General features: G+C 41.9%; 6 protein-coding genes across 13 annotated transcripts; 4 read left to right on the top strand and 2 right to left on the bottom strand.

The window, feature by feature from the left end:
• Positions 1–39398: 39398 nt before the first annotated feature.
• LOC124413163 lies at positions 39399–41275 on the top strand. Its single transcript, XM_046893557.1, has 3 exons — positions 39399–39546; positions 39691–40086; positions 40833–41275. The coding sequence occupies exons 1-3, from the start codon at positions 39424–39426 to the stop codon at positions 41217–41219; spliced, it is 906 nt and encodes a 301-aa protein (XP_046749513.1). The 5' UTR covers positions 39399–39423; the 3' UTR covers positions 41220–41275.
• Positions 41276–43283: 2008 nt separating this feature from the next.
• Positions 43284–88852, top strand: LOC124416375 (myosin-IIIb-like). 7 transcript variants are annotated; one of them, XM_046897371.1, is made up of 17 exons: positions 55610–55766; positions 56636–56967; positions 57080–57361; positions 57592–58176; positions 58249–58640; positions 58725–59053; positions 59148–59651; positions 59727–60013; positions 60230–60546; positions 60641–61008; positions 61097–61246; positions 61344–61606; positions 61689–61897; positions 62017–62097; positions 62358–62516; positions 62627–62648; positions 62832–62979. In XM_046897371.1, the coding sequence occupies exons 1-17, from the start codon at positions 55751–55753 to the stop codon at positions 62841–62843; spliced, it is 4308 nt and encodes a 1435-aa protein (XP_046753327.1). In that variant the 5' UTR covers positions 55610–55750; the 3' UTR covers positions 62844–62979. The 7 variants fall into 7 exon arrangements, 5 of the variants coding, with proteins under 5 accessions (XP_046753325.1, XP_046753328.1, XP_046753327.1 ...); XR_006930763.1 differs by lacking the exons at positions 62017–62097; positions 62358–62516; positions 62627–62648 and adding exons at positions 81977–81980; positions 88840–88852 and having other exon boundaries at positions 55612–55766; positions 62832–63776; XM_046897372.1 differs by lacking the exons at positions 62627–62648; positions 62832–62979 and having other exon boundaries at positions 55609–55766; positions 62001–62097; positions 62358–62499.
• LOC124416376 (alpha-catulin) lies at positions 65212–102791 on the top strand. Of its 2 annotated transcripts, XM_046897373.1 has the most exons (12): positions 65212–65336; positions 91195–91384; positions 93731–94008; positions 94091–94336; positions 94408–94671; positions 94745–94999; positions 95105–95264; positions 95364–95482; positions 95611–95940; positions 99199–99405; positions 100381–100956; positions 102178–102231. In XM_046897373.1, the coding sequence occupies exons 1-11, from the start codon at positions 65250–65252 to the stop codon at positions 100828–100830; spliced, it is 2586 nt and encodes an 861-aa protein (XP_046753329.1). In that variant the 5' UTR covers positions 65212–65249; the 3' UTR covers positions 100831–100956; positions 102178–102231. The 2 variants fall into 2 exon arrangements, with proteins under 2 accessions (XP_046753329.1, XP_046753331.1); XM_046897375.1 differs by lacking the exon at positions 100381–100956 and having other exon boundaries at positions 102178–102791.
• A 9928-nt stretch (positions 102792–112719) lies between these two features.
• LOC124416329 (protein 5NUC-like) lies at positions 112720–116625 on the bottom strand. Its single transcript, XM_046897262.1, has 11 exons — positions 116558–116625; positions 116199–116358; positions 115785–116016; positions 114576–114978; positions 114121–114317; positions 113895–114059; positions 113728–113826; positions 113376–113543; positions 113100–113289; positions 112895–113024; positions 112720–112744 (listed from the first exon to the last, which is right to left on the bottom strand). Exons 2-11 carry the CDS (start codon positions 116342–116344, stop codon positions 112720–112722), a joined length of 1755 nt encoding a protein of 584 aa, XP_046753218.1. The 5' UTR covers positions 116345–116358; positions 116558–116625.
• Positions 116626–133959: 17334 nt separating this feature from the next.
• LOC124416378 (potassium/sodium hyperpolarization-activated cyclic nucleotide-gated channel 2-like) lies at positions 133960–137815 on the top strand. The gene is made up of 11 exons (XM_046897377.1): positions 133960–134428; positions 134511–134735; positions 135411–135499; positions 135698–135808; positions 135879–136009; positions 136121–136263; positions 136375–136457; positions 136561–136752; positions 136810–136911; positions 137001–137122; positions 137195–137815. Exons 1-11 carry the CDS (start codon positions 134133–134135, stop codon positions 137510–137512), a joined length of 1812 nt encoding a protein of 603 aa, XP_046753333.1. The 5' UTR covers positions 133960–134132; the 3' UTR covers positions 137513–137815.
• On the bottom strand, positions 137607–139722 carry LOC124416377 (regulator of microtubule dynamics protein 1-like). Its single transcript, XM_046897376.1, has 4 exons — positions 139238–139722; positions 138663–138863; positions 138320–138568; positions 137607–138228 (listed from the first exon to the last, which is right to left on the bottom strand). The coding sequence occupies exons 1-4, from the start codon at positions 139340–139342 to the stop codon at positions 137866–137868; spliced, it is 918 nt and encodes a 305-aa protein (XP_046753332.1). The 5' UTR covers positions 139343–139722; the 3' UTR covers positions 137607–137865.
• Positions 139723–144179: the final 4457 nt, after the last annotated feature.

The following is a 144179-nucleotide window of genomic DNA, read 5'->3' as shown; positions in this document are numbered from 1 at the left end:
TCCTGCCCTCGCCCGTGCCGCTCCGCACACGAATCTGCTATTTTTGGAGTCAGGGGTCGTTCCATTGACAGCATATATATACCCCGCCGCCCGAGAAGCTCAGAGATCGAAAACCAGGGGTTGGAAAGTATATCCTTGGATGTGCTTTTGATACGTTTTAATTCGTATTGGAAAACATGGACTGGTGGTGGGTTCGAGATTGGCGGTTGGGTACCGTCGAAAGGTATAATCAGTATCGAGGTTCCCGACCTTCCCCTGGGAGCCCGTAGCCTCCCCTCACCATCCAGTGGTTCTCCTCTTCCCGCAAGACTGCATCGCGAACCCGAAGCAGCGAATCCTAGTTCGTACTCAACGTGGCCAGTCCGAATCCCACCGCTGGCACATGTTACGACCATGACGATGCACCGCGAAATGGGACCCAGCAAACCCAGAACGTGGACGACTTTGTCTTGAGGGCAAGAATCGGCTGCCGAGTAATTTCTTACATGAGAATCACTGGGTTTGACGGAATACCTTCATATTTACGTTCCGTTTCACACGTTTCGCGTTTCGATACTACTTCGGTTCACCGAAGTGTGGCAATTATATCTCTCCGCGACCTTGGAGATGACTTTGTATCACTTCGTTGGGGAATTATCTCGATTATTCGCGTCGGTGATCACAACTGTGTAATAGTAGGAATAAGCCTCGTGGTTTACAAATCAATATACAGATTTAAGGAGCAGTTGGAGGTGAACGTTCGGCAAGCTTTTTAATGGTACCTGGCAGGAGATTCTGCTGTCTGCAGAAGGTTGTTTCATCGGAGAGTTGTAAAAACGGGCGCAAGGATAATTGAAAAAGAGAATTCTCGCCAGGGGCATCAACTTCTGCTGATAACATCGCCCGGGGGTGTCGCAGCTATTATTACACATTATTTCAGCTGCGATCAAAGTCAACGGTCGGGGTTTGAGATTACGATCGCGATCGAAGAGCTCAAGTATTAAAGTTTCGCCCTGGACGAGTTAATGAGAATGTCAAAACGAAGGACTGGTAATCAGTTATTAGTAACCAATATCTCGGGGTGGGCTGAATTACGACGCGAGTTCCAGGCGCCACGTCTCGAGATGGAAAATGGCTGCGAGTGGCAGGAAAATGATTAAATTCCAAAGGGGCAAATTGAAACGGCGAGTTTCTTCCATGTAGCGCAATTATTATCTGGCCTCATTGGTGAAGGGCTTCCGCGTCCGGACAGCCTTAACTCTTGCTAACTCTCGCCGACACCTTGCCTCTGATAATCTTGCTCCGTTATTAACCTGCAGACAGCTCCGCGTTTTTCTTGACGTGAAAAAAAAGAGAGAGAAAAAAAAATGATAATCATATTCATTATACGAGCGAATTTAAGAAAATCGGCCAACTGAAAACACCGAAAAGGTAACCCAAGCAGAACGTAAACGTGTATCACAAGCAGCAGACGAACTGCAAAGTCAAGTTCGCGTGTGGCGGGAAACTTAGCTGTGAAATCTTGAGGGTTAATTTCAGTAAGTCTCGAAAACAGAGAAGGTCGTCTCGAGGAGAAGCAAACTAGCCACAAGGGTGAAGTTATCCTTCGATACCGTCCATTCCGGCGCTATTCCTTCAACAAAGACTGCCAGGTAATCAAACGATGCTCATCATCTCGAGTTGTGCAAACAAGTAAGGTCATTCTAAACAGTAGAATGGGGTGAGGTTGAAAAAGTCCTCCTATTTGCATAAGAAATGAGAAACTTCACGCCAGCATGCGATGGATCTAATATATCTCCGATACGAATAACCAAAGAATAGACAATAGATCTTCAATCCGGCACAGTGGTTGACCACCACTGAATCTTAGATCCTTGGCCCGAGAACAGGGAGGAGCAAATAGAGTCTCGTGGAGTCATGTCGTTCGCCCTAAACCGGCGATTCGTAATTTGGTACATTAACTTTAACGTTACTAGGCTCTGGGATCCAGCTGTATACCTGTTAGTAACGTAGTTTGTTCCTCCTTCTACGGTGCCCATCTCCTCCAGCAATAGTTGCCATTTAACGTCGGTCTGACCGAGCGTCATGCTCTGCTCCGTTAAGTACCCCTATTACTTGCAAGGCCATGTCTCCCCGTCCGAAACTATTAGGCTCCCTTCGCGGTTCCGAAATTAAGGACGATACGAGACAAAGGGAAACGAGAAATGAAGAGATAAAAATATACGAGTATCAGGCACGACACGAAGGCTGGGAGAATTCTCGTCGGTAGAAACATCAAACTTTCGATACTCTAGTCGTACTTTTTCTTAGGACATTATCTTATTCTCTGGCTTATCCTTCGACAATTTATCACTTCCAGGAATGAAAATTATTCATAATCATGGTGTGAGTGATAGAACAACAGCAAAAAATGGTCTGCCTTGCATGTGGTACAGTAGCAATTTCTCACTTTCACAATCCAGCTTGAACCGTACGTTGGATCGTTGGGTAAGGAAAGTAGAATGAAGCGGGAGGGTTACAGGATCGTATGAAATACGGGAGGGCGGATCGAAGCGAGGCGAGAGGAGAGGAGAGGATCGAATGGTCGAGGGACATAAATAAGGGGACAAAATTGAGGGAATCGCCGTGCACCGGTGAGCTTCCGTTCTTCCGTCGTGTGTGCCTCACACCGGTCGCTACGCGTTTGAACGCGTCAACCGTACGTGGCTAAGTGGTTCGGTTTTTAAAGTGGACTCCCTTCGTACCCGGTTTCCGGTACGGTGGTATGAAATCACCGATGCATTAGGAGCTACGTGTTTTCTCAAATAAAAATCTCACCCCATCCAACCCACGAGCACGTGATTTACGCTGACACCTTAAGACAAATCTGCTGAAAATTATTGGCGCTTATCTTTGATGAAAAAAATTTAATTAACTTTTTACGTATAAATATTCTGAATCTTTGGCGATTGACAATTTCACTATAGTATTCTTAGAGGAGAAGGGAAATAAAATGAAGCCGGTGAAAAGAGCACTCTGGGGTATAATTTGATTGGCGCAAGAGTCGTTACTGATATTTGCTGTAGATAATTGTGAACGAAGCAAGAGGCAAGTGACACTGACAAATTGAAACGAAAAAAGAAACGGAAAGGACTACTTCCATTACAAGAATTGCGAGTCTGGTAACATCGGTATGACAATTTCCCGAGTAGATAAAAAGTGAGCTTTTTCGAAGTAGAAAAATATAGCTAACGAAAGCTTGGCCATGTAAGGAAAACGGTGCAGTGAAGCAGAAAATGACTGTGAACTGCAGCTGCGACGTTGATAAAACGGAGAAAATTGTCGTATTTCCACAGACTTGACTCTTGACTCGCGGAGAGATTTAAAAGCTGTTCACACGATGCCACTAAAGCTTTTCTTCCACGTCGAATCATTCTCTTCTAATATGACCAGCAACATATCGCTTGGCGGAATACAACTTATCAAAGCATTGTCTTCGAATCGGTGAAATAACGAAGTCCGAGAGGAAAATCGATCTCTCGATAGCGCGGCTCGTCTGCAGACAGACCTTTGGCGAGTATCGCCAGAGACTCGATCATCCTCGGGGAAGTCCCTCGTTTCGAAAACGACAAAGTTTAAGCACGCGAGATAAATCCCGTGGGGGAATGAAGCCGAGCCGGACTGGTTCGCCGGTATTAGGCGAGCAATTAGAGTAATGACATAGTCGGAGGGGCGGTTTTGATACGCAGATGCGACCACCGTCTGCTCCCCCTTTCCCCACCCCCAGCTCGTCCAGTCAGCGTCTTCGGCTGCTCCGTCCCAGCCAAACCCCGACGGCGACATTCAAATTTAACGTTCTACTCAACCGACCCGGGTACGGTTATATTTCGACTTGGTTATGTCCTCTAAAATCATTCTCAGCAACCCCAGAGTGACTAGCGGTATTTGAATGTTGCAGGGAGGGAATTTCCAGGCCGCAACTCTTCTAATATCTTCCACGTTTTAGTCGATGACTGACCGTTTCTCGAACGAAGCTTGAATTCTTTGAGGCACGGTGATCAATTGTTTAAAATTCATCCCTTGATGCTATTTTCAATTGCTCAAAATAATCCTGAACAATTACTGGCGTGAACTAACTCTCGAGTCTCGGATTAAGTCGTTGTCATAAGGATAAGTTTTGGCAGCTAAGTTGGCGGACTGGAGAATTCATTTGACCCCACAGCGGCTTCTGCAGGTTGTCAACCCCAACAGCCAGGCAGAATGAGAATGACGCAAAGTAAAGCACCGCCTGTTTGGTGAGCAGCGACGCCGGTGCAGACAAAAGTTGAACTTGCCGCAGACCGCGGGGTGTCTAAGGTAGTGACGCGCGAGTACAGCCGACTAAATTATAAATTACTCGCTTCTAATTTGGTTCGCTTGAGGCGGGCTGAAACGCCTGCGGAAACTTGCGAAAACTCTCCAAACCACGGCGAGATTTCTACACCGCCCTAACGCCGCAGCTAGACCATATTATTGTCTCAAGCTCAGCTTTTATCCCGCCCGACGACGAACCCAAGCGGGGTTGGACGATTTCGTGCAGCACATTTTCACCGACGTTTAACCGCCAAAATCGAACGTTAGATCGTCCCGTCACGAACAAAAAAACACTCCAACTAAACGTATGAATAATCTTACCGTCAGTAATTACTCGATGAAATGGAAGTTGAGTTTGTATCGACGGCGTGAAATAGCAGAGAATGAAAAGGCATCCGTGTTCAATGAGTGGCGTCGCTTTGGAAACCATTCGATTTCGTAGAAAGTATTGCAAACGACGTACGAGGGTTTGAAATCCTAACCACAGGGTACGACGGGGCAAAAGGATTTAAACGTTGAATTGGCCCTTTGGTTGGGGTGTAATAACGAGGTAACGAGACCTTTAAGCTCCCTGTATGCATACAGGGTGTTTAGTACACGTTCGTAATAATCACGAGGTCCTTTTCGACTCCAGTCCAGAATCACGGATATAATGAGGAGATTACGAATCATCAAAGGAAACTCATCTTAATGGGAACGAAGCGGCTCAAACTCCAACTTTCGTTGAAACGACATCACGCGTGGTACTCGAAATACGTGGAGTTGACAAAAAGCTGCGCTTCTCTATCCTCGTGAGGGTTGAGAATCATTTTCATCCACTATACATTAGACGCAAAATTAAGATCAGGTGGTGTATAGAAATGCCTTGAAATTTCATACGACGCATCCGTTTCATCTCTTACGATATTTCCTCCTTTCCCATACCCACACCATGCAACCTGACCAAGCGGATAGGCCATACGCGCACAGTGTGAATCCTATTCCCGCAATATCCCTCCGTGTCAATCTTCGACGCACGGTACGAGAAAAATGATATTTTGCGTTGGTCGTATGCTCGGTAAATCGTGTCAGACGTGTCGGCTCCCCTCTTTCAGAAATCCGTGAATACGCGTACATGCCTTACAGAGACACGCACGCACACGATACATGTTGGATCAAAGGCACACAGCACAGATGTGACACACATCGATTCACGGGTACGGAAGAAAAGCCTGTTGCCTAGCTCTTCGAAAGCTGATTGTGAGGAGCACGTAGCTGCGCAAGCCTCGACAGCTTATAGAACATTCGAAATCCATATGAGTCAACCCAGAGGGAATTCGAACCGTCCTCTCGCTCTAAACACCCCGGAGTGTTGAACGCGACATGTAACACCTACATAGACTGTATGAAAAAGTTAACCGTGCATCAATGTTCTCTTGCATGTATCGTACTCAGTCGTAAGAGTGAACAACGTCTGCGGAGAAGCATGCACGGGAATGGATAAAAGTAAAAGGAAAAAGAAAAAAGGAAAAAGGTGAACACAGAGAGAAGGGGGGACGGGCGAGGGTATATTTTTCAGTCTGGCATCCATGAATCTGAAATTGAGTGGATCAGCGACCCGTGCCACCTGTGGTCCGAGGGGGTTCGCTGCACAACGATGAAGGCGCCTCAGCCCAGGACACCGAGGGTGCCGGTGAAGGCCACCCTTGCGCACGCAGTCGGAGATGTATATCCGCATACATGCACTGCCGGAGTGCCCGCACAGCCAGTCGTTAATACGTATGGCGCCTAGTCTCACCGGCGTTCTTCATCCCCTTTGCCGCCTTCCGTATACGAGTATACCTACAGAGCCGCGCTTTCATGGAGGAAGAAGATACGTATAAAGCCAGATACACTCTGGGCTTACGAATGAAAGGGAATACACGGGAAAAGCGAGAGAAGCCTTTCTCTCTTTCTAAGCGGGGGTGTCGCGGAGCTGAGGACCAATCAAAGATACCTGGAATTCCTATCATTTGACGGAGGGGAAAATTTCTCGGAAAATTTGTTCACTTTCTTGAAATCCAGTTAAGAATCTATCAATTTTATTATGGTTGGGTGAAAGAATCAATGAGGCAAAGTAAACGACGGAATTGAAAGTTAAAAAGCGATATTTGATAGAAAATGAGCAAAATATGTGTCGATAACTTTTCAAAACTTGCAATTTTTGAAATTGAAAGTACGGGGATAATTACTCATGCATACGGACGGAGGTGGGTATGTGAGGATGGAACGTGTGTCACTGTATGTACAAGTGTAAAAAGTTCCCGCCTCATTCCTTCTTCCCGGACCGTCGACGAGAAGTTAATTATCAGGCATCTGCCTAAACGCGGAAAGCCCAATGACGTAATTACTTTACGCGGTATGAAATATGCAGGAGAAGTCTGAAGTTATACGCTGTATATGCGTCGAGCATTTATAGCGACGGTGGCGGCAAAGGAGCGCGACTCTGCCGTGGAAAACGAGTGGAAAACAACTGGCAGAGAATCCGGCTGCAGTGTCTGCTGGGAGTTACAACTTTTAATTACTCCGAGAGGAGCGGATGGATTGCTTTCTAACTATTTCACTTTCTTTCTCTCTTTCTCTCCCTTTACACGTGAACAAAGAGATAAAGACAGCGAGAATTTCAGCATAACATGTCAGCCAGGGTATGCCAAGCGCGCTGGATCCTTGTGGTAAAACTTGTCCCGCTACTCTCTAAGTTCCTTCTTCCCAACCATCCGAATGAGTAATTATTTCACAGCCTCACCGCGTGCACACTTTCAAATTACAGTGCCCACCTGCTGTTCGCGTGGATCTTGTTAGACGGCACGAAAACGAAGAGTAATTCTACTTTTTTGAACAATCACTTGGAAATTTGCATTTTGTCATCTCCACATATTGCATGAAATATACACGAAATACCAATCTAGTGCTCTGAGGATCGAGTATGTATGCGTACGCGAATGAATTGCCACTTTTTTCGTATTGATCGCAGCCATGAATCGCCATGCAGTAAAAAAAAGTTTTACTATTTGGAAAAACGGATAAATTTGGAAACAAAAGTATTTAAGCTTGAATTACTAGACGAGAAGAAATGCGTCTATTCTCGTGATTTTCCTTATATATCTTCATCTCACCTGCCGAGTGTTCCAGCTCATATTTTGTATCTTCTGAAACGCAATATCGAATCATTCTACACTACCGGCATTGACGGTCTATACACTGAACTCGGTGATAAGTGCGGCGACGTGGTTTTATGGTATTGTGAAGCAGTCTCCGGCTGTCGAGCTAGGAATACTCGACCGGCTATAAAACGCTAGAATCGAATCTAGGAATATACATTGAGTTTTCACATCGTAAAATCTCCTTTATCGAAACGTCTTATTGGCTGTCTGGATTACACGCATATCATCGAACGGCATTCAAGCCGCACTCGCCTCGAAACCTCGGAGCACAGCTGGTGCTTTCACCCCGATACCCATGCCGCATCTTTGAAAACGCGTTATCCATTCGGAAGAATAGAATTCGGCATTACGTGAGCCCCGGCTTTGTCAGATCCTAACGATTACCAAATACCGAAGAGACACAATTTATGGGCTGCCATTTCGATTCAATCAATTTAGTTAAAAATTCATCCAAGTTCCCGGATCCTCTTTCCATGATCCTTGGTTCACGGATCTTAAAATCCGGACTAATTAAATAATTATAGGTCCATGATCTAGGTTCATAAAATTTTCAGTAAGGAAATCTGAATCATCTGGAGTTACTCAAGGCCTGTCAGTTCGGGATAGAAATAACAGAGCTTTTTACGCTGATTTGCACATTCCGACAAAGAAGTTACCAATAATAGTGACAATAAGATGATGGTGAAAAATGGGATTTAGATCGCACGGAGTGGCGATCAATACAAGGTGAAAAGAAGGAAGACATTCGTCCTCGACCGGATGTGAAGAATTGAAGTATAGAAGGTGAGAGGATGGCAGATGGCGTCTGCCGATGAAACAATAAGGTGCGTGAATAACCCAAGAAAGCAAGGAATAAGAGATCCTCGCGAGACTGCAGGAGACGCCCAACCGGCAGATCTACAAGTTGACAAAGCGAGGCGGATGGCAACTTTACTCGTTGAATAAAATCAGCTCGCGTTAAAAATCCTGGCGTCAACACGGGGTGGCAAGCTTGAAAGTGTTGCGCGCTGACGGAACTTTCTTATGAATATTAAATAAAACAATTTGGAACGGATGGAGAACTCGCGGACGGATATAAGCTCGGTGGGGGCGGAAAACAAGGGGAACAGTGGGGGAAGGGAGGAAGAAAATGACTCGGCGAAGGACTGCCGGGGAATGGACATGCCCCGGGATGACGGAGAACAGGATCGCGGACGTGACGAGAGAAAGGAGAGCCATTTACAGGCTCACGCTCGCACATCGCTCAGGGCTTTTTCTCTTCCGTTTTTTCATCTCCAAGCTCTCGCCTCCACGGTGGAAGCTCGGAAATCTTGGATCCCTGGGTGACGTAACGAGAATTTGAAGAGGCTCCAAAGGACGTCCGATATTTTTGTTCTCCGAATTTTCACGACTAGTTAAACAAAAGGCCAAAAAACTGGACAGTTGGGCGTACCTTCGTTTTTTATTTTCCAAATTCGACACGTTCAAGCAGCGAAAACTGCCTCAAGACAAGCGACAGACACACGTCGGGAAGTAAAAACCGATTTCTGTCCTAAATCACCCCTGAAATCCTCTCGCGGAACCGAGGACAAGATATTGGGGGGTGCCTAGCGGGCGTAACGCGAGGATTAATTTCACGCAGGGAAAGCTGCTGGTCCAGAGTAGCTAACTCGATTTGTTCGTCGTTCGTCACCCGCCAGATTCATTTCGCGTCGACCGCCAGGGCGATTCGAGCCGCCATCCCCATATTTTCTGCTCTATTGGAAGACCGGTCTCACCTCGCTGAGCTTCGGGTGGGGGGTGCTCAAAAACGGACAAGAAAGCCAGCGGCTGACATTCTTCGATGACGTCTCCGTCCGATTCTTGTATCACTAAAAATCTATCAACTCGAGACTCGACTTTTGTTCGGCGCACCGTTCAATCACTTTCGCGAACTCCACTTTTCCTCCCTCCAGCCGGCTTCTTTTAGTTTTCCCTCATTCTTTCCGCGCGGAAATAATTAGGCCAACAAAAGTTTTCACACGGCTCACTCGAGTTCTCGATTCTTCGATAAATATGATGCAGTAACACGCGAGCGAATGATAAATTGTTTTACTTACTCGTCTCGTTGGAGTTGGTGATTTTTTTTCTTTTTTTTTTTTTTTTTTTTTTTTGCAGCGCCGCCTCAACGCCCTGCAGTCAGTCACACGTGCTTCTGGAATGAAAGAAAAAAGTTGAATTGTTCGCTGCTTAAGTCGTGCCATAAAACAATACGAGTATTCCGTCGGCTTCGATTTATTCTCTCCTTAATGCTCTCCAAGAATTTACTCAGACTTTCAGTTACGATGCAAGGCAGCCAATGCCGTATGTTGAAATCGCTTCTAGTACGCGTTTATTCTTTTGAACGTGTAAGGTACACAACTGAAGTAAGCAACAGGCCGCGAATAGAGAGAAAGCTCAGCTTTTATCGTAAGAATGTTTATATCGCGGTAATATTACGGTGGGTAGGTCAAAATGTTATTGTCTTCCATCCATCTATATCCTCGTCTCTGCTGCCAAGCTTTTCTCTCCCGCCTTTTCCACCTCAGTTTTCCTCTTCGAGATTAATCCTCCCTCCCCCCTCCCCCCCCTTTTTTTTTTGTTCTTTTTCTCACCTCGCGAGTCCGTACGTTGCAAACTCCCCGGTGATGTCAACCGGTATTTTTTTCCCGAAGGTATAGCGTGACTGGCACGAGACACAAGATGGTGCGGTGTAAAAAAAAAAACCGTCGGGATACGAACAGGTGCGGCCGAGGTCTTTCTCATTATATTCAATATAGCTGGGTACTTTAAATCCTCGATACATTCGTACTTCGATAGTAAAGGTTTCTTAAACTCAGTCAATTTCTTTATAAGAGGTTACTTTTCTTTTCACAAATCAAGATGGAAATTTTTTCGGCTTTTGAGGGAAAAATATTCATCTATTTTCGCGAACTTTTTCTCAACTTTCCGGATCTCTGTCTTCGGAGAAAAATTTTGGCATTGATCGGTTCAGTCACTTTTTCAATTATTTAGATAAAAAGATTCCAAAAAGTCAAATCAAAATTACGATATCTTGAGAATGGTTTAATGGATTCAAATTAAATTGGTATCGAAAGGTTTCTTGGGTCGCTAATCACAAATCTAAGGTCATATTTGCGAAATTCAAATTTGGTGTACCCAATAACCTGAAAAAAAAACAAACTAATAGCACTTGGATTTTGATGAAACATGTTACTCGTCGTTTTGTTCGGTGACTGATCACGAATATAAATTTGAATTCCGAAACCCAAAATGTTGATCCAACATGGTGGGAAAAAAGTCTAAAAATATTCTGATTGTAGTAGAAATTGATAGAGGGAGGTTTTTTGGGTTACCGATATCGAATCCAAGATCAAACTTCCAAAATTGGTAATAACGGATCCATCATAATGATTAAAAATAAAAAAAATCGTTATATTTTTATGTAATATATTATCCAAGGGCTTTAAAATCGTTAATCACGAATCTGAATATTTAGTTCGAAATTCGAATCGGATATTATTCTTTTTCTTCTCTACAAACTTGGAACCTGCGGTGTGAAACGAGAAGTTCAAGCGCTGGCTCATGGCTAGTCTAAAGTCTCTTGTTAGGAACAGGAAGGTTTTGCTCTCGCAATTTTGAGCTGACTGTATCGTAACGAATGAGGAAAATTTCAGGTCAATCATCGCGTACATCAACGTACAACCACCCTGCGTAGTACGCCTAAGCAGAGTGAAAAATTTTCACAGCAGGTTTAATTATTTAAACGACTGAGGCAAAAGGGCGGGACGTTACGGGGCTATCATGACGGATCGGCAGTCCATTGTCTCCCTCGATTTCACCGGCAGCCTTTATCGGAAGGACGCAGGGCGGCCACGACGACGATGCCGAGGACCGACGACGCCCTGACAGCCCTGAGCCCCTATGATTGATATCTCCTACCGACGCCCACACTTCGCGCCCTTCCCTCCCCCTAGATTACAACATCCTCCACGTAGCTGCGGCCTCGACGAAGCAGAAGGACTCGGGGTGCCGGGTCGATACGCCTATTATGAGAATTGAAAATAAAAGTAGGTATTCGCTGGGCCTCCTTGTCGCGGCAAATGCGCTCGTCGTCAGAGCTCCCGAGGTGTCGTTTCGGTTCGTTGTTTGTCTGCTAAACGTTGGGAACGAGCGTGGATGAACAATACTAGATCCTAGATTGGTTCTATATCGTACAATAGACTTGAAATTCAATTACCTAACCACCCTTACTCCCGCACAACCTCACCCTATTAACGACTGATTTTTACCTTCGTCGTTTTGCTATTTAATCGCCTGTCTACACCCTTGTCTGCTTTTATTCCGCATTACACACTCACGGCATGCAAGTGATTTTGCCGACATGATTGTTTGAACTGATTTGTTCTCAACGGATTACGCGATGAATGTTTTTACGAAATATCGTTTCGCACCGTCGTAGCATTTTGTATTCTAAGCGGTTGAGCAACGGAACAAAGGAGGAAAAAGTATCAAATCATTACTTGTCAAATCACGCCAGTGAAACCCCCTAAAAGTGTCCTCAGGCGAGTGAATTAGCTCAAAGAATTGCATCGTTTTCACCAGACGTGAAAATTATGGCCGTTACCAAATTATATTAAACGTGCACAATGAGTCTCATAATTTTTACGCTGCAAACTGGAAGCAGCAGTGGATAAAAATGACCAATAAACACTCGTTTAAAACAGTGACAAAAATGAATAATTAATTCACTCGTCGCGCAGTTTTCCGTACAAGTAATTCAGGGGACGCAGGGAAGCAATTATTACCATATGCGCGCGAAGCTCGGTTTGACCATTGACAATCATGTCCGAGACTGAATAGCGTCCGGTGTAACGTTTACTGCAATAAATTATAGTGTAATACCGGCGGAGGTAGCTGCGCCATACTGTTCACGTCGTTCCTGTCCAACATTCCGAAATATACGAGGCGAACCACGTAAGCCACAATCCATACGAGCTTTCCAGAACATCAGAGAGGCGAGGGATGCGGTGATATGCAAGCGTTGCACCGTAAATGAACGAAATTGGTCAAAAGAATTCTAGATTAAACCGGCGTGACACGAGTTGGGCAGAAATATAATTTGCGTCGAGTGAAGTTAAATTGTCATTTAACGAAAAAAATTTGCCACCAGATGCCTCAGATTCTCGAAATTTCTTTTGCGTTCCTACGTCGAAAGCGGAACATTGATGCTGGAATAGAATGCATTAAAAATATTGAACGGAAATTGGGATTATCAAAATTATCAATGAACACTTTGAAGCGTACATTTTCCCTTGCAGTCAGATTCTATGAATTTGAATAAAAGTGATCGGAATGGTTTGAAAATGCACACTCAGGGATTCTTCGGTCACCAAATACGACCCCCGAAAAAACGGGCATTTCCTACAATTTGTTTATTTATAACGCAAAAAAAAAATATGACGATATCTAAAAAATTTAATGAAAATCTTAAATAACCGATTCAAAAACGGTGACCAACTCACACCTAAGGTTGGAACGTAAATTTTGAGTCGAAGACTGATGTAACGGCATGAAGAACGGGAAGGAGGATGATCGTAATTGTGAACTCAGACCGGCGTCACCTGTATTATTAATTCGGCAGAGGCAATACTCGTAGAGAGCAATCCTCAGCGAACCTCGAGCGTCCGCGCTGTGGAATTTGGGAAATTCGTTTAATTTCGTCGAGACGGGAAAGGACAGAGCGCCTCTTTACCGGCACATTCCGTGCCCGATAAAGGGCTGCTTCTTATTGAGGGAGTGGAAAAATTGACACGAAGGAGCGCAGGCGACTGTTTTGTTGTTAATTCTCTCGACTATTTCAGCTCTTCCACTTCACGACTTTCTTTCACTCTTCCTTATCGTTAAAACATCAAAAGCTCAAGCTTCGCAAAATGTCCACCCTCGCGATAACGATAAATGAAAAACGGCGTGGAATTTGACACGAAAGCAGAAGAAAATTCAGCCGGTATGAAAATTTTACGAAAATAGGTGGTAATTTTTTTGTGCGAGATGTTGCTGATCCCACCGCTGTCACCAATTTTGAAGTCATACGACGTAGAGATTAGCTATATATCTTTGTCACATTTTCTCTGAATAAAACAATAATTCATATTAATTGTGTACTCAACAGGCATCGAAAATATTCAATTAAAATTATCGTAATTCAACAGCCTAATTATACGAGTAAACTTGATTTGGCTTCACGACGTTTGATTTCCGTTTCTTGTAGCGATGAGACGAATAATTAAAAAAAATTCCCTTCGTGCGTCAGAAAGGAAACAGGGAGAATTGCAGAAGGCACGAAAGCGTGAAGTGAAAGGAGGAAAAGAAAATGAAATGAAAAAACTAACCGAATAAGAGTGAGCTTGGAAATGAGTTTAAATCTATGCCGCAGACTTTCATGACGATCCGTGCAACTTTTAAGAAGGCGGTATCACGCGATGAGGTTAAACCCGGCGTGCGTTAAAAGGTGTCGGGGTTGTTGGTAGCCGGGCAGGTGTGGGTTGAGTGTCGTCGTCTGGGCATAACCTCGCGTTAGTGGTCGTCGGCGTTATATAAAATATAAAATATCCAGCAGACAGGCAGAGCTTCGTATATGGTGGCCGTACTTAAGGCACCTCGCGTCCCTTTAAGGAGACGGAAGACGAGGAGCGAGGTGACCGGAGGATTTAGTATCGCTATTAAAGAACGCGAACTCTCCCGTTAACTCTCAGCGATGGTTGCAGAGTCGCCGGAAGTCAAAGAGAGGCGGAGGCTGGATTGTCGACTACCCTGAGAAAAGTTGAAATCCTCAAATCGAGCTCGCGACTAATAAACGTGAGCTTTGCAATCAGTCTTGAGAAACTAATTCCGCTTTTTCTTGACTCGACGCATCTAATTTCCGAACGAGACCTTGACCTGAGCCTCGAAAAGGCGTTCCAACGAACTCTGAGAAATTAAAAACCGTGAAGGGGGGGCTTCGTTAGGCAAAAGTTTATATCTTTCGGAGTGATGAGAAGAGAAGACGGGAAGCTGGAAGCCGTGAGAAGATGAACGAAGTTTCACCCTGGGAAGAATTGAGTTCGCCCCAAAACCGTGAGCTCAAAGCTCCGCGCCCGTTCCACCTTCGTTTACACGGCTTAGCGTATTTAATTAAAATTATATTCTAATTATTTCACGGCACCTTGTCGACCCTCATCCGATTGTTTACGACACCGAGGGGCCGCCGCCGAAACTATGCGCCCTGCAATTTCCAGCCCCTTTTGCCGCCTCGCGCTTTCGTCTCGACGCTGATTTCAACCACGACGTTTCCCCGCTAAAAGCGAAAAACAACCCTGCCCGGTTTCCCGGGTGCAGGCTATCATTTATCGAACGTTTACTACTCCGGTGATGTATAAATTTATTCGCCCTCCAAGGGCGGAGGGGGGGGGGGGGTGAAGCCAAATGGCATTTATATTATACATCCTCGCACGCTCGAGCGACGCGGAATTACGTCCCAAAGAGTACCGAGACTAGTTTCGCCACCCATTCTTCGCTTTACTGTTGCCAAGTGCCTTTTTAGTCCTGCATGCCCGCCGCACGAGGCTAATGGAAATTGGCTCGCCTCGGGCGTTAACTGCGGAGCCGAGATTCAGACCGTTTGAAACCCCGCTCGATCTGGGACGCGAATGTTCCGAGCTTTTCACACGCACGTCAGCGCCTAACTCGTTTCTCGGATTTTGAAACACGACTGGAATAGGGTAGGTGGATACCTTTTGGGCCACCTTAGCCTATAGCCATTTGTGGCTATATCGATTACATGTTAGTGAAGACGTGGCCACAACTGGTATAAAATTGTTGTATCGGCTTTGATCGTTGTTAACATTATTCTTCAATTAAGAATTGATAATTATCTGAGAGTTTCCTTCAATACTTTGTAATCTATAGGGCATCTTTTCCTGGTGAATTTATTAATTGGACAACAAGTCGAACATATTTTTACAAAACCTGTCACAAACGATGCTTCTACCCTACCGAGACTCAGGGTGCCTATTGTCAGTGACGCATCAAATCCCCTAGCATTTTTGAGGACTCATTTCAACCTAATTTCACTAACAAACTCTCTTTTTTCATGAGAAAAAATTAATTGAAAAAAAATTATAGAAATTAATCAGATGTCTTTATATCTAAAATAGTCCAATTTTTCTTTCATTTCAATTTTAGTGAGGACAAAAGTACAAAAACTCCGAGAGACACACCTGAATTCCCAACCAATTCCCGGTTTTCCAAATTTCCCTGACCACTAGCGACCCTAACTCTCTCTTGCGACCAGAACTGAGATCAGTCGTTAGTTTTATCATACGCATAAAATCGTGTCAGTTTCGTAGGCTCGGCAAAAATGGCAAGAATGGTAAAACAGTAAAACGCGTGACAACATCCATCACCTCCGTAATCCGAATCCCGGAAAATTCGGAAATCGAGCGTGTATCGCAGGTTTTGACATGTTATTGGCGCCACCCGCGGGTGCGGAGAAAGCAGACGTCGCGAGGATCCGCACCCGGTTCGGCAGAACCCGAACAAGCAGTGCCTAAGCGGCATGAAATCCGGAAATCCGTAAAACCCAAGCGATTCTGCTCACACCAGACCGAGCCTGGGAGCAGCGGACCAGCAGCGACAGCAAACCGCACGGCGTTGCTCCAGACTCCGTCCTCGACACCCTTCGGCTTCCACTTCCTCTTCCTTCCCCCTTTCCCCCTCCCCGCACCCGCGAGGCCTCCTCGAATTCTCCTCCTTTCATCCACCCGGAACTAACGCCCTCCCGGCTCCTCTTTCAGCCACCCCTGAGCACAGTTAACACCCCTGGCTTCCTGAACATTAGCGGCAAATCTCTGTTGAGCCAGAGAAAGCAGAGACTACCTCACTCACCCAATCCACGCCTTGCCGGAGGGAAACCCTTTCGCCAAAGGAAAGGCAAACTCGAGGACATTTTTCTTGCCGTAGTGTAATTCCACGTATCTACTCTGTTATTCGCTTACTTATTTCGCAGAGTTTCTCACCCGCTCGCTCACAAGATGTAAGGTAATATCTCACACCTGTGTAGCAGGGAAATGTAAGACGATCGAGACTTCTCTTGTTACATGCTTGTTACTTTCCTTTCAATTCAATATTGATCTTGAAAACGTGTGTGCGATCTGTAACTCGGTGTCAGTCGCTACCCTGAAGGAGGATTCAACCCCCCCGTGAAACGAGGGAAATTGGAACAGATTTCGTCGGCTTTCAGCTCAGCGCCCTCCGGCCGACGCGACGGCACGAAGGGCCGAGTCAAACTGAAAAATATGAATCCCCCGCCCTTCCTTCTCCAGCCTGATACTCCCGTTACTTTCACTTTCACTTTCACTCTGTACCTATTACAAGTAGGTATGTACCTATTCCAGAGACGTCTTGCCGGCGTGCAACGAGATATATTTTTTCACTAAAAGAGGAGGGTGGCTACTAAAAAAATTGAATTTATTATCGTTCCAAGAATTGATGTATACGGGATATTTTCTACCTCCCATGCCGGAAACAAGATAAAATTGGGGGAAACGGAGGAGTTTTATGCTGTTGTAAAAAAGCACGTTAATATACTTCTAGTTCAAATTGTGTCTGTTTCAAACAAATTCCATCAACTCCACGCCGATTGGCGAGACCAAAATGCACGGACACCGGAAGTCGGCTCTCAGAGAGGTACGGGGATGTAAATTATGCAGAGAATATAAACTCCCGGCACACGTCGTAGACGCGGTTAGGCATAGCTCTCGCTTATGCCTGCAGGGGTAATGCTGGCCCATCAGATATTGCACAGAGTCAGGTATGTGTTTATTAAATTCAGAATTAGGCGCCCTCTGGAGGCTGGCATTCCTCCGACCCGCGTCATCCCCTCGAACCTTGCGCCTTTTGCCCTCCCTCCCTCCTGCCCCTCTCTCCGCTCTCTTACTCCCCCTCCGTCTCTCCTTGAATTTTCCGAGCTCCTTCATCGCCGATTGTGGTTTCCCTTTTCCTCAAATTGTCTAATGCTCGAGCAGCACCAAAGATGAAATAAAATTCATAAGATTTTTCCAAAATGCAGAAAAATTGTGTTATTCTTGCCGCTAATTATAATTATCGTCACTTTATATCGTTGTGAAGGAATAGGGGAATAATTATATTATACCTGCCAGAGAAATTTTCACAATTTTTCTCAGGCAGGCGGTATCAGGCGTGCACAGAAACGGTCAGCAATCCTGTCATCTCGAGGAGCTAAGCCGATACCTTCGGGTCCGGATTGCGCCAATTAATCTCCCCGTATAATGGCGTTTGTGACCAGCTTGTCGTGGGAGAAGGAAATCCGGTGGAATTCGACGTCATCGACAACTGTGATCTCTCAAAGCTGAAATCCCTGCTCCCACGCTCCCTCGAATTAATCCCAGATAATTAAACCTAGCTAATTAAATCAGCTGGAGTTAAGCGCGAGCATAAGTTGTGTATTTATCAAACCGCGTTACATCCCCCTCGTGCATTTCGGAAAGCTCAGTGACTGCTGGTAATCGGGCTTAACGATGCCGATGTGTAACGAGAATGGTGTTATACCCTGGCCGTGAAAATTAGGAGTCGGAACTCGGATAGTTTCGAATCATCGTCGATAATTTAATAGATAATAAAAGAAACAAATAATTTCATGAATAAATGTACAATTTATAGCTTAAACTTCAGCCATTTTATCATTTTTAATCAAAATAATAGTAATAATCAAATGAATAAAGGATTATTTTCAACCAACCATAAAAACACGGGACTTCATATTTTATACTTGGTATTTGATCGGAAATAATAGGACTATCGTCAAGAATAATTATTCGAATAGACCGAAAGGATTCGGACGTTTGTCAACGCAGTTCGGCTTGAAAATTTTAGAAACTGATCCCGTGTGCTCCTCAAAAGGCACCCTGAAAATTGAAAATCCGAAGCTCAACTTTCACGAAAAAGACAAATCTTCGTTGTCCGTATGACTCATTGGATTGCCGTACGTGGAACTTGAATCTCTCTAAATTTTAAGAGAGAAAGAATCGCGCTGGACGATCCTTCGCGACGCAAAGGCTGTGAAAATGGTGTAGAGTTGAGGGTTGAGGGCGGTAAAGGGAAAATACGGCGGTGATATTCGACGGTGATAAACGGTCCGTGTGGGAATTTAGTACGTCGCGTCAGGGCAGCCTGGAGAAGTTTTGAGAGGGTGGCCGTCAGAGGCATAAGGGATGAGGAGGGGGGAGGACTCGTCGGTGCGTCAAAGTGGCTTCGCGATGCCTCAACCAATTTCATAGCGTGCTGAGCAAACAGGGGTTGGCAACCCTTGACCCAGCCGCCTGCTCGATGCCCGCGAAGAAGCCCACCGGAAGTCACCTGCAAGGGCCTCAAGGAAGCGGCCGAACGAACCCAGAGGCAAGATTTCACCGCGTGACGCTATATATTAACGAATTAGGAACAACCGGGCGCTCAAGATTATGCAAATGTTTAATCGCGAAGGAGCCGCGTTGCCCGCTAATGGGAAGAAATTGCAACGCTAGCAGCGGATTAAGATCCTTTACTCGCGAAAACCACGCGGCTGCGGCTGCGGCGACGAGGAAAAGAGACGAAGGGTGAAAAAGGAAGGAGGAGGAGGAGGATGGGGATGGGAATGGGGGGAGGGGGCGATCACGTGCCCGCGAAAAGAACCCTTGCCGCATGCTCGCGCCTCGCGTGCAGGGGCGCCAAGATCAAGCCTTCACGCTTCGCCTGATCTTTCTCACAGCTGCCGGCTTTTCCGCAGCAGCGACGCCGCGTCGGTGAGATAAGACTTTCATTTTTCGCCGCGCTCTCTAATCCCAACCAAGTTATTTCCCGGCGTTATTTGCCCCACCAGCACCGCCCGGTGTGCCGCGGTGAAACCGAAACGTGTAAGCCGCATCCTTTGCTCACCACATCGCGTATTACAGTTTCGCAAGAAAAATCTGCAGATTTTTTTTGTCCTGATGGGTGAAACGAAATTGATTGATTTCTTTTGCGTGTGTTGGGGAGAATTGAGAGAAAACAGATGAACAGTCCTATTCGACTATAATTATTATCAAACATATTTTTTTCTGTTGTTTAACCGAGACTCAAGGATAAAACGTTTCGCTCTTCGTAAGTACTCGGAATCGTATATATGTATATTTTTTTTTCCCAAGTGGAAGAAGAAAAAAGGTTTTAATGCCATGTTTACGACGGTATCTTTAAAGCGCTCTGTTATTTGAACTGCTGCGTATTATCCCGGGGTAGTTTGAACGTACTGTTGTAGTCGCTATTGGTTGACGTTGGTAACGTTATCGTGATGAAACATTTGGAAAAAATCACTACTTTCTTCATTTTACAATAAATGATTTTGGAGAAACTAAGATTTAGAAATACGAATGTGTTTCGTTTATTCACGGTTTACTGGCTTTCAGGATATTTCAAAATCGTGAAATAACGTTTCTTCCTCAGCATGAATTACCGCGGTAACGTTACTGACTACATTATAGTTTTTTCTTCACTTTTTCTCCCATTATTTAATCTCGACCACCGTTTTGGAATCAGAGAGGATGTATAGTTAATTATTAAACACGTAAATTCTTTTACGAAATTACCTTCCAAATCGTTTTTCAAATTCCTAGCGTAAGTTTAACGCGAAATTCGCCACGAATACAACCGCAGTTGACCCGACGAGCATGTCAAGACCTAAATCGATCTACGGCCCCGTCTTGTTTGCTCTGGCGGTATTCAAGCACCTGGTGAAGCATTTTCAGGGGATGCAGAAGCCGGCGCACCGCGTAGAGGTTGCACGACGGTATTGGAAGCGCGACGAACCTTCGCCTATAATCAATTATACGCAAAACTGATTATAGCTGCACGGACATTTTCCGTCTAATTATTCGAGGGTAATAATTTTCTCTTAATTATTGCAGCCTTTCCCCGAAACACCGTTGCAGAATGAATCGTCGTTACACGGACCGGTTGTATTTTCTTTTACTCTTTCTCCCCCTGGTTTGATTTTAGTTATTCGTTGGTTATTCCCGTCGTGTATCCATTATTCCGCCGAATTTATAATCAGCGCACCACTCAGTTGAGGTGGATATTTGAATTTTGAATAACGAAGTGATTATATTAATGCGAAATTAATTGAACGTGTAGCTACTACGGTGTGTGTTGTCAATACGATGCAGGACCAGTCGAGGCAGTATTATTAATTACGAACAAATTATTCGCTGTACCGCGTACATGCAAAGAGAGTGATGAAAACTGCAATTGAAACCGAAAGAGAATTACGCGATATGATCCGCAGCCGTCGGGGCGCCTGTGAGTCAGAAAAACACACGCGTCGATTCCTACCCCGTGAGGTAATTCCTCGTCATTCGTTCGATTTTCAAATCATCCAAATTTGCGTGAATTTCCTAGTCGAATCGAAAGTTTTTATCCCTCTCGAAGCCGGAGGGCGAAAAATTTCGATTCAGAATCCGTCAGGAGTTCATAAAGTCCGGCTCGAAGTTTATCGCGTGAAATTACTCGAGTGTGAAATTTTGAATAATGTATTAAAAATAATAAGAGATCGTTCGCCTGGTTTCCCATTACGGACGAAGAAGCGGGGATGGAGAGAGAACAAGAAATAACGAACTTGCTGCGAACAGTTTGAAGTTTCAATTTCTGTTTACTCGGTTTCACGGCTCACTTGCAACACAGTTTGCTGTATTTATCGAATTCACACACAATATGGCATTTTTTTATTTTTTCATTACGTTGGTCACATCAGATATTTCATTTTTCAATATCACACTCATGTCGATTTTCATCATGGAAGAACAATATTGAATTTGAATTTAAAAAAAAAAACATCCAGGAGTGCAATTGAACGATTTTACTCTATTTACTACCACTTTGAAGCTATAATAATGATTGAAATCGAAAATCGATATCTGCACAGCTCTTGATTACGATTTTGATATTATCCCTGTACTTTTATAGAACTTGAATATAATTTGATGAATACGAAGAGCAAAAAATCATCAAAAGTGTCGAGTTTCAACTCACCGAACTCCGTAAATCGTTAGCTGGAGGAATTTCATCAACAACAAGCTACCGCATATGAATAATTCACTCGCTTGATTTCTTTTCCTACTTTCATCCGCGTTGAAACCAAAAGCCGACAGGCAAACTAATGTTCGACAAGTTGAACAAACAGACACGGATCCTCGAGTTCACGACGTAGGAAACCAGCAGTGTGCTCCGCAAATTTCTGGCCAGGACATCGTTTGTCTTGGAAATCCTGATAAGACTCCCGTGACTCCAGGAATATGGGCAGAACCCCTATCTAGGCTTCGCCTCGCGAAGCTTGTACAGCGAACAACTAAAACCGGCCGTATATCCGGTCAATGAAAAGTTATTAGGACACCGGCGGCGGTGCGGCGGAATCCCGGTAAAACGGGGAATTAAGGGCAGCTGGCGATAAAATATTTCGGCGAAGAAAAAAGTGAAAATAACGAGAGAGAGAGAGAGAAAGAAAAAACGGTATAAAGAAACTTTCTTTTTTATCTCTATAATCCCTCGGTGCTCCGTGGAATAAACCAGTGTATACCGCACACAGTCAGTACATATAGGTGGAAAGGAAAACCTGATGCGGTTATTATCGTCTCCAATTTTTAAAAGAACCAACGAGAAAAGCTGCAGCGATAGAGAGGAAATTTCCTGGTTAAGTTTACTTGAGATGACTATTTTCAACGTATTTCTACACTAATAGGTATAAACGTTTACTCACGTCAGCCACCAAACATTACTCTCGACCTTATAACGTTATGTAATTATGCATATACTCGTACGTATGAGGAATCGAAATGTCCCGACAGGAACGCAGGTATAAGCTTCGTGGCATTTAGTACCCGTATACGTATATGTGTACAGGTGGAACATGACATCGTGTCGAAATAACCGCGTGAAGAAAGAGCAGGTGAAATTGTTATTAATTTAGAACGTGAGACTGTCGCGAATAGCAAAAAGGCTGGCAATGCCTTTAATTTTTTTCTTTTCCTTCCTTGTTTTCAATGAAACCCCAGCCGTTTTGTTAATCTTGTTTATAGTCTGTTTATAGAATACGCAATAGCTCTGGTTCCTTTCTTGCATTTTTTTTTTATAGCAGATTGTATAACCTGCGCAGATTTTTACAATATACCGATAAAAAGTAAGTTTTTACTTATTTACGCAGGGTTTATTTAAAACAGCAGCATTCTCGTTCAGACAAGGATGCAATATAATTGTTAGAAATTTGCCACGTGGCGAGAGTTACGACGGATATAGTTTCGATGGAAAATCATGAGGGTGCAGTAACTTTTTCCCAAACGTTACTGGTCGTTCGAATTTTTATATTATATTACGTAGCAAAAAGTGAACGTTTTTAGATCAAACTTCCCGATTTTGTAGAAAACTTATAAAGTTCTATAAAAATATCAACTGCTAATTTTGTCTATTCAAGAATTTGTGAGATATAGAATTTCATTTTTAATTCGTTTGTTTGGTCTTTTATTATTTCTTCTACCTTTCAAAGCGACGAGCGATCTCTTCGAACGAGAAATATTCGATAACCGTAAATAAAAAAGGAATAAAATCCAACGCGGTGCTCGACGGCCTCGAATAACGGTCAGTCTGTGCAGATACGTGCGGACATAGAAATCCAAGTAGTAAGACTCACCTTGTGGTCGGCCAGGCTGGAAGCTCCGAGTCAAAGTCAGCCAAACCGCGCGGCAGCGGAATGATACGAATCTCAGTGTGCGAACAGGTACGTCCCTCTCCTCTCGTGCTCTCTCTTTCTCTCTCGGTGCTACTCGGTGCGAGGGGGGGGAGGAAGGGAGGAAGAGAGGGATGGAGGGCTGGAGGGAGGGAGGACCACCGCCTCGCTCGACCGCCTGCGCACGTAGACATCGGACATCAGACACGTGTCCCGTGTCTTCCTAGACCCGCATGACACGACACCCGCTCTCCGACACCGGCAGGTGCACTCTCTCGCTCTCTCTCTCTTTCTCTTTTTCTCTATCTCTCTTTTTCTGGTGAACCAACTCCGTGTTAATCGGCTGTCTCTTTGACGGATTCCCTTCTTTTTTCAGGGGAGTCTTTCGTTCATCGTCAACAGGTCACGGTGTAGGTACAGAAGATGTGAATAGTATAATAACGAAGTGGTGAAGGAGTCATTTTTTTCATTTTTGATTTTCTGATGTATGTGTGTGTGTTTTTTTTTTGTCATGCTACATGCCCTTTTTTCATTCGGAGGATACGCTTTCGAGGAGAACGTGAATAACTGTTAATTCTCGTGGGTAAACGGAGACTCTCGATTCCTAATGTGAAGGTCACTTGTTAATTCTAACAGTTTATCAGCCGGTTTTGACGTGTATGTAGAAGAGGTTCGATGAAACACCACGATGCGTGCGTACCGCGTAGTCGAACTACCCCGAAACGTGCGAGTCTCTATTTTCTTCGGCGTTTCTCTCTCTCCGTCTCTTTATTTATGTCTCTTAATTATTCCTTATTTTATTTTTATTTTTACTTTTTTGTGTTCTTATTGTGTGTTGTTGCGTCGTTCTTAGGGGATCGTAGTGTCCCAGGACTTATAAAAAATCCGTTCTCTCTTTCTTTATTTCTTTCTCTCTCTATTTTTGGCCTTTCAGGCGTCGTGTCCTCGTGCCGAAATTCCGGTGACGGCGTACTTTCCTTGCTGCGGCGGCAAGGAACTTTCGGGTCACTCGGCGGCGTTAGTGGGGTGGCTAGGCGGCAAGGCGGCAAGGTGGCAAGGTGGCAAGGTGGCGGGGTGAAGGCGGCTTCCGACTCGGGCGAGCAGCTAGGCGAGGGTTGCTGGCTGTGCGGATGCGGGCGTCAGACTGATTCGGCAAAGACGGGACGCCGCGACGCGTTTCGATGCCGGGAGTGGCGCCAGGCACCCCCTGCGCATGCCCGCCCCCACGATTCCTCCACACCGCGAACCGGGGGTGGATCTCCGCGCTGCCCTCGTCCAGGTCTCCTGTATGCGGTCTGTAGGCGTCGACGAACCTTCTTCTTCCTGCGGGCACCCTCCTTTGCCGGGAAAAAACCAACTTCATCTCTTCTCTTCTCTGCATATAGAGACTGAATTCCTAACGACTGCATGCCCCGTTGTCTAGTAGTAATATAAGGAAAGTTCTCGATACAGATTCCTATTACTGACACTTACCAACATCTTATTCAGACTCAAACCCTTCTCCGTGATGACGTCGATGCGATCGATCACTGCTCTACCGACCGAAAGGCCAAAATCGCAGTGACGAGTTTGAGTTTGAGTAAGATGTCGGTAAGTGTCGGTAATAGGAATCTATATCGAAAAGTCTCCTTGTATTACTACTTCGTCTGCTAAAATTCAGTGCACAGGCGGTGCAATCAGAGAGCACCTGTTTACCAAGGCGACGAACTGTCTCTAACTTCAAAAATCTTGACAGTTTTGAATTCAGTAAAGCTGCGACCGACCATTGTCAAAATTTTTCACGTTACATTTATGACGGTTTGTTGCCCTAGCAAACAGCCAAATTTTAGCAGACTGTGGACCCTGCAGTACTTAACAATTTACCTTATAAATGTAAAACTCAGCGTTGTTCTTTCTGTCTGTCTGTCCGCATGTTCGTTTATAATTCTAGAACCACTGAACCGATTTTGACTGTCTTTCGCCCGTGGATAGCTGCAACTTCTGGCCACGTTGCAGACTACATTCCGTTACAACCAAATCAATACTTTTGGAGATATAACTATATATGTAAGCCAAGTCGAAACCGCGTCATACACTTACATGCGAACGCTGACTAAATTGTTACAGATAGAGAAAAGTTATGTTCAAGAGTTTTCAAGGTCTCGATGAGCTCTGCAAAAAGTTCTGCGAGAGCATATGACTATGTCTAACAGTTTTCCCACAAGAAGCTTTCGAGAATATTCGCGGGTGAAGTCGCAACTGAATGCTAGTATTCCATAATATCTACTTTTTTCGAGCCGCTGTAGCTGCCGTTTCTAGATTTTCCTGCTAAAAGTCGAGCGTTGTTTACGATCTATTGTATATTATGGATAAAGTTGCAGAGTTTGAAACTTTTAAACTATTTTCTTTCGCATCTTGAACTCGATCTTGAACAATTTTCGTTTTTCAGATCAAATTTCTCGATTAAATATGAGAGAAGAAATTCAGCTGCGCGTCAACTATTTGTCAAATGTTTGTAACTTGATTAAATAATTACTCTTGATAGAAGTAATAAACTTGATAAAAAAATTTCGGGGGTAGAAGTTGGTATAAATTTTTAAAGAAACAGTAAAGAATCTTAGGACTGCATGTGAATGTAACTACGCTTTTCTGTTAATTTAACGAAGTGACGGGCTTCGGGATCAGTGATAATAATCGTTGCGAGGTACACCGCGTGTGATTGTACAAGCAATCAGGATGAGTCACCTCTGAATTGTAACCCGTAGAAATATTTAGAGATCCTGAAACCGAGTGCCAGAGAGTATAATTATATGGACGTTGGTTATCTATCAAATTCCGTTATGAATTAGAGGGAAATCTGTTCATAAAAGAGGGCGAGGAAGGGAGAGGGGTTCGCGGAGGCGCGGCGCGGTGGGCGGAATGGCAATTTGACCCCTTCGAGGAGGAAAGGGAGAAAGGGAGAGAGGGAGAGAGGGAGGAAGGGAGACGGAGGCCACGGGCACACGGCGATGATCCGGTATAGAGATACCCACCAATGTGAACTAATTAATCAATTCAGAGTTTCGGTTTTCCCTGCGACGCGATTCGTCCGGTCGTTCGTACAGGGTGAATAGAAACCAGAAATTATGTTGTCAGTTTGCTTGGGCGCGTGTATCGCTCTCCACCCCCGCTTTCCACCGCCCAGCTCGTGTCACCACGGCTAGTTACGAGGGTATTCACTGCGAATTACAGACCACAACTTAATTGTGCGAAACCGCAGAGTCCCGACGCCGCGACGCCGAGGTAACGGGGTGCGCCTCTCCTCTCCTCTCCTCTCCTCCACCGACCTCGATCCTCGCCATTTTACCCTCGCGGTTTCTACATTCTTCCGACCCACGATCCCTTTCCATAGAAAACCATAGAAATTGAAGAGTTGCACATTTCGCGTGCGAAAATTTGTCAATATTTGCTGAAAAATAAGTCTAGGTACGACACGTTTGGCACCAATAAAAAAAAAAAAAACTATACGCTTTTCTGGTAATAGCACCGCGATTTGAAATTCCACCCAAGCTGCAGAAGAGTTTCATATCAATTACGCGGAGGTAGATTTAGGGAATAAACAGCTTGACGTCACATTCGGCAAGTTTTGAGTGGCTGATTTTTACGCAAACGCGTTGTCAACAGGCGCCGGTCGTGGGCGAGGGGCAAAGAATTACGGGGCCTAACGCGGCCGCGTATCCGCTTGGCCTAGGCGTGGGAGCTGAACACGTGCCAATCTCGTATCTGGGGCAACAATCCCGCCGCAATCTGCCTCTCTGCTCGTCAAATAAAATAGATCCTCGATAAGGCTGCGAGGCCCCGCCGCCGCCGCCGCTTCCCGTTTCGATTCTCTCCTTCCAATGTAGCTCAGGTAAAAAAAAAAAAGAAAATTAATTTTTCTAATTCTAAAGAGGACGAGTATCAGGATGCGAAGTGAAAAGGATTCGAAACATCGTTATACCTACAGCCACGTAAGAATCGATGAATAAAATAAAGACTGTATATTACGTTTATTGTAAGAAAATTAGCACGGCAGGGCAAAATGTTACGTAAATTGATTCGCATCGGGATGAATGGCTCTACTTATTTAAAAAAACAAGTGCAAAGTGAGGAGTAAATTTTAAAGCGTCCACATTTGCAAAGATTGCAATATAAACGAGAAGGATGAAAAGGACAATAGTTCCACCGATTACTTGATATTCAGCGATTCTCGAAAACGAAGGATAAGAAGAAGAAGAAGAAGAAGAAGAAGAAAAAAGTGCGCTTAACGAGAGGATGCGAAGGGTGATGACTATTAGGCGTGACTTACTTAATTAAAACAAGGGGGCGGGGAGTGAAAATTTTTTCCTCTCACCTCGTCTGTTTCATCCTTTAGCTTTTTCTCTTCCCTCGGCATAAATCAACGGGCAACGAGGAAATTATGCCGCTTGGCTGTTTGGACAATTTTCCAGTCGTTTAGAGCTTAATATCTTCCACTAGGTTCGCCGAGGGTGTCACGTCATCTTGTCTCCCGGTGCTGCTGCCGGTGATGCTGGCGAGGCGGCGGCGAGCGGATTTGGAAATTATGCAAATCCAACGGCGCCCCGAGTACCCGGCGACAAATATTCACACGAGCCGCCAACGCACCCCGCTTATCCTCATCTCCCATCGAAGGCTTAGGAATTATCTGCCTTTTCCTCGCCGAGCGAGCACAAGCTGCAGGTACATTATGTGCGTACCTACCTGCAAGGTGAAAAGTGCTCCTCGATTCTTCCTTATTTTTGACTTCCCGCTGGCATTTCTTTGTTTTCGGAGAAACGAGGAAGTCATTGGAATCACCCCGATATAATGGAAAGTCGAGCTTTCACTAGATCTCGATGATTCAAGGTCTGGAGAATTAACTTCACCTCCGATCATCTTCACATGGACGTCTGTCTGTGCGTATGTGGTCAATGTTTTTTGTCCTATCGGTTCAGTATTTTTTCAATTTATTTAAATAATAAATTTCCAAATAATCAAATGAAAATGATGATATCTTGAGAATGATGACTGGATCTGTATGAAAATTGATACCGTGAGGTTTTTTGGATCGCGCATCACGAATCTAAGGTCAGATTTGCAAAGTTTTAATTTGTCGTATTCAATAAGCTGAAAAAAAAAAACTAGAAACACTTGAATTTTGATGAAAATTGGTACTCCTAGGTTCGTTCGTGAAACTGAAGTGATATTGCAAAATCAAAAATGGCCATTCGATATGGCGGAAAAAACTTAAAAAATATTCCGATTTTGGCAGAAATTACTAGGTGGACGTTTTTTCGGTCACCGATAACGAATCGAAGGTGAAACTTCTGATATTCGTAATGGTGGATCCATTATAGCGTTTAAAAATAAAAATTGAATCGTATTTTCATGTAATATGGTATCCAAGGGCTTCAAAAGCGTTAATCACGAATCTCAATTTGTAGTACGAAGTTCAAATTGGATGTTATTCCTTTTTTTCTCCACGAACTTGGAACCTGCAGTCCGAAAAAGGAAAGTTTAAGGGCTGGTTCATGGTCAGTCTAAACCCGCTTGTTTTCTATCCGACTGTCGCGTGAGTTGGGACTTTTGACGGTCAAATAGTCCTGTATTTGACACATTTTCGGAACGTTTTCTATTTGTACTAAAATGAAAATTCACTTACGCCACGAAAGTGAAAGAAGAAAAAAAGAAAATATATTCGAAGCCCAATATATCCAGCAGAGGCCGATAATGGTACGGCGGCACATGTATATATGTATGTGTATATGTATATATATACATATATTAACCCTGTATTCCGAATCGAAAACATCCTCTCCCAGGGAGGAAAAATATGCGAAACATTTTCGCCGCCAGGAGCCTCGAGCTATATATGGGTATGTAGGTACCGTATACATGTGTATATATCTATATATATATATTTTCTCCATTGTCGCGTAATAAAGCGGCAGTACCGGGTGTGTTTCGTTCTTTGTGGGATACATGAAGAACGAATATTATACTGGACTATGCCTAACGCAGCTAATTTTACCTGCCTGCTTCCTGCAGATTTTCATTTTCAACCCTTAGTCTGCCTGTAGATCGAATATTCTACACGAGTCGTGGGTCTTTTAATTTAGTATATTATTTTTTAATCATTTTTCAAGCTACATAACGTCGTATTTTATGCTTTTTTTTCTAATCTTCGTTGAATTTCGAATCGTCCTTATTTTCAATTGTATAGGAAGAAGATGTAACAGGAATTCTATTTCAGTGCTCAGAAATTAAGGACAAAAAAAATCCAGCAGAGAGACTCAGGACTCGAAATAAAAATCTGAAAAAATTAGTCTTATTTTATTTTTATTTTATATTTAAAGACGATCTACGACCATCCAACATTGAAATTAAAAAAAAAAAAAAAAAAAACCATTTAACGACCACCATGTGTGTGTGTGCGTGTGTGCATTGTATTTAAGCAGTAACATATGAAAAAATCTCTGCAGAATATCCCAACGCCGCATATATGGAGGATCCCCGTGGTATAAGGTTTAAGGGACTTCTGGCTACAGCTGGCGAGCTTTGAACGCCGGTTGGAAATAGCTCGAAAGGAACGATAATCCGGGTACGTAAGTACTCGAGCTGGAAACGCATACAACCCGCCCACGTGTTGGCATACAGCAAATATATTACCCCTCGGATGAAAACGCTTTTTTCACCGCGGACGTTAATATCGTATCCCCTTGATCGGGATCGGCGAACGAACGAACCAACGAACGCTCTCGTCCCCCTCTCCCATTACCTAACTCGAGATAAGATACCGAGTCCTGGTCAATTTAACTCCACTCTCGATCATCAATGCGTCGTTCGTCAAACCGTTCGTCGGACATCTTTGTTTTTCCATCTCTTTCACGCCGAAGAACATGGGGTGTATGGAGTTGGAGACTTTCGCAGAATGAACTATTTTTTTTGTTTTGTTTTGTTTTCACGCATGCGTTCATCTGAGGAATTTTCGATTTTCGAACATCTTTCGGTACGAGACTGTAATAAAATGGGGCGGGGTTGAAGTTCCGAATTTGAAAAGTTGTAGAAGTGCCTAATTTCGAATTATTTGATGGTGAAACTTGAAGTGAAGAAATAAAACTTTGGAGAAACAAAAAAGTTTCGAGTGATCGGAAACCTGATGAATCAAAGTTCCGATATACAAGGTTTGAGAGAGAAATGAGTGGGTGCGAAAAACGAGAAAGACTGAAATTTCATCAAGCCAGAAATTGACGGAACTGAAAATCTTAGGTCATTCGAAATTTCGATATTTCAGATTTTTAAATTTTTCTGATTTCCGCACTTTCGGCATTTTGTCATTTAGAAACTTTGACCTCTTATCAAAGTTTGATTTCCTTACTTCAAGTTTCAGCGGCCAATAATTCAGAATTTTCCAATTTCAGCACCATTCAAAATTTGGAACTTCAACCTCACTCCACTAAAACGAGACACAAAGAGTTCTAAACTAAATCCGACTAAATTTTCATCTTGGATGGGTATACCTATCAAAATTTTAGAAAAAGATCATTTCTCCCGAGCGCCAGCATTATGACCGTTAAACAATGAAACACATCCTGTATGAAAAATCTGAGCTCGAGATTTCTGCTGAAGGTTTGCACGCGGGGGCACTCAGCGACATTAATTTTGCGGGACAATGTGGAAATCTAATTATCAGCGGATCGAGCCTCACCTCTGCCATGTATAAATATGCAATTCTGCTTGGATCGCTGGACCACTGCCCCTCCCCCCCCCCCCCCCCCCCCACCTGAAAATTTGTGTACTATTTTGGTGTAACGATAATTCGAAACGCGACGGTATTCAGGGAAATGATACAACTGTCAGCACGTCGATGTTGTTCGTATCGGCAAATCCTCCTCCTCCTCCTCCTCCGCCTCCTCCCCACCCCTCCCCCTCCTCCCTCGCCCTCCTCGTTGTTACAGGCTCATTGATCCGCGAAACGAATGCTCTCGTGCCCCTCGCTAAATATTATTTAACGGACCGCTTAACGGGATTATCATGTACGTTAATACGTGCATTCTCGCTTATACCTTGGAATATTATGGGCCATGCACACGACCACCGCTCTCCGCCATGGATATTATATTCCTATGCGTGCGCTCTACGGTGTGCATGGGAATTACTCGAATAATGCACGTGCTGCAGTCCAATTCAGCAATAACGACCAGCGCGCGTGAGGTATTTCATTCTTTTTCGAGGTAAAATTAAATCCGCTCGATCGGTAAGAACTGACAATGAGAAAAATGCAAATGGCTTACTTGGCCGACCTTCATAGGACCGGCATAAAAACTTTTCACAGGAATGCGTTTCGAGCTCGTAGAAAATTTTTTCATCATTTTTATTCTTTTCTTTTTAGTTCGGAGCCCAAAAAATCTGCGTTGATCCGAACAAAGTCATCAAGATTCGTTGATACACTTTAGAGACTTTCATCTTTTTAGTAATTCTGTGACACTCTCTGTGGAAGAAATCGAACACTGCTTGGACCCATCGTGCACGAAGTCTGATCAGTTCTGAGTTGAGAAGTCCAGTCGATTGAGACTAAAATTATCCAAATTCTGCTATTCGTTCTACAAATATCGTGGGACAAAAAATTCATCACATACACACACCCGAATATCCGATTGAAAATAGTCGGAGGTGATTGTGTATAGACTTTAAAACGGCGAGACTTGGTGAAAAGTCAATTTTTAATTTTCGAGGTGATTGTACTGTAATTTGATATTTTCTTTGCAAACAGTCTGATGCTTATTATTAATATTATTTTTATTTTTATTGTCGTTGTTATTATCATTATTACAACAAATCTCGTCGTCAGAACACCCGCCGACTGCAAAATTCAGTGTATAATATCACGGAGACGAGAGCTGCCGCCGAAGTGGAAAAGTTGGTGCCGGTGGAAAGTTAGAGTTGGATTGTTAAGCTAACGACCGGCAACGGCTTCTCGGCAGCTTTCGCCTCGTTTCACCGATCAATCAAGGCGCAACCTGCACTCCGAGGCTGCAGCTGATCTGAAATCCTTATCGAGCGATACACGCCGGCGTGACGAAAACGTCGAGGGTCGACGTCCGTCGAGACCGAGGCCGAGGTGGAAGGGTGGCAATATCTCAATTTAACAAACCCCAAACGAAGCGGGAAGATTGTCAGCTCGATAACGCGGATGTCCGATCTTTATCAATTGATTGTCGACAAACACATCGGGAATGATGCGGGAGGGATGGGGAAACCGAGTCGCGACCCCTCAGACTTTATTAATAGGGAGAAAAGAGATCTGCTCGATTCGGGCACGCCTATTATCATAATTCCTTATTTTCAACGGAGCCTCTCCCTTTCTCTCTTTTCATCACGTCATAATCGCCGATGTAAGCCGGGAACGCTTCTTTACTTCCTAATCCTACGAGACATGAATTTCAAATTTTCACAATTCGATTTATCGGCAAGAATCTATGATCAATCACGTCTTCGTCCAGTACCTTTAATTCTTCGTAGAAGGCAATCGCAAGGAATGAACGAATCGAAATTATTTTTCGTCTTAAAATATCGTTTCATGTTCCTAAATTTGACCAGGTCTAAAAAAGACGAACAACAAATAATGAGGCAATAACGGCGAGAAAAGGGCAAAGAGGGTGAAACAAGGGAGGATTTGATGTCAACTATCGGGTTCTCCACGGGCATAATAGATATACTTTCACATGATCACTAGGCAAGGGTAATAAAAATCGTCCTCGAAATTTCTACGACTTGTCAGGCGGCTAACCAACCACACATATTTGCGTTCCACTCGAGACTCTCGCTCAGCTCGGACACACTCCGTTCTAATGAACGCGTCGGATCGGTCCGAGTGGATTTATGTCCAATTATTTTTCGCCCAACCGGACAGCGTCCACCGAGAGGAGGAGAGACTTATTCCACGCTTCTGCATCGTGGATATAATACTGCATCGCCTTTCACCCTCCCGCGGCATGCAGAGAATAAAACAGCAGCAGGGGTGGCAAACACCCGAGGTGACAGATACGGCAACGCCCGAAGAACTCCAGCAGCTATACATGTATGAAATTATAATTTCAAATACCCGGCAGATCCTTAGGATCCACCCGCGTGAGCTTTGTTCAGTCGCACCTTCGAATTTAGAATAACGTCGTTGTTTCAGCGAGGTGTTCGAATGTCGTCTGCGGTGGGTATGTATCGAATCTTATAACGGCGTGATTAGGATTTCGGTCTGATAATTATTTACATCCTGCAAAATCTTCAGCTCGCTGAAAACAATACCATGTATTCAATTTCGGTAAATTTGATGTTTAAAACTCTACCGAAAAACATTCTATGTAAACAGAATACGAATTGCATTTGGTAAATAAATGATTTATAGTCTTGGAATGATTTTACCAATTACCGATAATTGTCGATCAAGATTTGCGTTTTGCAGTTTTTGTTTTCGATAAGTGCCACCATGATTACAATATTTGACGATTTAATTAGTATACTTATATTTTCAAGTGATAACGCGATGTTATTTCAGAAACAAAGTTCATCGTTCTTAAAATTTGTCAAAGAGATTTCTGTAATCCTAAATGATTTCTCGCGACCACCAATGATTTCTAATTCAGAATTTAATTTCAAAATTATCCAGAGATTGCAACATCACTTCGAACGACATCGAGCCCATGATCACTTACAGCGTACGAGCCCTCTTGATTTCTTCTTGCGAAAGATCCGCGGACGCGACCGGCGTCCGGAGGAAGAAGGATGTTATTCTCGGCGTCTCTCGACGGTTGTGCAACAAACGGACGACGAGCGAGGGCCGAGGGGAGGGCTTCAAATGATTAAACGGAGGGCGGAGGATCAGTAGGCGTCCAATCTAGCGTTTAATTAAGACACGTTAAAACAACGAAGCGTCCGTGGGATCAATTGACAATTACTGACTTGCCGAGGGGCGTCCCGACGCTTCGGCGACGCCGCGCGTCACTCCATCGGCACGAAGCCCCGGGGGTCGAACCCCGGGTGGCCAACTTATTGCCATCCAATCGCCCGGAGCTTCCACACCGAACGGGCGGCGTCTCGGGATACACCGAAATTATTTTTCACCTCTTCCGGGATTTTCCTCCCCCCCCTCCCCCCTTCCTCGGAACTCTAAACTCTCCTGCAGCTCTTTACACGCCACCCTTGTTATCAGCGGTGACGAGGCTCTCCCCTCTCTCTTTCTCTCTCTTCGTCGACGCCTTTCTATTTTCGCCAGCAATTAGCCACGCGATCGATGCCTGCTTGCGGGATGTTTAAAATTCCTTTTTTCGGCCCCCTTTTTGCCTCAAGTTTCAACAGTTTGTTTACTCTTTTATTATAGGTAATCTGAAAAAGCATGTCGAGGAGAAACGGAATGACTGAGTTTAACGGTTTATAGATCGTTTGAGATATCCAAAGTATTACGCCTAAGCCAAAATCGGTTGGGATATGAACTACTGTAAGTTGGAAAATTTCGAACAAGTTTTTAAAACTTGGAATTGAAACACGTAGAAAGTTGTCAAGTTCAGGCATCAGTCTCCGGTTTCGTTAAGAATTGATGGTGTAAAAAACTTTTGGTCAAACCCTCGGCTTTGGCTGGTGATCAAAATTTATATCCACGTGCAGAATGGATTACGAGGCTTGGATTGAAAGATGGAGGAAATTCGCGAGCTAAATTTCGTGAAACCGAGAATGTTTGACATTCTAGAAAATTGTTGACGAGTATAAAGTTGGCCCGAAAAGAGAGAATGAAACAGGAGTCAGTCAGGATGGACGCGAGGTGGGGCGAGAAAAAAAATGTTTAATCCAGGCAGCATATGGTACATTTCCAAGCTTATCTGACCAAAGTCAAACAAAAGCAGATGTTTGCCGGCGCGGTCAAATAACTCGCCTGCTTCGCGAGGGGGAAAAGGTTTCAGTATAACGATGCTGAACATTTTTAAAGTAGAAATTCTGAATATTCAAACATATATCTGGTTCGGAAATGCAAGGAGTTTCCTCACCGAGGTCAAACAAGCGTCGATTGATGAGCGGGAAAGTTTGCTCTCAGCAAAAACTCAATAAAGCTGATTTCAAAACGGAGCGAACCCGGATTGTTTAAAATAAAACAATATTTTTCGCGACGAATATCTTCGTCGGAACGAAACCACGAAAGGGAGTGTATCTCCATCGATTAAACGATCATTTCTGATTCTTAATAAATTTTCTCCTTTTCTTAGAATTTCTCAGGGTCTGCAGAATTCATAGAAAGCTTATAAAATTGCGAAATTTGATCATCTCAAGACAAATTGTTTTCACCACATCGCAAGAGATTCTTGTAAAGCTTTTATAAAAACAGAGTAGAAAGTAGACCGCATCTTTTCGATATTCAAAGAAAATGACGATGCGAAGGCTGAAGATTGAAGTTTCCTCTGCTTGATCACCAGATAAGTAACCCTCAGGTGCCTCGGCTTCGCCGCAATGAAGTACGTCGCAGATGATACGCGCGATTATGTTTCACGGTTCTGGGGAATTAAAACAGCCAGAGAGGACCTTTGACATCCTAAATTACGCGGACTTATTGACAAATCTGGCTTACAAATCGCATACGAATAGGGCGACATTTGTAAGTCAGAATTACTTCCCGGAACAGCTTTTTATCACTGACAAAATTCAGCTGCTCTGAAGTTATCTCGACGCAGTTGGGTCTCGTCACTGGCGCTCCTCGATCGGTTGTTTTTCCAACGATTCGAGTTATTTGTATCGCAGAATATTCGTGAGAGACGTTCAGACGAGACGATCAAAAATTTGAAACGAATCGGTTCAAGGAACGACATGCATGCCAGCAAATTCTTTTCTATTCTCACAGGTCTGGCATGTATTGAAATTGATTCGCGTGTCTGAACTATGCGGAGCTAGCGACGCTGCAGCGTCCCGACGCCGAACGCGTCGTGAACGGAAGAAAATACCTCGGAGAAAGAGATATAAATGAAGGTATAGGGGGCGGAGAGGAAGGGACGAGAAGCGAGGAGAAGGAGCTGAGTAATTCGTGATTGCGAACGTAAGACTTTCAGGGTTCGAATTTTGTCGATAGATTTTTTATCACAAGCATTGCATCTCCTCGATTCTGCTCTACGATTGGCTGCGACTAATATAGTGATTATTTTTTGCTGTTTTTGTGTTGTTTTTTTGATTTTAATTTAATTTTTTTTTTCTTTGTTCTCCGTTTCGTTTCGGTTTGTTTTCTTTTTTTTTTTTTTTTGACTTCTTTTTATACCTCTTAGCGTTTCGATTTTTCGGAACGATATTCTATTTAGGGAATTCGATAGGGTTGTTATACGATATGGAAAACTGGAAACGCTGGAATAATCGACAGGGATTTTTTGTTTCACCTCGACAAATCTGTACGAAAAAGAATAGAAGAGTATTTTTGACAATTTATAGCAAGACAACAAATTTAATGGTAAAAATTTTCCAAATCTTTCCTAATTTTACACTTTCATCAAAATACACATGTTAATACATAGCAATATATAGTGTGATTCAGATTTTGGTGAAAATTAAAATACAAACGAAGTAAAAAAACTTTAGAATAAGTCGAAGGTAATTTATGACGGTTGATTGAATTTTTCGTTTAGTATATCAGTTTTTAAAGACACGGAGTATCGATCTGGGGAATTATACAATCTCGAATATGGAAAACCAGGAAAAGTCTGGAAATTTTACAATTTAAAATTAGTGACCAGTCTGAACGAGGAATTGCATAATTTGATGAATATACTGACTAATCGCCTCTGTAATCACATAATTCTATACATGCTCTATGGGTTTTGAAAATGTGGAGGTCGATTTCGATTATATAGGAAAAATACATAAATTACAGTTAAACCTGAGTGACGCAAAACAGGATGAAATGATAATATGAGTCAGTATTAACGCGATGCGGAGAAAAAAAGGAAAAAAAGAAAGAGAAAAAAGGAGAAAGCAATATAAAATAATTCCAGGCGTACTATTAGAGTGTACAGTGACGTTTGAGCGAGAATGATGAATTTCATTCGACGGTAATAATGGATTCGAGTCGAGGAGTTGTTTGATTACGCCGTGCGGCGCGTTAATTACGTTTGCATGAATCCATACGCTGGGCATAGAGGTTTACATATACTCAACGGGTCATCTTTCAATTCGGATCAAAAGTCAGACCACGGTGCTAATTAATTTCGAATTAAATGGCGCATTAACCTTTGCTTACGCAAATATGTAAAATTATAAAACGTTCATAAGGTCCTTGAGAACTTTCCCGTTCCTTTTTATTTGTCCTAATTTTTTTATGGACAATTTTTTATCACCTCGGATTATTCAGTGGCGTGTCTGGCTAATTTCCGAAGGAAATTGTAGAGCGTCTGAAAATTGTTGCAGAAATTTTACGTCATGCCTTTGTAGTTGACCGTTTTTTCTTCCATTATCTACCACCGTTGGAAACTCTTGCAATTCGTACACATTTGAGGTTGAAATCATGCTTTTGCCAAAATTTCTGCCAGCGTGTTTATTAGGGGCTTTTTGGGTCTCCGTGTGGAACAATTTAGCTTGTATTCTAACCGCACATACCATCGAAATTACGCCTAGATTTATTCCCAACGCAATACCTTGTACAATTTATCCGAATTGTCGAGGACCCTTCTGTTCGTAATTAATTATTTGAGACAGGCGTGGAGGCGGGACGAAATATTCCAAACATTTTCCGAGATTAAAAATGCGTGATGCGAAGCTATTTTTCTTAACTCTGTTTCTACTTTCTATCATTGCAAATGTTTATTTCACATTAATATTCATGGCTGCGTAAATTAGCGATAACACTATCGTAATAATGTACAAAAAAAACTTTGCTTCTCTTCTCTGCCGACGGAATAAAAAACCACATTCGATTTGCAATATCAGTGTCACGCCTTCTGCATAAAAATTTCATCCAAATCAGGTAAACGTGTATCTAAATTGACACTTGTCAGTCAGTACCAGAAAACAACTAACATGGACGTTTTTCCAATGCGAGTAATTATCCGCTTCGATAAATTCGTATAAATTTTTACTCAAGGCTGGTTTCAGCTCTCTTTTGAATCGCGCTCCAGCTCACCGGGTTAAATAGATTTCTGCAAAGTGCGATCAGGAATACAAGAAACGTTGCGCAGCCTCATCTGGCAGCGATACGGAAACCGAGGTTCCAGCTTGCTCTTCAATTTTGTGACGCCGTTGGTTACTGAACGAAAGTTGGTCACGAAACACACTTGGCTATTCAGCAAGCGATTTGAAGTCGGGGGTTCGCGGCTTGTCGACTCGCTATCGACTGTTGATGCACGATCATTCACCCGCTGTCGGTATTTCAGTCAAACGCGAAGCATTCTGCATCTCGACAAGAGAAAGTAGAGAAATAATAACGACGAAACTTAAAGAAATTACAGCAGCTGGGATTCCGTTCTGAATTTCGTCAAATATGAATGTCGGAACTTTTGTTTATTGTGAAAAATACGCTTATTATTCGTACGATATTTGTTTGTTAGTGGAATATGTGAAATCGATTCTTTCGTGAAACAAATGCAGTTTCTATGATCTATATATATTAGAAAATTAGAAAAAATTTTGTTACATTTGAGCATCGGTCTTTCCATCGAATTTATGGATTTCTGTGTATATTCTATTGATGTCTGAAAATATTTTAGCATACCGACCGAGAATGGTGATCAATGGATTTGAATAATTCATTATGATCTGACTTATCGGCTGTCAAAGAACTTTCGAAAATCCCCAAATGCAGCAGGAAAAAGCATATTTTCACTCATATGAATATGTTTCCAGTGAAGGTGTTAAAATATTCTTGGAATGCCAATCAATTATTATAAATTCAAATTTTCCGAAAACGATATGCCTACTCCTGCCGGAAACCAGATTGCCAACACGGGATCTACGGGGTCGAGTTATAATAACACGGAGGTTACTGGACGAATCTGAAGTAACGACTACGGCTTAACCATCGGGACTCCGATTGGCTGATGACCGTCTAATCTAATCACTCTTATTTAACAGAAGCTTAACTTATCGAAAATCTATTTAAGCGGCTGAGTAAAAAAGCGTTTAAACAGTGTAAACGAAAAAATGGATCCTGTCGCAGCAGCCAAAGCCTTTGTCAAGGATACACTGTCCGTAGAATTTGTCCAGGACAAATCTGACCTGCTGAACAAAATCGTCAGAGCCTTCTTCGAGAAGGTACCGTTCCAGGTGAGTTCACCGGACTTTTGGGTCCTCGACGCAGCCGTTCAGATGTGAAAACCTTTGACGAAGCACCGTTTTCGACAAGGTTCGCTTGATCGCTTTTTGCCGATTCCATTTTTCCGATTGCATCCTTGTATCATCGACTTGCAGAACATTTCTACGAGCATTCTTCCCCCCGAGCAACGCTTTCCGACTGAGCAGGTGGTGATAGAGAATGGTATCAGCTTGAAGGGCGGGCTGAACATCCACAACAATTGGTTCCTCAAAATTTTGCTCGAAGCGCTCAGCTACAAGGTTGACTTCGTGGCGGCGAGCATCGCACATCCCCCAAAGTCCAACAACAAGAGGCCGAGACGCTTCGGAAATCATTGCGCCATCTTGGTTCGAGACCTGGGGAAACTCGGCGATCTTCACCTCGTCGATGTCGGCTCTGGTTACCCCGTCTTCAAGGCTGTTCCCCTCGACCACCTTCCCTATACGGCGACTGACGTCACTTTGACTTACAGATTCATCGAAGAATGCGGACAATGGCACAGCGAGCACAAGGTACGAACGGAACAGCCGCCGATTTCGACTTGCGTTGTGGTTTTTATCGCTGAAAATTGTCAGAACTGTCCTGGGTTTATGTGGAATTGTTAATGAATCCTGAAGTCTCTCTTATGAAAAGAAATCATCACCGATGGAAAGGCTGATTTCAATCAGCGTCGAGTTTTTCGAGCAAATCTGTAACGGTTTGATGGATTTTGAAGGTCCTCGGAAAATTTATCTACTAACCTCTTGTTACTACGGCAATGTTTAAGCTCGTGTGGGACGTATAGTTTGATAAAAAATATGTCGAGCTAAAAATTAACTAAGCTAAAGCTAAACGGGGCAACTGAAGTTGATCAAGTTGAATTCGGGTCACGAAAGTCACTGTGATATAGATGAGAAAGTTTAAAAACTGAATTTTAATTGTCAACACCTTGTTATTAACAACGTTAGGGAATTCACATAATTCCACAGTTCGTTTGATTCTAATAAAAAATAACTCATTCAAAGAAAAATATCGAATGCATAGAATCTTATTAATTTACAGCTGTTGAGCTTGAGGTTCAACAAGAAATACGTTATTGGATATCACAATTTGTCTCATTTATTTAAAAATAGGATCAGCGATGCTCAATATGAATTTCTCGGCAAAAAAATAGTAGAACGGGTCAAACAAAGTTCAACCATTGTTGCAACATTTCTTTGACTGGACTCCACTACTACTATACCCGGCATATTCTTAATCGGTGCTAAAATCCACGCAGGATGCGGACAGCGATACGTGGACACGATTCGCGACGTACGACAAGGTGGCGTTGCAGACGAGTCCTGCGGAAGCGTTCAAAGGCCCAGTCGAGGAGCTTTTTCAGGAGGATTGGCTCGTCGCCGGCGTCACGGCCGTCCGCTACCCGCAGCCGGGGTCATCGGCCATCCCGGATGTCCCGGACTTCAACAGGGACTACGACTACGTCCTCCGCGTAGTTGACGACAAGATCACCTTCAGGAACAGCTCGGGATACACGTGGGAAGAACCGGTACCGGAGGACCAACTCGTCCCCGTGTTTCAAACCTACTTCCCAACCGTGCCGAAGGATCAGGTTCAACGAAAGGTTCAGATCCTTTCGGAAGAGGCTGCTAAGCGCAAATACTGAGTCGAGTCAAGAGCCGTCATTCAATTTTGAACACATTTCGATGATGCTGCGTTGCGAAGTCACTTTGCTGGGTTGAACAACGTCGAATCTTCGTCGAAAATGATCTTTAAAATTTTCCTGAAAGGATCAACATTTTAATTTATGTCACAACAATTCGACACGTTTTATGTAACATGATAAACTTCTTTTACTTCTATCCAACTTACAATATCACAAGTGTCTGCTTCAGTTCTACTTCGTTTCACTGACTTATTCTCATGGCACAAAGAATTTGGCGTTATTGGTGAGCCTGTATTTAGACTCATTGTCCCATAGATTTGTTTCTAAGAACTTTCAGCCCTGATCAACCCAGTTCACATTCGTGCGGTACCATCATCTCAGGATGTGTTTATATAAGTATAAACTACGTAACATCAGTAAAATGGATATTTCAATAGCCATTTACGCCCAAGTCTCTATGCGTCTGTTAGTTGAATAGACGTGACTTTTCTGTATAAATAACAATTAATATCGAGAAACCATGCATCGCCCGGACGTTACGTACGACGTGTTGAAGAAAAAAAATTTATTACATAACGACAATTTTTATCGTCACGAAGCCAATGTATCGGGATGATAGGTTTTGGAAATGCCAAGGTGTGTAGAGGATAAAATTTTGCGTGAGTGCGCAGCCTGCAAGCAATAATAATCGCGTTAGTTACCAAGTCAATATGCATTCCACCTATCTCTCTATACCTATAACTAACGAGTTAAACTCGTTCGACGGACGCGATTAGATAACGAGATAAAGATAACAGTTCAGATTCTATTAATCAGTAGGTTGAAAATTGATCTTGCTCCGGCACACGCGTGTCCATTATCTGCCCGTTCCCACGTACCTACCTTACAGTATACATGTCGCTTCGATCACACCTGAGTCTACTTTTCACTGCGGTTAATTTCTAGAAAGCACTCCCAGGGTTGAAGGGGATTACTAAGGATCCGGTAAAACCGGTACGAAATTTTGGAAGGAGATACCAGGAACAGGCCATTTGGTGCAGGACACCTTCCTGCGTCTATGGCTACAACAGGACTTGAGATTTACAGCCTGCACGGACATTGAAAGTGTTGCAAAATGTGAACAATCTCGACATCCATTTGTTCTATCTCTTATAAGAACCGTCTGTTCTATTTACTAGCCTTTCGATCATCACGAAGTATGAAAAAAAAAATGGCCGGAAGGTTTGATAGAAAATATGTTTTTTTTCGTGAATCATCGTTGCTTCAGAGACGACCAATTTGCATGAGTAAACGAAGGATAGAAGCAGAAAAATCAAGTGATTCTACATTACAAAAACTGTCGACATTCGAAATCCGTCGGTATGCGGAATAAAAAATCGAAAGTTGTACAATAACTATTTGAGCTATTGAAGTAACTACCGAAATTTCTCTAACCACAAGAGAGGTTCGGCATTTCGTGATTAGCCGCGCATAAGTGAGGGAAGGTCAAGCCTTTCGTGAAACGTCGCCTAATCTTACAGTCAAAATGACAAACTTCACTTAAAAGAGAAAACAACAAAACAGCTCCGACGATTCAGAGTATACATTACTGTCAATTTTGATTCGAATTTATGCATGACTGGGATTAACTCCAAGTATCTTCAGACGTTAAACTCCGTTTAAGTGAAAATTAATTCGACAATAACGCTATCACTTTATATTTCCGAAGCAAATATTCCCAGCAGACAAGATCTAGAAAATGGAATGAACCGACAAGTTGTATGAGTTTAAGCCACAATCGCGGCTGCGCGATCTCCAACGGAGTCTAGAGAAAAAGCATACGATCGCATCGCTGCATCTGGTATCGCCCGACCACGTGGTGTTCGGCCTTATCAAGAACAGGCCTGCATCCGCGTTGGTCTCCGGCGTCAACCGGGAAGAAGGGGAGACGAAGAGGAGGAGGAGAAGGTGGAGGAGGAGAAGGGAGGCCAGGATTGGAAGGGGGCCTGAGTGCTGTTAGCGTGGCGAGGAGGGCACAAGGACGACAATGGTAAAGAGTGCGGTAGTCGAGGAGGCGTCGAGTGTCTTCGCGGTTCGAGATCGTCGAGTTCGGTTCCGGACCTTCAATTGCCGGTCGGTTGTCACAGAGTCGAGGCAGTGAGTCGCCGGGGGTGAAATTGGGCCGGTTATCGAGCGTCGAACGCGTCCGAAACATGTGAGAGTCTGAGAAACCGAAGGCTGAGAACCACTGCAGGCACTGCTAACGGTAGCACGAGATAATTGGCTGCTTATACTAGCCGGACAAACGGCGCCGAGACACGTGAGTATTTCACGCTGCGAGACGAAATTTAAAGAATATAACGACTATTTCATACGTGAAAAAATCTCACGACGATCCTATGAGGTACCGCTAATTCCCTGCACGCTGTACAAAAATATTTCGGTGATTTTCGAGGCGTCCCCGTTATGATGCGATAACGAATAATATTATCGTGATTCGGATCAGCGGGGAGGATAAACAATACCTCTATGCTGTCTCAACTTCCATATTTCTGCTAAAACGGGATTCCTCACATTTTATTTACACACTTTTTCACCGGTTACATTGCTTAACACTTCAAGCGGTGAACGTCCTCGTTGATGATTATGTCCATCGTGATATTTACGTTATTTATTCTCCCGGAGGTATTTTTCTAAACTCGATCATTTACATTGAAAATATTTTTTCGTACAATTAAAATGGTGACGGCAATTAAAATTTCGATTTAATCGTCTCACGTAAGTGGGAAAAGAGTGTGAAGGGAAATTTACCGTCGCCTTAATTATGACTATTATCATTGTTATTATTATTGCTACTAATTATATCCCGGGTTCTGAATCGCAGATTGAATAACGGCGTTTTTTAGGTGCAGGTAGTAAAATAGGAATTGAATTCTTCCGCGAGTGCCACTCCATTACTCTAGAAGTGTCACGGCAATAATTATTTCTCGTATATATTTGCATTTGCTGTAATTTTGGAAACATTAACGTTTATCATCTGGCAGGTGTGAAAATAACTTTTTCATCGACTGGCTTATAGCCGATAATTAATTAATTCAGTACCCGACGTGAGTCAGTGACCATCTGTAATAATCGAGCTTAACCTAACCCAACGAAATCGTCTTTGCGCGAGGAATATATTACTTTGCCGATCAGCCGATTATTAAACCGGCTCTATTAGGAAGTGGTAAATATAAACTGAAGGAGGAATGCCATTGTGGTCAACACTCCGGTCTGTAGTCAGTTTAGGAGTGCTGTCTGGCAGAGTGACACATCATCGGATCCGAGACGCGATTCTGCGTGGCATTCGCGATACGTAATTGATAGACGCGACGTATCTTCATACCGATATGCGTGCAATGTGTACGTGATATTACACATTCATAGAGCAAATAGGCGCACCTGTGGCATTGCGATCTTATACGCCGACCGAATGTATTATACGACACGTACGCAACGCGAAATAATGTACCTAAGTGTATTGGTGTAGGTTGTTATTACACGCACGTGTGACGTAATACGCGTTGCCCGACAATTGAGAAGTATATCGAGAGTGACGGAGACCGAGAGAGAGAGAGAGAGAGAGAGAGAGCTTAGGATTTATTAGATAACTGCGAATAATCCAATTTTCCATTCAATTCGACTTGGGAAAAAATATCTTTGTTAGTGCAGGTATTCGCATACGTATGGGTATATGGGAATATGTTCCGTGCTAACTAGACTTGCCTTGTTGCTCAACACCTCGAGAATCCTCGATGTATCATGGGGACGTAGAGAGGACTATGGTTGATTGTGCGAAACAATCTTGGGGACAAAATTATCGCGTGATCGTGCTAAGGAATTTAAAGGACGAAGGCCGCTCGAGTGCAGACGGAATGTCAGGTAGACGTGCATGTGATTATAATACTCGAATGCTAACGAAAACGGTATCCGTTAGCAGTCTGTCTCAGAGCAGCCGGAGGTCAACAATTGGCCTCCAAGCAACCTTTCTTTTCAATTCAATTATCGCGTGTACGCGAACGATTTCAGTACATATTAGCGAGTCGTTTATTCGGTAAGAAAGGCTCCATTTGAATCGATAATGACTTTTTTCTCCGACGTTCAACCGCTGACGGATATGAGAAAAGTTACAATAAAAGTAACCGAATCACTTATTGCAGCGACTCGTTAAAGCGCGATAAAATATCGAAATCATGCAGCCTGACCCGTTCGTTCTCTGGATCGACATAGTTTGCCTACAACCTTCGACCGGTCAGCCTTGGAGGTATGTAGGTAGGTACCCGTGTCAGAACCAGTTACATCATGTTTATTCTAGCGTCGAGATCGAGCAGAGAGAGTGCATGAGAAAAAATGACAACAATAGAACAAATGATGGAGGGTTTTTTTCGAAACGGATCATTATCAATGATTAATTGCCAGTTATCTCGTCTATCGACAAGCGATACTCCGATACAGCTCTTGATTTTTATGGGCTCCACGCGTTTACCACGTGGGTTGGCTTACCTGGTGCAAATTTTCGCGTGGATACTACAAGCTTCGCCGACAACATGTGCTTGGATTCGTGCTTGTATAAGGCACTCGATCAGAGTCGACATATCAACGTTTCGTGACGCGTTTTGTTGACTTATCACCGATTGGGTCCGGAAATCGGACGTGAAATTGCCCTAGGCTTAAATAGCTTTAAAACAATAACCATCGGAGACTTGAGCCGCGATTGGTTTGATCGTCCCAAAGTTTAATGCGTCGGTAAGTTTTCGAAAATAGTTCGATTATGTAGAAAGGAATGCATCACCGAATGTCACGAGTGCAGTTGACTTACTAATTCTACTATTGTGGAATGTAGGTGTGAGACTTCTCGGTCAATTTCATGGTGGCCTCTAATCTGTGTGACGAAAATCCAAACGAAAACAAAAATAGAACGAGAAGAAAGGGCGAAATCAAATTTCGAAAGGGGCGAGATCGTAACAACGACCGAGTCCTGATCCAAGTTGAGTAATTTCACTCGCTGAGTGTGCAGCTCTGCGTTTGAAATTCGTACGAAGAAAGCAAGATGGTTCGAATTGTGTTCGCGATACGAATCATCAATTTTTCTTAGAACTTTGGTGCGTAGCGTGGCATTTTGTACGTAGATACTCTCACTTGTAGGGCGTTTGCTTCTTCTTTCTTACCACTGCATGTACTTGAGCTCTGATTTTTTTTTCGTGCAGGTGTATTGAGAACGCGACAGGCCTAGACAAAGATAACAAAACTTTTCGGTACCTTTACATATTTAATTGGCTAGTTTGACTATAACGGAGAAATAAAAGTACGACTCATCAAATTTTCAAGCCCGGCCAGCCAGAGTGGGACGATTTTCCGCTGGCTGTGCAAGTTATACAAGTGAAAAAGTACAATATGAACGAAGCCTATCAAAGCCAATAATCTGTGACGTTCGAGCGTTCGGCTCTGAATACCTTTCGAGGTATATAGTCGATGTTGACTTTCTTCGCAGCAACGCGGTGTGTAATTATATAGATCGAATAGGCGTTAATTATATGCGGCTCTACGAATTTAGCTCGTTGTTATCCGGTCTGTGATTTGACTCGGTGACCACCGAACCGAAGTGTTCCTCCATTGCAGGCGGAGAATTGCAGAGCGAATCGATTCGATTCTAGCAATCGGTTAACAAATCCCGATTGCAACGGTCGATTTTCACCAATTTCACGAACAAACGATCAGTCACTCTGCGCCAGCGGGAGAAACGCCGGACGGCGTGGAATCGATCGACAGTTAAATTTGTGAAACGCGGATGAGTTATTTGGAAAATAATTGACGATAATTTTCGGTAATTCGGGTAGAACGACGGGAAAGAAGAAAAATCAGTCGCTGTTCCGGAGATGGGATTTTATGGTGGGTAATTTTAAACGACAGTCAATTATAGGCCTTTGTAATCGTTATTTTCGTCCTCGGTGTTATTACTCTTACACGTCCATACCTATATACTTCAAAAGAAAGTATAACGCGTCTCCATAGCCGGAGAAAATAATCGCGTCGACTCATTCCAGTGAATTTTTCAACCTCTGAAACGAAAATCTTTTACAAAACGAACCCTTCGCCGCTTGCTTTACAATGTCTATAAGAAAGTAGCGTACACAGTACACCGAAAGTAATAGGAAATATGGTACATAAAAATTGGCTAATTCAATTACAATAATATGTCACCACCGAACAATTATAACAATTATAACAACTCTGGTCCAATTGTGCCGTTTCTCTTTTGGTGTGAAAACGATTCTGCAACTTGGGCACGTTAAGACAAAGATTTCAAGGTTCGGAAAATAGCAACTTTTAATGCGGTTGTTTATAACAGTAGTCCCTTCTGACTTCGTTGACAAAATCGAACTACTTCATGGGATGTTACTGGAAAAGCAGAACCGTACCTTCGGAAGAACAGAGAATGAAATCCCTACCAACCACGCACATCGGTGTACAAAGGAGCCGCCAAGTCAGTAGGCATGAAACAATAACTCAGAGGCATAAAACCGTGCGTGGCAAAACGAGTGGCGCGGCTTAAGCAAGTTCAGGTGTCCTCGTTGTCTCCGTGTTTTGCAGGGAAACTCGTTCTGCTATCTCGTCCGGCTTTCTTCCTCGACAAAAGTTTCGCAATGAATATTTTCCCACAGGAAATGAAGAAAACGACTCGTACTATGACTAGCAGCCGATGATAACACGTGACGTATGCAACGGAGACTTCTATTTTATTTATATAATGCACAAATTATTGGAATCGTTGTTTGTTAGTCAAGCCTGGAATCGGTTATTCATCCTTTAAATTCCCGATTCCTGATATCGAAAAGAGGCACGGTTATGAGGAGAAACTTTTATAATCATTTGTCGCAAAGCGACACTTCCGGTAGATCCGAAGCACCGTGGAACGTAGCCAGCAACCGCAGCGTAGCCACGCGAGTTTCCTGTGGATGGATACCTATACTTGGTAATCCTGTGTCAGAGTTTTATCTGGGAAGTAACTCGATCGAGTGAATCGGCGACGTTTGAGAATAGATATTGCGCAACGAGGTTTCTCACGATTAATTATCCACCAGACACCGAGTCAGCGATGGATCGTTACGACTTTCGTTTTGCGAGAAAAACAACAATGCAACGGCGAATAATATCCCGACGGCGATACGGAAAAAATCGTCTATTGACTCAAGACGGAGCCGTGGGAGTATCAACGTCTATGCAAGTACCTAACAACTGCGCAAGGGCAATTAACATACAATAAACCGGCACCATCAAGACTTATTAGACTCTCACGAAACCACTTATTAGGCCTTACGTGATGAAAATCCGAAACGGTGTGAGTCGGAAGTGACGTCGTCGCGCGGTGTATGATCGCAACGAAAATATCCGCCGTCTGCGTCATTATTATTATTATTTTTGTTATTATTATTCATCGGCAGGGTGACGACGAAAGTGTGTTATCAGTAGTCGGTTGGACATGATTATTGTATCCTCGATCTCGGTTTATATAATAATGGGAAAGATCTTGTCTCGCGATGTGCAAATCCTCGCGAGTGTAATTAAATCGTTACACTGACGTCTCGTTACGACCTCCTCGGACAAAAACGCAATTTTATCTCCCCCGTAATCGTCTTTCGCGCTCTCCTTAACAGCCGCGAGGGAGGAACGGAGAGTCCGTCGACTCTGGCAACTTTCTTTATTCAACGCCTGACCAGCTCGTGAAGCTTGAATCAGAGACGGGGAAAAACTATCGAGAACCAATTGACGACGTATTTCGCGATTTATCACGCTCGACGACCGACGTAGAACGATCAAGTGTCAGTCTCGGGACACAACGATATACCGATTTGTTGCTCGCCATTACTTTTTGCCACAACGACGTTCTATCCTAGTTCGTTGTTGAGTAACTTCTCCGAGAACGAAATCGAGGAATTGTAAGCTTGTACTGGCAGAAAATGGATACTCGAAACCGATGTTTACGGGGTTGGAACTCGGCCACTTCTTGGGTATAACTCATATCTAGTGTTCAAGATTGGTTTTGCAATACGTACGTACAGTTAGAATGCTTAGATCATTTATTTCAACTAAAAATAATCGGTAAAACTTAATCAATTAATCGATTATTTCGTATTTTATCGGAATGGCGCATATGAAACCAAATTTCGTAAATTTCAGTACTTAGTCTGAATAACGGGAAAAGTTTTTTGATAATTTATAGTTTGATTGAAAATATTTTTCGATTTCAGGTAAATATATTCATTTATCTTTCCCTAATTACATCAAATAGGCACTTAATAGGTAAAACAATGATAATAGTTGATACTCTAATCACATAAACTGACATTGTATCGCATCGTTCACGAGAGTAAGAATGAAAAACCGATTGCAAGGCAAAACGATCGAGTTTGAAAAATAATCGACTCAACCAAAAATCGAATATTTTTTGTTATTCTCTCAATCTGCGATGCCAACTCGGTGCATAATTTCTGCATGCATTTAACGACAAGGAAGTTTTTCAATGCTATGGACGTTAAAAAAATTTCCAATATTGACAGCAGCAGTAATTTATCGCAAATATACGTAATATAACCGAATCGTCGTAATCAATGTGGCAAATGTCGAAGTTGGCTGCCGGCTCGACCCGTTCTTTATTGATATATCGGGGACTGATCAGGCCCGCACGTAATAACAGTTATTAAACGCGTAATACCAGCAACACAGCTGCGTCTTTCTCTATATAGGTGCGCCGCGGCTCGAGATGCCGGTGACGCAAACTGACCCAGGAACGCGAGATTCGGCCCAAGTGTCCACTCTAAGAAGCGGTACCGATCTACCCGCGTGCTAACGACCGAATCAAATGGAAAACCTGCACTTCAATTCACAATTAACGATGTTATACGCCGGCTGATAAAGTCTAGCTGATCGATGTATCATCCGCGATTTATTTATCCCGTACGGAGTTTCCGCATCGATAAATCTCTGATTTATGGGCCTACGCCAGGGTCTTCCTTCATTTAATCCGCTCCATTTGTTTCTCGGATATATACTTGCTTTTTCGACCCGATTCCTAATAATAAACGAGTCCGTGAGCTAGCGGAGCGATCGTCCAACGTTGCAGGGATTTCTGATGTACCTACCTTCTTCTGCAATAACATACTGGGACAGAAAGTATGAAAGTAATTCGTACTGTTATCTCACGCCTTTCATCTTTTACATATATTTTTCTTTTTTTTTTTCTCCTTTAATGCAACCGCGACGGACGCTAAAAGGTCGGGACTTATTAAGACGAGCGAGTTTATTCGTTTTGCGAATTCGTATAATTGCTCGGTCGTTTTCGAGCCCAATTAATCGCAGCAAGTATCTGATGCAATCTTAGATCGGCGCGAATATACGGAAACCTTTCGAAATTAAATACCGTGACAGACTGAAACGAGGATATCGAATCTTATCGTCTACGTTATTGAAAAAACGTCGAAACTGAACTACTCTTAAAAAGACTTATTATATATCTTCTTTCCTCCAGTCGATGAAACTCGCGTTCTGTTAAACGGTCGCCTTTGGCCTTAAGTTTGTATAACTTAGTCCGTAGGGCGGTGACTCTGCAGGGTATCAGTTCCGGTATATCCGGTTCCCGACTTTCCAAATGCAAAAAGAAGTCGAAACTCGACGGTTGACTCGATTGATGGAAATGAAGGAGTGCAGACTGTCCAGAAACACGAACCTCTCGCACCTTTCGCCCTCGATTCCCTTCACCGTTTTTCTCTCTTACCTTATATGTATCATCACCGTTGTTTCCTCGAAGTATGGAGAAACGAAAGGAGACAAGGAGGATCGCAGTGAAAGCCCGGGTGCCGATAAAAAGAGAGGAGCTGCAGCTCGCACGACGTGCGTGTCTTGCATCGCGAATTTTGTACATCGGTCACGTTTCGATCGGAATAATAAATGCGGTGAAAATATTGATCAGATCGATCCAAACTCGATAATCGAAGGCTTGAACCAGAATTTATTTTTTGCCACAGATGCGTAACGAGCAACGAATCGAAATCACGTTGCGTTTATCTTCGAGAAGTTCTTCGTTAATCTGGGAAAATCCTTTCAAAGAGCTTTAAGTTTTCGTGCTACGTGAACTGGAATTTCAGTTATTCCGTACACGAAGGATTGAACATAGTTTGAATATTGTTCGACGAATTTGAAACTTTCGGCTCAATCTCGCCTGTCGGATAACCCTTGACCTTATTCTACCCTGTGTGGAATTAATCCAATAGCAAATGAGCTGCTTCTGGGTAATCAGTATCCCAGAGGATCGAGAGATGTAATCGATAAGCCTGAGCGATGATCGCTGATACGTGGAGCGACTAATTAACAAGAATGACGATCGAGTGATTTCGTGGAAAAGGGTCAAAGCGGTGTTTTAATTCACATTCGTCCAAAAACACAAGCATTGGCGTTAGGTCGGAAGATGAGAGCTGGAGTGCAGAAGAGAATCCGAGGAACCGTGTAACCGAGAACGTGAGAAGAGGAGAAAAACAGTTAACCGGACAGCTGACCTCTGGCCCAATTTACAGAGCTGAGCTAACGACCGTTGAATAGATTCTAACATTCGACGAACCGTCGAAATCCCGCCTCCAAGTTTCCTTGGCTCTGAAGTCCTGGAGGCGAGGCGGGTCACTCCTGATGTCCGAGATGCTGCAGGATACAAAAGATGATTTGACGTTAGTCTTACTTGGTGATTTGAAACGAGGCGGAGAAAAGAAATGAAATTAATTGCAGTTCCGACCGAAAGTGACGGCTGTTTTCGCTTGACTCCAGGTCACCTTTTAATGTCCTTATTATGCCGGTTTTGACACGAATCGGACGTTCAACCGCATCAGCGTATTTAAGAAAACAATTTTCTCCGCTCAAAGTGGACTCACTAATTACCCTGATCGTATCTATATCAACTGCCTTTTAGTCTTAAAAATTTCAGGATCATCCTACGTGGTCATTAATTAAACATGTGCAATTTGTCATCAATACCGTTATTCTACTCTGCAGAAATTTCTCTGCAGACGCAATCTGGATTAAATTGCTTTATAGAACGACGATCGAAATCGATAACTCGACGGAAGGTTTTATAGACGCCATTAAAAACAAGGATTGACCCGAATAACTGAACAATCTATCATCAGGTGTGTAACTTAACGATTAGCCGGCTATAAGCGTGTACAACGAAGTCGCGAAGCAGCCGATCCACGCTTTTCTAACTCCATATCGAATGAATTCACGAAGCCCATGACCATCCGTAATTAATTTGCCCGTCAACAATAGATCGGCGTCAAGAGCCGTGGAGTAGAATTTAAATCGGCCATTTTTCAAGCTCTGAAAAAATCGACCTCGAGCCCGATTGTCTCTATGTAGATTTTTCCCAGGTCTCAAAGCCTTCGCGCACATTATTCACGCAAAGGAGCTTTGAGCTAACTCAAACGCACTTAGCTACGCATCGTACCGTTACGACGTCACGGTGAGAAGATTTAACGCACCGGAACCTCGCGATCGTTTGGTTAATCGTGCTGCTTGTTCTTCTCATTGCGGTGCCGGCAGTTTCACGATCCGCGACAATATGCCTCGCGGAATGATCGCAAGTGACGAAAGTAATTTGCGTCCGTTGTTTGGCTTTTTTTTTTTGTTATTTTGTTATTCTTCCTTCCTTTTAAAAAACAACAATCGAGCCTTTTTTACTCTTGTATCGTTAGTTTCATCTGGCTGCTCTTTCGGCCCACCGATGATGGCAGGAAACTGATTCCGGAAATAGACCGGAAATTCCAAGGTTGGCACTCCCATGAAAACTGTACAGAAATTGTATCTAGTTAGTTACCTGCATGGAATATTTAATTTTCCGTCAATTTCGTCCCGCCCCGCCCCTCACCGCCTGAGGCTTACGGTGAAAGTGACAGGCATACGTTAAATCGAGAGAGAATACAAATGCAATGTTCAATCCACGCTGTGAACTATGCCGTTACAGCATTCAACTCTCAACAAACCACGGCTGATAATTTTACAACCGAAAAAGTAACGAGTAAGCATTGTGTAATCCACGAGTAATTAAATCATCATCACTCCATCGTTCATGTTCTCTTTATAGCATGCCGCTATAACAATAAGATTTAATTGCCTAAGTGCCTGATCCAATGCGCTTCGGTTACAAGAGCTTACCTGTTGTGGCTAAACGAAAAGAATAATAATAAAATACACGGAAAAAAACCTGTTCCATTTACATGAGTGCCGATAATTGTATGGACATAACTTTTTTGGAGTTAGAATTGAAAATTATTTACTAGCACGATGAACTTACATTCGTAAATGTTCTTTGAGCTCGTCAAACGCCATAATCCCGGCCATTTCCATAATGCCAAAAAGTATTGCATTCATTGATGGTCCAGAGAGCATTTCTGAATTTTAGAAGCATAGCTGAAAATTGAGTTTATAAGTATGAGGCAAATTGTTCGTCAGAATTCACTTAACGATTCCATTCATTCATTGCGAGTGTTTTCCTCGAAGCGACTGGTCGTGATATTATACGAATCGGCCCATTTTTCATGCCGAGAATTTTTTATCAGGGCTAATCGTAGGCGGCATAAAACAAATGACAAACTGTCGGACAGCCACATTCAGCAGGCAAGTGGAACAAGTCGGCCAAGGATCGTCCCACCGATGAAAGAATTCATTTTCTTTCTTAACTAGCACCGACTACGGACGGCTGTATAGTTACACTTATCATCGCAGCGACTCGAACTCTGCCTCGACATAAGCCAATTTTCCCAACGGGCTTCGTGCTCTAATACCCGTACCAACACGTCATCCATCACCGATATTCCACCGCTCGTCATAGCGTCGGGCTCAATCAGTCGCAGCTTGACGCGCCGCATAAAAAATCGTCAGGAGTCAAGTTTTCGAAAAACAAAAATCTCATTTCATTGCTAGCCTGAAATTAGCGTTCATCCTATCATGGTAAGATTCTGTTATGAAAAAAAGATATTTCTTACTGAAACTTAAGGGGAGGGGGCGGGCGGGGGGGGGGCAGAGCTTGGACGGTCTAAAATAATACCTATTTTTCGAAGTATTTTTTATTTTTTTTTTTTTTTTAAGAAAATGAAAACAATTTCAAGAACATTGTAGAATTTCTTCATTGGAATTAATAACAAAATTCCGACATGGCGCATATAATAAGTAGAGAACGACCACGTTTTCAGTCAATTTGTATCCAAGGGACTTGAAATTCAGACACAGTACTTAAAACTTGTTTATCGGTTGGAGCTCGTGGCTAGTATTTTGAATTTTATGCTGCCTGCATAAAAGATACGTGAAAGGGGTACATCTATTGGAAGTTTCAGATCTCTAACTCCATGTGACCAACTAAAATTTACGGCGGACTTTCTTTTCATCGATTTTCCAGAAGTCATCCAAGCTACGGAATTAATCTTGAAGGAACTCGGACGAGACTTCGGTCAGCTTATGAGATTAGCTATAAATAGACGTAGTTTTCGTCGGAAATCTTTACCCACAATAATTCCATTGTTATTCTCGGTACGTTACAAAGACATGAATGTATCCTACGCAACAATCGTATTTTCCTTACCCTGGAAATACCGGCAATAGTGGACTTGACTATTTTTAGAAAAACATGTTTTCCCGATTTGTGCAATGATTTCACGGAGCGCGTTGCGTATGCCGCTATCAAAGGACATTCCGCGCCGTCTCTTAGTGTTTCATTTCATTGGACCTTTCTTTGTTGATTTGTGAGTCGGTGATCGCTGAAGTTTATTCTGCTGAATATCCAGTCATTCCGACCCTACGTTCAGACGATACGGTATCAATACTTCTTTGCCGTGTAACCCGCAAATGCAAACAACAGTTGAAATAAGTAGATGAAATTTACATACTCAAACTTCGTGCAATTAACAAAACAATCGACTAAAAGATATGACTACAACTGATTGTTAACACAGGATGCGTTTTACGGTGTAGCGTAATCGTTCCAAGTCCAACTTGGGCATAAACAAATTGCGGATGTCAACTAGAGTTCTTGCAGTAAAAAACCGGCGTCGGATGCGAAAGGAAAAAAAAATTAGAACATTTACCAAGAAAGTGATCGATAAAACGTCATTTCCAATCTGATATCCCGCTCATCGTCGGTCGACCTGGTCGCCCCGACTGGCTTCGCAATGTCTTGTAGGGTTTCCGGGCTTGGCTTGGCATGGCCATTGGCGTGTAGAGCGGTGGAATACCGTGGCTGAGGAAGCGTTTTTCGGAGTCATGATATCTCGATACTTCGGGGCGACACCAGTGGCTGCCACCCCCGCCAACTTCATCCCATTATCACCGGACAGGTATCCGGGTAGCGGGCGCCCGAACTGTATTACTTTACTGTCTGAACGACGTTCCTTGGTGCACGGTGTTCAGGATGAGAGTTTGAGAGAAAATTTTCGCCGGAGGAATAGTCCTAGAGACCATAACCAGCGGGACTGTTAAAAATGGGAGACGTCATTGGTTAGTAGCACCACCGGCGCGGTACCAACAGTTTTCGCGATACCAAGATAAGATATGTTGTCCTGGCTCTTGTTTGCCTCATGATTAATCCTTGATTTATAGTTACGTTCGACTGCCGTAGCATTGTTTATTCTTCTTCCAGTCACGTATAGTGCGTATTCGGGTTGGTAATGTAAGTACAGACGTCGGTTTAGCAATCTATCGACGATGACGGCATCTATCGGTGATAAGCGTTCTTCGTCGCGAGTGAATTTCCCGACTTTACTGGTTTCGCAATCAAACAATAATTGCTGCAAAAGACTATCTGAGACTGATTAATTGTTATATTACACCTTGTCCAGATAGGCCGAGACCTGAAAAATTATTGTCGTCCAACAACGACCATACCGCGTATACTTGACTCATCACTTTCGTAGCAGATGTTTTCAATTCCGGATTCTTACAGCCTATAACCGCCATTCAGTTATCAGCAAACACCGTGGACACTCCAGCGGGCAAAACTTTAACACGCAACAAGTTGTTTTTCCGTCACCGTGCGTGGATTCGCAAAATAAACAACTTGTAGCTTGGCCTCGTGTTGCGGAAACCAAAGAGTATCAAGTTTTCATTGAGTGGTCAACCGACGTCGCAAATAATCCACGATTGGCAGTGTAGTCACTTCATCGGACGGTCCGGTCGGTTGGACTCACGTGATTTCACGGATGAGGTTATACCGCGTTTACATGTTTACCGTCTAACAATAAGAGAACCTCGACGTCGTCGGTTATTACTCATATTTCCTTGTTGTTGGTAAGCTAGGTGTCCCGCGTGAGGGGACGGCCATTTCGTTATAGAAGCAGAGCCGTAATGTGACTCTATGATGTTTGCAGAAATGACTGGTGGCGGGACCAATATGGCATACCACGGTCTGAGCCAACATTTGAATTTCGATTCGCTCCCAGACCCCGACGAGCGGTTCTCGCTCCAGGAGTTGATCGGCGAAGGAACCTACGGCGAGGTATACTCTGCGCGAGACAAGTCGACGGACTCCCTTGTCGCGGTGAAAATCTTGGAGAATGTTGCCGACAACATCGAGGAAATCGAGGAGGAATATTTAGTCCTCAGGGACTTGAGCCTCCACCCAAACATACCCCTCTTCCATGGAATATTCCTGAAAAAGGCCCCGGCCCAGGAGGAGGATCAGCTATGGTTCGTCATGGAGGTTTGTATCTATAAAAATCTAGCTGAGAAACTTTCGCCTTGCATCGGACTTTATGAACCGGACTCTGCGGCTTCGGAATGTAATCCTGATTACTAAACATCCTCTATGTTAGCTATGCACCGGTGGATCAGTCACGGATCTCGTCCAGGGACTGAAGAAGCGCGGTAAGCGTCTCACCGACGACCAGATTGCCTACATAATCAGAGAAACCGTCGAGGCACTCATCTATCTTCACAGCAACCACTGCATGCACCGTGACGTCAAGGGTCACAACATCCTCCTCACTGAGGAGGCACGAGTTAAACTCGTTGACTTTGGGGTCTCCTCGCATCTGGCAGCTACAATGGCCAGGCGGAACACTTCCGTTGGAACTCCCTACTGGATGGCTCCTGAGGTGAGAAATATGTAGTGCTTTAAGTTTTGGCTTGCTCCAGAAATATCAGTTGAACATCCAAGAGAGGAAAGGTAATCTGATAAAAATTAATTAGCGTATGTTCTGATATGTTTGTTGATGTCATTGGCCGATTTAGTCTGATAGTAGAACAATCTACCGCATCGTCCTGTACTCTGTTTTGATAGCCTTCGTAAGGAACATGACGATAATAATCTACCCCATGGTTGTAGGTGATAGCGTGCGAACAGCAGCTAGATTCCTCTTACGATTCGCGTTGTGATATTTGGTCAGTTGGAATAACTGCGATTGAGTTGGCGGACGGGGACCCACCATTGTCAGAACTTCATCCGATGCGGGCTCTCTTTCAAATACCAAGAAACCCTCCGCCATCGTTGAAGAATCCAGATCTTTTCTCCCCGGAGTTGTCGGACTTCATTTCCGAATGTCTAGTTAAAGACCTAGAGCACCGTCCATTCGCGAGTGAACTTGCTGAGCACCCGCTCCTGGTGAATGTTTCCGCGGTACTTGACCAGGTCCGCGAAGAACTTCGTGAGGAAATTTCACGACAACGCTCCAACGGCCGAGTTCAAAGGCAACCTGAAGTCACGACCAAGCACGGCAAGCTGAAGACTGACCGGAAAACCAAACCAGAAAAAATGTACGTCGATGACCTCGCTGCTCTCGATCTACTCTCCGAGGATGCCATTGTTGAACAACTCCAAAACCGCTACGAGCACGCCCAGATATACACCTATATCGGTGACATTCTGGTGGCGGTGAACCCCTTTGCTAACCTTGGACTGTACACGGGAATTGTAAGTATGAGCAAAGTCTAATGTCGGAAAATCTTCGTAGCCTCATACTAATCGGGGATCATATTTTCAAAGGAACAACGTCGGTATAAAGGTCAGGCCAGGTCGGATAATCCACCGCATATATTCGCGGTGGCCGATGCTGCCTATCAGGCCTTGTTGCATCAGCGTCGAAATCAGGCAATCGTTATCAGCGGAGAGTCTGGAGCAGGTAAAACTGAAAGTGCCAACCTGCTACTCAAGCAACTGGTTTACCTGAGCAAAGCGCCGAATCGCAACCTGGAGGAAAGAATTCTACAGATCAACCCTATAATGGAAGCCTTTGGTAATGCAACCACGGGGATCAACGCAAATTCATCAAGGTTCGGCAAGTACTTAGATCTCACGATGACAAAAGGTGGCAAAGTTACCGGTGCCAGGATTGCTGTCTACTTACTGGAGCAGTCCAGAGTCGTGGCTCAGGCTGAGTAAGTTTCATTAAGTTTTATATTTCGTTCGTGTAATAATCCGAAATTTATGTTTCTAACAGAGATATCATAATTTTTTTCCAGAGGAGAGCGAAACTTCCATGTCTTCTATTACATGTACGACGGCCTTGACGCTGACGATCGCTTGAAGGAGTTTCACCTGGACTCAGGTTTGCGACAACGGCACAAGTACCTTGCCGACCACAGCCACACCTCACAGACTCACATAGACAAGTTTCAGCAGTTGAAGGCTGGATTCAAGGTACTCGGTTTTAGGGATGAAGAAGTTGACACTGTCTACGGCGTCTTAGCGGCGATCTTACATCTTGGTGATATCGAATTTGCTGAAGTGGCCAGCGAAGATAACACCGATAATAAAAGTAGAGTTATCGATATGGCTCCGCTTCACAGAGGTAATCTAACCCTGTCTAGGTAAATAGAATTCTGAAAAACCTCAGTTAAAGACTACCGCTTATGTACCTTCTAAAACAAAAACATTTTTTTTAGTGTCGAAACTGCTGGGTGTAGAGGCGATTGATCTTCTGGAAGCATTAACTTCAAACTCGGTAGTGACTCGAGGCGAGACCATTACACGAAATAACACTGTGATTGAGGCGAGTGCCGCACGGGATGCAATGGCCAAGGGACTTTACGGTCGTCTCTTCGACTGGATGGTGAACCAGATCAACTGCCTGTTGAACTTCGACCGTGCCAACCACGAACCCCTGGCCATCGGTCTCCTAGATATTTTTGGCTTCGAAAATTTCCCCAGAAACTCTTTCGAACAGCTATGCATCAACATTGCCAACGAGCAGATCCAGTACTATTTTAATCAGCATATATTCACTTGGGAACAGCAGGAGTACATGGCTGAGGGCATTCCTGTTGACCTCGTTGAATTCTCAGACAACCGCCCCGTCCTTGACATGCTTCTCAGCCGACCAATTGGCCTGCTTGCTCTTCTCGACGAGGAAAGTAGATTTCCAAGGGCAACTGACAGGTCACTCGTTGGTGAGTTCTTCACGGAGATCTTATGTCTCTTTCATTTTATGAAATACTAAATTTTCGTTTTTTATTACCCTTCAGAAAAGTTCCACAACAATGTCAAGTCAAAATTCTACGTGCGACCAAAATCTGACGCCATTTGTTTCGCCATTCACCACTTTGCTGGCCGAGTCGTTTATCAGGCGGACGGATTCTTAGAGAAGAATAGAAACTTTTTACCACCTGAGGTTATCCAGTTGATACGACAGTCTCAGTTCGATATGGTGCGGTTCCTGTTTCAATGCCCAATTACAAGGACCGGAAACTTATACTCTGCCCTGTACGACACAGGTTCTCGTAAGATGTCACAGTCTCACCAAAGCACGAAGGTAAGACAGCATTGTATGTGTATGTTCAGCTTACTATGCGTGGGCGTTGCTCTGCAGTGTTTTTCAGCTTGTCATGGAAATGATTGCTTCATCGTAATTCACTGTGGCTATGAGAATGTTCTTTGTCTCGTTCCGGCTCCCGTGTCGCTTCCAAGGCTTTCTCTCGATCGAACCCTTGACCTGAACGATACTAACGAATATTTTTTGCGCTGAAAGGATCTTCTTCCGGCGGTTCCACAACCTTTAAAACTATTTCAGGATCGGTACAGTAGTCGCGGACTTGCCTCGCAATCCAGAGCGCAGCAGACGGTTGCGACGTACTTCCGTTTCTCCCTCATGGATCTGCTTCAAAAGATGGTATCCGGCTCGCCACAATTCGTCCGTTGCATAAAACCAAACGACTCGAAGAGTCCTCGACTCTTTGATAAGGAGAAGGTCATCAAGCAGCTTAGATACACCGGTGTTCTGGAGACCATAAGAATTCGACAAAATGGTTTCTCCCACAGGATCCTTTTCAACGACTTTCTCAAAAGGTTTGCACGGCGCTTATTTCATAAAGGGATCCTATTCTATTTCATCTTCGACAATACTCAGCGCCGAAGTAACAATTTCACATGAACTCATCAGGTATTGCTTCTTGGCATTTGGATACGACGAGAGAGTGGTTGCAAATCGTGACAATTGTCGGCTGCTTTTGGTCCGTTTAAAAATGGACGGCTGGGCACTGGGTAAGACGAAAGTATTCCTCAAGTACTACCACGTCGAGTTCCTTTCAAAGATGTACGAGGAGCAGTTGAAGAAAATCATCATGGTACAAGCATGCGTACGCCGATGGTTGGCGAAGATCAGATACAGAAAACAGAAGTGGCAGTTCGCTGTTTCCATCGTGACTCTACAGAGGCACATTCGGGGCTGGCTTACCAGGAAGCGTTTGGAAGAACAACTTATCAAACAGAGGGCTGAGGAGGAGGCGCTGGCTCTGGAAAAGGCGCGAGGTAAGCTTTTGCACTCAGTTTTACTCCTACCGATCAACTATAAGATTAAGGTAAATGACTTCATAACGCATATTATACATGGTTTCAGAGAATGAACAGAAGACTGGTATGAACTGGTTCAAGGCTAAGCTTCTCCGTAGTTTCACGCAGGAGCAAATCGATGTTGCTGCAGTGAACGAGCTCAACAAAGGAAAGGAGAATCTTAACGAGGACACGGCTGCTGTAATTATTCAGAGTCGTGAGTATTTGATTTATTGCTCGCGGACCATTGCAGCCTTTTATGCAATCCTCTCGAAGAAAGGAAAGTGTTTAATGTATACGCATTTTCGTAACAGATTTCCGAGGGTTTACTATCCGAAGACGGTTCGGTTACGAACTGGAGGAGAGATTCAAGAGGATTTTAAACAACTATGATAACAAACAAGATGGTCTTCAAGCACTTCTTCGCGAGGGCTTGAGAAACGAGGACGCTGCTTTTATCGTTCAACGATGGTTCAGGAAGGAGGAAATTGTCAAGAAAAAGAAATCCGTTCATCCTCCACGGGACCCGGTACATTCAAAACTAAGACAAACCGATCTCATCGCCTTTTCGCAGAACGTAGGTTTTTTTCGTGAAGTCTCACAGCTCATACCGTCTCAGAAGTGCATTGATCCGCTACAATTGAGTCGGTTGATTCTAGGTTCACATGAAAAATCAAGATGTCCATAAGAACCTTCGTCGAAACAAACCAGGCATCCGTCTAAATGATGTTGAGGAACCACCACCTGACTACGTGCGCCCCGAGGGCTTCGACATGGTTCACAAGATGTTGGAATACCGCAACGGAAATCCGCCCGATGCCGAAGCTACTGCAAAATACTACAAAGATCTGAAGGAAGAAATGAGCAGGTAAATATTGAGACCAGAGAATGCAACGTTGATCCGGATGCCTTTTTCCGATCAGTAATACGATGAGAAATTCTATTACTGATTTAATTTTGCAATAATTCTGACGCTCGCATCGAAAGTGGTTCGGAATTCGAAGACGACGAAGCTGGCTGGGACTCACCGTTGATACAGCTCGAAAATGACCTTCATCCGTCCTCGAGGTAGAACAATCTATCAATACCAATGCTGCTGGCGCTGATGAAAAATACACGCGGCGACCCAAGGGACACTAGAGTTTTATTTTGTTTAGAAAATCAGAATTTCATTCACTTCTCGTCCTTGGGATGCCCCGAGTATCGTAGGTTCGCTAGACTCCCCTAAGTAGACGCAGCATCGCCATCTATCAGTTATTTGGTATTCCGCAGAATCGCTTGGCTCCTTATGTGGTTTCTTACAATCCGATTGAAATTTAATGCCACAGGACGCGAATCAGTCAGGTTCTCGAGGTCGATGCGGAGCGGAGAGACAGATTAATGGCGCAGGGCGACTACGCTCTCGCCCCCGAACAGCATCTCTCGGACATTTGGCACAAGGCCTTGCGGAATCCAGCGGAGTCTCAAGCAGGAGAAAAACAGATCAGGTCTTTCTTCCAGTAGTTTCCCTCCCTTCGTATCGTTGAACATTTCTCTCTATCTCTATTCGTTCAGTGCTAATTGAAACTGTGCTCTTTTCTTTTTTTACTTTACACAGAGGTATCATGGAAAACTTTCAGGTAAATTCGTCTACAGAATAACCCCTTATGGTCCCAGTGTAATTCGTCGTTGAACTTGGAATATCTTCTTAGGATGCGATCCCACCAGCGAAACCAAATCACTTGTTGTGTCCAATTGATCATTAACATACGAATGAACCCTGGTTTGGAATTTTGTTAATTTAAAACCATTCTTTCCCGCAGTACAAAGACTAACGGCGTATATAACCACAACCTGCGCCCCTCTTCGACCAATTGGAACCAGCAGAAGCCTCCCCACAATGTGCCAATCTTCATTCCGCGTGTCAACGATCCACATGGCCTACGGAATAACGGAGTCCAAGCTGGCAACCAGCTCGGTAACCAGCGTCACCTAGAAGCGATAAACTACGCGGCAAGATTGAACAACCCTGCCCACGTCCCCCAGGCGAACGGAGCGGTGAACGGGCTTCGAAACGGAATGGAAAACGGCTCGAAACACAGGCCAGTGATCGGGCACAATATCATGAACGGAAACAACGCCTACCACAAAGCGTCGATTCCCGCGCCACGTGACAAATACCCTTACCAAGCCTCCCCCGAGCTAAGGTACCTCCTCAGACCCACCGTCGAAAGGTCGCAAAGTCAAGAAGGACCGCGAGCGAATGATTACACGAACGAGGACATGAACGGACCTTACAATTTCCGGCAGCTGCTGCGTCCTGCCGAGTACCTACCGACGGAATCCCTCAGGAAACGAAAGGGTGGCTTTTCGGTCAACGGTATTCCAATACCGAAACAAGCTCCTCCAGAAAAGCACGTGAAACGAAGAGCTCCCCTCGCTCCTAATAATCAACGGACTGCGAATGTCAAGTGAAGACTCCGGTTCGATTGGGTTTACATTTGTAGCCGATGGCAGAGCTTGCAATACTTGCAGTGTATCTTCCATCTTCGATTTCACGTAGCTCGGTTGTCGAAAAACGTGATCCTGCTTGTAATTCATGTTTTCTAAGTTTGAGTTTTCGACAACTCGCGCGCTTTTCTGTATAATTCCCTGTATCTGTTCACATCTCTCCTTCTATGTTAGGCATCGTGAAGATTGAAGATACGATGATCACCGGATACGAAGTGGTAAATATTCACTCTTGTTGCACAGCCGGATTTACCACAGTGCATTGTAGGACTAGTCATTTTTCAGCTTTATTTAAAACTTAAACATATATTTAGCCACATTAACGATACTGGCTGTAGTCGTGATTGTGTAACTACTGCACCTACTGTTATCGTATCTACGTATACGGGATACGCCTAATTACTTTCACGCGATTAACAATAATCACGTTTCACCTTTTCAAGTAATAATATTAATCTGGAATAGTGTTCGCCAGCCCGGCGAAGGATAGCCATGAATTTTTCCTTAGTCACAGCCTCGCTTCTCAGAGGTTGTACCAAAAACATGTTATATGTATAGGTATAGGTGAAAATTAACACGATAATTCAAGTAAGTCCAACTTGAGGCATAAAAGTGATGTATTAATAGGCCCTGCCACACGTAGACTCCGAAGATTTACAATATTAAACCGTATTATTATTTTTATTGTTGACTATTCGAAATTCTAACATGCCTATATATAGCATATTATAGGGTTACGTTAGGAAAATAAATGAAACATACATAAACTCCGAACTGGATATAAATAACATAATTAGGATCTGTTGAGGTAGTTTGTACATAACTTTTTTTTTCCTTTTCTTCTTCCGCAGATTGTACGAAGTGATACCAAATACAAAAATATGTTAAAGAATATAATAACAATATAATATATTAATCAAACCTTGCCTTTATTTCAATCTGTACAAGTTCTAAATATTGGATTTTCGAAAAATAATATTAAGTCTGCTATTTGCTCGTATTTCTTAGGCTTCAAGCGTCCGGAGACCTCGAAATACCCGATATCGGATTTTGTCTTACGTATTTGAGCGAGACTTAACTTCTGAGTATAATCCTCTTGCCTTTATGAGTCGGTAGATTCAGCACAAAACATCTGTGTAACTACAAGATAATTCAAACAGTGTATAAATTTTCAAAAAATTCGAATTAGAATTAATTTAGTAATACTATTCATGTATCGAAAGATCGTAAAACGTAATGGTAACGAAATTCCAAGATAAAAACGCATCTGTACAGCGATAACTGTCAGAAGTTGTCAAGGAGCTTATGCAAAGTGGGTTAGAAAGTTTTCATCACTAATAAAATACAACAAAGATCTACTTTTCACGGACAACGATCTCAGGGCGTCCAAAAAATTTCATTAATACATACAAATTAATCTGTTTAAAATCGAACCAAGTTCCAAACGACACCCTACTTAGCGTCGGAGAGTCGCCTAGTTCGACGGTGAGTGGCAAGATGCCTCTGAGGAGCGAGGTTCGAAAGTCGCGGGTTCGAAGGGTGGCCGCGACGCCGAGCGTCGTTCCGTCGTCGGGCGAGTGCGAGGCGTCGCCGCAACCCTGGGAAGGCGCTGCCGTCGAGGAGGAGAGGAGACGACGACGCGTAGCGGGCAGGTGAGGGGGGGGGAGCCAAGGGGCTAACGAACCGCGAGCTCGCCCCGAGTCTACGGAGTGCGGAGTTGTATACGAATCATGGCGACACCCGACCCCGTAGACCCGGCTACCCTAGAGATTAAGACCCGTAGCATAGAACAGACACTACTCCCTCTAGTAAAACAGGTAAGAAAGTTTAAAGACAACCAAGACATTCACCCATTCACTATGCATTTTGCCTCTCGCACCGAACGTTTTTTCTCTCTCACCGATTTTACCCTGATTCGGCTCTCTCTCTCTTTCTCTCTCTCTGTCCATCCATCTCTTAGCTGTCTATCTGCCTATCTGTATTTCGTATCTACGCACTTGCATTGCTAGCGTTGAGTACATATGTATACGTATGTATATATGTATAAACGTATACGTGAACACCGGTGTCAAATATGTAGTGTGTTAAGTACGATGATCTGTTGCACCCACAGCACGCCTCTCTCTCTCTCTCTCTCTCTCTCTCTCTCTCTCCCGTATTCACCGTTCTCCGTTTTTCTCTTTCCCGCTCGCCTGATCGCTCTCCTGCTTCTTCTTTTCGTCTCACGATCAGCGACACGTGAGAGAAAAAGAGAGAAATATATAGAGAGTTTCGGGGAGAAACGGGGCCGAAGGGAGAGACGGAGATAGCACGAAACCAAACGCAACTGCTGTGACCGCGAGAGCGTGCCACGCTACTAAAATGTGTGAATCTTACCGAAAGTATCTCGAAATAACTTTCCTTCCGTTCGTAACTTTGGTTTCGATTTGACATTATAACTGATAGTATCATATCCTGTAACAAAGTGCCGGGAAATTTTAAATTCTTGGGGTGGTTGGACTGTTTACTTTTAATTTATTATACATTAGCTGCTGTGATTCGCTTTTTTAAAGTCAACGAATAATTCATTGTCAAGATTAATACCAAGTGATTATTGAAAAGTTGTGATTAATTTCCTCCTCCCCCCCCCCCCCCCCCCCCTGATTCGAGTGTTGTCAATTTTGCAACCAATCGAGTCTGTGTGAAATTTCTCAAAGTAGTTTCGAAGGTAACGCTGAATAAATTTCCATCAATTTACGGGGTGAATCTTGTCAACTTTTTATCATAAGCAGTCGTTTGCTATTCGTCTGCATCCAGTGATACGTATTCAATTGCAGCCAGCTGCAAAGTACCAGACGTTACGACACGTTCTTTAATCCCTCACCGCGTGCCGGGCAACTGCACATATTGCTAAGTATACTGGCATAACATATTCTAAATCTGACGTTTTGCGTGACGAGCCGCCGCCTTCACCGACTGACAACCTCTACAGTCATGCTTCAGTCTCTCGTGACGACGACAGCTTTGACTGATCGTTGAAAACCGTATCGTAGGCGACACTTTTTCTTCCTCTTTAAAGTGAGAAGCAAACTTCATGACCGATTTTCCCACAACGTTACGTAACCTGGCTTGCCGTGGAAAACAATCCTCCTACTTGTTTTCCCAACAACTAATCAATGCACTGTTGCAACTAGTCGCCTGCAACCCGCGATCGTTAATTTCACCCTACTTAGTTGTAAATTTTCCATACTTCGCTTACGAGCGTCCACCTGTGTTTATAATCAATATTCGTTAACAGCCGTGCGTAGATAAACCACCCTTCCTTTCTCTGAAGTAAGAAACTTTTCAGCCTGCTTCACTCTGCACGAATTTTTCCATTACGTTACATAATAAAATTGCTAACATTTCTGTACTCCGTAATCACGTAACTGTTCCATGGACATTTTAAAGTATCTCTCTATGCATATTGCGATTATTATAATTGTTATTATTTGTTTTTTTCTTCTCCTCGTAAACTTATATAGGTTTTCAAACACACAAACCATAACAACTCCGAGCTTGTGTAACGACACTTAATTCATACTTGATCAATCGAATCACCAAAGTAACGGGAAGTGCAAATACAAAAGTTAAAGTTGGAGTAAACAAGCGAGAACGAGGATAACGAACATTAAAGTGGTCGCTGAATTGGCTCCCGTCCTACCACGGATTGGCATTCGTTTGGTCTGTGACTAATATCAATCAGTTCTGTCGTTTCATCTTTTTTCACACTTCATAGCCGCACACGTGAACTTGAGCTGCGTGAATTTTCCTCGAGTAAAATTGCGTTCTTCGTATACCTTAAATACAGGAGCCTCCGAACCTTTGAAAAATCGAACTGAAAAAATGACATAGCAAAACGTTCCATAACTCGGAAAAAAACCTCTGTTTTTGCAAAGTGTCAATTTCGCAGTCATTCGTGATCGTTGAATTTTTTTTCACGTCGCGTCTTCTTTCGCTTCGATTCTCACTCGCTGTGTCATATTCCCTATTTCCATTATAATCCTACGGCATCGAGTCCGGCTTCCGAGTCACCTACATTACATCGAGAGTAGGTTTGCATCGACTCTGTCGAATGTGTGCGAAATTGGGCGATAGCTGAGTGAGTGTCCGCAACACGGCCGTGAGATGGAAGCTAAAACCTTTTTTTTTTTTTTTTTGCGACTCGAGTCCATCCGGACAGCCCAACTTCCGCCTCGAAGATACGTCGCCTCCGGGGGTGGGGGTGGAGGTGGAGGTGGGTGCAGGGAAGGCGAGCCTCGGTTGTTGGTGCATGGCACGGGGCCGATCGTTACGAACTGCACCCACTTGTTAGAGCTCCGTCTAGTCGAGTCCCCCCCACCCCCTATTCCAGACCCCCCGCCGCCCGAACGACGCCACCCGCCGCGCACTCCAACCCCTTTTTATCGGCGTCGTGGTCGTGTGTAGTTACTACCCGCGTACGTTGACATAAGCATGGCTTGAGGCGTGCGCTTGCTTGCAGCGTGCTTGTTGGCCACAATGTGCATTTTGGCGGTGACCGTGAATCCTGGATATTGCCCGAGTTGCTCCTGCGTAGGATTAGTCTTTCCGAAGTGGCGATATCTGTCCGCAGCATACTGTAGGAGAGAGTTTGAAGGTACGGGAATTCTGGAATTGACCTCTGCAGGGGCGTTAGGTCTGGCCACTAAGCCAGAAATAATCGATGCATCGATTAAGTAAAGATTAATCGATTTATCCATTTTTTCGTTTTTTTTTTTTTTAATGGTGCATATGAAACAAAAATTTCGTGAATTTCAGTACGTAGTCTCAAGTTTTTTGATAATTTATAGGTTCGTTGAAAATATTTTTCTATTTCAGGTGTGAATGTTCATTTATCTTTCGTTTATTATATCAAGTATGTACTCAGTAAGTAAGACAATGATAATAATTGATACTTTATGAGAGTAAAAAAACAAAAACCGAGTGCGAGGAAAAGTAATCGATCAATTTGGTCGTTCTTATTAGGTCAGACGTTGTGACACAATACGTAGAATTATTCTGTATGCGGAAAATTTTCATCAGGATTTATCTTCGACTCTGCCACAGGAATGACGATTAGTTCTTACCTTCTTTTTGGAGCGTGAAATATTGTGAAAGTCCGACGTACTATCGAGTATCGTGAAATCCGTTCGAACGCCTTCCGTATTGAATATAAATTCACACGTGGAATAGGTCCGTGGTTTCGATTAAATTTTTCTTGCGTATTGGTATATACGTATAAATTCTGCGTCATTGAATACTATATGGGAATGTCAAAAGGAAGTCTCTGAACTTTTCACAGTCTTGAGAGACCTTTTGAAATCCATGAGAAACCTCGCAAGGTCCTCATCACGTCTTGCAGTGAAATTCAATCAGATCGCGTACGGAAGAAATGTGACTTGGAAGTCGCGTAGAAAATGTTCAAGTTCACATTGAATCTTGAACTTGGAATTTGTAAACCCTGATCGTAAATTAAAGTATATGCGTTTGTTTTTTCAATTATGACTTAGTACAGTTAGAGTTCGATTTTTAAGGCACTTTTCCAAAACTTATCAACCCCTCGACTGGCTTCAATGAAATAATCGGATCCGATTTTGGCAACTTTCAGATCATCGAAAGCGAAAGAATTTTGAGCGCATTATTTCTGCGAAGATGATTAACTACCTCCTTTTCGTCCGGAAAAAGGTAGAAAAAATTGAAAAATTCAAAAAAGGAACCGCGTACTCCGAGCCGCGGGCTTGTATCCGGGTGGAGAGAATTCCTGAAATATTCAACCCTCGGTAAATTCCTCCGCTCGAGTGAGGTTGACAAGAACAAACAACCCGGGGTGCACTTTACGAGGGAACCTTCGTTTCCGTTTTCTATTTTTCACCCCTGGCGTTTTTGTCTCCCTTACTCCTCTCCGCAACCCCACATGGCACGACGGCGACCTGGTTTTCAAATTTCAACGCAACCCCGCCGCAGTTGATTCCGCGTGTCCGGTTTCTAGCCTGTCTTGCACTTTTGCTTCTCTGTGAATGAATCAATAGCCCCCATTCCCATCCTCATCCCCATCCAGAGATCCTAGATCCGACGTAGGTCGATACGCACCCCTCTTAAATTTCCCTCCCCGCTTAGGGCGACTCGCACCTGCCGTTTGTCGGTCAAGTTGAAGCCGTCGCGGACGCTGCCGTTCAATGCCAACCTGCGCCTCCGCTCCGCGTCGGAGTGCAAATTGGGGGCTGCTCAGGATGAAGGGGATGCTGCACGCGTATTCAATATACCGAATTACCTCGTACGACTAATTTTCAGAACAATCCTAGACCAAATTATACAGCAGATTTTTGTTCTCTTCGTATTCAAGAACTTGCAGTTGGTGAAAACAACTAATTAAAAAAAAAAAAAACTTTCGTGCTCCGTCGGTACAATATGGAAAAAAGGTAACTTTCTGCAGATTTCAATCAATGTATAATATACATCATGTATATACAACTTTATATCGGGGCGAGAGAGGAAAATAGAGGTAGAAATATTTTTTTGTTCGTCTTGTCTTCAATTAACAGAGTCCACAAGCGTTACAAATATTAATTTAACTCTTGTTTGACGCACTTTTGTAGAATCACACAGTTGACACACTGTTTCGGTCGTTTGTACCTGAGTGACAAAAATCGTTATGAAAATAAAACTATTGAATATTTTTGCTTGATAATTTTTTTGCAAGTTCTTTGAAAGGTTACTTTTTTGAAACGATATAAGTTATATGACCCGATTTTCTTAGATTTAGGTACTTTAAATTAATGAAGACAAGGCATGGGGTCGTTTTCACCCCCACGGTGTCAGCAGGGGTTAAAAAAACGTCCACAGTTCCCTGGAAAATCGATAATTTAAAAAGCGATTATCTTCGCAACATGATTCCCGGAAAAGATAGTCGATGAATAACGACTGGACGTACCTAAATACATCAAGTATCATTTCATAAAATCTGAATTATTTAATGGTGAAGGGAAATTCCATTTTATTGCTATCTTCAAGATTATAAGCATGGAAAACGCAGAAGACGTAAGATTCGTGAATATATCAGAACGGTATTGAGTTTTTTTAATTTTCCTTCTACCGTTTCCCTGCATTTGTCACTCTTCTCCATTCTTCCTGTACTTGAATGACAAGTAAGTAAAGTGGGAACATACGAGTATACGCATGTGTGCGCTGAGGTAATCCGTGCGTGGATTTTTACGGAGGAAACTGTAGGTCGTCTTCAGTAATTTAGGAGCACGTCGTGACGTAAATAACAGTCTCAAAGACTGGAATAGGTGGCGGATATAGGAAGGATCGGAAATCCCTCAGAGATTGGTTGAACCCTCCCCGAGTATCCTGAGCCTTTCGTTCCATCCAATACACCAGGAACCGATCGTACGTACACCCCAAATGCTGCTGAGGTCAGGTCTTAGATTACCGGGAAACTGATCGATCCCGAAACATCTTTCATTTTATGAACATCTCATAAGTGTGATTTAAAAATGAAAAATACTTGGTTGAAAAATTAATAATTCAGAAAAATGGTGATGTTGAAATTGACTTGGCAAACTTGGCCGGTGTGGACTACTATATAAAAAAGTTTTAAGGTTACTTCGTAAATTCTAAATCAGATAGCGTTAGATCGACGTCGAAAATAAGAAAATTTCGTGTACGATTGATAGAATAAGGCGTTCGAAGAAGGGAATCGTAAAATTTTTGATACCGGGCTCTCAGCTTTTGAGTGCCTTGAGTTTTATCGCCAGACGCGGAGTTATGCATAATGCACCGTATACGCACGGCTTAAGTGATGGCAGGAAACACATTATTCAAATGTGAAAGCGATAATAAGGGTCGAGGCACGTGTTAGAAACGATGCTGGAATTTGAATATTTACAAATTTATAAACACTGGAGATAAATGATAATCCAATTCCGTTCCATCGCTTCATGCGAACTGAAATCTATCGCGATGATCGGATATCTCGAAGAGGAAACTCGCATTGACCCCCCCCAATGGCAATAAATAAAAATAATGTGGAACACATCGTTCGGCATCGATCCAAATGGTACCCGACCTACAATATCACCGGAGTTTAGCGTCAGACAGAAGCTATTCCAACAGCACAACATGCACATTACGCTATGACACATACCGCGAGAGACACAAGACAGCAAGGATGCGGTTCGCGTCTCCGTTATCATTAATATGAGGACAATGGGACGCGAAGCCAACTGTGAACTCCTTCATCTCACCCGCGTTCGGTCTGAATAGATTTCAATGTCCAAGGACTTACGTCGTATTCCGTAAGTGACGTTTTCTTCAGGAATATTCCATTTTACGTAATACTTGCAAGGACATCGTACGTGAATAAATACTCAGCTCTAATTTTTTTTTTTTTTTTTTTTTATATAAGAATGGCTCAATTTTTTCTATTCTACTTCAGTGATCAAATTTATCTTGAGAAAATAATTCCATGTTTGATTGGAATGATAGAGGATAAAATTGATAAGTCATCAATCTATGTGGAAAATTTGAGGCAGTTTTAAATTTCCTCGAGTAAAGGATTCCTTGATTTCGTTTTCTTTGATTTTTGTAAGAACTGTGTAATTTGTGCCATGATATTTTCTGATGGAATCGATTGAAGAACAGGAATTCGCGTACATATCGTTGCCCTATCATTTGCAATCTCGTTGATTCGTGTCTACTGACAGTGTGGCTTTTTTAAAAAACACTCTGCAGTATCTTAACTGTCGGATTTTTCATGCGAGGATCTCGGAAAGAATTTTCTTACACGAAAGAAATCCGTTTTATCGTTATTAAATTATTGCGCACGGATCTGCGAGTCTCGGGATGCAGAATAGAATCGTAGAACACATGGGATTACGCAATAATTTTATCTCCTTCATTTCCAGAGATGAGAATTTTTTAGAAAATAAATTTATTCCATCCCGCGAACAATAAGTGAATTACAATAACGGCTGTCTGGAAGGACATTCGCGGCAACTCTGCTTCGGACAATTTAATGAGTTTGCGCAATTACATGAATAATTGTGTGACAAAAGATTTGACAAACCGTGATCGAGAACACTGATAACGATCTGAAGTCTGAGCGTTCAATTCCAAGTTTCACACTTTTGTTATTCAGATTTTTTTCTAAAGACAATCGAGTTCCTGATCTTACAAAAAAAATAATCATAATACTATCTCATTAAGAGATAATAGGAGGGAAGCGGGTCAAGGGGTGATCGGAAGATCCAGCCGCATAGCCTATTCATTGCGTATCTTTGAATCTGAGGAGTCGTCTTTGTATTTCTACTTTGCGAAAACGACAATGATTGACCTCGGATAAAACGAGTGTATAGAGTATAGAGTCGACGCGAATGGGGACAAATGGTCAAAGTTGTATGGATGCAAAAGAAGATAGATAAGTTTCTCAAGAACGGTACAAGGCTAATTAATTCGGTCACCCAAACGCCCTGCTGCGTCTTTGGATCGTGGACAGTATCAACTTTCTTGTGCATATAATTACCTACGTCGTAAAACATAGAGTGAAAAGGCTGCCGAGGATGATAATAATATTGGAATGATCGCTATAAAAATAATGGGCGAAGAATAAGACGGATATGAAAAGGATTATTAATAATACGCAACTGCGTTTTAAGTTATTACACTGGCTAAGAAAAATTCACTTTTTGTTTTCAACGTGAAAACTGCGTAACTGCTTGTGTTAGGAACAAGGTTTAGTATAATAGAATTGATATTAGAATATTTTAGATACGAATAGATTTATCGTAATATGATTTTTGTACTTTTTTAAATACGTATCTACCCTCGTTATAAAACCATATTTACTTCCATTCGATCGGATCTAACTTTTGTCAAATGTTTATCGTTTTGATTAACCTTTTTCGATTGATGGTGTTTTGTCATTTGTTCTAATTAACTAACCGGTATTTATTATAAGTAACAAAACACTCCGAATCAAAAAAAGAAAGTCAAAACGATAAACATTCAATGTTACTTGTAGTAGCTGTACGACAAAAATTCAATCTGATCGAATAAAAATAGATATTCTTTTCTAACTAGCTTAGAAGGGTACCTATTTCAAAATTATTAAGCACCTTCCTTGTTACAAAATATTGTTAATCAGCGTTATATTCTCACGCGCACGTATCTTATTTTTTAACACACTTGGAATTTACGTAGGAATAAATTTTCACGATCGATAAAGGAAAAAAAAGAGGCAAAGGAGATGGGAAACGAGAAGAGCCACGGTCTTCTGCTGGCCTTTGTCGCTCCTGCAGATTCAGGGTGAACTACGAGGTAATTTTATAAGCTGAATTATTAGTTAGTTATTAAACTTTGTTCGGACTACCGGCGCAAAGCTTAACAAGGCATTACGAGATTAAGTCCGCGAGAGCTTGCAGGATAGTTTTGAATCTGAAATATCACGGTGCAGCTGTGATCATGGAACTAAACCACAACCGCAATGGTATTGCGGAGCTCGTGTATCAGCTCGCTGGAAACGAGGACGAGAAAATTGTCTAATTAACCATCTCTCAGCTAATTTCCGCTCCGACTATAATCCGTGCTGCATAGATCAGCACTTTTCTTGCCACTTTGAAATCCATGCTATTTTGCCATTTCGCTACTGTCTAATTAACGAATCGCATTCTTCGTCTCCCATCGCAAATGTTTTATTACCAGATATCATACTTTTCGGCATCGCTTTCGATCCCGATCGATTTTCTCCCAACATTTCGCAAATGCCACCCTCTGTTTCACCCCTGACACTTCGAATTACGTTCCTTCGCATTTACACGCAGTTGCTCGCATTTGCCAGTATTTGCTAAATGCGCGATTTAAGAGGGACCAGGCTTTGAGTCTTGACACTCTCTCTCTCTCTTTCTCTCTCTCTCTCTTACCCTTGGAGGGCGAAAAATAATCCAGTCGAAATCTGTATCGATCCTGGAGCCGAGCAGCTCGGACCCGAGAAAACGAGACTTTCTAGGCGACGAAACCGCCTCGAGGTACGAAACCCGTGAGAAATCTCATCGTTAGGTTACTCTTTTAAACAGCCCCCAGTGACTCGGTTCTTTCTCCGGCGTAAAGAGACGCCGGTTTCATTGACGGCGGAAAAGACTCAGCTGAAGAGCGGATGCTGCAAATTCCCGGCCATCCTAAGGACTCCGGGACGCCCTTCCTTCGCGATTTTACGCGACACTCGCGCCTCTTCATCACCCTTTTTCTTTTCTTTCACCCCTCTGCTTCCCTCTTTTCTTCTTCCTCCCAATAACGATGCCGGCTTCCTCTCCAAGATCATCTCGGCAGGTCCGTAACGAGAATATCGAGACTCGGGTTTCTCCACGGGATTTATTTCGTCCTTCGAGTCGATTTCCGGTGAGAACCTCTGCCTGGCTGCAAACTTTCGCAGCTGTTTGCGACTTTTTTTTTACTCTTAGTCTGTAACATTTTTATTGAATATCACGAGAATTGAGAGGATAATATAGATCGAATTCCTTTCAAATTCGCGTAGGTGTTACAAGATATCGCACAGATTCTCGGACGTTTACGCATAGGTTATAGTCGAGAAAGGGATGAATCGGCACTTTTCCTCATATCCAACGGTTCCCACCCCACCAACCATGGATGAATAGCTTTTGAGCATCGGAAAGATTGCCGACGTCGCCTCGCTGATGAATGTGAAAAAAAAATTCAGAGACGATAGTATGCAGAGAGGGAAAAGTGCCGGAGTAATAACGTTAACTTTGTCCCGGCTTCGATGCGAGCGAGCCTCGAGGGGATTTCACACTTCAGTTTAACCGTAACGCAAAGCTAATTCCAAGGCTGTTTAATCTTTCAAGCATTGTGTACCCCGAGACTTGCGATAAACTCTCGAGTATATCACCAGCTCACTCACTCGGCGACGACTCCTTTGGCCGGAGGATTCGTTCGAGCGGAATATAAGCCGAAATACCAGATCCGGTTGTATTTAAGCTTTTGAGAAAAACGATTCTCGGATATTTTATTTCAATCAAACTCGGCGAGATGGTGGTCGAGAAAGATTTGTCGTACGGTTGACGAAGCACCCTCTGCAACAAGTCGAACAAACCTCACATATATCGTCTTGCTTATTTCCAATTTGACGAATGGAGTGGGAGAGCATTTTTATTACTTAAGTTTCTTAATGTGATCAGCTTTTGGAAAAAGACACATATTAAAACGGAAAAAAAAGTCGGATTACATTCCTCGAATTCAATATTCGAACGGTGTGAAAAAGTACGTGTTGAATGTTTTTACCACCCCCTCCAGGGTATCCTGCCAAGTTTGATAAAAACTGAAAGGACGCACTTTGCCAGGTTCGCTGATCAAAGTGGTGATGCGGAAAATTGACTTTTTTTGTTCGGATAGAAATTTCTTAAGTTGATCGGACTGATACGATTATTACGAAGTTTATTCGAATCAACTATTCTCACAATTGCGATTCGACTTTAACAACACAGAGTCGTTTTCACGACGAATACAAAGCTGCTTGGACAAACAGGGTTTCAAAAGTGGCGTTTCGCATCATTCCAACTCGCTACTTTTCATTAAACAAACAACCGAACAGTGAAAAAAGAAACCGCCTCGGTCTGATTTCTGACCTGGTTGTTCTACGTATCCACCCAGTGACGAGGCGATGGGTATCACGTCGGTTTTCAGAGCCCTGCGGCGCCCTCCTGCCCTCCAAGGAAATAGACGTTGGGTATCGGTTTTTTTTTCAATAGAACAGAACCCTCTGTAATCAGATTCCGGTGGATTTATGAGCAATCGAAAGACCTTTTTTTTCACCCTCTCGAATTTAGCAACACTTTCGTAAGAAATAGTTGTTACTTTCCATGAACGCGTAAGAAATTGGAAAAATAATTATTACTGAAAAATAACTCGCTTGCATGATTTAATATTTCTGAACGCGTCGTTGAATGCAGATTTATTTCCGGTTTAATTTCGTTCATACGATTAATCCGTTTTTTACATTCTGCTTCAGCGACAAAATTTTTCGGTCCAATATGGAACCGACTAATTTTCAGGTCTTTGAAGTAAAGCTGAACGCAGCTTAACTGTGTTACAGTATCCCAAATAAATTAGCTTGAATTAAAACTTCGTTCAACCGCGATGAAATTCAGTTGCGAAATTCGAATGCGAAAATTTCGCAACGCAGTTGGAACTCGACGTATTTCGGTCGCTGCACCTATCGACCGTTTAATCGAATCAATTGAAAACTAGTTGCCCGAAATAAATTCGTTAGCCTCGGCGACACGCGGTATTACAAATAGAATCAGTCGTAGAGGAGTCATGCGGCCAAATCACGTGTTCAACTCGATTATTCCGGCATCTCAATTTTTGGTCTAAAAAACTTAGTAACACAATAGATGAAATTGTGAATAAAATTCGGGTCTAACCTCAGTTGCGAAGTAAAATAAGATCTAAGGCATAGCAGAGGGAAATATGAGATGGTTTTCTCTTCATGGTATTAAGATCTTGGAAAGGGTGAAAAACCGCTCGAGAAGATCCGGGAAAAAGTGGACCAGCTGACAAAGAAAGCCCCGTGCGGAGGGTCGCGCTGTCATTGAGCGAAGGGCTAACGTCTCGAGTTAAAAGAAAGTGCATATTTCCCTTATTTCCCTCCACCCTTGGAATGCATAAAGCTTGAAATATATCTCGAGGGCGGGGTCTCGACGTTTATTGCGGAGATAAACTTGGGATAAAATGTAGTAAGACGAATTCAGGGGTGCAATTTTGAATCGGTGGCGGTGAAACAGAAATTCCAATATGGCGCCAGCGGCTGGGTTCGGAGAATACGGTCCTGACGCGTATTGATTGTTGTCCGGGGGTTCTGCGCGCAGAGTCCTCCCTCCTTCTCGATCCCTCCCCCCCCCCCCCCCTCGCCCTCTCTCTCTCTCTCTCTCTTCGCCCCCACGCCGTTTTCACCCCCAGAGTAGCGGGAACGCCGATCCGTGCAGAAAGCCTGCTCAGTCTTCCTCAGGCACGCAACACGCCCGGTACCTATCTCAACTAAACTCACACACTCTGTCATTCTGCCACAAACATACACAAGACACTCCGACATTCTGACACACGACTACCTCACTCGCTCACAGTCAGTTCCACGCCACTGATCATCCACGCACTACTTCGGCGTCACTCGTCATCTTCATCTTCATCTTCTTGTTCTCTTCTTCCTCCTCCTCCTCCTCCTCTTTATCCTTCTTCTTCTTCCTCCTCGTCATTCTTACTCTCACTCTTTCCTCCTCCTCGACTTCTTCGTCATTGAAATCACCCACCGTCTCTCTTTCCGGTGGGGTTCAGAATCGCTGCCCAAATTTCGCGCGTGTCAAACGTCGCTTGGTCGCTCTGTTCGAATATAGAAAGACAAAGCTCGGCTAGCCAAGTTGAACCGACGAATTAATCAGCCTGTTTGGCCGGACCCGCTATTCGTAATAACGAGGAGTGACGACGACTGGGATGCAGGCGTTGAAACAGTGAGAAAGGAGAAAAGCTGACCGGCACTCGAGACCATCTCACGCTCTTCGTTGCGACATCCGCCGCTTCTTTATCCGCTCTATTCCTTATCTCGTATACCGAATATACCTCTTGGCCTGATCCTCTCTCTCTCTCTCTCGCGAGATATTTCGCCGAACACGAACGGGGTTCGCAATCGTTGATATTACACTTTCGCTTCGTTCGTTATTAAAGCTCCAGCCACGATGATGATGATGATGATGATGATGATGATTATGATGATGATGATGATGATAATTTAAGTCGCGAGAAAAGTGATACACGCATAACAATCCGACGACGACGATGATGCGGATGATGTTTATGATGATGACGATGACGTCGACGAAGTAAGGTCGAGATACCGAGACTGTACCATAGAGAAAGAGAGAGAGAGAGAGAGAGAGAAAGAGAGAAGGAGGATAACCTTCGAGGACGATCCGTACCTACTAGCCTGCTGCTGCACACTTGTTAATTCGACACCGAATCACCAACCGCTACTACAATATTATAATGAAACAGATGTACAATGTTGACCGTTTAGAGTATATATTTTATCGAATCTGAGGCATAAATAGCTCGTACGAGGTGTATTATACCGTATGTTGTTGTTACAGAGAAATTTATATGAAAGAGAGAGATAAAGAAAGTGACAGAGAGACGTAAAAAACAAGAAGATTACCTGTACAATAAATATATATTATACACACACACACATACACATATATATATATATATATAACACATGCATACAAAGCCACACACATGCCTGCGTAGATACAGACATATTATATACAATATATACGTTATATACCGTGTATAAATATATACAGTATACAGACACAGTAAAACAATAAATACCGTTAACGGTGATAAGGTGAATGTAAATCGTTGTACGAAGGGCGATATCGTGAACAACAACGCGGTTCGTTAGTAAGTCGTTCAGAAGGCGCGCGCGCTGCACTACCTACCCTCGAATCGCTCGAAACATGTACGAGGGAGGCATGGCTGCTGAACGACAGGTACGTTTTCATTTTTCAATGAAATCTAGACAATTATCCATCTCGACACGAGCCAGCCTTTTGCAGTCTCTCACATTCCACCCACCACCACACGGTTCCATCGAGCAAATTATTATTTACATACATACACACATACGTACATACATTAACTCATCGCTGTTTGTATGGATGTAGATGCTCTTTAGATACACGCCGCAGTACATTCATGTTCTTCTTACCACCCTGCATAAATATAACAGATCTATACACGAGGCTGAATCAAGTTTTTCTATCTTAAAACGCGAAACTCACACCACACCAAAATGCCTGTACAACGCCTGTATAATAATAGTAACACGCTACAACGTCACATTCACGTCAAATTTAATAATTGTCGCAGTTCGTAGCGTAGAGTAGATGTCAAAGTAGTATGGCTGGCTGTAGTTACTGGCGTACAAACAACGCTGTGCAGAAAAATGTGTACGAAACCGTATCGAGACGATCGGAATTACTCCGCAAATCGTCACCATTTTACTCAATGGCTTGTGTCTTGTATAATCGAGTGATTTTATTTTGCTAAAAGACGCCTCTGTTACTTTAATCAAACGTAAATATCCTCAGACTTGTCAAACGATGCGTATTTAAGAAGAAGGAAAGAAACCGCGACGCGTATTTGGATCCATCAAAAAAGAAACATCCGTGGAGGTCTTCATCCACCTGCAACCCACGCTTGATCTTTCCACTTTGGCAAGCCCGTAAAATTCGGTAACGTTCGCGAATTTTTAAGATCCAGCGCGTATCCCACTTTGGCTTGATTGCCCTCCCAAGAACGTAAAAATTTCTCACGATCCGCAATAGTAAGTCACTGATGCCGTTTTCTCAAAACTCGTCCTTTTCGCTCAACTTATCCTCCACCTCTCATCTCGGAATGCTCAAATTTCCTGCAATTTATCATAAGCTCGCCAGGGAAAAGCTCCTGGATAAAATCGTCTAAGTACGATCGTTTCCTACGCGGCGATTCAGTCTAGTCTAGTCTCAGACAAATTTCCTTTGTACCCACCGAGCTAGCTTTACTTCTCTATTAAATGTGCGACAGCGATTCTTACGGATCCTTTTCTTATTTCTAACGCATCGATGCGTTCGTCTGGCCATCGTGTGGTCGATACGCACTTTTCTGCGTTGAGCTTGCAGTAGCGAGGCCGATTCGATATTGGTTCTCCCGAAGCTCAGCGTCGAAATAGCGATCGAATAATCGTCATAACGAGAAAAGTTTTCGGGTTTTACTACAGCGTAAGGCTGCTGCCTCCGGCGAATCGATCGGACTTTCATTCATTTCCACACTATTTACGCAATATTATTGGCACATCACGCCTAGATTTGGTCGTTGGAAGCCAAGCGAATATAGCGCAATCGAATCATACTTCACTGCCACCTGTTTCGCACTGGAAACGAAGCTTTCGAGTATTCTCGAGAAAAGTGCGGGGAAGCTTTGGAATGTCCGACAAGACTTCTCAGAATGGTTCTGGAGGATTACAGTTACAAAACATTCCGATTGGGTATTAGGGGTCGAGGGTTTGGTTACCCGACGGTGATTGAGTTCCGTAAAAGTCCCGAGTTTCCCGTTTTAATTGTCTTCATTTTCCTGGAAGTAGCCTCGCCCCCTCGAGTCCTCGGAGCTTTTCCCTCGGGTCTCTCGGATCGATCGAATCAGTGCCTTTCCGCTCACCTTCGTCGTCAGAATGAATCTGCGTATTATAATATCTGACACCTGGGACCGATTGCCCTTGTTAGCCTACTTTTCGCCATTTGACTAATAAGCTTAGATTGTCACTCGCAGGGTGGAACACAGACGACTAATGTAGTCGGTCACTCATCGTCGCAGAGTCAGGGTCTGAAGGTGGTTTGAAAAACGTCCGGCAAAATCATTAACGATGACGAAATGTCAAGATAAAAGAGATTTGATCCGGAAACTGTGAATACGCTCGACGGCTACCGGAAGAGTGCTTCGTTGAGCCCGTTTGCAGTCCATTCTTTTTATTACACTCTATGTTTACTGTGTACACACGCCTCGTGGGTGCGAGACTTACCCAAATTAGCGCGAGACACGCGATCTAACTCCGATAATAGATCGCAGAGGTAGCCAATCATTTTCTTGCATGGCCGTGTCAAGGATCAATTACCTTTTACCAGGCATGAGTGAAATAATGGACTAATAACATCTCGACAATGTCTGACCGCTTGGAATTATCTCGAAATTCGAAAATTATTATACTCTGAAACCTACGATTGGAATGTACGTGTTTTTATATACTGTGTTATAATAATCGATAGTTCTTTGCACCACTTTCCCAACTTTTCTTTTTTTTTTTTTTTTATTTCTCTTCACTAGGGTGCTGACTGGGGACACGAGAACTACTTTATCTTGAACAACCTGACGAAAAGGGGTGCAAAGAGTAACTGTTCCTCACTTTTTCTCCTCGGTGTATTAATGGACACATTACCGTACAGCCTTTGACAGTATATATATTTTCGATCTGAAGTATACGCTGAAAAGTTGCACCGAACTCCGTTCAGCCCCGTCTCTAAACTTGAACAACCGCTTTCCAGACAGAGGAAAGTAAGCTTCGCGAGAAAATACTCGACGCTGGACGTGAGAGCCAAGATTTACTGGCCATTATATTTTGCTTCGTATCTTCAGTGCCATTTCGAGCAAAAGAAAACTCGCCATAAAATGTATGATTCCGATGTCGTAAAGTTGAACAAGCATCTTCAAGTCTAGGTTCCGTTCACTGTCAGTAACACACAAACGCTGCTTTATCGCGAAATAGAAACGCTAATTAGTCACTTTAGCATGACACGGTGCCAGCGTTGATTAATTTCTGGTTAGGCAGTGAATTCCGCAGTTGCGTGAAGAGCTTCTGACTCAGGATCAGATAATTGGGTAGGAATTCATTAATACTGTTAATCTTGACAACTTCGATCACAACGTTGGTTAGAACGTCCAACTTTGGCGTCAGCACTTTATACAAATAAATTGTCGTCGACGTTTGGATGAAGGAAAAACAATTACAGTGACTGTATATAGCAGTGAATATTTTCTTCATAAAGGGAAATTCTCGTATCGCAAATTCTCTGCCCAGATTCAAGAACCTCGAACGGCGAATCGACGGCGAACTTGGATGGTTACGAAACGGCATCTCGGGGTGAATTCCGCGCCTCCTCATGCCTGCACTCCGCGATGGTTGACCTTCGCGGTTTAACAATCTACGTTTACGTTTCGCCATTTCCGTGCCGGGGCTTACGGGCGGACAAGTCTAACGTAAGACTGGCTCAATGCTTAATAGGGGGGCGAAGCTTGGTCGCTCTAAGTTCATATCTATTTTTGGGAGTTTTTTTATGTTTTTTTTTTTTTAAGAAAATGAAGATACTTAGAGCAGTTTGAGTTTCAGGGCTTTATTATTTGTATTTCCAAAAACAATTTAGAATTTTTTCATTGAAATCTATTTCCTGATATCACTGTTCAACTTATAATAGATAGAAAGATTTTTTTGAGTTAAAAAGACCTTTTTGGATCCGAACTCGCAGCCTAAATGTTGAAAAGAATTTTTTTTTTTCAAATATTATATATAGATATATCTATATGTACGATTATGTATTCAATTTAAAGTCGATCGGATAAAAAATGACCGAGTAATTTTTTTTATTAAATCCAATGAAAAAATTCTGACATGTTCTTGAAACTGTAAATAATAAAGTCCTGAAACTCAAAATTGCTCCAAGTGTTTTCAATTATCTTTAAAAAAAAATCCTTAAAATAGGTGTCATCTTACACCGTCTAAACTGTAACCCCCCCCCCCCCCCCCCCCCCCCCATTTTAAGCTAAGACCTCGCACAAAGGGCAGATTAGCATCGCTCCGTCGTGGACGAGTTAAGGCCAGAATAATTCGAATTCACCTGGCACGAGACCGAAGGTAACAGTCCGAACCGACGGGGCTTTATGAAGACGTTTCGCGGTCTTATCTCAAGGATTGATTCCTCGACCCTGAAAACGAAGGAGCTCGGAATTGTCGAAATCAAGGAGCCACGCGTCGAGTTTGCAAAGTAAAAATTCTTCATCCGCAAGTCTGTGCTGAGAAGCGATCGCGAGTGATTAAAGTCACGCTTTGAAACACGTATGTATAGCATCGAAAATACAGGATGTAGCCAACGGCCCGGTTACACAAAGAGACTCACCCTCGAGCGTCCGCTGAAAGGTAGTTCAAAGGTCAAAACGTGGCTATCTTGCCCGATCAGCGAGCTGCTGCACGTATTATACGAATACCATCAGTCATCGGCAAAGGTTATAACAAAACGAGCTCGAGTCCTCGGCGCCCGAGCTTTAAGCTCGGAATTCCCAGGCAGGGCTGCGCCCTCCTCCACCACTAAGGCGAGCCCGTTTCCTTCCTGCTCCGACCTTCCAGGGGCGGCAAGGGGCGGCAAGGGGCGGCGGTTCCATCGGGCACCCGCTGCAAATATTCACCCTCTGAAAATACTCCGCTCCTATTGTGACGCGAGGAAGATTTGTCACTCGTTAGCGTTATGAAACGAGAGAGCAGCTGAATCGCAACGCGTGTAAAAGACTCTGGATGCCTATTTTTCGTCCTGTCGTCGTTGATTCGATTCCTCACGCATTTCCCGTCTCGTCCACTGCCCGGAATAAAAGGAAAATTGGTGATCATCGATTTCGCGAGAATGGACCGAGGATTAGCTGTCGACTTTCAGCTACGCTTCGTCTGTGATTTCCGTATCTCGTAGACTGTTTCTTCGTTTTTCTGTCGCCTGCCTGCCTGCCCTCCTTTCGAAAGCTCTGCCAAAATCCGAGTCCCGGGAATCGTTTCAAGGCCATGAGACGACCTCCGACGCGACGACGCCGGGACGCCACCCGCGACACAATTGTTCTTCTCGGTGTTTCCGGTCGACTTGTTTTCGAAAGCGCTGTAATATCCGCCCGAACACAGCTGCGGATTTTCGAGAATTCGAATCATGCTCAGACACGTGAATAAGCTACGCGTCGTCAAAGCGTCGCAGCTTCGTCTCTGCGTTCTTACACGCCATATTGTATTATCACCCGCACGTCGTCGCTGGGGAATTTAGATTCCATAAGCACGTTTCACACACATCCGGGTATAAGCCCACTACCATTCGCTCGGTCGAATTCTGATTCACCGCCGCGAGACGGACGGGCGAAAGATTATTCCGCATTCCGGTCACGATATTTCTTACCTTCTGCAAAAGCTATTCGGGCTTTCAGGCGACCCGCTCGGCGCTGGCCTTACTTTTAAAACTTTTCCTTTCCACCGCTCAGACGTTTCCCGTAATGGCTGCCACTTACACATGTGCGTAGAGGCACATGTCACACCCCCTGCTATAATATATCAAGAAAATTTCATTTCTCTTCTCGATGGAAAGTTCAAAGTGTTACGCAACTCGGCGTTGTGAATAATTCTCTGCACGAACATTGGCCAAAATTACACGAATTTTGCAACTCATACTCGGACGTTATTGCACACTGAGTACGGAAAATCTGTCCGTGAATTTTCTAGTTCTAAAACCGTTCTACGTTAATCGACCGGAAAGCTTGCCAGTACATTCGGTAGAGTTTAATTTGTCGTCTCCGGTCAGTCTGTAAACTGGGAGAAGTTTTAAGACAACCGACAAAAATTTGAGGAAAAGGCAGAAATTTCTGCTATAGCGCATCCCTGTATTAGTGTGTACGTGTATACGGTGTTTCAGAAAAAAATAATTTGCAATTCTCCGATGTGGCACCCTTTAAAAAGTTTCTTAGGTTCAAAAGAAAGATTCTGTTAAGAGATGAGCGTTCTAAGTTATGTGGAAGATGGCGCTCATTTGATTTTTCACTTTCTTTCACACTTTTTTTTAAACTGTGAAGAAACACGTCGTAGCATTTTAAATATTATATCTTTCTTGACATTTATATTCAACTCAAAGATCACGATCCATATGACAACAATGTGTCGGCCGGAAATCTTATTCTCCTGAATCAAAAGTTCATATTGAATTATAAATATTTTATGAGATTGTATTGAAATGAAAAGGTCGTCAGTAAACTTATCAAACATCAACTGGAGACTTAATGTTACAAATGTGGGCCTTCTTAGTGACGTAAATTGATATTATGATTGATGTAAGCAATAAAATAAAAAGCAATTTTTACGATTCTTCATAAGCTTAAAATAATGTTAAAAAACTAAAAATCAACTGAACTTTTCTCTTAATCTCATCAAATTTTTTAGGCTGTGCCATGGTGGAAAATAGCAAATTATTTTTCTCTGAAACACCCTAGTATACATTCACTCAAGATGTACAAAGGATTGATAAAATGTCATTGAAAAAACAATCGGAAACACAAGGATGTAAAATTTACAGTGATCCTAAGGTTCGGAGTTTCAAATCACCGATTCAGTGAAAATGGAAAGTCAATTCTAGTGAACACGACAAGAACAGTAATCAAATTATACTCTTCCTCCCTATTCAAAAAGACTTTCACTCACTATTTCACGTTACAAAATTCGAATCGAAGCAAAAAATTTAACTTTTCAATCAGTTACGAAAATTTGTAGGGACAAAAAGTCCAAGTCAGAATTTGGCGGACTCCGGAAGAGGCGATTCACCGATATTTAAGAACCCCGACGGAGGGGGGGGGGGAGTCTTTGCATATTTCCACCCCACGTAGGCTTGTATAAGGCATATCACGTAGGTACGTGTACCAAAATCCAATCATTATTAACTGGATTACGCTAACCCCGCACTGCAGCGGCGACTACATCGCGCTACACCCGCTATTATCCCGGCTTCTCAGGGCACACATGCGACGTGTCTTCATCCCCCAGGTGTGTAGGTGCTTGCACGTTAAGGGGGGCGAATGCATGTCGGTATATTGACGCGGGTCACCGGGTGGAGCCTCTGGGTGTATTTGTTTACATAACAGCTTCGTAAAACCCCGATAATCCGGATCCCGGCTTATCGATATACGTTGTATATTACATGTATATAAGGAAAGTATGAAACTTTACCGGAAAGTTAAATTCGTAACCTTGTCAATCAAGTTCTCCGTGGTGGAAATTCTTGTGAGAAGTAAGTTCGTTTTTTGCCCGGCGCTTGCAAGCTTTCACATCAAACTAGCTAATACGAGCAGCAAAAATTATTCTCCGGCACTCCCGGAATCATTAGCTTGGTAATTTTTCTCGCGCGAGTTGATCGGCAGAATTGGGTCACATCGCGGCTTGTGTTACGGAATATAATGGATACGTGGCTGCCATGAGGAGCTTGCGATGCGCCTCAGGAATCCTGGAAACATGGGGTACGCGTCTCGCTGATCGCGAATGCGAAGCCGAAATGAAAGCACGAGGCGACCGGAAACGCCGAGGATTTTCCGCTTACACGGTGCTGACATCCCAGGAATCTCTTCCGGTTTGAACTTTCCAATTTTTTTTTTTTTTTTTTTTTTTTTGCTCGGCATCTTTTCCCATCGGACTAATTCGATAAATTTTTGACAAAATGATATCTAGAAACTAAATGATTTGCAGAGATTCGTCAGCACGGACTGTATATAAATACATCGTATCGTCGATACTATCCTCATCGTTATTTTTAACCACATTGTAATTTGCAGTTGATTGCAAAACGCTGATGCAGAAATTTCAAGGACTGTCGTGTTGTACCAAATCGAGCGGTAATCATCGATGTATGCAATTATACTGTGGCGCGATGCATGGTATCGATTTGCAAACCATTAGCCAATACGTGTAGGTATGTGAATTACCTTCGCTGTTTTTCCGTGATTCAAAATTCCACGCACTGTAGATTAAACGGACAATTCTTTTCACGTGATTATATTTCGTGAAATGAAAATTATTGCTAATTATTAAATCACTGTTCAGTAAACCTCCTCGGGACTATTAAAAAACACAAATAAAACGACATTCGCAGTATAAGCTTTTTTACTGATATGGAATTAAGGATTAAGGAGCTTGACGCGCTTATATAATTAGTATAAGTTCAACGATATTAATGTACTCGTGTCACCTACGCGCCTACTCGACGTGTTAAGTTAGACCTACTCTATGTATATATATACCAACTAGGTAATTATCCTACAACTACTGCAACTCGATCGTGCATGCGTCGGAACGAACGGGGTTCATACCGTATATCATACCATTCCAACCACGTTTGCACGTTACTATACAGATTGTATTCGCCCAGCTCATTATGTTCTACATTATCATGCTGATGCAAGTCGAGATTTCGTTTCCCATTAGCATTATTTGTTATACGTCTTAATCACCCGTCGTTCTAACCGCTTAGAAATTATTAAAGCGGAGGAAAATAAAGTCCAGCTTCTGTGTGAAACTGTATAGTAAGAAAAGAAATACATTTTCAATGAAAAATGTATTTTTATTGGGTCAATGAAGTGTCGCCAAAAACTGCAATGTCAAAGCAATAATGACGGCGGTCACATCCAGGTGTTATATATAATAAATTCATAATAAAATAATTCCTTAACCAAGAAAGTTGAGGCCGAGATAAATTCCCGAGGGTATTTCACGACTTACGTACGAAATTTCCACCCCCGGAAGAAACGGGGAGAATACGAACTGCGCTGATGATCCTCCTTCAGCGCTCGCAATATTTCACCGAACTATCTGCCGGCTGCTTTATATTTAGCGAGGAGAATTCCGTGACAGGTATTAATACCCGGACCAATAGCGCGGTGAAAATTCGGTGAAATTATTTGAAAGCAGCGGCCCGGGATCGAGGGGAGAACTTCTGAGTTTGGTTCTCGGGGAAGTTCCGCCCTGCAGGATCGGGCAGTTTGGCTCCGGGGGCATCGCTTAGTTTCGGAACTTGAATTTATTGACCCCTTGCCCCCTGCTGATCGAAAATGGTGGGCTAATTGAACCGTGGTTAACGATAAACGAATTGATGCGGCTGCCTGTATTGGCATGTGAACGAAGCTCGAAGGACGCTACGCGTGAAGTTGAATTTGAAGCGTCTTCATTTCTCTCACCGCGTCGCACGAGGATCGTCGTATGGAGACAAAGAGTGGAAAAAAGTGAGGAAAAAGTTGGAGAAATAGAGAAAAGGCTTGTGAAGAAGAAGGAGAAAGTGGCCGTAGAAGCTGAGGGCGAATGGCAGAGGTCAAAAGGTCGCTTATGCGATGCGATGAGTGCACTTTTATAACCTTGCCAAGCTCAAGCTCGCGCGACCTAATGGTATTCTACCCTTCCGGAGGCACATCAAATCCACCGAACGAATTTAGATGAAACTTGGTTTCTTGGGTCGCTGATTACGAATGTGAACTCAAAATTTGAAAATTCGAAGCAGTGGATCCAATATCGTGGAGCAAAATCCAAAAAGCCATTTGATTTCGATAAATCTAGGTACTCGGGGGTTTTCAAGGTCGTCGATTGCGAATCTGAACTCGAAATTACAAAATTCAAAACGGTCGATCCAACATGGCAATCAAGTGACTACCGGGGTTTTGGTCCACCATATTGCATCAGTCAATTTAAATTTTCAAATTTTGAGTTCAGATTCGTAATATCAGTGATCCAAAAAACCTTTCTAAACCAAATTTCATCTAAATCAGTAGATTGTCTCCCTGAAAGGGGTGAATTGTGAAATCCACTTTTCTTAGAACACGGGTTAGAGTTGAGATAAAAATCTGTAAGAATTAGGGAATATATTTTTGAATAACGAAGAGCCGATTTGTGGGACAATCTGGTCGATAATCAAAAATAATCTATAAAATAGGATGAAAATACGATAAGGAAAAACTTGTACCGAAGAAAAATCGCCTTTTTTCCAGCCGAAGTCACACTTAACTCGAGCAAAATAGTTCGCCGTATAGCGGTGCTTTGCGTTGCAGTAAATCCTGCGGAGCGAAGCGAAATATCGTGGCGATGCTGCAGCTCGTCGTCGTTTTGTCTCCTCAGCCCCTGTGCGGAAACGTGCAACCACCCCTGTGGCTACCCGGTCTTAGACACGCCGCATCCACGCGAGATGCGGTGCTTTTGCATTGTCGGCCTTTTCACTCGCCACCCCAACTCACCTTGTTTAGCCCTACAGAATTGCCTGTCTGTCACTCGCCGTCTACTAAAGCAAAGCGTTGACTCTCACAGGAGATATCGCCAGATGCTATTTAGCTGAAGATAAAAATTCAACAGACTCGTATTATCAAATATGGTTCCACGTTTGTTCTGCACTAAGGATTGGAGTAATTGCCAAGACGCAAAGCTAATTACTGGGAAGCTGCTACCAGCACTATGACTCGACGTTGAAAAATCGTTGAAGAACTAGATACAGCTGTAATACGTTCGAATTAATGTTTCTCTCGGGACTGACGAACAACCGTTGACTTTTTGTGCTGAAAAAATGGAATTGAGTATATTGATACCATCATTCATAATTATCAATATGGCACTGAACTGAAATATGAATTTCTGCAAGCATAAATTTTTAACTTAACATCAGTGATCTTTTTATTCCAATATTGTTTCTCTGGAAATTTTTTATTAAATAACTTTAGCATCCAGAACAATATCTAAGAAAGACGATTCGGGTACTTCACCGGCTTGATCTGCAAGGCCTTGACACGTTAACGCTTGCTGTTTGTACGTCGCATAGATAACCCTTATATAGAGGGCTATCACATGTCGGGTTGGTATAATAATTTAAGGCAGCGCAAGGTTTACGCTTTTACCCCAGAGACTTGGCGTAAATTGCAGCAGGCTATATTCTGCCGGGGTTGCCGCCAAGTTTAACCCTACTTCTCGTCACTCGACCTTTGCACCGCGACACTTGCAGCTTCATACCCCTGTTGCGAAAGCTCAGAACAAGCCACCCCCTCCAACCTCATCCTCTCCTCGCCGCAATGCCAGCAAGACGAGCTTTTCGCCACTGCATTAGCCGTCCGAGTTTTATTTCTCCGATATTTGTGGCTCTCAAATTGTACGCTTCTTTCGTCAATTTTGTTTTTTCGTCAACCTATAAGTAAGTCTGCATTCTTCCAAAGTCTTATCTCTTTTCGTTGCGTGGCTACAGAGCCTTAACGATTTATTTACTGCGTCATTTTACATTATTTTCACTTGGAAAGCAGAGCGGGGTGACGTCTAAGTAGTTTTGACATTTGGCCGAGGGCCAAATGGTCTCAGCCTGTCCAACTCCGGGCTTAAAACTCTCTCAAGTCAACCGTCGAGAGTTGACAATTCCTTAAAATTGAAGCACTCAATTTTCTTTTGTCCTTTCAGAAGTGGCTCGGGTATTATAGATGTATCGTTAGAATAGGTCGGACGGCACAATACCTTGGGACTTCTTCGAAAAGACAAACACACACACAATATGCATCGAAGTCAAAACCTCATCAACGCGCCTCATGAAAACACGTTCTCTTCGTGTGTGTCCAAAGTCTCCTAATTATTTCCTGAAGAGAAGGAAGAGAAAAGGCGAAACTGAGATGCCTGAAGCCTCTGCGCAGCTACGACCCGTCATTAAATTGTAGGACTCTGGACCGGTCTGGTTGTCTCTCGAACAAACATTCGTCGTACTTCAACTAAAGCGTCGAAAGCACCGCCTGCCGCTGCTCGGCAGCGGGAAACGCGCCGAGCTTTCACGGACAAACGTGGTACGGCCAGAATTGACTTTCACTCCTTTGTGTTGGTATTCATACGACGAAACAATGCCTCGTCGCCGCTTTTCCGCCGCTCGTCTTCGCTGCCTGTCCTCCTATCTCGTCGCCTGGTCCAACAACTTCCAGCCTGCACGTCGCGACGTCAAAGCGTCACGAGCTTAAAATGCGTATTGTTCAATTGCGTGGGGAAGACGATGTGATTTGTGCTTCGTTGTGCATCAGTATTATACAATTCTAGCGACCCTTGCTATTCCAACCCTCAACTTCCCGCCGTTGCTTACAATTCCCATGAGAATGTCACAATATGCATAACAAACTGTACCGACACTGTATTCGACTATCGGCGAGCTTGGAGCTGAAAGTCAGAGCCAATGATGTGACATCTCGAAGGATCGCTTTTCCTCACGGTTATTTCCGTTATGCTTTCAGATATCCACCCTAGTCTCCCACCGGGAAAGACCGCTATGTTCGGACCGGAGTCTCAGAGCCGTCGCCAGGGTCGGCCAGGCGGTAAATTTGGCCGTCGAAAGGTTCGTCACCGTCGGGGAAACCATCGCCGACGATAACCCCGAGATCAAACAGGACATGTACGAGGCCTGCAAGGAAGCTAGAGCTGCTGGTAATTATACTTGCCCGCTTCTCTCCGAAGCCTGTGTAACTCAATTTTATTACCAACCTTAATCAGCCAATTCTCCTCCGACTAATCCAGTTACACAACGCTCTCCAAAGTGTCCTCGTCCTCCTCTTCATGCTCTCTTTCGATTCCACCTCACGTGGACGGGTTCGAAGCACTGCGAATTTCGTCTCTTCTTCCTGCAACGACATTCAGGGCCCAACCGTTTCGTGCACCTTTTTCCTAGTTCAATTTACGCCGTTTTCGCTTGAGTGAATCTTTCGGTTGTTTCAAGAATTTGGAGAACGTTGAAAGGACACTCTAAAAGTCTGAAGGACACGATACAGAAACCTTGACCCTTGTCAACTCGTCTAACAAACTGGGTGACGATATACCAAATAATGTTGATCCATTTGAGTCTGCTCAATTGAACTAAACAGGACAAAGATGGTACATTGATATTTGACACTGGGCCTTCCCTTGAAAACTCTCCAAGGTCAATTAATTATACTGAAACGCAGCTTGGTGGTTAAAATATTTCTCCATTTCAGATCTTTTTCCGAAGTACCCAGAAGAAACTGGGCTACTGTAATATATAAAACCCTGTTTATCTTTTTGTTTCCACTTCATGCACTTAGAAGCGTAATTCATTAGTTTGACCTTGACTCAGAGTGTCTCACTTAAGATCGCGTAGCATTTTTGACAGGGAAAACTGAACAACTCGCAGCTTTAGGTACAGCGTCTATAATCAGTGGGTCGATGTGTCGGTGGGGTTGCTGAAGTGGGCTGGTAGTCGCACGGTTCTAGCCGACAAAAAACTGCATCGATCAATGCCCTCGGTAGCCTCTTCGTCTCGACCTCAGATTCTAAATGCAGCCGAGTTTTGCGGGCACATAAAACGCATCTGTGATGTAACATACACATGGTAGGTACGCAAGTGTTTCTCGCTATCTTCGAGACTGAAAAACTTTTAAGGACAGGATAAAGTTAACTTTTGAATAGGACATCATTGGTGATGTGTCGACAGAAATCATCGTCTCTTCTAGTGCAGTCAGTTTTTTGTGAATATTTACGGTGGCAACTAGCTATCGTTATGCAAAATCCTTGGAAACCGTCTTAACTATGCATACCAAAATGCCAGATCGCTAATTGGTAAGGCTCATCTCTCCGTCTTCGTTGAAGTGTTTATGGTACATACTTAAGTAAGTTAATGTCCAAGTAAATGGCATTGACAACCAGAACTTGTCACACTGTAGGTACCTGGCCTTTGTTACATTCATTGGGAGTGAAGAGCACTTGCACTTCTTTCTTGATGGCTTTAATGTGCCGCGACAATTAGTACGCTGGATTCTTTTTAACGTCAATGAGGTCTATTTGCAAGCGCAAAACCGGTCCTGAGTCATTTTATGTTGAAGTGAATAATGACGCCTCTTGACGAGTCAGCATTGAATTCAAGAGCGAACGTCTACGTTCTGTATTTGTAAAAGAGTCAGAACTAATAACGAACGAATCTCCGTAGTTGTATAAGAATTGACGAATCATTACCAAATTCACGGCAGACACGATGAGTGAACGTGCTTGGTGAGACAGATGGAATAGAGAATATACGCCATGGTCAACGGTCGCAGTTATTTGCATGAAACGTTCTAAGGTTTCATTATCAAGGTGCCAGGGAGGGTGGGAAATACCTTGCAAAGTCGATCTAACGATCCAATTCAGTTCGACCACGTATACTCACGCATACATTGAAAACTTACTACACCCTCGTGATTCAGGGCTGTTTGTTGAGCATGGAATGTTATCGTTCGACCGCAGACTTTGTTTCCTCGACGATTCCATTTGATATCATTAACCGAATGAGAAATCTTACTCTTACTCGCCAGGGACGAGTCAACGATAAGACGCACGCACTTCACATCCACTGCGGGATTATAGCCGTTCGCCGCAGGCTGTTCCCATATAATTTGACTCAAGGAAAAGAGGCTTAGCTTTCATTAGCGAGAGGTGATATTGGGCAGGATGACACGAAACAATGAGTCACCCTCCCGCCGTCGAGTTCTGGTGTTGGTACTCGCCGCTGATAGCCAAAGGCAATATTGTGCCTTGGAGCTAAATATAGGTGACACTCTAACTCAGGAAATTACTCCTTAATAGAATGGCTTCGTGTGTCGCGCTGCCGTTAACCCTCTCAGCGTGGGTCACCTGATCGTTTGCTACCTAGTCCAGTATCCTCGTATTCGGTCCTCTTCCTTGGAACCTCAGTCCCAACATCGCGCTTTTCCCTAATCCGCGTTCGCCACCGTTCGACGGAAAATTATTTCATATGCAATGAAATATTTCGTCACGTCCCAGGATCGGCCATTGAAAAATTGTGCGAATGCGCGATGGAGGACAGCTTGGCGGACAGAGGGTCAGTCGTGAGAGCGGCACGATGCCTTTTGGGATCGGTAACCCGAGTGCTGCTCCTGGCCGATATAGTTGTAGTCAAGCAGCTTCTCCTAGCCAAGGATAAAGTCGCACGAAGTCTCGGCCGCCTCGAGAGCGTCTCGAACTTTACAGAGTTCGTGAAAGCGTTCAGTCAGTTTGGTGCCGAGATGGTGGAGCTGGCCCACCTGACGGGTGATCGACAGGTGGGAGTTTTTTTTATATCTTTCAGAGGCGTTGTTAGAACACCGCGAACATCATTCACGAAAAATACCCTTTCGCTTCCAGAATGATCTCAAGGACGAAAGGCGGAGAGCCCAAATGGCCGCTGCTCGTCAAGTCCTTGAGAGGAGCACCATGATGCTTCTTACCTCCAGTAAAACCTGCCTCAGGCACCCGGAATGCCCGTCGGCCAAGGAAAATAGGGACACAGTGTTCTGCCAAATGAGGAGAGCTATGGACCTGATACACTACGTGGTCAAAGACGGGGTTCTGGACTGCAGCGAGTCCCAGCAATCCTATACCAACTCCCAGGTAAAAAGATGCCCTGCCTTGCGACAGGCTACATTGATTTTTGGTAGGTTCACGACACGGTTTGCTTTCAGAATCCCCAGCAAGAGGACTGGGACAGTAGCACCGTCTGCTCAGCACTGAAACACTTCGAGCGCCTGGTGGAAACGACGAGAATGACCTTGCTAGGTCCAGGTTGTCGAGAAACCTTGACGAGGGCGCTGGACACCGTGGTCGAGAGGACCCAGGACTTCACGGACAGTGCTTACACCAGTCACGAGCACAGAGAGAACATTCTCCTTCTATGCGACAGGGCGAAGCTCGAGTTGAACCAACTATTGAGGATCGGGAACAGCATGGTGAGTCGAACTTGTAGCGTCCGCTACTCGTGCGGAAAAAGGACGTTGCCGTAAGTACGTAATTTCGTCCTAGGAGAACTTTGAAGGCGGTGGAGGCTCACCGAGCTCGGAAATGGAACAAGCCGTTCTCGGGGTCCTGCGGGCCACCAGAGACCTCCGGCAACAACTCGGTACCACCACCATGGAACAGGCTGGCGACCTTGGGCAGGTCACCAAGGCTGGTCAGGAGCTTGTCTCTACCATTCGTAATCTCGCCCTGGCGAACGACATAGACAGGCTTCAAGAGAGCAGCGATCGGTTTCACGAGTACATTGAACACATTCTCGAGGTAAGCCTGCAGCATTTGACTTTTACCATCTTTCGAATAGAAATCGACGGTTGTTTCGTCATCTTATGCTTGGCTCACGTACTCATTGCAGTTGTGTGCTTACAGGTTTGCAAGCTTTTGAGACACGTGGCACTCTCCGAGTCGCTTCAGGTCTCGGCCAAGTTCACGGAAATCAACTTGAGAATATACGGACCGCAGGTGGTAACGGCTGCTCATACATTGGCGAGGCATCCGACGAGTAAAATCGCCAAAGAAAACCTCGAAGGTTGGTGAAAAACTGATCGGAGAACGAACCACGGGATTTTTGGGCCCCGTACTTAATCTACGACGTGATCTAACCATCGTTCTGTCGCAAAAATTTCAGTGTTCGCCGATATGTGGCAGTGGCTTATGTCCGACGTAACCGCGGTCGCAAAAGACGTCCTCGAGCTGAGTCAAAATCGACCCGAGAAGCAGGTTTATATGTCGCTTCCGCGACCAGGGGTAAGTGGGGAAAAGACAAGAGGATTGACCCCGAGTCGTGCACTTATCAGTCAAAACTCGAAACATCATTCTATAACACTTGACAAGGAACTACCTGCAGAAAATTCTGAGTCAAACTTTGGTTACAGAAACACGGAACGACGAGTAAACCGTTGAAGCCCGTGCGACTGGACAGCGAGGAGCAAGCCAAGATAGCGAAGGCTGGTCTGGAGATGAAACTGATAACGTCGGAGATGGATGCGGAAACTGAGAAGTGGCAGGAAAGCGGGTCGGCTCTCGAGGAGAACAATGACATCGTAAAGAGAGCCAAGAACATGTCGTCGATGGCTTTCTCGATGTACCAATTCACCAGAGGAGAAGGCGCCCTGAAGACGACCCAGGACCTCTTCACGCAAGCTGAGTATTTCGCCGAGGAAGCAAACAGATTGTACAAAGTTGTGAGACAATTCAGCTATCAGGTATGTCGAATCGTTTTCAGGCTACTATAACCTGTACTTAACACCATTCATACATATTATGTATAATTTTAGATGATCATGCAATTATTGCCATATGCAATACCTGCTACTATATCGTTTGGTTATATTTCTTCTTTTTTTTCTTCTTCTTTTGTCATTGTTGTTTGTTTTTTTTTTTTCTTTCTTTTCCTTGACTTCAAACTTCAACATCCAAGAAGTGATCGTACGGCAATGCTATCGACGATTTTTTTTCCATCGCTGTACATTACGTCATATTTTCTTGTGTATGATATTTCGAAATTACTGTATAATAATGTTAACGAATACGGTTCATGCCGAGACTTTTTCTACCTAACAGTTTTTGGTTATGGTTACTCCTTGTACTATTATACTATCATTATGTAAATAAGATTAGAGTTGTTTCCAATTATACAGATTTCGCTTACTACCTATCGTTGGAAATTGCCGCGTGCTGGATAAGCGGTCATTAATTTAAGCGTTCGAGGGTAAAAATTGCGCAGGCCGATCAATTACAAGACTGGAAATAACTTTAATCCCAGTTTTTTAGCCTTAGATATTGTTCGATTTGAAACGTTTGCTGCCCCTTTGAACCCTTCCATAGCTAGGCACAAATTATATATCTAGTCACCCCTCTCGCTCTCTCTTTCTCTCTCTCTCTCTCACTCCTTTTCTCTTTTGTCATCTATCATTCAATCATTCTATTTTTCTCGCTGAATTATAAACACGTATGCGAGACGCTACATTTTCTTATCTTGAAATGAATTTTGTATCATCGTTATAAAACCCTTTTACCCTGCTCTTGAATGCCTCTAACTACCCAGGTAACTGTTTATTCAATCTTTTAAACATAGATCCCCTTTTGGGCTAGAAATTGTCATCTACATCGTAGACATGTATTGTTGATGATCATCGTCGCACTAATAATAGCCGACTGCAGACTCTAATTTGTCGTTCAGAACGCGTGCCGTTGTATCCCAGTAATATTTCGCATCGTTACATGTTCTTTACTGTTGAATATTGATACTTACATTGCTGTGCAGAATCATTTCCTCTTCGATAAACCCATAGACAACCATTTGAATGACGTAGATAATCATCACCTTTAAACAAAATTAAACTAAAAGTAAACATCTCAGGAAGCATCGATGTCACTTTTGTACGCGGCATCCCTAATCACGCGATTTTACTGTGTCATAAAGAGTGTAAAAATTTTAATACGCTTTTCTATATATATTTCCGGTAGAAATTCTTAAGAAATGAACTTTTGTAACTCAAGAATCTTACCTTCGTTCGAGCACATTCAGTGTAGAAACGATTTCCCGTAATATCCTTGAGTGCTAAGGCGTATTTATCATTGTACAGTTAACGCCACTTGATCGCTTTCTCCTAAACCCCGAGATGAAATAATGGCGTTTAAAATTATAGCAGCTACCTACCCTCGTAACGATATAACGTGTTTCCTGCGACGTACCAACCAATTAATCCCCAAGTATAAATTAAACGTCGCTCACATATTTCATTGGAAAATTAAAAAATAATTTAAACCAATATCGAGCACATTCTTGGAGCCACTTATGATTCAGTTTCTCGAATGAATTCAAGGTATTTCGACCACCTTTTAACGCTGAAGATTATGAAAATAAATTTTCATCCTTTTCAAAGCTCCGAGAGTGTGTGGCTGTCGATTTTAACAGTTAATAATCATATGTATTAATACCGCCTGCTTATTCGTATACCTTCAACAAGGGTTGCAAAATCGGGGTCGGCTTACTATTACTAATTATTCGAAGAAGAGAAAAGAAAAGAAAAGAAAAAGAAGTCCAGAATATACCGATAATATTGGGTTGGATTTATGATTTCGTTCTTGAACCTGATTACATATCATATCAATATCTGGCATTGTTATCTTTATCTTTGTGTATGTAAACCTATAAAGAATTTTTGTGTATACGTTTAGTAAAAGGTGTGTTTTAGATGCTACGGGAATGCTTCGCGTCTGTCTGCGGACGACGTCTATGTGCATTGTGGTACCCTTTTCCTCCAATCTCTCCACTGGGGCATGAATAATTATGTCTCAAAGTCTCTGCTGGCTACTCAAATTCTCGCACCTTTCCAATTTCATTCAATTCTCAGTTCACTTCATCTTTCTAACTCGTTTCCATTTCTTTACATTTACTTTTCTTTCTTCCTTTGCAATATAAAACGTGATAAGAAAACATTTTTACCGTCTCCGATCTCATGCAAAACGAATACAGGTCAATTGAGTTTTGACAGAGTTATGATGTATAATTTTTGAGAAGCTAGCATAGACGAGAAGGTCTGTACTTTTTCACTATCGTTCGCAGTCTCATTATTCTATTAAGTAATATTCTGTTTCTATATAACACGTTCTATCAGTTCATCTCTCTATTCTACACACATTATACATATTCGATAAACATCACTGTAACATTTATATACCCATACACCAATTTGTGCATTGTGCTCTCTTTCTCTCTCTCTCTCTCTTCATTTCTATCTCGTAGAGTCACATAATATAATAGATCGTATATTATCACCAGTTTACTCACATGCCACATTAGATGAGAGTGTATTTTACGAATGACTTTGTTTATTACACGTCACAGCCATTGATCAATACTCGAATTAAATATGGATAAAATAATGGAAATAAATAACACATAGATCTAGGCATAGTTCGTTTTATGCTTTTTTTTCTTTTTTTTTATATTTATATGTATATATATTACTTTATATATATAAAATTCGTGACCGCTGTCTACAATAGTATATTATATAACGTGTAATTTATTGTTAGAATGAATGCAAAGCAAACGTGTTTCCTGTCAATACCACTGCGTCGACTTCAGCATTTTCCCTCATCGACAATTCAGACACGAACTAACGATACTGGTGATTAACGAACAAACGGGAACGACCCCCCTTGCAGTAATCGAAATGAAATGTTTTCTTTCGAACCGTTTTCACTTTCAAAAAGGAGAGGACGTTAATTTTTCCGAATTTTTTCCTAAATCGTCGAGCTCAATGTCGTCTTATGAAATTATCCTTAACGTGAAATTTGAAAATTGCTACCGAGACAACAATGACAAAAGACAAATGAATAAATAACTTATCACACGGACGTAAAGGGAAAACGCGAAGAGGAGAGAAAGGCGTTTGCTTTGCCGCGAAGAAAGACTGGGAGGAAAGCCTGGATACAATTTTACGTGGGCGCAGGTGCCGGGCGGACCCCACAAGAAGGAGCTTCTGGAGAACTTGGACCGAGTGCCGACCTACGTCCAGCAGCTTCAATTCACGGTGAAGAATCCCACCGTTGGAAAAGCCGCGACGTTCACGAAGGTCGACAACGTTATACAAGAGACTAAAAACCTGATGAACGTTATATCGAAAGTGGTCACAACCTGCTTCGTCTGCGCCACAAAGGTCAGCAGTCACAAATACGAATATTCAGTTCTTTCATCGATGTTATCTGATTCTAGTCTTGGCACTGCACCAAATTTTTTCTGTCACGTTTGCAGATTTGTTCATATTTTTATTTTGAGACAGGATTTTCGCATTTTACAGTTGAATTGGGACTGGCTTTCTTTTTTTTCGCGTTACTCGACGTACATACACGTCGGGATTACTGTGTTAGATTTCGAATCGTATCGATGAAGTATTTGAGATTATCTCATCGCACAAGATGACGTGAAATCGAGCGTGAAATAACATGGAATCCATTTGGTCAACTTTAGTAGTGTAAAAATACTTTGTATAGAGACTTTCAAAGAGTTGTTAGAAATTTCCACAGCATGATTGGGCAAAGTGAAAATTAAACCTCTCGTTATTTTTATTACAAAGTATAAGTCGTTGTGCGTTGAGTGTTTATCAAATTGAGAAATTAATAGTAATTAAGCTATTTGCAAGAATCGTTCGGTTCATTCTGTGCCCCACAAAAATTTATTCTGTTCAGAAAACAATTTTTTATAAATTCGATATTACTATTAGTTTATAAATTTCAACTTTCAATTTTCGACAGCGCTACAACGTGAGAAGCAAAAACGTGCCCCCCCTCGAATTTTCGCAAATATAATTTTTTTGAATACAATCAGTAATCGCAGAGTGAAATTGAACTAATGTACCAAATTCCTTAACCATTTTGGAAGCATTTCACTCTTGCTAATAACTTTGGCGATTCATTTTCTTACGCATTTCCAATGAGCACACGATGATTTAATTTAAATTTGACTTCATTTACTTTCGACAAAAATTAGCAGAGCAAAATTTCCGAAACCAGGCAAACAGGTCTGACGAGGGTTTGGCTTGCCTCAAATACAAACCAAGTGACAAGCACACTTGTGTAATAACTCGGCAGGGTGTGAAACTGAAAAAACTTTGATGGTCTAATCCACCCACTAGCACAAGGTCAGCATGCCGGAGTTGGTAGACGCCGGCCCGGCGCCACTTCCGGTTTCGGCTGGGGTCGTAGGTCCCGGGCCAGTCGAGGAGGAGTGCCTATATCCGGTCAGCCCGAAGCTGCTGCCCTCTCGGAGTCCGTACGTCCAGCCTCACCCCCTGACCTCCTACCAGCTCCGCAACATCCTGAAGCCCTCCTTGCCCCCGCAGCAGCCGCTTCTTCCCCTTTGCACGGTCCATGGGACTCTGCTACAGTCCCTCCTCGCGAAACGTCCCCAGGGGTTGGATTCCACCCACGGAAGACGGCCCGTCTCCATCCCCATCCCCCTTACCGCCCCCGGCACCCTCCCTCCGAATCCCCAAGGGCTTCGAGCATCTTACGACTTGCAAAACCTGCAAAATCTGCAAAACCTGCAGCAGCAGCTGCACCACATGCAGCTGCAACCGAGATAACACTTAATTGCGACGCTGTTCGGCCGCTTTCGACTGAAAACACATTTCTCACACGCGAAAATCACACCTTTCTCCACCACTCACGTCGGGAACACGATCAGCTCTATCGCAAATTATTTTGCACAGGTTTGATTTTATTTCCTTTCAGTTTGTTTCTTTTTAATCCGCATAATATCTCCCTTTCTATTTTTCACTTTCTCCTCTTCCAATGTGCTGTTTTTTCTTTCTTTTTTTCCCCCCACTCACTCGGTTAATTATTTTTCATACTTTTCTGTGAGTTTTTATCCACCGAGCTTCACGGCCGTTCTTTAACGTTACCATTTATACCCTACCCATGTTTGTCTTTTGCCTAACATATGTTTTTAACTCGTTTATTACTGCTCCTCGTCGTATCATATAACGTAAGGTTCTTCATCCTGACAGTCATTTTTATAACGAGTAACTTTTATATGATACACGAACATTTTATTTTTTTTCTTCAAGCAGCTGCGCATGCATGCATCTGCGTAGAATATAACCATAAATTTGAAATCTTATTTTTCGAATCTAACGAATTACAAGTATACTGTATAAATTTTTGACTAATGCGTAGCCTCGTTGATAATTCTAATATAAGTATATCATAGGTAATCTGCAGTACCGCTGAAATTTTTTCTAATCTCTTAGTGACAATTTTTTTCAGGATTTTCAGATTCAAGTTGTGTTGCTCACCTTATATACCTATGTAGTTGATAAGTGGAACGAAAAACGAGGACGGATTCAGTGTCCGAGATGTAAAGTGTAAGGTTTCATCCGAATATAGAAATATACGCAAAGTGCATGGGTATACGTGAGGTGGTGGGGTTCTAACCGATTCAGGGGCACGCATATTCCGCTCAAACATGAATTCAAATGAGAACCGCTTGATACGTCGGTAACGCGCGCAGTCACACTCTGTAATATCCAACCTGCTCCATATGTTGGCGCACCATTTTACCGACATATCAGCAGATTCTCATCGAATTTTGCCGGCGGATTCAAGTGCACGGGTATTCAGATGAAACGTGAATCAGATGAGAACTCTTTGATACGTCGATAACGCGTGCAGTGGCGCTCTGTAATATCCAACCCGTTCGATATGTTGGCGCACGATTTTACCGGCACCTTAGCCGATTCTCATCAAATTTCGTGGTCGAGTCAAATACGCGTGTTTCTGAATCGGTCAGAATCCAAGAGTTCATCAAGTGCAGTACTTGGGGGGTGAAAGCAGTTTCCAAGATATCCGTCCTCGACTTTCGAGGACAATTGAAAGGTAGAACGCTGCAAGGGTGGTAAATACCGGATAACGAAAGCTCGCTCTGTTTCCAGTACAACCTGGATTTCCGAGGTCTGTCGGCGCGTGGGAGCGGCGGCTCGCCGTACAGGGGCGGAGATGGCGCGGGTGCCGACGGCGAGGGTGGCGGCGCCGGAGGCGACGGCAGCAAGGCGGGCTCCGCCCCCGGCAGCGACCCGTCCGTCTGACAGTTCGGGATGGCCCGACGGGCCAAGGGGGACGCCCGCCGCACCCGGGTCTCTTTCCTGCTTTTCTAGAAGGAACATCGCCCGCCCCGGGAGCAGCGTCGCCGGGGAGGCCCCTTCCTTCCTTACTTCCGGAACAGCGCTCGTCGCCGGAAGTACCGCCGAGCGTCGCCGAGAGAGCGAAATAAAGAAACAGAGACAAAGAGGGAGAGAGAGAGGAGAGCAGCCGAGGAGCCTCCGCCGCCAGGGGCGGGAGAGATACTGTCCTTTGGGGGTGACCTGGGGGCGGCACTCGGGCGGTCAGGGACGTACTTTGTGGCAAAGACGTCGCGACGCCAGCTCGACCACGGCGCTAGACTTTCCTCGCTTCGCGATCGACGAGCTGCTCCTAATTGTTTCAAGCATTCGCTAACTTAACGATACATCTCTCGAAAACACCGCGGGGATCGCTCTGGGAAACTCGTCGTTAGACGTTAGTCCAGCTCACGTTTAGACTTAACCTCTTATGTTCGTTCATTTATTGTACGTGTAGTATAACGAATTTTGTAATGCGGTCGGATCTTAGAGAGGGACACAGTTTTTTCAGGTCTTTTTCGACCCTCGGATTAAAGGTTATAATTCCGTGGTGGGATACTGATTACTGATGTAAGGAACTCTTCTTCTCTTCAACGTGCAGCCGTCTCGCGTTACAAGGCAGCGGTTAGTCGGTATTATATCGAAATATATTTAGAAATTAGTTCACGCGGGTACTTTTTTGGAAAAACATTCATTTTTTCAGTGTTTGAAAGTGAGATGAAGCCAGGACACAGTCTTGAAGCATATCGTTCCTTTGAATCGATATAGTTCGTAGCCCCGAGACCGCTCTTATAACGCGAGGCAACTGCGCGACGGGCAAATGGCCGAAAGAAATCTTTGTACCAAAGGCTGGAGTATAAGTGGATCTTGAAAGAGAAACCAAGTACTTCTCACAACAATTTTTGATAAAAGAGGTTCATTGCGACGGTGATTCAATCCTAAGAATATAGATCAGAATATTGTGCTCACAATCAGATATGTGAGCTCAGCTTGCACTTTCACTGTAAAATTAAAGTTAGCGTAAAAAATTCTTTCAAATACAAGTGCCCTCGTTCAAGGAACAAAATTCTATCCCCTTCGCCAGTTTTGAGGGATTAGAAGAACCCGATTGTGAAAGGAATGATAATCGTTTCTAGGAGAGATCAAAAGTAAATTTTTCAAAAAGACTGTCTCCTCATTTGCATGAAAATTTATTTGTTCATCAGACTGAATTAAATTATTCTACGAATATCCGTGTAACACATGTTTGAAAAACTAGTCGCTCTTTGCTCTCTCCTAAGTACTCGTATGTGTAGATATTCACCACCTGTAATACTATAGTTATACTTTCCGGATGGACTTCTCAGGAGATAAGTACACATATGTAAATAGGTATAGTTAGCCACGTTATTTCGAGTCTCGATAGTAAAGAGCTTGAAAATTACAGTCTTGCCTCGAAAAGGATTGCAACCAGTAACGAACGGCGTCGCATCTCAGACTTGGAACTCGCTGCATCCATTTTTCGTGCACAGATTTTCTCCATCTAGGTTTGGGTGTGGTTTAAGCACAAAGTCTAGTCATTTAAGGCCACGTAGTACTCCTACTCTTACCGACCGAGCAAACTCACCTTTTTTCTTCCTATATTTCTTCTGGAAACGAGTGTATGTGCTCGGTCGGTAAAGGCAAGAGTATTACGTGACCTTAAAGGAGGCGAACGTTTTTCAACGATTGTTTTGACTGTCAACGAGCTTTTCACTCATGACGAGGTTATCACTTAGACAGAAGTGACTTTACGCGTCACTTGATTCACGACGGTTTCAGTTTCACTCACTGGCTCGATAACTCACAACTTGATTCGCGACTAATCCGACTCAAAGGACCAAGAAATTTTTAGAGGGATAGCGATGGATGTTGGATCATTGATGTAGGATCCGCGAATTAGTGATAGAGGACTAGACCGAGTGAGCAGAGCTATAATTAACAATGGTTGATGGTTAATACACAATAAAAGACATACTTTATTGGAGAGAAATATGTGCGATCTGTATCGTGAGAGATCAGAACGACAACCGAGGGCTTAGATACGATTTTGAGAGAATAGACAATGGGGACGATTGGAACTAGAAGTGAAACAAGGACGTAATGGGTACGAACTAACGATTCTCACTTGAACTGCCGCGATTTTGCTACTTTGCCTAAAGGTGTCACACACTTGAGCATCGCGTTACGCGTGCAGCATCCTTATCCGAGGCAAGACTTGGATCGTAGTTAAGCTCTAACTTACAGAGCGAATAATTCATACAAAATAACCAGAGAACTGAAGTATAATACACGATTTTCGAATAAATTGTATTAAACTATACCGACGATAATATTACAGCAGGCTATTAGTGGTAAAGTATTACTAATATTAATAAGGAGAGAAAAAAAAATATATAAAACCTGAAGAAGGCAACAATAATGTAAATAATTCGATTGACATAGGCTTAAAAATATGCAGTTAGTCACTCGCGCATTTGTTAATACGGATTTCGATTCTTAACGTTGATCTAGTAATATGCGGCACGATTATTTATGTACAGAGTTGGCACAAAATCAACGCTTAATACATTACACACATAAGTACGTATATTACAAACGATATTATTACTATTATTATTGTTATCATTATTTTCCATAATAACAATATGTACAATGTACATACATACGGCTACAATTCTTGTATGATTTCTCTCACACATGATGCGTTACAGGCGATTCGTCAAGCTCTCGGCAGTCCTTACACACGTGTATGATCGGCATGTGCAGCTCTACGGAATCTTTCCTTAAACCCGTAAACTTTATCTTTTATCTATAATTTATCCAACGATACAACAACTCGTCTATAACCCATCGATCCGTGTTAGATTATACGAGAAATAGACAAATCTATGCGACCTCTGCAACAATCACGAATACATAGCCACGTAGTTCCTAAGCACGCGTGAAAGCCTGGATGGAAGTATGATAAAAAAATCGTTAACTGTTGTATCTATACGTAAGATGGGAATATTGCTATACGTTATACCGAATATTAAAAACACTTTTATCAGGATTAATTAACAACCGTAATCATCGTCACGTAGAACTATAGCTTGTGAATTCAGTTTTTTTATTTTATTTATTTATTTTTTTTTTTGATGTTGGTAATTACTTGGCTTCAGTTTTTCCGAAAACAATTAATGACGATAACGTCTACAACGATTTCGTTTTTGATTATGAATATTATAATTCGCGAATCTTGTCGAGCCTCATGTCTTCCCTCACCTGACCTTTGCACATAGCCATTATCGATGTAAATCCTCGGTTTTTCTTCAATTTAGAAGTTTTGTGCGTCTTGGTGTTATTCGGAATACGACACGTGATTGTCCCGTGAATGCGTATTTAGATGCACAAGTTAACGTAATCTGCAACCGACATCCCCCAGAAAGCAAGCAGAAACACATGATGAAAATCTGCACTTTTGTACCGAAAGAAGTTACAATATATATATAATATGTATGTAAATTATAAAATTTAAAATTCTGAACGGCGAAACATCCTAGCCGTTTCTACAAAATTTACGATGAAGAAGAAGAAGTTCGAAGAAGAATAAGAAGAAGAAGAAAAAGAGAAAGGAGAGAAAAATATGAGAAGAAAAAATTTGTACAAATTCTGTATTAAACCTAATCTCGACTTAAAGATTCGTTTAAAAATATTATAACTAAGAATACGTAAATATTATACATAAATAATAAATAATGCAAATATACATGTTATATGCAATAGATGATTACGTATAATATGTATATTATATAAATAAATATCGTTAGATAGAATTTGTTATCACGGCATATACGATACTAGGATTAAGTTTTTTTTTGTATAAAAAAAAAAAAAAAAAAAAAAGGAAAAAAACCAAGCAAGAAGAGAAAAAGAGAAAAACGTCACAAGTATTTTGTAAAAAGAATTAATGAATTGACTATAAGTGTTGATTTTTATTCCGACTGACGTTTATAATTATGTACATTTATCTACTTTCAATCTATTAATACAAACTATTACACAAATAATAATATAATATTATATAATACACATAGTATATGATGGGTAGGCTACTGCAGTTATTTATAATCGTTTTTGACAAATATTCTTCCGTAAACAAAAAAAAAAAAAAAAAAAAAAAAAAACAATCTGCAACAGGCGACTTGTCGCATATGTAAATATTATACGTACACACACACACACACACACATATATATTTATACACATAGCTGTTATATTATAGAAAGAAAGGGAAAATTAGACGTAAAATATCCTTCAGCTTACTTTCTATATAAATATATTATCACACTTTATTATATTATTAAATACCCGACGAAATTTATCTTGAGAGCTTACACGGCTATCCTCTATAATGTTGTATTGTCACTTACTATTATCATCATCGTTAACAACACTATATACGTACATAATAGTTAAGGATGAACCGCTTTAATTTATAAATAATTACAAATTTGTATAAGCCAAAGAAAACGGAAGAAAAGAAAAATAATAACAATAGTGATAATCACAATCATCTACATGGTAGATAAATTGTAAGTAATAAGACATTGTAGGTATATTATACGGACGTATGAATTTTATCCAGTTACACAGAGTTTCGGAAAATAATCGCGTATTTGAGCGGATCCACGTCACTTCACTCAAAAAAAAAACCGTCAAGTCACGGATCTTTGCACCATTTGAAATATCCGTAGTATTATGTGAAAAAAAAATACAATTTCAAGGATTTTGAAATTTTTTCGAAAATGGCCGAGTTCGAGCTATGTAAAGTTTTGTATATCACTGTTGCACTGCTATGTTTGAAAATTCATATCTCCGAAAGTATACATCGGAGCGGACTGATCCTGCAATCGTGCTGTTTGTAAAGGAATGCGCTTCGATAAAAAAAAAATTATTTGGGAAAAAAAAATTTCTTTCAATATTTTTTTACCGTTTCTTTTTTTGATTTCGCTGCCATTTCCGCGGGACTAACAACAATTCATGGAGATAATTTTTTTCGGATACCTGTATCCTTCCTCTTTAATCGAAAAAAAAAAAATTAATGGAGAAGTTACTAGGGCCGGAGAAAAAAAATGAAACGTCTCGTCTCGCGTCACCGCGCGCGCCGATCCACGTCAGCGCTACTCCCGCGAACTCGGTGTGTTGCGTATATTATATTATACCTCTCACACACTTTCCTCCTCCGCCACGCTTCTTTCTGCACGAGCGGTAGCTATCTCCAGCAGCATATGAGCGAATCACGTGCAAGGCATTTTTTATTTAATTGTTTTTCATCTATAAGTTTTATTAGTTCAAAATTTCATGCTTGTTCTTAAAGATGAAATAGTCTCCACCAATAATATATTATTAGTTTCACATTCTATATCCATTCTTAACAATGGAAGAAAATCTGTCATTTGTTAATGTTGTTATAAACCGAAATAAAAAAAGTAGTTTTCTAAATCTAATTTCAATTACCAATATACTTATTTACTTAAAAAAAAACCGTTTGCTAAAGAAAATTTCACAATCACAGATCATCTTTTAATATAGTACTACAACGTATCAAAAAAAATTGATTAAGGAAAAAATGTTGAGGTCAAACGTGGACGATAATGGATGGAAAGCCCCATCGCATATATGCGGGCATATTTTGAGGTCAAAAAGATCATCTTTTAATATAGTACTACAACGTATCAAAAAAAATTGGGGCTTTCCATCCATTATCGTCCACGTTTGACCTCAACATTTTTTCCTTAATCAATTTTTTTTGATACGTTGTAGTACTATATTAAAAGATGATCTGTGATTGTGAAATTTTCTTTAGCAAACGGTTTTTTTTTAAGTAAATAAGTATATTGGTAATTGAAATTAGATTTAGAAAACTACATTTTTTATTTCGGTTTATAACAACATTAACAAATGACAGATTTTCTTCCATTGTTAAGAATGGATATAGAATGTGAAACTAATAATATATTATTGGTGGAGACTATTTCATCTTTAAGAACAAGCATGAAATTTTGAACTAATAAAACTTATAGATGAAAAACAATTAAATAAAAAATGCCTTGCACGTGATTCGCTCATATGCTGCTGGAGATAGCTACCGCTCGTGCAGAAAGAAGCGTGGCGGAGGAGGAAAGTGTGTGAGAGGTATAATATAATATACGCAACACACCGAGTTCGCGGGAGTAGCGCTGACGTGGATCGGCGCGCGCGGTGACGCGAGACGAGACGTTTCATTTTTTTTCTCCGGCCCTAGTAACTTCTCCATTAATTTTTTTTTTTTCGATTAAAGAGGAAGGATACAGGTATCCGAAAAAAATTATCTCCATGAATTGTTGTTAGTCCCGCGGAAATGGCAGCGAAATCAAAAAAAGAAACGGTAAAAAAATATTGAAAGAAATTTTTTTTTCCCAAATAATTTTTTTTTTATCGAAGCGCATTCCTTTACAAACAGCACGATTGCAGGATCAGTCCGCTCCGATGTATACTTTCGGAGATATGAATTTTCAAACATAGCAGTGCAACAGTGATATACAAAACTTTACATAGCTCGAACTTGGCCATTTTCGAAAAAATTTCAAAATCCTTGAAATTGTATTTTTTTTTCACATAATACTACGGATATTTCAAATGGCGCAAAGATCCGTGACTTGACGGTTTTTTTTTTAGTGAAGTGACGTGGATCCGCTCATTTAATTGTGACGGTGTCAAAAGCTAAATTTCGTTTCATAATTTTTCTCTTCGAATAATTCTCTGACTCTTGGAAGCAAAAAAAACGCACTTGCAGTTCCAATCGATTCCTTGTAATTAAAAAAATGTTGAATAGCAGTGCAAAAGTGAAAGAGTTTTGATGCATTAAAAATTTGAATTAAACTTTTTAAACAGATTTGAATATACATTATCAAGTTTTTACATGTTACTTGAGTATTTTCTTTTGTTTTCTTTCATTGACACAGTGAAGTTTGACATCCTGTAATATTTCAACGTGTCTAAAAAAGGAGATAAAAATTGAAGAGATGCAAAACCGAGGTACAAATTTAGAGCGAAATTAGATAGCAACGTACCCACGTAAACGCGAGTATTGGAATAGTTTGTATCCACATATATTAGTGAAACTAACTCGTGCCTGTGGGTGAAAACATTGAACTTTCGTCTGGTTATTAAAGAATACATCATTTATGATGTGATTAATGAATATTCGTGCTGTCGGGAAGCTGCAATATTCATTAAGTTGTCGACTTTGAAGTTTATAATTCAGTGGGATAATTTGGATAGGCGATTCGAAATTATTCACGTAGATTTAGTTAAACTCGTCGAAGGGTGTAAAAAGTTTGGTTCACAAGTTTTTGCGTGCAAATTACGCGTACGTGAAATTGCTAAATTCAATCAAATAATGAAACATATTATCGCTATTGTTATTTATGTTATTATTATTTAAACGGGACTTCATATGCCGAGAATAATTCGTACGCTTTTACACTCACCCTAATTATCTGCAATATCACAATCTCATTTAACGCCATTTTTGCACGAACAGGATTTTAGTCAACTATGCGTAAGCGTTATCAGTGTAAATTACAATGCAAAACTTGAAAAATTTATAAACATGTAATATAATAACCTAACGATTGTTGGAAAGTTTGCAAATTATTCAGCCTAGCAATTTTCCTATAATTCGATGTGCAAATTAAATTTTTAATCCAAATGTTTTTGTCTTAAATATGTGTAAAATTTACAGCGTGTAATAAATATTGTGCGTAAGTTAGGGGTTCAATGATGAATTAGTAAACCGCAGATGAGACCTTAAAGTTGAGAATTTAAATAGTGAATTTACGATATCAAAATTATAGCATCGATCCTCTATCAACAGGAAAGGATTGTATCTATTTTTCATTACGAAAACTTCTCGCTAATTGCAACTCATGTTCAATTTCAAACATTTTTTAGCAACAGCTAAGCATGTGGGTGAATGTATTTTAAATTTCAAATTTACCCTACGCCAAGTTGAGGAAACAATTGTTTAAATGAGTGGAAATTTTAGTCTTCCAAAAGTGTGAGGTGTGATTTTATTAACACGAGACACTAGAGTTTGTGGATAAGTTAGAATTTATTTGGATGTAGGAACGAGAGTGAAAAGTAAAAAGAGTGAGACAGAAAAATTGTTTTAATATTTCAAAAATTTTTGCAAGCTTTCAGTGACGTTTTACAATAGATGGAAAAACTGCGAAGGTCTCATCAGCCGTTTCGGAAAGCGAATCTTCTTCCATTACTCGAGAAACTTACTTACGTTTAGATAATATTTTTCAATAAACGGCCGAATCTCTTTGTATATCGATTTTTACATGATATAGATAACGTATCAAACAATAGATCGTGTAGTAAGAGATCTCTCAGAAGCAACCTCACAGTGCTGCAATTATAAGTAAAAAATAAATTCATGACATGGTAATTAAACCAAAATAAAATATATATGCGAATGCTGACTTGACTGACCTAAACCATAGTTGATAAAATTATATCGATACATAATATATATGCTATTATATAATATGATATGAAAATGTTGATATGAAGAAAGAAGTAAATTCGTCAGATGCTTAGCTGATCTCTCAAGTACATTATATAATAATACATAGAATAACGATGTCATATATTTTGTGAGAATAGCGTATGTACCTTTACCCTCATGTTGTACTAAGGAATAATCGTGACAAAAATACTTTTCCCCACTTGCCATATATACACGTTAAATAATTGCAAACTGTCATCCGCTTGTTATATGCATATTCGTAAGAATTTCGTCGAAGTATCGATCAGGTGATAAATCGATTTTTATCTGTAAATGTAATATTCCTACATTCGATAGCATTATTGTAACAAAAAAAATTGAAATTGTCCCTACAATTTCGTTCATTTCTCAAAAGCGAGATAATCTTTTTCTGTTCATCTTTCCTTCGACGTCTCATTTAATAGGATAAATTTATTGAAATGCAAAAATTGTTATGATGACAGGGATGCGTTTATAAGCTAGAGGCAGCGATGAAATTTGTAAAACACGTTTTAGTATACTTATACATATGAATATATATATATATATATGTATATATCTTTGCAAATTTGGTGGATAGGAGTCCTCGTGAAAGAAGAAGTATCCATAAAAAAAAGGAAACACCGAAAATTTACGCAACGGGGAAGAATAGGTGAATGTATCTACATGTATCGCCACTAACCTCCGAAAAGTATTGTAATAGAACAAAAACGAAATACGTGTATTTATGTAATTTGCGAAGCGAAAATTTAAACGCGTATATATACAAACTTCGATCTTGTATTTCGCACTTAACAACAATAATTATACATATATATGATTACTATTATTGTAACAAATATATGTATATTATCTATAAATTAAAGTTAAAAATGGCGAGTAATAAATCATTGTATCCACATAACGGCTTGACACAGCATTTTCTGCATCGGTTGAAGTGAAGTGCTTCAGGTATAACAATATCATGGCCTAGTGTCGAAGGGCAATTAAACTCTTATAGATACTGTAACGATTGTCGAATTTCCGCTCTACATCGGAAGTGAAATAATTTCGTAATGAAATGCGTGATACTGCAGTGTGCAACAATGTAAAATGTCGTGTTTCGTGTTGAAATTACAATCCCAATTATTTGCTATTCAGAAAAATTCTCAATCGATTTTCAACGTCTGTCCAACAAAGCACATCTCGATCAAGACTACGTATGTTTATAATTTTTCTATAAAAATGTTGATTTTAAGGCGACAGGCGAAGGAAGTACCCCAAACCGATATGTCAAATTCAACTTCGTTACTGATTCCATAGCAAATATTGTTGTCTTTGACTCGTCAATGTCAAAGCTTACGACGTTCGTTCCCATAGAAACATCCAAGAGAACTGCCATATCAGAGGTGAATCAGTAATTCAATGGCAATGCGATTCAATAGCATATACCTATACGGAATTATTTTATGGTCGACATCAATTCCCCAAAGATAAGTTAGCCAAGTAGAATAAAATTCGAACGTCAATTCGACAAGATGCAGCCGTGATATATTCTTCAGGAAGAAAAACCAACTCGCAGAAACAATAAAAATTAAACCGTACTGTCTTGCGTTAGTTTAAATGATAAGCTACAGCATTCTGGCATGGAGCACTGATCGTTGATATTCTTCCTAGAGAAATTCTGAAATTCATTCCTCAACTTAAACACAACAAAATTTCGGTAGGAACTTAATGATTTACGACATAGATGTGAATATCTTACTGCAATTATTTTGAACATATTCCAGTTGAAGAGGTGATAAATCAATTTGAAATTTTTAATCAATGTATGAATCTTATAGAAAATTGAAACAAGGTGTACAATAAATTCCCAAACTCAAGCGTTATTTACATCTTACTTTGTACATTTACGATGCCGTCGTTGGGGTGCCAACTGATGATGCACTGTCGGTATTGATGACAGTGATTCTGCAATCGACTTGGGTATAAATAGGGCTGTGTGCTTTCAGGTACCCGGTGAGGACGTCGGTCAGAGTTCCGTCTGCATGAAAACGTATTAAAAAGTTAGTGTTGCAGTTCGAAACTGATAATCAGATTGACTGCGATAGTTCCTTACTGATTGGTTTGGATGGCAAATCACGCAACATGTTGATTTCATCAGAGGTCCTGTACATGTAGTCAGTAATGATCACTGGGTAGATCTCTTTTTCATCCAAGTCACGGAATTCAGGGAAAGTGCAATTAGCACAACGGACTCTTACAGACACCACCTTAGAGTTAGGAAGCTTGCCATAGTCGTAAGTCACCTGAGTGCGATAAAGAAGAAAACTAGAATTTGTGTATACAAACTGAGGCAACATAGCCTTTCGATTGCATTTGCTAAAATTCGTACCTGAAGTCCAGAAAACTGCAGGAAAGCGCCATTATCGTCTTGATTCAAATCGTTAGTCACAGAGACAACACTCTTTTCGAGCATCGATCGCAACACCTCACCGCTCATAAAAACAACGACAGCTACGTTGTGGTATGGAAATACGGAGAGTACATCAGCCGCTGAAATCTAGATATGAAATAAAAGTACAACCTTCCTTAATTTGTTCTTGGTTATCTAAGTTTTGATGGTAAAACTATGTAGATTCGAGAGTTCAATCAGAGTTCAACTTCCTTTCCTCATTCGGCTCCTCGCAACCTGTTATAAGATTCACACTTACATCTTAAGACTAAAGTATGCGTATCGCACTCACCTGGTTCTTGGCAGGAATGGAACCTCTGATAGCCCCGCTGTTCAGAGCTGCGATTGCTGCATCGGTCCATCCATGTGCCCCTTGGTATTGCCTCATGTTCTGTGAACAGAAGAAATGGAAGTCAGTTCCGAATTATGAAGTGGAATCGGTTTCAATTTGCCACTTACGTAATCAACCATCGCGTCAGTCATTAAATTTCCCATATTACATTCTTGGCGACGACAGGCTTTTCGATCCCCGTTGAGAAGGACGCGGCTGCTGCCGATGTAGGTGATCCCCAGGTTGTCTACCGGTTCTCTCCAGTTCTCCAATTCTGCCACTACATCACTGGCCTAAGAAGTGTTAACGTATAATGATACCGTATCACTGTAACTCTCACCTTGTCATAAGTACCTGCTCAATTCTCGAGTCAAGGAGAATGGGATTTCCTTCAATACGAGTGAGTTCACCTTCAGAATCGAAAGTCATGGAAAGGTTTCCGATGTACTTGGTGTAGGCATAAGCTTGGACCACATAAACTTTTCTGCCACTACTTTGGATTACCGGTGTGGGATACAAGCCTTCCGATACTTCGGCATCTGGCTGAGTTCCTGAAAGTACGAGCATCAAGACTGTAATAAATCATGCAGACACGGTTGGCAGAATATTCGCGTATGTAACTTAATTCAACGCAATAATAAGTGATTCTCGACACAATCCCGACAACCTCTACCACAAAAAGGATACCATCACGCGTGTAAATGCAAATGCAATAGAATTTTTTATCGAGCAATATGCTGATTCGAGAAATAAACTTATTCAAGTCAAACTGAATTGCAATATTGCAGTTTGCAAATGACCAGACTCACCGTTGTTCAGGAATGTGTCGGTATGGCCGCCTATCACAAGGTCAATGTCCTCGACTTCAGCCGCAATTCTCTTATCCGCCGGGTAGCCAGAGTGTCCAAGAGCGATCAAAATGTTGACCCCACTGTTCTTGAGCCGCCTCGCTTCTTTGGATATTGCTTCAATCTCATCTTCGAATATAACGTCCTCGGTAGTAGCAAGCAGCTTCGTTTCCGGAGTCAAATACCCAATGATGCCAACTCGGGTGCCGTTAACGTCGAGGATGGTACTTTTTGCGAGTCTTGTTGCTTGAAGCTCCGGCTCATTTGTCAGATTCAGATTCGCCGCTAGTATCGGGAACGAGGCATTCCTCAAGAACGGCAACAACCCGTTGACGCCGTAGTCGAACTCGTGGTTCCCCAAAGACTGTGAATACAATCACGAAAACTGAGACTTGTTCGAAAAGAAATTCAGTTCTTACAATGGCGAAATGATAAACAACATTGTAGTTTCAAAGCCACTGAGCGTTGTTTACTATTTCTTAAAATATACAATTGGCTTTGCAATAACGTTTACAAAATGAGTGCTGATAATTATTATTAAGATGCTGTAAGATCGTTGACTCTCTAATCAAAGGGTCGATGACCAGGCTCGCAGGCTCGTTACATAATGGTTACATCAACGATTTAGTTCATCGCAACTCGGACATGTTCCTCAGTCGTTGTATATTTCTGACCGACAACCAGAGAATGATAAATTATCATCGTTCATGTACGTGGTAACTGGTACGTACCCTGACCCCCGCCCTTTATGTGATGATTATAGAAATCGTGTTTTTTATTATAGAAGTACTGATCGTCTGGGTTCGTTGAACCTTATACCGTAACTGGCAACGTGACGTGTGTAGCACAGAGATGGAGGCCAATTTTAGAAAAAAAAAATTATTCAAATATCAGTCATCATTCGACTATATGATTGATAGAGATTTGGCAGCCATTCAGCACAGTTTTAATTACTGTTTCAGCTCAGCCCTAGAAAAATCGTGGTTAGAAATTCATCTTCTACAGATGTCGAATACATATATGTTTTCTCAAGTTCAACTCAATAACTTCTTTATCACCTTGAATACCAGCAGTCCGTTATTATGTGCTTCTAGAGTTGTTAGCAGACTTCATTATGCGAACTTGCATACTGCAATCATCATAATCCGATGAAATAATTGTACGACTTACCATCGCATCTGGCTTTAAGATGTTCATGAATTTGGAGACAATTTTCCATCGATGTACGACGAACCAAACGGACCCTTGGTACGTGTCACCTGCATCAAGGTACAACACGGAGGTGTTACCAGCACGAGCATTTCTGATCACCGTCGCCAATCGTGCAAATCCTCCATAGCATTTATTTTTCGCTGCATCAGAATCACTGCACGTTCCAGAGCTTGATGACGTTTCTTCAAACCTATGAATAGAAGTATTTTCACGAATTACAAGTCACTGAAAAGGTATAAAAAATCCTTAGGTCTAGGTATGATGTTGCAGTATTGTAGAAAGTTTTTCGCTCAATGGACTAGTAGAAATTTCTGAAAATACTGTATTTTAACCTCTTCAAAATTGTGTAGATCTTGCCCTGCCGGGTCGTACCTGCTATGCTTATCATTTGTGTGAAGAATGTGCAAGTGCAAGCCTGAAGTCTTATCACTCGGCTGGGATATTGCAGCGCTCAATGTAGGTCTGGCGTTCAGAATCAACAGCGACGTTGTCAAAAATCCCAATACGTTGTATATCATGATTGTTCGCTTCACTGGGGAAAGGAATGTAATTTACTTAGGTATAAAACTGATCGCTGAACTCAAACTGGTTTAAATTCACTTTAGGGTGCCTATGAGTGAGGAACCAACGAATCGCAAATGAGTGCTAGAATTTTAGGAAAAATCAGTAGACTTATTTCTGAACCGGATTTCTTAACACCTTTTGGATTCTGTGAGACACTTAATACACACCCGCTCTTTTGGCTCTGATTCCAGGATGTCCGGATCACCTAAGTCCGGTTACACAACAGTGCGAGATTACCCTTGCGAGAAACGAATTCAGCGGTTGACGGGCATCAACTGAAGCGGTTCACGTGATTGCGATGCGTTTGAAAAGAGTCAGCGAGCCTGTGAGGACAAACTGTTGTGTCCCACACGATACTTTAGTGGAGTGAGGGGATTTTAATTTAAGATAAATTGTTCTGGTATTGTTTTTAGAACCTAACTATTTATTTACAAGTTGATATGAGGTGTTTATAAGATATGTTGATAATTCGTTGTCTGGATAGTTAGTTAAATTCAGATATTCGATTAGTATTTAAAACGGTTGGGTATTTGTTGCTCGAGGTCTTGATGGGATTGTTGGTGGTTGATGTCTCAATGGGAACTGACTGTGTTGAAGTAAAGTAAGAAGGAATGTGGAGGGTGTAGGAGTTCGCCGATTCGTCAATTTTTCCTATTGGTTGATTATTGCGATTGGTGGGAATCCAGGATTGGTCAAGAAATCGCACCGGAAGTCTTGGTTATAGGGATGGAAATTTTATACATAGGAGGAAAGTGGAAGCATGCAGGTATGACCTATGCTTGAACAATACGTGATCCTTTCGGGCTTTCGCGTACCTATTGTCCCGACAGGCCAGCGTTCACATCTGGCAGCCAACTGACTATTCATAATTGGTAAAAACCCAGGGGTAATGAAGTAGTGAAAAACCCGCGCTGGAAGTTCCATACGACCCTTAGACGGTTGATTTATTGCTCGATATTAAGTATAATGTTTAGGGTCGCAGTTCCCTCAGCGCGGTTTTGTATTGCCAGATGTGGGACTGCTGACCTTTCCGGACAGCTGGATATAGCTTGGAAACCACCGTCCAGGGAAATCCCAGCCGTATAAAAATATATGGATTAAAATTGAAGAATTGGTTAATTGTATAAATTGGATTGTGTTGATACGCAACACAGACTGTGTGGAATCTCGTTATCATTTATCAACTCGTGTAATTAAACGACCAACTCATTTGATAATATTGTAAAACGACAACTTAAAAAGAATGCTTATAACATATTGAAGTAATTATTATTTAAGTAATGTAGAGATGTGGACAGTATGGGACATGATTGATGCACATTTATGAGCGGGTGATATAAGTCTGGATGATAAAGTTTGTGCGATATCTTACATAATTAATGTAACGTGGATGATATATGTGGCACATGTGTTTTCAATGTATGTCAATGTATATTCACAAGTACGGGTAAGGTCTGGGCTGTTTCTTTGCAGAGGAATTATTAAATCGGCAATATGTTAAATAACTTCAACGAAATTATAAAATTGATTTTGAAGTTATCAGTTTTGAAGATCACAGGTAGCATCAATTCCTTTTTCCTCCTTTGGCTAGTGGAGGTTTCGGTATTGTCCTGATGACGATTATGGTGATGGCATAGGGAATCGACAGTAAACGAACATTTGACGTGTTGCCACGTTTTATTCGGGTCAGATTTCACTACGACTTTTACGGTTCTACAGAGACATGAATTGATTAAGTACATTATTATAAACCTATCCACATGCTATTCTGCTGTACGATGCGATGCTGTTGGTTCTCAATCGGTCTGATTGTTCCCTCTGGAACACAGAATACACATTAAACGAGTACTTATATAAACCTGCGGCGACGTTGAGAAGAGACTCCTGACACGTTGCCCGCAGCGTATTCGTGCTAGGCGCAACCGATTCCTCTCACATATTTACGTCGAAACGGTGCGTCAAAAAATTGTTTTCAGCATTTTCGCAAGAAGTAGAAATTTTCAATGGAAATCTAGAGTCGTGAGCCTTCTTTTCTTTCTGAGCCGAGAATCTTTTGTCTCAGAGTCCATTTATACGACCCTTTCTGAACTAATTAGACCCTGAGAAGTATATAGAATGGAAATCTTCCATTGTTTGGCTGTAACTCTTAATACGTTGCTCGCAGCGTATTGGGACTGCGCTCAATCGATTCCTCTCGCAAAATTACGTCAGAATAGTGCCTTACAGAATTAATTCCAGCACCTTCCAAAATCTTCGAAATTTTCGCGAAAAATCCGAAGGGGTTAGCCTTACTTTTTTCGCGATTTTTGAAGCCGGAAATTTTCCGTCTCGGAATCGATTAGTATGACCCTTCCTAGAGTAATTGGACCACCAGGAACTCAGAAAACACATGAAAAAGAGTCTAGGACCAACAGCAGAGAAATGACGATGAAAATCTCCAGTATTTTGGCTGTAACTTTTTATACGTTGCTCGCAGCGTATTGGGACTGCGCTCAATCGATTCCTCTCGCAAAATTACGTCAGAATAGTGCCTTACAGAATTAATTCCAGCACCTTCCAAGATCTTCAAAATTTTCGCCAAAAATCCAAAGGGGTTAGCCTTAGTTTTTTCGCGATTTTTGCAGCCGAAAATTTTCCGTCGTGGAATCGATTAGTATGACCCTTTCTGGAGTAATTGGACCACCAGGAACTCAGAAAACACATGAAAAAAAGTCGAGGACCAACAGCAGAGAAATGACGATGAAAATCTCCAGTATTTCGGCTGTAACTTTTTATACGTTGCTCGCAGCGTATTGGGACTGCGCTCAATCGATTCCTGTCGCAAAATTACGTCAGAATAGTGCCTCACAGAATTAATTCCAGCACCTTCCAAAATCTTCGAAATTTCCGCCAAAAATCCAAAGGGCCTTAGTTTTTTGGCGATTTTTGGAGCCGAAAATTTTCCGTCTCGGAATCGATTAGTATGACCCTTCCTAGGGTAATTGGACCACCAGGAACTCAGAAAACACATGTAAAAGAGTCTAGGACCAACAGCAGAGAAATGACGATGAAAATCTCCAGTATTTCGGCTGTAACTTCTTATACGTTGCTCGCAGCGTATTGGGACTGCGCTCAATCGATTCCTCTCGCGAAATTACGTCAGAATAGTGCCTTACAGAATTAATTCCAGCACCTTCGAAATTCTTCGAAATTTTCGCCAAAAATCCAAAGGGGTTAGCCTTAGTTTTTTTGCGATTTTTGGAGCCGAAAATTTTTCGTCTCGTAATCGATTAGTATGACCCTTTCTGAAGTAATTGGACCACCAGGAACTCAGAAAACACATGACAAAGAGTCTAGGACCAACAGCAGAGAAATGACGATGAAAATCTGCAGTATTTCGGCTGTAACTTTTTATACGTTGCTCGCAGCGTATTGGGACTGCGCTCAATGGATTCCTCTCGCGAAATTACGTCAGAATAGTGCCTCACGGAATTAATTCCAGCACCTTCCAAAATCTTCGAAATTTCCGCCAAAGATCCAAAGGGGTTAGCCTTAGTTTTTTCGCGATTTTTGGAGCCGAAAATTTTTCGTCTCGGAATCGATTAGTATGACCCTTTCTGGAGTAATTGAACCACCAGGAACTCAGAAAACACATGACAAAGAGTCTAGGACCAACAGCAGAGAAATGACGATGAAAATCTCCAGTATTTCGGCTGTAACTTTTTATACGTTGCTCGCAGCGTATTGGGACTGCGCTAGATCGATTCCTCTCGCAAAATTACGTCAGAATAGTGCCTTACAGAATTAATTCCAGCACCTTCCAAATTCTTCGAAATTTTCGCCAAGAATCCAAAGGGGTTAGCCTTAGTTTTTTTGCGATTTTTGAAGCCGAAAATTTTTCGTCTCGTAATCGATTAGTATGACCCTTTCTGGAGTGATTGGACCACCAGGAACTCAGAAAACACATGACAAAGAGTCTAGGACCAACAGCAGAGAAATGACGATGAAAATCTCCAGTATTTCGGCTGTAACTTTTTATACATTGCTCGCAGCGTATTGGGACTGCACTCAATCGATTCCTCTCGCGAAATTACGTCAGAATAGTGCCTCACAGAATTAATTCCAGCACCTTCCAAAATCTTCGAAATTTTCGCCAAAAATCCAAAGGGGTTAGCCTTAGTTTTTTCGCGATTTTTGGAGCCGAAAATTTTCCGTCTTGGAATCGATTAATATGACCCTTTCTGGAGTAATTGGACCACCAGGAACTCAGAAAACACGTGAAAAAAAGTCTAGGACCAACAGCAGAGAAATGACGATGAAAATCTGCAGTATTTCGGCTGTAACTTTTTATACGTTGCTCGCAGCGTATTGGGACTGCGCTCAATCGATTCCTCTCGCGAAATTACGTCAGAATAGTGCCTCGCAGAATTATTTCCAGCACCTTCCAAAATCTTCGAAATTTCCGCCAAAAATCCAAAGGGGTTAGCCTTAGTTTTTTGGCGATTTTTGGAGCCAAGAATTTTCCGTCTCGGAATCGATTAGTATGACCCTTCCTAGAGTAATTGGACCACCAGGAACTCAGAAAACACATGAAAAAGAGTCTAGGACCAACAGCAGAGAAATGACGATGAAAATCTCCAGTATTTCGGCTGTAACTTTTTATACGTTGCTCGCAGCATATTGGGACTGCACTCAATCGATTCCTCTCGCGAAATTACGTCAGAGTAGTGCCTTACAGAATTAATTCCAGCACCTTCCAAAATCTTCGGAATTTTCGCCAAAAATCCAAAGGGGTTAGCCTTAGTTTTTTCGCGATTTTTGGAGCCGAAAATTTTTCGTCTCGGAATCGATTAGTATGACCCTTTCTGGAGTAATTGGACCACCAGGAACTCAGAAAACACATGACAAAGAGTCTAGGACGAACAGCAGAGAAATGACGATGAAAATCTCCAGTATTTCGGCTGTAACTTTTTATACGTTGCTCGCAGCGTATTGAGACTGCGCTAGATCGATTCCTCTCGCAAAATTACGTCAGAATAGTGCCTTACAGAATTAATTCCAGCACCTGCCAAAATCTTCGAAATTTTCGCCAAAAAGCCAAAGGGGTTAGCCTTAGTTTTTTCGCGATTTTTGGAGCCGAAAATTTTTCGTCTCGGAATCGATTAGTATGACCCTTTCTGGAGTAATTGGACCACCAGGAACTCAGAAAACACGTGAAAAAAAGTCTAGGACCAACAGCAGAGAAATGACGATGAAAATCTCCAGTATTTCGGCTGTAACTCTTTATACGTTGCTCGCAGCGTATTGGGACTGCGCTAGATCGATTCCTCTCGCAAAATTACGTCAGAATAGTGCCTTACAGAATTAATTCCAGCGTCTTCCAAAATCTTCGAAATTTTCGCCAAAAATCCAAAGGGGTTAGCCTTAGTTTTTTCGCGATTTTTGGAGCCGAAAATTTTCCGTCTTGGAATCGATTAGTATGACCCTTTCTGGAGTAATTGGACCACCAGGAACTCAGAAAACACGTGAAAAAAAGTCTAGGACCAACAGCAGAGAAATGACGATGAAAATCTCCAGTATTTCGGCTGTAACTTTTTATACGTTGCTCGCAGCGTATTGGGACTGCGCTCAATCAGTTCCTCTCCCAAAATTACGTCAGAATAGTGCCTTACAGAATCAATTTCAGCACCTTCGAAAATCTTCGAAATTTTCGCCAAAAATCCAAAGGGGTTAGCCTTAGTTTTTTCGCGATTTTTTGAGCCGAAAATTTTCCGTCTTGGAATCGATTAGTATGACCCTTTCTGGAGTAATTGGACCACCAGGAACTCAGAAAACACGTGAAAAAAAGTCTAGGACCAACAGCAGAGAAATGACGATGAAAATCTCCAGTATTTCGGCTGTAACTCTTTATACGTTGCTCGCAGCGTATTGGGACTGCGCTAGATCGATTCCTCTCGCAAAATTACGTCAGAATAGTGCCTAACAGAATTAATTCCAGCACCTTCCAAAATCTTTGAAATTTTCGCCAAAAATCCAAAGGGGTTAGCCTTAGTTTTTTCGCAATTTTTGGAGCCGAAAATTTTTCGTCTCGGAATCGATTAGTATGACCCTTTCTGGAGTAATTGGACCACCAGGAACTCAGAAAATACATGACAAAGAGTCTAGGACCAACAGCAGAGAAATGACGATGAAAATCTCCAGTATTTCGGCTGTAACTTTTTATACGTTGCTCGCAGCGTATTGGGACTGCGCTCAATCGATTCCTCTCGCAAAATTACGTCAAAATAGTGCCGTACAGAAATAATTCCAGCACCTTCCAAAATCTTCGAAATTTCCGCTAATAATCCAAAGGGGTTAGCCTTAGTTTTTTCGCGATTTTTTGAGCCGAAAATTTTCCGTCTTGGAATCGATTAGTATGACCCTCTCTGGAGTAATTGGACCACCAGGAACTCAGAAAACACGTGAAAAAAAGTCTAGGACCAACAGCAGAGAAATGACGATGAAAATCTCCAGTATTTCGACTGTAACTTTTTATACGTTGCTCGCAGCGTATTGGGACTGCGCTCAATCGATTCCTCTCGCAAAATTACGTCAGAATAGTGCCTTACAGAATTAATTTCAGCACCTTCGAAAATCTTCGAAATTTTCGCCAAAAATCCAAAGGGGTTAGCCTTAGTTTTTTCGCGATTTTTTGAGCCGAAAATTTTCCGTCTTGGAATCGATGAGTATGACCCTTTCTGGAGTAATCGGACCACCAGGAACTCAGAAAACACGTGAAAAAAAGTCTAGGACCAACAGCAGAGAAATGACGATGAAAATCTCCAGTATTTCGGCTGTAACTTTTTATACGTTGCTCGCAGCGTAATGGGACTGCGCTCAATCGATTCCTCTCGCAAAATTACGTCAAAATAGTGCCGTACAGAAATAATTCCAGCACCTTCCAAAATCTTCGAAATTTCCGCTAAAAATCCAAAGGGGTTAGCCTTAGTTTTTTCGCGATTTTTTGAGCCGAAAATTTTCCGTCTTGGAATCGATTAGTATGACCCTTTCTGGAGTAATTGGACCACCAGGACCTCAGAAAACACGTGAAAAAGAGTCTAGGACCAACAGCAGAGAAATGACGATGAAAATCTCCAGTATTTCGGCTGTAACTCTTTATACGTTGCTCGCAGCGTATTGGGACTGCGCTAGATCGATTCCTCTCGCAAAATTACGTCAGAATAGTGCCTTACAGAATTAATTCCAGCACCTTCCAAAATCTTCGAAATTTTCGCCAAAAATCCAAAGGGGTTAGCCTTAGTTTTTTTGCGATTTTTGGAGCCGAAAATTTTTCGTCTCGGAATCGATTAGTATGACCCTTTCTGGAGTAATTGGACCACCAGGAACTCAGAAAATACATGACAAAGAGTCTAGGACCAACAGCAGAGAAGTGACGATGAAAATCTCCAGTATTTCGGCTGTAACTTTTTATACGTTGCTCGCAGCGTATTGAAACTGCGCTCAATCGATTCCTCTTGCAAAAATACGTCAGAATAGTGCCTCACAGAATTAATTCCAGCACCTTCCAAAATCTTCGAAATTTTCGCCAAGAATCCAAAGGGGTTAGCCTTAGTTTTTTCGCGATTTTTTGAGCCGAAAATTTTCCGTCTTGGAATCGATTAGTATGACCCTTTCTGGAGTAATTGGACCACCAGGAACTCAGAAAACACGTGAAAAAAAGTCTAGGACCAACAGCAGAGAAATGACGATGAAAATCTCCAGTATTTCGGCTGTAACTCTTTATACGTTGCTCGCAGCGTATTGGGACTGCGCTAGATCGATTCCTCTCGCAAAATTACGTCAGAATAGTGCCTTACAGAATTAATTCCAGCACCTTCCAAAATCTTCGAATTTTTCGCCAAAAATCCAAAGGGGTTAGCCTTAGTTTTTTCGCGATTTTTGGAGCCGAAAATTTCTCGTCTCGGAATCGATTAGTATGACCCTTTCTGAAGTAATTGGACCACCAGGAACTCAGAAAATACATGACAAAGAGTCTAGGACCAACAGCAGAGAAATGACGATGAAAATCTCCAGTATTTCGGCTGTAACTTTTTATACGTTGCTCGCAGCGTATTGGGACTGCGCTCAATCGATTCCTCTTGCAAAATTACGTCAGAATAGTGCCTCACAGAATTAATTCCAGCACCTTCCAAAATCTTCGAAATTTTCGCCAAAAATCCAAAGGGGTTAGCCTTAGTTTTTTCGCGATTTTTGGAGCCGAAAATTTTCCGTCTTTGAATCGATTAGTATGACCCTTTCTGGAGTAATTGGACCACCAGGAACTCAGAAAACACATGAAAAAAAGTCTAGGACCATCAGCAGAGAAATGACGATGAAAATCTCCAGTATTTCGACTGTAACTTTCTATACGTTGCTCGCAGCGTATTGGGACTGCGCTCAATCGATTCCTCTCGCAAAATTACGTCAGAATAGTGCCGTACAGAAATAATTCCAGCACCCTCCAAAATCTTCGAAATTTTCGCCAAAAATCCAAAGGGGTTAGCCTTAGTTTTTTCGCGATTTTTGGAGCCGAAAATTTTTCATCTTGGAATCGATTAGTATGACCCTTTCTGGAGTAATTGGACCACCAGGAACTCAGAAAACACATGAAAAAGAGTCTAGGACCAACAGCAGAGAAATGACGATGAAAATCTCCAGTATTTCAGCTGTAACTTTTTATACGTTGCTCGCAGTGTATTGGGACTGCGCTCAATCGATTCCCCTCGCAAAATTACGTCAGAATAGTGCCCTACAGAAATCATTCCAGCACCTTCCAAAATCTTCGAAATTTTCGCCAAAAATCCAAAGGGGTTAGCCTTAGGTTTTTCGCGATTTTTGGAGCCGAAAATTCTTTGTCTCGGAATCGATGAGTATGACCCTTTCTGGAGTAATTGGACCACCAGGAACTCAGAAAACAAGTGAAAAAAAGTCTAGGACCAACAGCAGAGAAATGACGATGAAAATCTCCAGTATTTCGGCTGTAACTTCTTATACGTTGCTCGCAGCGTATTGGGACTGCGCTCAATCGATTCCTCTCGCGAAATTACGTCAGAATAGTGCCTTACAGAATTAATTCCAGCACCTTCGAAATTCTTCGAAATTTTCGCCAAAAATCCAAAGGGGTTAGCCTTAGTTTTTTTGCGATTTTTGGAGCCGAAAATTTTTCGTCTCGTAATCGATTAGTATGACCCTTTCTGAAGTAATTGGACCACCAGGAACTCAGAAAACACATGACAAAGAGTCTAGGACCAACAGCAGAGAAATGACGATGAAAATCTGCAGTATTTCGGCTGTAACTTTTTATACGTTGCTCGCAGCGTATTGGGACTGCGCTCAATGGATTCCTCTCGCGAAATTACGTCAGAATAGTGCCTCACGGAATTAATTCCAGCACCTTCCAAAATCTTCGAAATTTCCGCCAAAGATCCAAAGGGGTTAGCCTTAGTTTTTTCGCGATTTTTGAAGCCGAAAATTTTTCGTCTCGGAATCGATTAGTATGACCCTTTCTGGAGTAATTGAACCACCAGGAACTCAGAAAACACATGACAAAGAGTCTAGGACCAACAGCAGAGAAATGACGATGAAAATCTCCAGTATTTCGGCTGTAACTTTTTATACGTTGCTCGCAGCGTATTGGGACTGCGCTAGATCGATTCCTCTCGCAAAATTACGTCAGAATAGTGCCTTACAGAATTAATTCCAGCACCTTCCAAATTCTTCGAAATTTTCGCCAAGAATCCAAAGGGGTTAGCCTTAGTTTTTTTGCGATTTTTGAAGCCGAAAATTTTTCGTCTCGTAATCGATTAGTATGACCCTTTCTGGAGTGATTGGACCACCAGGAACTCAGAAAACACATGACAAAGAGTCTAGGACCAACAGCAGAGAAATGACGATGAAAATCTCCAGTATTTCGGCTGTAACTTTTTATACATTGCTCGCAGCGTATTGGGACTGCACTCAATCGATTCCTCTCGCGAAATTACGTCAGAATAGTGCCTCACAGAATTAATTCCAGCACCTTCCAAAATCTTCGAAATTTTCGCCAAAAATCCAAAGGGGTTAGCCTTAGTTTTTTCGCGATTTTTGGAGCCGAAAATTTTCCGTCTTGGAATCGATTAATATGACCCTTTCTGGAGTAATTGGACCACCAGGAACTCAGAAAACACGTGAAAAAAAGTCTAGGACCAACAGCAGAGAAATGACGATGAAAATCTGCAGTATTTCGGCTGTAACTTTTTATACGTTGCTCGCAGCGTATTGGGACTGCGCTCAATCGATTCCTCTCGCGAAATTACGTCAGAATAGTGCCTCGCAGAATTATTTCCAGCACCTTCCAAAATCTTTGAAATTTCCGCCAAAAATCCAAAGGGGTTAGCCTTAGTTTTTTGGCGATTTTTGGAGCCAAGAATTTTCCGTCTCGGAATCGATTAGTATGACCCTTCCTAGAGTAATTGGACCACCAGGAACTCAGAAAACACATGAAAAAGAGTCTAGGACCAACAGCAGAGAAATGACGATGAAAATCTCCAGTATTTCGGCTGTAACTTTTTATACGTTGCTCGCAGCATATTGGGACTGCACTCAATCGATTCCTCTCGCGAAATTACGTCAGAGTAGTGCCTTACAGAATTAATTCCAGCACCTTCCAAAATCTTCGGAATTTTCGCCAAAAATCCAAAGGGGTTAGCCTTAGTTTTTTCGCGATTTTTGGAGCCGAAAATTTTTCGTCTCGGAATCGATTAGTATGACCCTTTCTGGAGTAATTGGACCACCAGGAACTCAGAAAACACATGACAAAGAGTCTAGGACGAACAGCAGAGAAATGACGATGAAAATCTCCAGTATTTCGGCTGTAACTTTTTATACGTTGCTCGCAGCGTATTGAGACTGCGCTAGATCGATTCCTCTCGCAAAATTACGTCAGAATAGTGCCTTACAGAATTAATTCCAGCACCTGCCAAAATCTTCGAAATTTTCGCCAAAAAGCCAAAGGGGTTAGCCTTAGTTTTTTCGCGATTTTTGGAGCCGAAAATTTTTCGTCTCGGAATCGATTAGTATGACCCTTTCTGGAGTAATTGGACCACCAGGAACTCAGAAAACACGTGAAAAAAAGTCTAGGACCAACAGCAGAGAAATGACGATGAAAATCTCCAGTATTTCGGCTGTAACTCTTTATACGTTGCTCGCAGCGTATTGGGACTGCGCTAGATCGATTCCTCTCGCAAAATTACGTCAGAATAGTGCCTTACAGAATTAATTCCAGCGTCTTCCAAAATCTTCGAAATTTTCGCCAAAAATCCAAAGGGGTTAGCCTTAGTTTTTTCGCGATTTTTGGAGCCGAAAATTTTCCGTCTTGGAATCGATTAGTATGACCCTTTCTGGAGTAATTGGACCACCAGGAACTCAGAAAACACGTGAAAAAAAGTCTAGGACCAACAGCAGAGAAATGACGATGAAAATCTCCAGTATTTCGGCTGTAACTTTTTATACGTTGCTCGCAGCGTATTGGGACTGCGCTCAATCAGTTCCTCTCCCAAAATTACGTCAGAATAGTGCCTTACAGAATCAATTTCAGCACCTTCGAAAATCTTCGAAATTTTCGCCAAAAATCCAAAGGGGTTAGCCTTAGTTTTTTCGCGATTTTTTGAGCCGAAAATTTTCCGTCTTGGAATCGATTAGTATGACCCTTTCTGGAGTAATTGGACCACCAGGAACTCAGAAAACACGTGAAAAAAAGTCTAGGACCAACAGCAGAGAAATGACGATGAAAATCTCCAGTATTTCGGCTGTAACTCTTTATACGTTGCTCGCAGCGTATTGGGACTGCGCTAGATCGATTCCTCTCGCAAAATTACGTCAGAATAGTGCCTAACAGAATTAATTCCAGCACCTTCCAAAATCTTTGAAATTTTCGCCAAAAATCCAAAGGGGTTAGCCTTAGTTTTTTCGCGATTTTTGGAGCCGAAAATTTTTCGTCTCGGAATCGATTAGTATGACCCTTTCTGGAGTAATTGGACCACCAGGAACTCAGAAAATACATGACAAAGAGTCTAGGACCAACAGCAGAGAAATGACGATGAAAATCTCCAGTATTTCGGCTGTAACTTTTTATACGTTGCTCGCAGCGTATTGGGACTGCGCTCAATCGATTCCTCTCGCAAAATTACGTCAAAATAGTGCCGTACAGAAATAATTCCAGCACCTTCCAAAATCTTCGAAATTTCCGCTAATAATCCAAAGGGGTTAGCCTTAGTTTTTTCGCGATTTTTTGAGCCGAAAATTTTCCGTCTTGGAATCGATTAGTATGACCCTCTCTGGAGTAATTGGACCACCAGGAACTCAGAAAACACGTGAAAAAAAGTCTAGGACCAACAGCAGAGAAATGACGATGAAAATCTCCAGTATTTCGACTGTAACTTTTTATACGTTGCTCGCAGCGTATTGGGACTGCGCTCAATCGATTCCTCTCGCAAAATTACGTCAGAATAGTGCCTTACAGAATTAATTTCAGCACCTTCGAAAATCTTCGAAATTTTCGCCAAAAATCCAAAGGGGTTAGCCTTAGTTTTTTCGCGATTTTTGGAGCCGAAAATTTTTCGTCTCGGAATCGATTAGTATGACCCTTTCTGGAGTAATTGGACCACCAGGAACTCAGAAAATACATGACAAAGAGTCTAGGACCAACAGCAGAGAAATGACGATGAAAATCTCCAGTATTTCGGCTGTAACTTTTTATACGTTGCTCGCAGCGTATTGGGACTGCGCTCAATCGATTCCTCTCGCAAAATTACGTCAAAATAGTGCCGTACAGAAATAATTCCAGCACCTTCCAAAATCTTCGAAATTTCCGCTAAAAATCCAAAGGGGTTAGCCTTAGTTTTTTCGCGATTTTTTGAGCCGAAAATTTTCCGTCTTGGAATCGATTAGTATGACCCTTTCTGGAGTAATTGGACCACCAGGAACTCAGAAAACACGTGAAAAAAAGTCTAGGACCAACAGCAGAGAAATGACGATGAAAATCTCCAGTATTTCGGCTGTAACTCTTTATACGTTGCTCGCAGCGTATTGGGACTGCGCTAGATCGATTCCTCTCGCAAAATTACGTCAGAATAGTGCCTTACAGAATTAATTCCAGCACCTTCCAAAATCTTCGAATTTTTCGCCAAAAATCCAAAGGGGTTAGCCTTAGTTTTTTCGCGATTTTTGGAGCCGAAAATTTCTCGTCTCGGAATCGATTAGTATGACCCTTTCTGAAGTAATTGGACCACCAGGAACTCAGAAAATACATGACAAAGAGTCTAGGACCAACAGCAGAGAAATGACGATGAAAATCTCCAGTATTTCGGCTGTAACTTTTTATACGTTGCTCGCAGCGTATTGGGACTGCGCTCAATCGATTCCTCTTGCAAAATTACGTCAGAATAGTGCCTCACAGAATTAATTCCAGCACCTTCCAAAATCTTCGAAATTTTCGCCAAAAATCCAAAGGGGTTAGCCTTAGTTTTTTCGCGATTTTTGGAGCCGAAAATTTTCCGTCTTTGAATCGATTAGTATGACCCTTTCTGGAGTAATTGGACCACCAGGAACTCAGAAAACACATGAAAAAAAGTCTAGGACCATCAGCAGAGAAATGACGATGAAAATCTCCAGTATTTCGACTGTAACTTTCTATACGTTGCTCGCAGCGTATTGGGACTGCGCTCAATCGATTCCTCTCGCAAAATTACGTCAGAATAGTGCCGTACAGAAATAATTCCAGCACCCTCCAAAATCTTCGAAATTTTCGCCAAAAATCCAAAGGGGTTAGCCTTAGTTTTTTCGCGATTTTTGGAGCCGAAAATTTTTCATCTTGGAATCGATTAGTATGACCCTTTCTGGAGTAATTGGACCACCAGGAACTCAGAAAACACATGAAAAAGAGTCTAGGACCAACAGCAGAGAAATGACGATGAAAATCTCCAGTATTTCAGCTGTAACTTTTTATACGTTGCTCGCAGTGTATTGGGACTGCGCTCAATCGATTCCCCTCGCAAAATTACGTCAGAATAGTGCCCTACAGAAATCATTCCAGCACCTTCCAAAATCTTCGAAATTTTCGCCAAAAATCCAAAGGGGTTAGCCTTAGGTTTTTCGCGATTTTTGGAGCCGAAAATTCTTTGTCTCGGAATCGATGAGTATGACCCTTTCTGGAGTAATTGGACCACCAGGAACTCAGAAAACACGTGAAAAAAAGTCTAGGACCAACAGCAGAGAAATGACGATGAAAATCTCCAGTATTCCGGCTGTAACTTTTTATACGTTGCTCGCAGCGTATTGGGACTGCGCTCAATCGATTCCTCTCGCAAAATTACGTCAGAATAGTGCCGTACAGAAATAATTCCAGCACCCTCCAAAATCTTCGAAATTTTCGCCAAAAATCCAAAGGGGTTAGCCTTAGTTTTTTCGCGATTTTTGGAGCCGAAAATTTTTCATCTCGGAATCGATTAGTATGACCCTTTCTGGAGTAATTGGACCACCAGGAACTCAGAAAACACATGAAAAAGAGTCTAGGACCAACAGCAGAGAAATGACGATGAAAATCTCCAGTATTTCAGCTGTAACTTTTTATACGTTGCTCGCAGTGTATTGGGACTGCGCTCAATCGATTCCCCTCGCAAAATTACGTCAGAATAGTGCCCTACAGAAATCATTCCAGCACCTTCCAAAATCTTCGAAATTTTCGCCAAAAATCCAAAGGGGTTAGCCTTAGGTTTTTCGCGATTTTTGGAGCCGAAAATTCTTTGTCTCGGAATCGATGAGTATGACCCTTTTTGGAGTAATTGGACCACCAGGAACTCAGAAAACACGTGAAAAAAAGTCTAGGACCAACAGCAGAGAAATGACGATGAAAATCTCCAGTATTCCGGCTGTAACTTTTTATACGTTGCTCGCAGCGTATTGGGACTGCGCTCAATCGATTCCTCTCGCAAAATTACGTCAGAATAGTGCCGTACAGAAATAATTCCAGCACCCTCCAAAATCTTCGAAATTTTCGCCAAAAATCCAAAGGGGTTAGCCTTAGTTTTTTCGCGATTTTTGGAGCCGAAAATTTTTCATCTCGGAATCGATTAGTATGACCCTTTCTGGAGTAATTGGACCACCAGGAACTCAGAAAACACATGAAAAAGAGTCTAGGACCAACAGCAGAGAAATGACGATGAAAATCTCCAGTATTTCAGCTGTAACTTTTTATACGTTGCTCGCAGTGTATTGGGACTGCGCTCAATCGATTCCCCTCGCAAAATTACGTCAGAATAGTGCCCTACAGAAATCATTCCAGCACCTTCCAAAATCTTCGAAATTTTCGCCAATAATCCAAAGGGGTTAGCCTTAGGTTTTTCGCGATTTTTGGAGCCGAAAATTCTTTGTCTCGGAATCGATGAGTATGACCCTTTCTGGAGTAATTGGACCACCAGGAACTCAGAAAACACGTGAAAAAAAGTCTAGGACCAACAGCAGAGAAATGACGATGAAAATCTCCAGTATTCCGGCTGTAACTTTTTATACGTTGCTCGCAGCGTATTGGGACTGCGCTCAATCGATTCCTCTCGCAAAATTACGTCAGAATAGTGCCGTACAGAAATAATTCCAGCACCCTCCAAAATCTTCGAAATTTTCGCCAAAAATCCAAAGGGGTTAGCCTCAGTTTTTTCGCTATTTTTAGAACCGAAAATTTTCCGTCTTGGAATCGATTGGTATGACCCTTTCTGGAGTAATTGGACCACCAGGAACTCAGAAAACACATGAAAAAGAGTCTATGACCAACAGCAGAGAAATGACGATGAACATCCACAGTATTTTGGCTGCAACTTTTTATACGTTGCTCACAGCGTATTGAAGTTGCACTTCATCGATTTTTTCTGCAAAATTACGTCGGAATAATGCATGCAAGAATTGTTTTCAATTTTTTCAATTTTTTTTAAATTTCTGTCAAATATTCAAAAGGGTCAGCCTTATTTTTTTTCCAGCAAAAAATCTTTTGTCTCAAAATCTATTCATGTAACCTTTTCCAGAGTCATCGAAGTACTAGGAACCCAGAAACGACATTACACACAGCAAAGGAATTACCTAAGAAGACTTCCGTTCTTTGGCTATAACACTTGATTCGTTGCTCGCAAAATATTTCAAACAGCCGCAATTGATTTTTTTGAAAAACCTACGCAGGATTGGAGTGCTTATCAACTCGTCCCAGCAGTTTGTCGAATCGTACGAAAACGAACTAAAAAAATCCACAAGGATTAAGCCAATTTTCTCGTGATATTTGACTTCACAACTTAGGATCGATCCACCCGACTCTTTCTGGACTAATTGAAACCGAAGGATTGCGAAAAAGGCATTTAGAAGATCATACGACCAACGTTTGAAAAAGTACGAAGAAAATACGGAGAAAATTCGCTCATTTATTTATTGTAACCTGGGTTTCATGAAATAGCAGCAATACAACATAAATCTTGTGTGTCGTGCAGAGGCGCACTGCAACTGTACAATACCTACAAACTCCAATAAATTTATCTTACATAACATATTTTGTATCTTGTCTAATGTAGTGTCCAATGCATTTCTTATATCCAATACAATAGTCTGATATATTATGTTATAGCTTATCACATTATAGCATCACTTTGTGTCTTTTTTTTTATACTTTTTGGCAATTTTTTAACGTATCATACACTGACACCCGAACACTTGTCCTAAAATTAAGGCAAACTGAATAAACTGAAACTTATCTGAAGCTGAAACTTAATAGCTTTGAGTTTGTTATTTTCCTTCCCCACCTCTTCCAAAGTCCGGTGTAAATTTTTTGTTTCACAGCTGTCACTTTTAATGCATTTTACGTAGCAAGTAAAGACCGTACACGTCAGATTCCTCTGCCAAAATTACGTCAATATGATGCATCAAAGAATTGATTCTAGCGTCACCCAAAATCTTCAATATTTGAACTGCAAATCCAAAGGGGTTAGCCTCACTATTTGAACAAAAAATTTTCAGTTACAATATCAATTTGTAGCATATTTTATAGACTTATTCGAGCCCCAGGAACGCGAAAGATATATCAAAAAGTACGTGGGACCAACAGCAAAGGAATTGCGAAAGAAATCTACTGAATGCAGTAAAGTAGGGTCAAATTTTGCAACAATTATGAATTCTGATAACGATATTTCGCAATCTGTAGCTAAGAACAATCGAGAACATGAAGTCCATCGAATCCGTAAATCGATCCGTGTCGTTAGGGTGAAATTATCGACACGCCTGCACGTGGCGAATAAACACCAAATTTTTTCGAATTTTTAATTTCACTTCGTTGTATCGGCATGGATATACATTTATGTCCCTTGTTTATTAATAAAAGATAAAAATATTTCATGTTACGTTCATCTCAATTGTTCGATTTGTCTTTACGTCGATTCTGTTACCGGTATAAAATATAAATACGTCTGCATCCTGTTTACTAATAATGGCAATTTAATCTAGTGAAATATTTATTCTTTACCCTTGTAACTACATTTTCAATGCGTCCAATACTTACACCCTGTGCAGGGTATGTAGATTTGTGTCCCAGAATCCGCAACACCATTTTTAATAGTTTATCTTTTTTTTCGCTCGTTCATCATTTTCAACGAACAAAGAAACTCTCTAACGTTGAAATATTAGTTCCCAGTCAAGGCCTGAATAAATCTGACTAAAATGATGGCAAAAGATTCATTTGCCGAAGTAAAATCGAAGTTCTCAGATTCGGCCAAGCGTCAATCATCGCACATCTGCGAGCTTTCTCGCGGCTCGGACAGTAACCTGTTAAAACTGCAACCGACAGCGTCGCTTCGTTTGAGGTTAAAACGGCTCTTCCAAAAAACCATCATCGTTTCAGAAAAACATCCAGCAACGCGTTTCTATCTCCGAAGTCACGCCGCAGTCGCTTTTGAAAAGAAACGCCACGGACGATCGCCCCACTGGTGGGTCATCCATCCTTGCAGCTCCGTCAGGTGAGTCGAGATATGCTAAAAGGTAATTACAACGGCATGGATGCTGACCTGTCTTCATCGAGTTCGTTAAAACCCGTCGCAGATTCTGGTGGGATACCATCATGTGCCTGAATTACTTCTTCTGCTTTCTCGCCATTCCGTACTTCTCCGCGTTTTACATGCTGAACAGAAGTTCGTATCACTGGAAAGAGTCGATCGTCATGCCTAACTACTTCATTTGCACCATCGATATCTTCCTGAACTTCGTTACGGGATTCACTTCGTCTAATAGCCACGAAATATTTCTAGATCCTGGAGTTATAGCAAGGTGAGAGTTTCAAAGTTTCCTTTTCGTTCGTCAGTGCATACCACCCTTACACCTTAAGGGGGTAATCTCCCATGTCGATTACTTTTATTAATAATTTTTTTTCCCATAGTAAAATTGATTTCATATTTCCAAATTTTTTCACACGTAACATAGGAAGTTATAAAGTAATACGGAACATTTCTTCTCCGTTTTTGATTGTATAGCTGGTACAGCCTGAAGTTAACTCTATTTAAATCTGGCAAAAAAATTTGTACGGCTTATTCTGCACACGTCTAGCTATAGCTTGAAACACCATCAAAATCATCCATCAGTATTTAATCCATCATTTCAACAATTTAAGTTGAAAAAGAAGTCTGCATTTTTTTTTTTTTTATCAAATTTGCATAATTCTGCTCAAGGCTATAGCGGCAAGTGTACTTTTGTTTGGCAAATACTTCCAAATTGAGATATCGTGTTATCCAGATTCAAATATGGGTAGCTTCAGGCGGGCATACCAGCGCGATTTACCACAAAAAACGTACAAAAAATTCTCCGTATTACTTTATAACTTCCTCTCTTATATGTGAAGAAATTAAAAATTACTATGTAAATTTTACTGGCAAAAAAAAAAAATTATTAAAAAACTCATCGAGATAGGAGACTACCCCCTTAAAGTCACTTTCAACGATCCCGCAGTCATTACAGTCGAGGTTACTTTCTGATTGACTTGCTTACCTCCATCCCGTACAGTTGGATTCTTCAGGATCACCGCACATTACCTGGTGGTAGGTAGAATGTAAATAATGAAATATTCATAAGACAGGAAAAGATGAATACGTCACTCCTGCACGATACAGTTCAAGTCCGGATCTTATGCTCCCTCAAATATTTGACGTTTGGTGATGAAATTTGATAATTTAGTCAACTACGTGTACACTACTGGCACTTAAAGATTCAATTTTTTTTATTGTTATTGAAATTAGCTGGAAATGAACATTCCAATTTCGCAACAATTATTATTCAGCTGTTGCCATTGCTGAAGTTACTGCGACTCCCCACTCTGTACAAGTTCCTAATGCAATTTTGGCAGGTACCTAATTCTACCACTGAAATTATCTGGCAGTAAAGATCAATAAATGATCCTTAACTCTGTGTAACAGGCTGTAGGCATCAATCGCAACGTCGCCTTCTCAATTTGGATTGCTCTCCTGACCGCAATGATTTTTCACTGGGCAGCTTGTTTCACCTACGGATTTCCATTCGTCCTTATGCATGCAACGGGATCCCGAATCGAGGTAGCTAACCAAATATGATGAAAATGGTGAAAACTTTTGGGTATTAATTACGGATTTTGTTGTGAAAGTTGCACATCAAGATAATAGTCTCATTTTCAATGGTGGTTATAGGATTGGAATACATGGTTCAATTACATATCGGACATAGAGCAGAATCCCGAAGATCATTTCAGACTGTACGAGTTAAGTTTCTACAACGGGCTAACTGGTCTATGCTCCATAGACTCGACCATTTTGGCAGATACTCAATCAAAGTTAGTATAAATCGTTCCAGACCAAATAGGCTGAATCCCTTGACACATAGGTGGTACATGCGGGAGTTTGTTAATAATTTATAAACAAAAAACCAATCTTACCCCGATTAGCAGCACCAGCGAGACGATAGGCGACAAGATTGTCACCTGCGTGCTGCTCATTCTCGGAGCCCTCTACCAATTCTATATAATCGGCAAGTCGTAGATGCTATAATCGTGTCGACGGGTATAAGGACGTAGATAATTTCACACCGATAATTGATATTTGTTTATAATTATATTATTCCAAACTAACAGTGGTCATCCTGCAATGGGTGGAGTCAGAGAATGCCCCAGAAACGAAGTACCAGCAGGTCAGGAACAGCCTAAAACTCTACATTCGTAAAAAGCAAGTTCCGCCGAGTCTCGAAAGAAAACTGCTGGAATACAACGAATACTTATTTCGCGAAAAGTACTTCAAGGAAAATGCAACCGTTAGCTCTTTTTCAGGTACGCACGTGCATATTTAAGTCAATAAAAATGCAACTTGTTGATTTGTATGTGCAGACCATTTGAAGGATGAAATCGTGATGCACACCTGCCGGCAGCTGATGGATAGTGTATCGATACTCTGGAACGTGCCGAAGCTACTGGTTGCAAGTATAATCAGTAAGCGAGACGATGATTAAAATATAAATACCTAGACACATACTTCGGTAAACGACTATACCCTGACTGATTTTTCGTTATTGCTAAAGCCGCTTTGAAACCAGAGATTTTTCTACGGAATGAAATCGTCTTCAAATGCGACGACGATGGAAACTGCATGTACTTCATAGGAAGTGGGACTCTAGCCGTGATTACGTACAGTGGAAAAGAGGTAAAGTGACAAAACGAGGTGATCGAGTGAAATCCGAAATCCAGACTAAACTCAAGCATCTCTAATTCCCAGATATGTCACCTCCAGGACGGAGCTCAGATCGGCGAGTCCTCGCTGCTTTATCCAGGCTTCAAGCGACCAGTGACGGTAATCGCGCTTGAAACGTGCGAGCTACTCAAATTGGAACGAAAAGATTTCAACAGGCTTATACCGGTCAACTCGGACCTTCATCAGCGGATGCGAAGAACGGTTAAAGAACAGATAGCAATTATCGTGAAAATCGAAAACGAGGACGTGCTCAAGCTTGATAAAGACTTAGAAAACTGGACCTCCAATCTTCGCACGGAATCCGGCAGTGAGAGGCCGACGAACCCAGAAGACCGACCGTGAAAGGATTCAGGTTGAAATTTCTTTCCTCCGAAGACAAAGGGAATAAGAAGTAACGATCACGCCAGGCGTAAAATGTTGACGGATAACCATTGTAAAAAACAGAAGCAACTTACATTAGGAATGTCCACATAATTACCTACTTATAAATTACAATACATAATCGCGAGTACAGTTAGTTGGATTAGTCTAGTATACATACAAGAATAACAGTGGAGCGTAGATGCAGCGAAACAGTTTGATTATTCTTCTCGTTTTGTTGGAGTTTTCGTCGACTCGTTGGACGAATAAAGTGCCTAAAGCACCTGAACCCAGTCGAAGTAATAGCCGCATTCAGTCAGTGCGTTGCGAATAAGTTAAGGAGTCTTGAATCCGAAGTCGTTGAGGAGCTTGAGGGCTTGTTTTTTAGCTTCATGGTCGTCGTCGTTGCGAGCTTCATACTCCGAAGCCATCTTGAGAAACTTGACGGCCTCCTCACGTCTGTTTAATTTCAAGTGAGTCTTACCTAGCATCAGCAAATTGTGGCTGTAAAAATTGGGGCTCATCTTCTCCGCGGCTTCGAAGTAACTCAACGCTTCTTCGAACGAAGATTTTGGCGGTTCCCCGAAAACCGCAGCTGCAATCTTCCTCTGGTACCAGGCGAGGTCGGAAATTTGGTAACACCAGCTGCCGAGCATGTGCAGCGTCGTCGCGTCCTTCGGGTTGAGTTCCGACGCCCTCTGGGGAAATTGATCAATAGATCGATGAAATCTCACGAGACTTTCACAATTTGACGCTTCGAATAGCTTAGATCAGTGATGAAGATTTTACCAGCATGTGATTTTTGACCGTAGCCAACTGCGTTATTCTCGCCTTCATTCCCTCATGGCCGCTCTTCGCGTCGAGAAATATGGCCATCCATTTGTGAACCGCGTGATGATTCTCATCGATCGCCAACGCGGCAACGGCCAGATCGTAACCTTCGTATATCATCTTCTTTGCTTCTACCTCCGACGCCGTTTTCGACATGTTGTAGAGCGCTCGGCACAACCGCCATAAGAATTCAACGTTCCCACTGTCCTGTTTGGATTTCAAAATAACAGCGAATCATTTTTCACGAAAGCCTTCCGAACTCAGGTCTCGAATTTTTTGAAATTCGAAAGTCTCTTTTTACCCTGTAGTGATTCAGCAGCTCGTATATTTGTTTATATTCAGACTGATCGAACAGCGCGTCAGCCTTCGCGAGTAGAATTTCTTGCGAAGTCACCTTGAAGTCCTTGTCGTCCTCTTTCCTCGTAATGAAGCCAAAAATTCCCATTGTAGTGAAAGGTGTAAGAACCAACGTTTCCCTCGACCATCTTCCCGTGGTAATTATCTGGAAGTTAGAGTAAGACATTTGTCAAAATCATTATACGTGTGTGTATCGCTTATATATATATTAGGGTGAGCAAAAATAAAAAAAAGAATGAAAATATCGTTCAAGATGATTGGGAAATCAAAAATCGCGAAGAGGCACCTCTTAATATTAATATTAAGATCTCAAACTTTCACAGAATTTATTTTTCATCATCTCAAACGATATTTTCACGGTAACAAAAAAAAATAGGAAAATTTTCATTTTTTTTTTTTTTTTTTGGCCCGCCCTAATATATATATATATATATATATATAAATATATCTTTACGGCTAGTGCATCGTCATACGATCCATAAGATTTGTCTAAATTATGAGCAATGTAGGTATACGTACCTTGAACAGAGAGTTTATCGAACGGCGTGAAGTAACGGGGACAACATTTCGAAACGAACCCGCGCTTGACACGAAGCGGTAGAATATTCTTTGCAGCTGCATCATTTTAAACTATTAACGTACAGTGATTTCTAATTATTCAACTGTAATTATTATAAACTAGATGGTATCATGGATCATCTCTATTCGTGTATATTGATTACAATAATAACAACAACAACAACAATAATAACAACTTGTTTTGAATGATTCAGCACATAAACAATGCAAGGGAAACGAATGGAAGTCTATATAATACAATCACATTGGCTGAATGTATTCCTGACTACAAACGAAGAGTAAAACAAAAATGTCGACTCTGTCACGGTGTAGGGACTGTAGGGTGAAGGTGAGGGACGGTCCACTCGTCATTCGCTCACTGACCTCACTGTGAAAAATGGTATTCCGTTTTATGGTCTACGCCATGTCACTCGGTACATTGGCAGTAAACTACCGTATTGTTGAGGGTGCTGCTTCATGGATTCTCCGAAGACGTCGCGGCCAATCGACGAGCCCAGTGGCGCCATCACGGGCTTAATTTAGAACCTTTCGAACGTTAGACTCTCTCCGTTAGTCACGGGTTTCTAGAGTATAGATAGACTGCCATCAGTGCCATTGGTGGAGCACAGCGGACGATGCAGACGTCCGACAGAGACAGCTCGATTCGAATTGTCCAGTATGAATATTAGGGTGATCGTTGAATGGTTTTTTTTTTGGAATTTCAATGTTGGATGGTCGTAGATCGGCTTTAAATATGAAAAAAAAACAAGACTCAATTTTTTTCAGGTTTTTTATTTTTAGCCCCGAGTCTCCCTGCTGGCTTTTTTTTGTATACTTCATATTTGAGCGGTAGAATCAAATTCCTCCCACAACTTTTTTTATGTATGTACAATCGACAATAAGGACGATTCGAAATTCAAGGAAGATTCAAAAAAAAATGACAAAATACGACGTAGCTTGAAACATGATGAAAAAATAATATATTAAATTGAAAAACCCACGACTTGTGTGGAATATTCGATCTACATGGTGACTAAGGGCTGAGAATAAAAATCTAAAAAAATTACATAGCAATTTTTTCTACATTTGGAGCGGATTTTGACCATCCAACATGATCTTCCATTTAACAACCAGCCTAATGAACATGCTTAAAGAAATTGGAAATCTGATGATTTTATTCATTGCAAGAGGAAAAATCGAAAAATCTATTAAATAAAGTGCAATGACGTTGTGACTTTGTCGATATCGATAGCACGGCAAAGACTTTTATGTTAAATAGGTTGAGAATCACAATTTAATATTTCAGATCCGAGTAGGCGTCATCAACAACGAATGACCGCGGAACAAATTCGTTTCAATCTTTGTCAAATTCCGAGTAACATTTGCAAAGAATGGCACAAAAGGCGGGCACGGTTAAAGAAAAATTGAAAATTTATTAGCGTGAGATGCTAAACAAACCGTGAAAATGTACGTCTCACAAAATTCCTCAAGTTTGGTTTTGATCTGGCTTATGATCGGCCTCGCGTTCCTAATAACATACGGATATTGCCTCGGATCAATCCTCATGAGCTTGTTAGAGGTTGGAGTTGAAGAAATGGCAATTTGAGCGGTAATTTATGCAGAACCGTAGGTCAACCGTTGATTAATTATCTCATAAGCGCACAATTAATACGCCTTCATGTTAGATAAAATTGCAGCTGGTTTGATCAAAGTTGAGCAACAAAATTCGTAGGAAATTCGAAACAGGAAGAGTTTTAGACGATTTACAAAATGTTTTCTTTATTATATTTACGATGCATTATACAACGTGCGCAAAATCATACAGCTCACGGTTCGGTCGCGTGCCTTATATTGATAATGACAATATATAATGAGAATCATTGTACTAATGATAATGATTGAGATGAATATGAGGATGATGATGACGATGACGCTGACTGTGATAATGATGATAATAACATCGCTGTGTGTACGACAATCATACACGCGTATATAATTTTCTGTTGCTTTTTGTTTTGTCCGATAAATAATTACGCGTTATACATCAATTTTCTGTACCATAATATAATTATATCGACATTTTTTTTTTTTTTTATTACAATTACACGAGGCGTAGGTGGATGGGAGTATGGTGGGAGGATTTTCAGTAGATAACAGGAAAGATGAAAGATATTTTGTATAATTCTGTACATCAAAAAATCCCGACGTACCCGAAAAAATTTCAAATTCGTTTACATTTCAATGAATTTCACTCCTCCAATTAACGAATCAAAACCGTAATCATAGCGTACAGCACGTACCCATGGGATACCCGGAAACGATGAATTGATGAGTTGTCTTTTTTTTTTTTTATTTACTATAGTGATGTTTTATATTTTTTTTATGCTTTTCGGGATGCGTCAAGTCGAATGGGAGACGAGGTATAACGATTCTGGTATGAGAATGCTGCGAATCACACGATCATATTATACTGTTGTACAGGATAGACTCTTCTAATAGACTTTGCAGACGGACATAATAGAAATAGTTAATATAACATTGTATATTAATATATAATATTCGGTAATAATCTATTCGTTATTATATGCATACATACATGCATACATATATACATATACGTCCATTCATGTAGGTATGCATTTATGTATGCATGTATGTATATAATAATAATAATAATATGTATGATATATTTTCAATATATTATTATATGTATACTGTGTATTACGCTTTCGTAATTCATGTATAAGGTGGTGATATTTAAGGATAATTGTGTGGTTTTATCCATAGATTTTCATATTATATTGTGACGCGTGCATTCACATTGTCAGCCTTGTTAGATGCTTCTCATTGCGGTCTTCAACGATAACAACTATTGTATACGTGTATAGTAATATGAACTAAAGATAAATATCGCCAAAAATTTATTGCGAACGATCATCGAGTTGTTTTCCAAAATCTTCGTGCGGAGAAGCGTGGATATACAATGATTAGCTGGTTCTTTTTCTCTTTCACTTTCTCTCTCTCTCTCTCTCTTTCTCTCTCTCTCTCTCTACTGCTTTTGTACTTACCCGCATTTTTCGGAATCAAGCGGTATTAAATTTTTCAGCTTTCTGATATCGCGTCATTAGGGTTTCCGAAACGTGAGATATTGCATAACTTAAAGCTAATAACTATACACGAGTACATGTACATTGTGGTATAATCGATATGACAAATAATAAAAGGCGAAAATTAGGTTTTTGTTTCGAAGTGCAGCACGAAACGCACCCGGAAAATAAAACTTTGATTTTTATAAAAATTTCATCGATGTCAAAGTAACGCGTAATTTCACGCTGAGATAATTATAGACGTTCAAGACTAATTGATATTCCTTCCATCTTACTTTGACTTTTATTCACAAACTCGATGCAATAATATTATAATAGTATAGTATAAGAAACTGTGCAGTCGCATATACGAATATACACGGCAGAACTAGACGAAAAATAGATTCGAAGTAAATCAAACAGGGGAGAAGCGGGCATAAATGACTCCTTAACCGAGAAATAACGTTCGACCAATTTCCACGAGGCAAATTTTTTTCTTTGCCTTTGGCCAAAAAATACGTTTCAAGCGTTATCGACATTTTTTTTCAAATCTCATTCGATTGTACAGGGGGTCCATTTTGCCCGCCTCTCCCCTATACATACCTATATATATGTATATATAACGTACAATGCGTGAGATCATGATGGATGAGACTATCTCTACTCTTACAATTAAATTTAATTTAATTTAATTTAATTTAATTTAATTTAATTTAATTTGATCCAATATGGCGCGTATGGAATGTAATTGATAAAAAAAGGAACGGTTCCATGTATAATAAGATAATCTTTTGTATTTTGCTTTCGATCAATATCTTTGCCTTTCTTTCCTCACTTCTTTCATTCCAACACTCTCATTTTCAACACTCGATCGTTCTTGTATTGCTCTAGTATCGTATGTAATTATTTAAGATAATAATTCATGTGGGTAGGTACACGTATCACTTCACAATGGACAGGGTATCAATTCGACGTACACAATATTCCTCAGCCTTCGTACATACGCTGCAACGAAAAAAGATATTGCAATTTATTTAATCTTCTCCAACATCATGCCCATGTCGAAAATTTTTAGTTACACACATCCGTTATGATTATTGTACCTATATGTATTAAATTTAAATAATTTATAAAAATTAGTTGCGGGATTTAGAAATTATGCGTAACATCTTTTTTCAACTTTTTTTTACTTTTCAGACATTTTAGAGCTCTGTTCTTTTGTCAGTATAGAATTCTACTGTTTATCCAATGGTTTACATAGAAGCGGTATAATTATATGAAGACAATCTAGATTTGCCGAAAGTGCGTGAAAAAACTTTGAACATTGTATTTAACACGAGAAAACAATCCAATCTATATAATTTTCATCAACCCTGGCTGAAAATGAAGTTTTTCAACCTGTGAATCGATTTGCAAGCTCTATTTACGGGAAAATCTTATTTATACCATTGATTTGTTTTCTTCGTTTAGTTGCAGTTTGATTTTAGCTTTTCTTTACTGGTGAAATGGCTAAATTTTTCTCCACTTGTAGTAGGTTATACGTATACATTATTATAGTATCTCAGCAAGGAAGATATTATTGGTCCGCAGCCTTGTCGTGTTTTATTACGAGAGAATCAGACTGCTGATCAAATTCACTAAGCAATCGAGTGACGAATATCGAAATGAGCTTAATAGTTTCCCATTGATATAACGTACAATCGCATTAATTTCAATTAGAAAAATACGTGACGGTATTGTTGAAAAATGTGGTAAAAAAAAGAAAAACAAAGAAACGAATGGGTGCAAATTCTGAATGAAATTATGCATATGATAAT

The sequence above is a fragment of the Diprion similis genome, chromosome 2, assembly GCF_021155765.1.
Source record: "Diprion similis isolate iyDipSimi1 chromosome 2, iyDipSimi1.1, whole genome shotgun sequence".
Lineage (NCBI taxonomy): Eukaryota > Metazoa > Arthropoda > Insecta > Hymenoptera > Diprionidae > Diprion > Diprion similis.
The sequence above is the reverse complement of the archived record's forward strand: the minus strand, read 5'-3'. Positions and strand labels throughout refer to the sequence as shown.

What these genes read in the sequence shown, in the direction of transcription:
- LOC124413163 (XM_046893557.1), top strand. Translation starts at nt 39,424, where the DNA reads ATGGATCCTGTCGCAGCAGCCAAAGCCTTTGTCAAGGATACACTGTCC. An exon ending in TCGAGAAGGTACCGTTCCAG is followed by an intron (nt 39,547 to 39,690) that starts GTGAGTTCACCG and finishes ATCGACTTGCAG; the next exon opens with AACATTTCTACGAGCATTCT. An exon ending in AATGGCACAGCGAGCACAAG is followed by an intron (nt 40,087 to 40,832) that starts GTACGAACGGAA and finishes AAATCCACGCAG; the next exon opens with GATGCGGACAGCGATACGTG.
- LOC124416375 (XM_046897368.1), top strand. An exon ending in CCTACTGGATGGCTCCTGAG is followed by an intron (nt 57,362 to 57,591) that starts GTGAGAAATATG and finishes CCATGGTTGTAG; the next exon opens with GTGATAGCGTGCGAACAGCA. An exon ending in TCATCGCCTTTTCGCAGAAC is followed by an intron (nt 61,607 to 61,688) that starts GTAGGTTTTTTT and finishes GGTTGATTCTAG; the next exon opens with GTTCACATGAAAAATCAAGA.
- LOC124416329 (XM_046897262.1), bottom strand. Translation starts at nt 116,344, where the DNA reads ATGATATACAACGTATTGGGATTTTTGACAACGTCGCTGTTGATTCTG. An exon ending in TGCAGTTTTCTGGACTTCAG is followed by an intron (nt 113,290 to 113,375) that starts GTACGAATTTTA and finishes TATCGCACTCAG; the next exon opens with GTGACTTACGACTATGGCAA. An exon ending in GGCACCCCAACGACGGCATC is followed by an intron (nt 112,745 to 112,894) that starts GTAAATGTACAA and finishes AAATAATTGCAG; the next exon opens with TAAGATATTCACATCTATGT.
- LOC124416376 (XM_046897373.1), top strand. Translation starts at nt 65,250, where the DNA reads ATGGCGACACCCGACCCCGTAGACCCGGCTACCCTAGAGATTAAGACC. An exon ending in TACTCCCTCTAGTAAAACAG is followed by an intron (nt 65,337 to 91,194) that starts GTAAGAAAGTTT and finishes TTATGCTTTCAG; the next exon opens with ATATCCACCCTAGTCTCCCA. An exon ending in TGTCGCTTCCGCGACCAGGG is followed by an intron (nt 95,483 to 95,610) that starts GTAAGTGGGGAA and finishes CTTTGGTTACAG; the next exon opens with AAACACGGAACGACGAGTAA.
- LOC124416377 (XM_046897376.1), bottom strand. Translation starts at nt 139,342, where the DNA reads ATGATGCAGCTGCAAAGAATATTCTACCGCTTCGTGTCAAGCGCGGGT. An exon ending in CGATAAACTCTCTGTTCAAG is followed by an intron (nt 138,864 to 139,237) that starts GTACGTATACCT and finishes TCTAACTTCCAG; the next exon opens with ATAATTACCACGGGAAGATG. An exon ending in CGGTCAAAAATCACATGCTG is followed by an intron (nt 138,229 to 138,319) that starts GTAAAATCTTCA and finishes CAATTTCCCCAG; the next exon opens with AGGGCGTCGGAACTCAACCC.
- LOC124416378 (XM_046897377.1), top strand. Translation starts at nt 134,133, where the DNA reads ATGATGGCAAAAGATTCATTTGCCGAAGTAAAATCGAAGTTCTCAGAT. An exon ending in CATCCTTGCAGCTCCGTCAG is followed by an intron (nt 134,429 to 134,510) that starts GTGAGTCGAGAT and finishes AACCCGTCGCAG; the next exon opens with ATTCTGGTGGGATACCATCA. An exon ending in ACTGGTTGCAAGTATAATCA is followed by an intron (nt 136,912 to 137,000) that starts GTAAGCGAGACG and finishes TTATTGCTAAAG; the next exon opens with CCGCTTTGAAACCAGAGATT.